Source organism: Clarias gariepinus, chromosome 17 (genome assembly GCF_024256425.1).
Source record: "Clarias gariepinus isolate MV-2021 ecotype Netherlands chromosome 17, CGAR_prim_01v2, whole genome shotgun sequence".
Lineage (NCBI taxonomy): Eukaryota > Metazoa > Chordata > Actinopteri > Siluriformes > Clariidae > Clarias > Clarias gariepinus.
Window position 1 is genome coordinate 18,075,980 of NC_071116.1, and position 144,179 is coordinate 18,220,158.

Here is a 144,179-nt window from a genome sequence, read left to right on the forward strand (position 1 = left end):
TCGAGGAAAAATATTAGATCTAAGAACCACACTGTCGGCCAATGGAGCGCTATCAGTAAGAGGCACAAACCCTGTTGACGACCCTTGCTAAGACTCTCGGGAGCAGAGCTATCATAATGCATAAAGGCGTACGGGCCACTGTGTTCATACCCAGGGGAGCTGGGAGAGTCAAAGTACTCAGAGTACTTAAAGTACTCTGTCCATCTGTACAAACAATGCTATGCAAGAATAAAAACCATAAAAACCATGCCATCAAACCGCTCGGAAAGGAGACACGTACTGTGGTACAAAATGTACAAATCAATACCGTAACAACAGTAAAGAACATTTGTGAACATACTGGAGAAAACAGGTACAAAGGTATTCAAATCCACAATAAAATGAAACTGATATTGAAGTAATCTGAAACGTTATTCTAATTCGCAGTAGGAGGCATGAAGCTTACTCTTTGGAGAAATGTAATAACCATAGTAACCGCAAAACTGGGGGGGGGGGGGGGGGGATACAATAATTTTTCCACAGATAGTTCTTCCAAATGGACAAAGAACTGAAGCATACTTCCAAGGTTTGTGGCAAAAAGGACAATAGAGTCAAGCATGTGAAAGGATATCCAAAACATTTGACCCAAGTAAAAAAAAAATTAAAATGTCTATACTATCAAATACTAACTCTGTGTATGTAAACTTCTATTCAACTGGGGATGTGATGAAAAAAATAAAAGCCGAAATAAAGGTAGTACGAATTTCCACAGATACGAGCACACCTGAGCTCCCACCCTGTTCTCTCCTTCTCATGCACACATCTCCGCAGTGCACACACTGGGGGAGGGGCGGCAACTCTTAAAAGGGCAACATACATACATAATGTGGGATACAAAATAGTAGTGACTGTTACAATGGCCGAGGGATTGCTTTATAAGAATTTGATAGCATTTTGCATTCAGCTGAGTCTGCATCACTGGTATCTGTTTTATCCGTCTCCATTGTTTTGTAAATTTAGCGTGTTTGTTCTCTCCGCCCATCAATCAGCGCAGTTTCCAGGGTCAAATTTTTTTCCTTCCCTGTTGCATTATTTTTCATTATTTTTCATTTTCATTCATTTATTTTTTACTTAGTAGCAAATATGATAAAAAAAAATAGCAAAGTATAATACTTCAAACAAAACGTACTTAAGTAAAAGTAAAACTACAGATTTAAAAAACCACTTTAAAAAGTGGAAGTACACAAAAAAACTAGTAATTACAGTAACATGGGTAAATGTAATTCATTACTTTCCAGCCCCGACTACCTGTATACATTTCTCTCTACTATTCTGTATTCATCATATATATACATATTCTTCATATTTATTTTTTTGTCCACTGTAATAGGATCGACCTTTACAGGCAGCACCATGAAGCACGGACACGAGGTGAAGTCTTACGGGGAAAAGGGTAATTTATTTAAGTAAATGAGGTAGAAAAGGGTTAAAGGAGGGAGAATGGGAAGATAGGGAAAAAAGGTTGTGCACGTGCAGGTCTGTTGGGCAGTGCCCCGCTGGCTGGCCGGTACAAGCTGGTAAACGGTGGACAACTTTCCTTTCCTAAGTAAGACCTCGTTTCGTCGCCATGCTTTACGGTGCTGCCCGTGCAATCATGGGTCGAACCCGTTACACTGGTAAAGAATGCTGGCACGGGGGCACGTGGCACGGATTTTGGGTTGAGTCCCGAACAAGGCCGTGTCTTACTTGGCAGTGCCAGCGGCGACCGTGAGCTCGGAGCTGAGGGAGAGGCAATGTCACGGCATGCACCTGTGATGGGCGTGCGCACAAATTAATATCACTCCTTACTTACTCCAAAGCTCATTTAGCTCTGCAGGTGCGCAATGGAGCGGGGCTAGTGAGCCATCTGTGCTAATGATCCTGGGCTTCTCCCAGTTCTATAAAACACGGCGGGGAGTGTAGCACAGGAAATGGAACAACCCCCTGGGACTTCAAAGAGGCGAATACGCCTTTGAGCTCCGCCCCAAGGACAGCCGCAAGCTTACTGCCGGTGCTCCCGCAGCTCTTCAGCTCTCACAATGGAGCCGGCTTCTTGTGAGCCTGCCACCTAAGAGGAAAAGGCCACAAGGAGGATCATGTCACGGCCCTTGTTCCCAGCCGGGGAAAGCTGCCCAGCTGCCAGATGTCAGAGAGGATCCCGTCTGAGGGCCGGCCCTCCGCCGAGAGCAGAGTCAGCGCGAGTGGACGGAGGCAGGAGTTGCTGTCCATCCGGGCCCATGCTGCCACTCTGCCCGCCAGATCTACACGTGCACATTCATTCCTTCCCTTTCTTTCCGTCCTCCCTCCTTTGACCCTTCTTTCCTTTCCCACTGTCCTAATTAAATTACAATTTTTCCCGTAAAATCTCACCTCATGTCCATGCTTTATGGTGCTGAGTTGAACCCGTTACACCACACTTTGTGTTCTATGTAACAAGGCCATTGAGGACCCCTGTCCTATACATCTTTGTTTTTTTTCTGGTCCCACCACACCTGATTGAAAATATAATTAAGAGCCTTATTAAGAGAAGAGGATGTGGCAGAGCAATTAAAATACAAAAATGAGTACGGCAGGGGCCATTCAGAAACAGGATTGGGAACAACTGCCCTACTGGATTCATACAATTTTACATTTTAACCAACAGAAAAAAATTGTGTTAAACCATTTCACTTTGTTAGTATATTTTCTTTTCCTTTTTTTATCCAGCAAGTTATGTTTTGTGGTTAAATCATGGGATATACAACCTAGCCCAGCAACTTCCAGTGTATTTTCTTTTCATTTTTTACTGCAATTTCAGTCACCATTTTAGAACTAAGTGGCTTTTTGATTGTTGTTTCATGCATTTTCCAAAAAAGCTCCATGTTATGTTTAACCTTTGTCCATAATCGCCTACCCACACCTCCTCCAATCTGCACTGCTCAGTCACTCACAAACGAAAGGATGATTTCAGATACCCATTCACTGTAAAAAAAAAAATATATATCAGCACTGATGATAAACACCATGTGTTTTGGGGAAAATTGTTCCAAACTTATCATGTGATTCATGAAATATCTTCAACAACAACTTTATTTTTAGTTTATCATCTGACATTCCTCATTAACTTTCTTTATAAAAAGGATAATTAAGTTATCCTCTCGTTTTGGCAAAAAAATAAACATTTTGGATTTTATTTTTGTTTAAAATACATAATGTTTGTAAGTAACTCTGTCATATATGTAGATATTCAATAAAACCATTTCTTTGTGAAATACTTGTGAAACCCCCCACCCCCCTCCACTGACGCAAACAAGTTTTGACCAGCTACCAAACATTAGCGCAACTTGTTCGGATCGCCTTGGTTCATCTCTGTTACTGAAAATGCTCTGGCAAATACCGAGGCAAATTTTAGTTCTTAAGGCAAAAATACATTTGCTTTTGTATTTAAAGTACATTTTAGCACCCAAACATAACACTTTTACTTGAGTAAAAAAATGTATAATAAATACTATAGTACTTCTATACGTAGTGGAATAAATTTTTTAAGTACTCGTACTTATATTTAAGCATTGAGTTTGTGTAGGTTGTGCGAGTTAACGCCTAGAGGGCGCCAAAGCTCCCAAAGACTATTTTTGTTTGTATTGCTTTTTTGAGTATGTTTAATTAGGAAGTGCATGTCCCAGACTGCCTTTAAACCTATAAACCAACATCTTGCCTCTGCGACTATGCCTCGTCCACACACGCGGCAACAACGTTACAGAAAGCTAGACTGTATAAGAGGCATAGCGGAGGTCTCTCCCCTAGATGTTTTTTGGGGGGGAGCCATCACCAGCTCGCCCAAGCTGGCGGTAATCCTGAACAAGAGAGAGAGGTGTGGCAGAGCTGGGAGGGCTGCAGGCTCGCCGAGCCAGCTGACTTGCTGGAGGACAGCGAGGAGCAGAGAGAGAGAGAGAGAGGCGCGGCAAAGCTGGGAATGCTGCGGGCTTGCCATCCGGCAGACGGCATTTAAGGAAGATGCAGCTGGGTGTAACGAGTTCCTTTGCACTGCGAAAAAGGTACTGGCCGGGGAGGTCTGGTACATTGGTGGCGAGAGGGAACAAGATCCCCAGGAGGAGCGACACAAGGGAGGAAAGAACCAGGAATCTGTACAGGTTCTGGGCAGAGGTGAATGAGGAGCGCATTGCAAGCCTGCGGGAGCAGGTGGAAAAGCTCCAAGACCTGCTTGGCCAGCTTCACAGAAGCCAAGCAGAAGGCTCTGAGCCTCTTCCTCCACCTCCGCTAAACACGGAGGAACCAGCGCTTCACGCACCTCAGCTGGACAGCGAGGATACAGCGCTTTCTCCTCCTCTGCCTCTCCTAGACAGTGGGAACGTTGTGCTTCCGCTGCCGCCAGGCTTCGAAGACACCGTGCCTCTTTCTCGGCACGACCTCGAGGACGTCGCGCTTCCTCCTCCTCCGTCTCAGCACTGAAGCAAGGACATCGTGCTTTCTCTTCCTCCGCCGCTGCTTGAGAGCGAGGACATCATGCTTCTGCCTCTGCCCGACGTGAAGGACTACGCACCGCCGCTGAACAGCGAGGACAACGCGCTTCTTCTTCCACCGCCTAAAGTCTTTGAGGACACCATGCCAGCTCCTCAGCCCAGCTTCGAAAACATCAAGCTTCTTCCTCTGCCTCCCGGCTTCGAGGACATCGCGCCAACACCACAGCCTCCAAGCGGCACAGAGATGGCTTCAGCTCCGCTGCCGCCAAGATCCGCGGATGTCACTTCAGTTCTGCAGAGGCATAGCAGAGTCCCACGGACATCGCATCAGCTCCTCTGCTGTCAAGCGCTGCGGGTGTCGTGTCTGCTCCTCTGCTACCAAGCTCCAAGACCATCGGGCCCATTGCGCAAACGGATTCGGAGAGCTACGTGCCAGCTGAATGGCCCGGCTCTAAAGCTCCTCGTTAACTCGACAAGTGGGAGCAGATCGACTGCCTCTGGGGTAGGAGGCCAAACTGGAACCATTGGGGGGAAGTCCAGGACCTCCGGCAACGCTCTGGAGGAGCATTTTTAAGGGGGGGTGTACTGTGAGGGTTAACCCCTAGAGACTATTTTTAAAGACTATTTTTGTTTGTAGTGCTTTTTTGGGTATGTTTAATCAGGAACTGCATGTCCCAGACTGCACCTTGGTCAGGTGAGGGAAGCACTCACCTGAGCCGAGGAAAGTGATTATGTTGATTATAAATAGCCTGACTGAAAATCAGTGGGCGTCTAGCTTTTGTTACAACTATTGCTGATGTAGCTTCTGTTGCTATTATTGTCCTTGTAGAACTTTAAATAATTAGTGTTATATGGGTGACATTAAAGGTTACTAGGGCTCTAAGAAAAGAGCTTTTGTTTTTGTTTTACGTTCTATGGTGAATAAAAGAACCCATAAACCAACATCTTGCCTCTGCGACTATGCCTCATCCACACACACGGCGACAACGTGACATAGGTATGCTACCTCCGGTCCTAAGGATGTAAAGGGTCATTGAGGGACTGGAGTTGAACCCAAAGACCAGCTGTTTCTCATTAACCAAATATTTGATTTAACTGAAATTATCATCACAAAAGACAGCCATCTTCAGCCAAGTAGTTTTCATTAGGAATCTCATACAGCTTGCCTTCTTCTATCTTTACACACTTTATAGGTATTTCCTTGTATTATCTCTTTATGTTTCTATATAAACTAGTAAAAACAGGCCAATGGGTAGTTGTATAATGTGCTGCAGCCATGTGTTGAAGTTGTTATTAAACATCTGTATTTTAACTGTACATTTAAATGTACATTTGTCTTTTACCATTAAATATCTCTCTCCCTCTCTCTCTCTCCCTCTCTCTCTCATACACACACACACCACCTCATTTTTACCTCACCGCAATATTCATTAAATATCTGGGGTCCATAAGCTTAATTTAGTCCTGCATTAATAGTTTTTGCAGTATTGCAGTATTCCGTGACCTCATGATGCATTAAGATCTTTTTAGTGCCCTTGGCTTTTGGGTTCTTGTAAAATTGAGTGTGTTCCACTGGATAAGCAAACTCTGCCAAACCGTAATAGTGATGAAGCAGGAGACCAACTCCCACTTAATCATTCTAATGACCAATTACTAATTATTTTTGTCTTTAATTCATTAAGTTGCATCACGGTGGCATTATGGATTGCAATGATTTGATTTTACCCAAGTGGTCCTCTCATTTGAATGCTAATGGGTGTGTTTATCAGTCTGCTGTCAGCTACGTCCTTATATTGTCGCAAAATCTGAAGGTGTATAACTTATCTTCATGAATGACATAAAGACATAAAGTTTATTTATCCCATACAGTATTTGTAAATTTGTGATGCCTGTTAAACATTAATCGGCCTTCCCATACTGAGATGTGAAGTTAATAACACCTTTTAAGAGTTAAAAGCAGCCAAAGCAAAGAGGTCAAAGCAAATCCAAAAAAGCAGGTCTTATACAGTATATCTTCCCGGAAAACAGTGGTTAGTACCTAAGCCTTTTTATTATGATTGGCTAAGGTCTACCAAATAGATTTAGGCTACATATTCCTACAGTTCATTTGGTCCATGTGACCATAGCACACCCCATTTGAAAGCGTCTGTTGTCAGACACCACATGAGTACATCATCCTTAAGTCTGAACATTCAGGGCTTTAGCCTCAAATTTTTTTGCCTTGGGGTGGAGGTGTTAATAGTAAAGCATCAGATGGGGTTAAGGAGCAGAACTGTACTTGCACTTGTCTGAGTGATGGCAGGGCGGAGTTACTTGTTATTTGTATAGCACTTTTAACAACTTTCATTGTAGCAAAGCAGCTTTACACAATTAAAATCAGTACAGTCTCAGGAGAGGCACTCAATGATGGAGACTCGACAAAGAACCTTTCCTTATTTGGGTGATATCCGACCATATGCTCATAAATACATCCCTGGTACTATATATCTGTGAGCTATGAGTCCACTTTAGTTTTTTGAGACTCGGGTGTAAAAAAAAAAACGGTTCATGGGAAATTTAGCCCTAACTAATGATTGACTGCAGACAAAGGGCAGTTAAAAAAAATTGTCTGCATCAGGGCACAGTGGTGTAGTAGTTAGCACTGTCACCTTGGACCTCAAGGGTCTGGGTTCGATTTCTGGCCAGACTCGATTCCTGTCTCTGTGTGCATGGAGTTTGCATGTTCTGTGCTTGGTGGGTTTCCTCCGGGTACTCCGGTTTCCTCCCACAGTCCAAAGACCTGCAAATTAGGCTAATTGGTGTTCCCATATTGCTCATAGTATGTGAATGAGTGTGTGAGTGTGGAGGGATTGGTATCACTGCCAACTCAGGAGTGCCATGGGTAACATGACAGAAGAGGGAGAGAGAGAGAGAGAGAGAGAGAGCAGTTAGGCATGCTAACAATCACACAATGCATAAGGTGGATGTATAATTGGTCCAGAGTGCAAGCAGCTATTTAGGTATTATAAAAACCAATTGAGCTTCCTGGGCTATTTAAAAAAAAAAATTAGGGTAATAGACAGTTTTAACCCAAGAGCCACAAACACAGTTAATCTAACCATTAAGTTCCCACATTAAAAATGTATTATAACTACATTAATGTAAACTAATGCATTAGAACCATAATATTGCAGAACCTGAGTCAGTTGTACTATAAAACATTTTCTATATATGTTAGTGCAGTACTATGACTTCCTTTTGAGCCTAAATGTGCAGACCCCCCCAATCTACTTTAAATACTTGAGGAAATTTGGGTACAGTAAGCGTTGCCTGCACCATCCACTCCAGTACCCTTCCCCCTTCCCCCATCCCTATATCTACTGTATGTAGATCATGACCTTCTCAAGCTCAGATATACAGTAACTATTTCACTGCCCACCATCTGTTAAGTGCCTGACTAACTGTCCTAAACTATAGTATTTGATTTCAATATCTATCAATGTCCCTTTTTACATACAAATGGATCGTAGTCAGGATTTTCTGACATCGCAAACAAACAAGCCAATAAAATAGCTTGTTACAATGAAGACTTTCCCATGAAGGAAAATCTATTGCTATAAACAATGACACGGGAGACTCCTTCCATAAACTTTCAGTACATATTTATGTGCAGAAAGATTCCCAACATCCATGTAGCCTAATGTTTCTTTGTTAAGTTAAGTTGTTTTTTTTAAGTTACTGTAGAAACATTAAAATTACTGTAATATAAATATAAGAACATCTGAGCAATCAGATTTGAGAATGTAACTGTACGTGTGTACTGCTGAAGATGTAACCTCATTTAGAAACTCTACTTTAGTTGATGATTTTACTGTGGTCCTGATATACTAGTAAGTGGTTACCAATTACGTTGCTTAATGAGGTGACAGATGTAGTCATCAACATCTGAACTTCAAACAGTACAAAAGTAGCTGGAATTTTTATGTGCAGCATTTTGTATTTTATTACTATGTCTAATAGTTATAATGTACATACAGAATACAGTATAGGTCCCTTCATCTCTCTGCAAAACTTTAGAGAGGTAAAACAATGGCTAATAATTCATAATGAAGGTCATATTATTTACAGCTACACTGTGTGTGTGTGTGTGTGTGTGTGTGTGTGTGTGTGTGTGTGTGTGTGTGTGTGTGTGTGATAAAGCTCTGATACATCTAACAGCCTCAGTGCCCTAGGGAATAAAGGAATGGAGCATAGCTCAGAGTCTGCTCATGCTGATTTGCTGGTGTTTGGGCAGACACGCAGGCTTGAGTTGAGGTATCTGAGCTTTGCTCTTCTGGCTGCGTGTGTTGAGGAGCGGAGCAGGTGCCTCAGGCTGATTTATGGCTGTAATTATGCATGAAAACACTCCCAGTTGGTGCAACACACCATCTCCATAACCCTCTCTCTCTCTCTCTCTCTTTCTGTGTGTTTGTATGTTGAAATCATGAAGGTTAAATCACACCAGAATTGATCGAGTGCTGGGTTTCTGGAGCACCTTACCCGTCTGGGTGCTGCAGCTGTTTGAGAACATTGATTAAAAGGGCTGTTGTTAGAATATTAGTTATTTCACTAACTACATGGACAGAAATACTGGACAGTGGAATTATCCGTGCTTTAATTATGAACAATGTTCATTCTTTAATGTTGGGCATTAGAAACTTCTCATCCTTCTCACCCCAAAAACTTCAACTCTGTGATCAAGCTATAAGAGGAAAAGTTCACCAGGAGTGCACCCGATTTTTTTTCTGCTGAAAATTTTAAAACCTTTTACCCATTCTCTCTTATGCATCTTAGCACACTTTATCCAACGTGCACACACACACACACACACACACACACACACACTTATTGGTTGTATCTGCCCTTCTCTGTCTCCGACATAATAATTTCTAACTAAACAACAACAATGAAACTAGTATAATTCATTAAAAAAGGGCAAAGATTTTAGTGTCATCGGCTTGGCATAATTTGTACAGTAATAATGTTTGAAAACAGCATTGGGTGATTATTCAAGTAACAACACTGCCATCTGTGGGGAGTAATGGACAAGAACCACTCATACTATTGCTATTTTCAACATTTAAATAAAGCTTAGCCTGTTACATGTATTGCCATGTCTTAATAAATTAGGATGTTTCATAGTAATCGTGGAAAACTACAATAGAATTAATGTATTTAAATTTAAAATCATCAAAAGAGTTTTAAAATGCATTTTAATTTTAATTAAAAACAAAATGGAGTTCACACCAGCTTCTAGTATATGAAAAGATGGAAACAGAAAAAAAAACTCTTGGACAAGAGTATAAAGCTTTTCATATACATTCGAGTGCATACTTTAATATGATCTGTTCAAAAGTTTAAATTAACATTTCTAGATTAACACAAAAATGACATCAGTGCTTATAGCCTATGCAACATATGCCGTTAATGTAGGCCTCACATGTAAAGCGCAAAGTTAAAAAGTGAATTTATTTATCTTATTTATCTTATTTATTTATTTACTTATTTATTTATTTATTTCCCTTTAAAATGTAATAATTAGTAAAGGACCTTTTTTTGGCATTGCACATCTTATGTCATGTATTATTTCACTATTTTGATTGTTTTTGTCAACACCATGCCAGCACTGCAAAGGTTTTCAGGAGGCACTTGTCTTAACACTGTATTTTATATACTATATCTTAATCTAATTAATTAAAATCATCTGAAAAATAAATGAAACTGTTGTGTTATATATGCTGTCTCATACGCTGATAAATGGACAATGCAGTAACCCCTGAGGTGCCTTCCATAACACATTAGTCATAGGTTCTAATAAAAGTTGAAAGACAAAATGCAATAGCCTTGTACTTACTGTATGTAAACTGTACTTTTTTCAAGTACCATTTTGGATTTCCCAATTTCCTCAATTGATGGCCACTGTACATGACAGATTTGCTCAGATTCCCTCTTGCTCTGATTTGTGAGAATTCTGGCCAGAACTACAGTTTGCCAGCAAAACTGAAACTCCTTTAATTAGAACATTGAGTTCAGCTACTGCAGATTACACTCTGTGTAAATATCTACACACTACTCACTAAATTATGTAGCCGGTTAGTAAGCTTCCTCTTTTGGTTATTATTATTATTATTATTATTATTTGCTTTTCGAATTTGGGTCCACTGAATGAGGAAAATTTAATCAAATGTCACTCATTGTCTTATTGACTAATTATTAAACATTGTATTTGTGTAAAGGTCAAAAGGTACAGTATGTGCGTGTGAAAATGGCACCATATGGAAAACGTAGGAGGAGTGATTTGATTAGCTCCTATGCTCAGAGCATTTACAGTAAAATAATGGGAAATAAGATAAAAGTAAAATAAAATCAGTTTAGTATGAGGTTTTGGCATTAAAAAGTCACATCATATCTGTTGATGAAGTTACTTTGGCTGTAGTCTATTGACATTTGCACAGGAGCAAACCTAGACTGCATTATCTGAAACACAGGAAACCAACAAATTACAGTATGAGCTTCATCTCCATAACTGACTTTAAATACTGCATTAAATTTGCCTACGATAAAAAAGAAATTAAAGAGGACGCTTATAATAGTTGTGAAATGTACATATTTATAAATAATACTTAAAACGATCAAAAATTGTCAGTGTTTCTGTATTCTAAATCGTTGTATCCTCTGTGATAGCTGACAGCTTCATAAATTTTATTTCATGTCAGTAGTGCCAGCTGAATGGCAAAGCACAGGTTATTTTATTATATTTTAATGAGCTCATTCTAGTGCATTATCATTTTATAGTAAAGGTTAATGCCCATATATTTTTTCACTTGCTAAATATAATCTAATATAAATACAGCTTAAGTATAACTTAATCACTCAGTAACTCATTATCTTTACTGCTTTATCCTGTATCCAGGGCCATGGGGACCTGGAGCCTATCCCAGGAGGCTTAGGGAACGAGGCAGGGTACACCCTGGACAGGGTGTCAATCCATCGCAGGGCACACACACATACTCACACAGTTATTTACACGTTACGGGCAATTTGGGAACGCCAATTAGCCTAACCTGCATATCTTTGGACTGTGGGAAGAAACCAGAGTAGCCGAAGGAAAACCACCAAGCACTGGGAGGACATGCAAACTCCATGCACACAGAGACGGGAATCGAGCCTGGCTGGAAATCGAACCCGGACCTGACAGTGCTAACTACTACACCTCCGCCTATACGGTATATATATTTTTTTTTAAAAGCATGACATGGTGAAGAAGTCACCAGTGTCATCTATTTGTTTTCACAGCAAAACACTGGATTTACAGCACAGGAACATCCGTAGAATGGGGGACTTACGCAGTATCTTGGTAACATGAAAAGCTGTGATTTGCTAATGGATCAATTATATAAGTCATAACAGGAAAAACATCTTGTCAACATCAACTTGTCAACCTTCTAATTAAATTGTTGTTTTATAGGAAAAACTGTATACGAGAGAACAAGAGAGAGAGAGAGAACATTAAAAAAAAACTCACTAATATTGTGCTGGTTTCCCTTGTGCCACCAAAACCACTCTGGCCTGTGGAGGCATGGACAATTATCTGTGATATCTGCTAACAAGATGTTAGCAGCATACCCTTTAAGTCCTGTAAATTGTAACTTGGGGCCTCTAAAGTTTTAACTTCATTGCCCATCATACCCTAAAGATTGAGATCTGTGGAGATTTGTCAGCACCATGAACTTTTCATCATGTTCCTTAAATCATTCATCCATTAATTTGCAGTATGGCAGGGTGCAGTATCCTGCTAAAAGAGGTTAATGCCATGACCCAATGTTTCCCGGCAGAGCCTTGAGCACCATACTGTCTCTGCTACTGTAGCTTGGCTTCTTCCCATAGTGCATGGGACAGAGCTTTTTTGTATTCGTTTTTGTATAAACATAGCTGTCGTTTGTAATGCTATCTTAAATGCTTCTCATCCAGTTGAATTTGTGGATCAGACATAACTGTTGTATAAACTAAAATTTTTGACCCATTAAAGAAGCTGTTTTATTAGCATAATTAAGGCATGAAAGCAAGCACAATTAAAAAAATATATATTTCCTAGACACAACTTATTAAAAAAATCATAGATGCAAATATGCATTTTAAATAATATTGTAGCGTTTTTACGCCGGGAAGAATGCTGGAGAGACGAGTAAGCTTATTTGCTACCCAATGCAATGGCTGGGAGTACTTTATTAAGCACACAGCATGTAAGGCATGAGCAGCACCTTCACTCAGGAGCCTACATCCAATTCAGCACTAGCTTGAACTGGAGCACATTTCACACGTCACACCCCCCTCACACACAACAGGGCCAAAGCCACTAACCCAAACACCTTTCCCCATCATGGTGAACACACCGACATTCCCGCAAGGCATGCTGGTCGTCAGCCGCCGCCCCGCCCACGCCACACTGCCCCCACCCGAGCTGTGACCGTCCCTGGTCACCATGACGAACTTTGCCTTGGAGGCGTGGAGGCGTGGAGGCGGTCGGCGCTGGCGGTGGGAACGCCGGCGTCCTTTGGCAGATGAGGGATGAACGCGAACGTAGTCCTGAGGCGGTCCGGCCTCCACAGAGTTCGATGCTTCCCCGGCGTGCGGCTGGTGAGGCGCAAGACGGTCCCGGTAGAGCAAAACTCGTGCCCGCCCTGCCAACCGCACCAGGTAGATGACATCGGAAAGCCGAGCTGGCTGTGAGTGTCCACGCCCCTTCACCCCATAGGTGCCCCCACCCAAAAGTCCTGCAGCGGTGCCCGCGAGCGCTGGGTGGGGCCCTTCTGCCTGGCGATGAGCAGTTCACAGTTCCACAACCCGTGGGAAACAGTGGAGCCGGTGTCCACGAGCGCCCGCAGTAAGACGCCGTCCAGCCCACAGTCGATGTAAAGCCCCGCGGGGCTCCCCAATCGTCCACCCGGCGCTAGTTTAGCGGCTGCTGGTGAACGCTGTCCCTCAGGCCTGAGAACATTGCAGCGGTAGTCCGGCGGTCCCTGGCCTCGGCGTCGTCGCGGAATCTCGGAAGCGGTGTCGAGGCCTAGCCGCGACGGGTAGCCCTGTCCCCGGCTAGGTTCACCTACCAAGCGCCACTGAGCTGCGGGCGGTCGCTCGGCTCTTTCGCCGTGATGTGCCGCCATTATGGGCTCAGCGCGCTCAGCCTCGCGCAGCGCCTCCTTACGGTCACCCGCGCCGTCGCCTAGCCGCGAAACGTCAGAGAGCTGCTCGTTGCCTAGCCGCGACGGGTAGCCCTGTCCCCGGCTAGGTTTACGAACCGAGCGCCACTGAGCTGCGGGCGGTCGCTCGGCTCTTCCGCCGCGATGTACCGCCGATATGGGCTCAGCGCGCTCGGCCTTGCGCAGCGGCAGGTCGCTTTGCCAGCTAACGGCGCACGGAGCTGTATCTTGCTCCGGCGCTTGCGCAGCGCCAGCCTCCGCCCCGAGATCCAGCGCCGGGATTTTCTGCTTCCCGCTCCGCGTTGGTTGACATGGTGTGCTCGCGCTAGCTCCGCCAGGAAAGCGCTTCTTCTGCGCGAGTAGTCGCTCCGCTACTCGGGCGGCCCGCTTGAATTTTCAGAAGGTCCTCCGTTGTGCACTCGAACCCGTTATTCTCCATCCCACTTCTGACACCAATGTAGCGTTTTTACGCCGGGAAGAATGCTGGAGAGACGAGTGAGCTTATTTGCTACCCAATGCAATGCCTGGGAGTACTTTATTAAGTGGCCAGAGGCATTTGCTGTGCCTGACCAGAGCGCTTTCACCACCGCCCGAGTGCTGGTGAATGAGGTGTTCAGCCGGTTTGGCGCCCCGGAGCAGTTACACAGCGATCAGGGGCGTAACTTCGAGGCGGAGGTGTTTGCGGCGGTGTGCGAGCGCCTCGGGGTGAAAAAGACCCGCACCACGCCCCTTCATCCACAAAGTGACGGCCTCGTGGAGCGGTTCAATCGGACGCTCACCACCCAACTCGCCGTGCTGACCAGCGACCGGCAGAAGGATTGGGACGAACATTTGCCTCTCGTGCTGTGGGCATATCGCACAGCAGTGCAGGAGTCCTCACAGCTGACGCCAGCTGCGTTAATGTTCGGGCACGAGTTGCGCACGCCTGTGGACCTTGTGTTCGGGCCACCTCCAGTCTGATTTACCCACGAAGCCTGGGTTGGATTATTTTTGTTATTTGAAAGACAAATTGTTCCGTGTTCACGAATTGACGCGCAGACACTTGGCGGACGCCGGTGTTAAACAGCGCCGCGTGTATGACACTCACAGCCGAGGGCGAGACTTTGCTACTGGGGAGCGGGTTTGGGTGTATTCCCCCGGAAGGAAACGGGGGCTCTCGCCTAAGCTCATGTCTCACTGGGTGGGCCCCTGTACGGTAATCGCCCAGCTCTCTGAGGTGGTCTACCGGGTGAGGTTGACGGGGCGGTCGCGAGTGGTCGTGCTCCACCGGGACCGTCTTGCGCCCTACCAGCCCAACGCCAGCGAGACCTCGAACTCTGTGGAGGCCGGTCCGCCTCAGGGAGAGGGTAGCGGGCCTCCTTCCCCCGCAAAAAGACTCAGGCGTTCACAACGCCAGCGCCGACCACCGTCACGCTTCCAGGACTGAGTGCGCCATCGTGACCGGGGACGGTCACAGCTCGGGTGGGGGCAGTGTGGCGTGGGCGGGGTTTGGCACTAGTAACCATCATGCTTTGCGGGAGGGGTTGTTAGGTGTTCACCCTGTCGAGGAAAGGTGTTTGGGTTAGTGGCTTCGGCCAGGGTGTGTGTGTGTGAGTCTGAAGTGTGTCTTTATTAATGTCAATGTGTGGTTTATGTGCTTTTCGTGCTGTGTTAAATAAATTACTCCCAGCCATTTGCATTGGGCAGCAAGGAAGCTCACCCGTCTCTCCAAGTGCCTGCTTAGCGGTGAAAAACGCTACAATATCTTTGAGGTCTGTTCAGAAAAATTAGTACAGACTGTACAGTACAATAATAACTTTCAGTTTGTATCTATTGACTTCTCTTTTAAACTTAAGGGGCCTAGTTAAGCTGTCAACTCTAAATACAGAGTCCCCTTACTTATCATGATTTGTAAGTATGACATTTAATCCTACCTGAAAAGTAGGCCTCAGGCTCACCAGGGACTGCATGTTCCTGCTGTAGTAGCCCTACCAGCAAGGGGGTGTCATTTTTATTCTTTCTCAACTAGGAGAGGTAAAAAAAAAAAAAAAACAGATCATTTAAAAATGCCCATAAAACATTACAACAACTTTCTTTGATTAATTTCCCATTGATACCTGGCATCCCATTGATACAATGCCATCCTCCTTGACCCACACAAAGGTGGTGTAATCAGAAGGATTCTTGAAGTTAGTCTACAGGTGAAGAAATATTCAGCAGGAAACTAATTTATGTCTTTAGCACATACTCCCAATTAAAAGAAATGCAAGCTAGTTCACTTATTCTCCCTTATACTTCATGTGTATCTCAAGCTGTCTCATTCTCTCTGTTTACCTGTTTACAAGACTTTCTCTTTGTAACCTTGTAGAGGCTAGGCCAGTCTGAGATGCAAGCAGCAAAGTTATCCAGGATGGTGTAAGTCAGCACTGCATCCTGGTCAGCACTCCAGGGCCCTCAGTGCTCACACACACACTAAAGGCTTCTCTACCTTTTAGAGAAAGGTACATTTGGACAAAGGCATTAAAACACACAAGTTGAGATGTGTGCAGGAAAATATCAATACATATTCTCCTGAATCTTAATACTACTGTAGACATTTAATTAGCCTTTGCCAGGCCACAGTTGTAAATAAGAAACCTGTTCTTAATCTGTTTTGCCTGGTTAAATAAAGGTAAAAAAATATATAATAATAATAATAATAATAATAATAATAATAAATAAATAAATAAATGTATGTGAATATTAATACAAGAGGGTATCAAAAAGTTTTTAAATTAGCTTTTTTTTTTACCAGCTTTGTTTTTGCGCTGTACATGATCCTTCAGATGCCTTAAAACCTGGCAGTAGAATTCAACAATGACAGTCTAGCCCCAGGGCATGAATTCTTGGCCCACAATGCTGCGAACCTTAAAAAAGACAACAAGCATGCACTTGGTTAGGCTGTGGAACAGCCTCACCTTTCTCTGTTGTTGGGATGATAGGCTCATGTTTCGTCTCAGGGTCATACCCATGCACTCAAGTTTTGTCACTGGTATGGTGATTCTCGACATGAAGAATGGTGCATCCACAACACGCTGGCAGAGTTCTTGGTAGACTTTGATGTTAGGTTCCTTCTGCTCTTAGGTCAGCAGTGTGGGAACAAAATTGGTGGCAACACAGCATATGTTCAAATGGATTGTCAATTATTATGCACAAGTTGCTGAATGGTTCTGGCATTTCAGGGGTTGAGCTTGTTGAAGGTCTTCCTGATCCCTTATCATCTTTTAGTGATGTTCTTCCACTCTTGAAGCACACGTGCCCTTTAAAGCACTTCGAACGACTCATTGCAACATCGCCGAATCATCAAACATCTCTGTGGCATGTGATGTAATAGCAGATGGTCAGAATAGCACCATTTGCACAGCTCCTGATGATGTCTTTTGGCACACTGACTTATTGAGCTCGGTGCTCCCAGTGCGTGCAGCCTTGTGCTGTTATCTGCTGGCATGTTACAAAACTAGTCTCAAAACTTTTCGTCCAAACATTCATTCAGCATTCATGGGGCAAATAAATACAGAACAAATGTTTGGTTGTATGTAAAATATAAATTGTGTAACCAACATTAGATTATAGACCAAGCATTTTTATTTTAGAGGTCAATGTAAATATACTTACCTATAGGGTAATAGAGTCAATGGCCACTAATGGTTATGGTCACTTATGCTATATGATGTGTCACAGGTGTTTTTGTGCTGTGTCACCTTTAAAGAAATGTCTTTTTTGTCATCTGATGATGATGATGATGAGTTACTGTCTTTATCATCTTGTGAGCATTTAGGCTTTATCCTACACAAGATTCGATCGTCCAAGCCGACTTTCGTTTCTTTCCACTGAGCAGTTATGGCACGTAACATTGTTACAGTGTAATAAATAAGGTGTATAGCTCAAAGCTCAGAACAGATTGCTGTGGTCAGTTTGCAGTCAGAGAGGCACATTTGACCTTTTCATACTGGTTCAATTCCAAATCAAACAGATAACTAGATACACTAATTTGATCTAATTTATTACATTGTCGTGTCTAGACACAGCTTTAGATGTGATCAACCTGAGCCACCTTGTCTTTATAGCAGCCTTTGACCTGAGTTTATTCTATTGGACCAAATTTTTCTTTTGTAATAAAACTTGACATTACACTGCCCTCTTGTGGATGTAGGGCATATAGTGGAATGCTAGAAAAGAGCAATTAAACAAAGAATCGAATTTGCAAAATAAATAAATAAATAGAATTTAATTCATGAAGTACAATAAAATAAACAATCAAGTCAAAATTCAAGTGTAAACTATAAAAAGTATGAAGATATAAAAGCATGCACAATTATAAACATTTTGTGGAATTTGACAGCAACAGTACTGGAAAAAATGATTAGCGTCATTATAATTAGTCATATGTGTTTTTATATGTTATTTATATATTTATATGTTTATTTTACCATTTTAATAATTTTCATGTAAATTCTTAGAGCAACAAGGTTAGCTGAAATATGACTTACATCTGTGTTTACAGTATATAGACATTGTAACATTGTAAAAACATACATACCCTAAACGATAATGATATACACTATGAGTCAAAAGTTTGGACAAACTTTCTAATTCCATAGTCTTTCCTGTTTTTTAAAACAATGCTGAAGACGTCCATGTAAATATGCAATAATCTTAGTTATAATAATAATAATAATGGTTTATAATGAGATCTGCTACTCATACTCTGTAAATTATGGTGCTGTAAATTGGTGTTTTCTGATGAACATTAATAAATAAACTTCCTCTCCTCCTTTGAAGTTCTGCCTAATTGGGATGGTCTTCTGAGAGCCAGTTGTTCATGGTTCTTGATGGTTTTGTAAAAGCCTTGACAATAAAGTTTCAGAACTGTCCCAAAACAATTGACCTTTGTGTCTTAATATGACAACTGACTGTAATTTTGTTTGTTATTTAATTAATCAATGCCATATGTGTTATTTAAAAAAAAAAAAGGAATAAAAATCCAAACTTTTGTCCAAACCTTTGACTAGTGCTGCACAAGGTCGTTTCGAGACTAATTTTGTAAGGGATGGCACACACATGGCAAAAGATGGCAGCACATTGCTGCAAGCACATTCATGAGTTAGTGTGCCAAAAGACATCATTCTGGTTACATCGGGAACTGTGCAAATGCTGCTATTCTGACCACATGTGTTACTACGTCTGCGTTTTTATTATGAACAGCAAGTTAGAACAAAGAACAAATGTGAAATTCTTCACGAAACTGGGCAAATATGCCACAGAGACAATTGAGATGATATGGCAAGTTCATGGCGATGCTGCAATGTGCTGTTCGAGGTTTATTAAGTGGCACGCACACTTCAAAGGCAGAAGAACATTACTAAGACCACTGAGAACAACACAAGACCCTCAATGAGCTTGACTCCCAAAAATTAGAACAATTTACAATGTTGCTGCCATTGTTGGTGTGTTATATGGAACAATTCAGGCAATCCTCACATGTGATTTGAACATGTGCCATGTTGCTGCCAAGTTCGTTCCCAGGCTGCTGATCCAGATCGCATTAAAGTCTGCCAAGAAGTCCATCTGTGCTGTGGATGGTGCACACCTACAACATCATGTTGAGGGTCATTACCGGTGCCGAAACCTGGGTGTATGGACACGACCCTAAAAAGAAGCAACACTCTTTACAGTAGAAGAGCTCATCGTCTTCATGACTGAAAAGGCGAGGAATGTCCACAGTGCATGTTCATTGTCTTTTTCGTGGCATTGTGCATCGTGAATTTGACAATAGCAAATTCTACTGGCAGGTTTTGAGACATCTGAGGAAGGATGTACAGTAAAAGTAACCGGATTTGTACTGTGCAAATCTTTAAAAAAATTCTATACCCCCTCATACGAACAGATGGTAGATACACATGACCACACTTTTTAGTATGTTAATTGCCAAAGATTTTTTTTAAAAGACAGACTTTGCCCTCTTTTTAAAATCTATATCACATTAGGACTATCCTTTAAACCATGCACTAGTTCGTAGCTAAGTTCCATTGCTTTGCACACGTAACTGTAGGGATAATAAAGGACATTTTCATGTATCATGCAACATGAAAAAAAACATCTGGGGGGGGAAATGGATCTCCAAAATCTCTAAAAATCAGTGCCATTTTTTGTCAGTTTCTGTCATCACTTATTAATTCATAACACATTCATAAGCATTGTATTAATATTTCATGAAAAAATTATTAAAGTTTTTAGGTCAGAACTCATGAGCTCAATTTATAGGTTTCTCAGAAAGAAAATAGCAAATTTACTGGCAAATTCTCTGTTCTCAATAGGGTCAATTTTTTTTTTCTTTTCTTCGAAACTATTAGTTTGATTTTAATAATAGTACATTCAAAACAGTTAGATTGCAATTAGACTACTACTTTATTTTGAGGGCATTTAAAATATTTTTGCCTGTCATATGGACATCATAGATAAACTAAGGTGTATTTTAATTATGCTTTATAATAGTTGTGCATGCAAATGGGCCAACAGCACTTCAGTCAAAAAGAGCATTAATTTTCATGCTCCTGTTAAAATTAGATACAACAAATACATCTCCAAAAATATAAACTGACAGGAAATTTTCAACATCTCATAAATATGCTTTAATTTTCAAGATAAAAGGAAAAAGATTACACATACAGTCTTAGTCTACCCATACTGTAAGTGAGGGCTTTTAATTTTTCATGTAAAGGCAAAGCAATATGCTTCATAAAAAGCTTTAGGTTTTGACATGAGCCTTACATAAATCCTCCAGTATTGCTTTATAAAATATTTATGCAATCCCTGTAAATTAATTATAAAGGCAGGTAGGCTACTTTTAATAAAGTGTTACCGATGTGATCAGTGGTGATATTGTTGAGTGGTACTGCAAGAATCCTTTTGCATAATGTTAGAAATAATTCTTTTAAATCTCTCTAGTCGATTAAATCATGACTTCCATATTTCCTCTGACAAAGTAATGCTTAGCACGTAATAAGTGGGCAATAAAACATAAAATAGCATGCTGTTACAGGAGGGAAATCACACACAGTGTGGCATGATGTATTATTACATTAAAACAGCACTGTCCATAGTGTTTAATTTCTATTATATCACAATAATTTTGTCAGTGACTAAGAAATTACATCATATTATTTAACCATTTATGTAACATTTCATGTGCAGTCGTTCCCTCACTGACTTCAAAGTCAAATTCAAATTTAAATTTTATTTGTCACATACACAGTCATACACAGTACGATATGCAGTGAAATGCTTAGGCAACTGCTCATGACCTAAAATAGAAGACTAATATGAGAATTAAAATATAGGGTAAATAAAACTAGAAAAGAATAAAATAAAATAAAATATAAAACTAAAGTAAAAAAAAATAAATAAATAACTGTACGACAAAAATACACAACATAGAAAATATTTGAAGAATGTATAACGAAATATAAAACAATAAGAGCAGCTGAACGGGTAGGTATATCTATGTAATTTTTGTATGGAATGGTAGTTGTAATGGTAATGTAATGTCCACTGTTTGTGCAATTCACATATTTAAAGTGTCTAGTGCCGTGCAAAAAATGCTTAAAAAGGGATTTATTTAAAGTGACTTGTGACTTGTGACCACCAGGTGTAGTTGTGCAGTGGCCACTAGTGTAAACGAATGTCCAGAATGTCCAGTATATGTGTGTAAAGACCATATGTGTGTCAGTACTGTGTGGTGGTGTGATTGACCTCTTCTTTCTTTTTCATGTACTGTAAATTCCCATATATGCTACTGTAAATAAATACCAAATACTGCTGATTCACTATTAGTGTTTTTTCTTTTTATGTTAAACTCGAGGCAGCACAGTGGCTTAGTGGTTAGCACAGTTGCCTTGCACCTTCAGGGTCCAGGGTCAATTCCCACCTCAGGTCTGTGTGTATGGAGTTTGCATGTTCTCTCCATGCTCTGGTTTCCTCCCACAGTCCAAAGACATACAGATTAGGTTATTGGTGTTTACGAAAAATTCACGTAGTGTGTGAGAGATGAATTGGCTCTCTGTTCAGGGTGTTCCCCACCTTGTGTCTCATGGGATAGGCTCCAGGCCCCCCACAACCATGTATACAGGATAAAGCAGTAAAGACAAAGAGTGATTAAGTGTTAATTCTACTTTCTTTGTCTCTTCCTCTTTAATCTGATGTTAATGTGCTAACTCTTCCACACTCATTAACACTTCCTATTACATCGCCAGATGGATATCTATACAACTTCAAAGCTTTGCATTACAGGATTTCAACCAGGACATGTTAAAGGTTTTTGTTCCTTGAAGTACAGATGTACTGTACATAATACCAGGCTTTTTGCCAAACATATAAAAACCCTTTTTGGAAATTTCTGGCACACAGGGTTTGCGTGTTTGACTGTAGCTCTCCCGATGTCAGTAAGCTTATCGACGCGCAGTGACCTGTTGAAGACCAGCGACCTGTTTATTTTTTATCTTCAACTTGAAAACTTTACATTCACTGTACCAACTATATGTATTTTTCTTTCTTATGTAACATTTTTAATCTGTTTATTATCAGATTGACTGTGAATTAGCTTTTACTACATAAATTAAAATAACATTTAATGTGATTTCAATTATAGACAGCACTACAGTCAGAATTATTGTTAAAAAAAGACTTATTATTTTCTATTCATATAAAACTGCATGCTGTTAGAATGTTCTGTTACTAAATTTGACAAATGAATTGTGACTTAATTTGGAGAGCAACATAATTCCATATTTTATATTGTCTAATGAACATGGTAAACATTTTCACGCTTCTGCAAATTTTGTCATAAAATTGCTGTTTAAATACAGTACAGTAATACTTTTTTGAATTTATGGATAATCATTCTGCTGGTGGAATTTTGCCAATGATTTTTGGCACATGCTTCTTGACCCCACAAAGACATACAGGGACACTGCACTTACAGCTTAATACCTACTGCAGTGGAACTAATACACACTTTATAGCTCCTAGCACAGAAAGCAGATATAGCGTTCCTAATCCTACTTCAGTAAGCCTCTTACAGCATTGCAATATTATAAAATGTTGAAATAAACTGCAGTTTCTTTTAGGGGTCATACTGTAGGGGCAATAGTCACAATACATACAGTACAATCTAGAATGAATTTGTTGTAGCTTTGGTAGTGGGGGGGGGGAGTGTTTAGTGCTTTTTATAGGATGAGTGAGAATCTAAGTTTGAAAAGTGTCTGTCATCTGTCACCATGTCTTCTCCAGGCTGTGAAAGAAATAAAAGAAGAGTGTTAAAAGGTGTGTGTGTGTGTGTGCATGTGTGCATGCGTGTGTGTGTTTATTTACTGAGTAAAGAGGAGTTTTACCTCATGGCATAGTAATCAGAGGGGCGGCTAAATTTGTATGTCGGTTTGAACTCTAGAGGTCCTTTTTCAGAATCCTGCAATAGTGGCTCTTTCTTTTCCATCATCCTCAGCTAATACACACACATGATCTCACCTGGTCTTTGTCCCACAGCAGCTTAAAGTAACTACTGTTTGAAGTAACTATATATATATATATATATATATATATATATATATATATATATATATATATAGAATTCCCCCTTTTGCAAACCACAGTAACGTGCTGTGTGTTCTGACACCTTTGTATTGGAACCAGTATTCAGCAATTTGGAGTTTTTAGCAATTTAAGCTAGTTAAGTAATTAGACTTTAATTGAACTCTCAGACTTCATTTGTTACTCCATGTGCATCAGTACGTCTTGGCCACCTATCACGCTGTCACAGGTTCGCTTTTATGTCCTAACTACTGCAGACTGGGAATATCTCTTGAGAATTAAAGTTTTGTAGTAGCCATCTCAATTTGGCCCTTGTCACGGTAGCTACAGTTATAATAGCTTGTTACAATGGTACTGTACCTGGGAGCAGCTGGAATATATTGGTTAACAAGTAAACATTTTGTCCGTAAAATGTATGCATTTAAATAAATTTATTTAAAAAAAAGGGCAAGTATAAGGATTTAAAGGGCCAAATTGTGATGGCTAGACAACTAAATCATTGCAATTCTAAAGCTGCAGCACTTGTGGGATGTTTAAGGTCTTCAAACGTCAGGACATACCAAAATAGTCCAAGGAAGGAAAACTGGTGAACTGGTGGCAGGATCATGACATGAGCTCATTAATGCTTATTGAGGGCAAGTCTCATTGATGCACATGGGGAGCGAAGGGTGGCCCATATAGTTTGATCCAATAGAAGAGCCACTGTACTGTAGCTCAAATAAATTAGGTTAATGCTGGTTCTCAAAAAAGTGTCAGAAAACACATATACAAACATACACACACAGACAGAGTGCATCACAGTTTTGGTTGCAGAAGGGAGACCTAATCAAGATTAAAGAATAAGAGAACAAAAGAGAATTTGGTTGAATGTGTAAGTCTGTGTATGATGTGTAGCACTGACTTGTGGTCAAGCACACGCTGTGTATTGTAGAAATCAAAAGCTTAGGATGTACTCAAATTCATGTACACACTGTATAGCATAGTTCATGTGTGCAGCTACTGTAGGTGATAATTTAGGAAGCATGGCATGTGACGGTGGAATGAGAAATGAACAGACACACCACCTTTAATTCCCCTGTGAATAGTAAAAGATGATTTACTGTACATGCATTGTATAGTATATGACCTGTCATAATAATGAATGATTCTAAGCGCTTTAAAACATAAATTTAAGACAAGAGCTTCCAAGACATATGCATGTGTCTATTATAATAATAATAATAATAATACCCAATATCCAAAGAATCCGGATAAGTCACCTTAGGCAATATAAAAAAAACATACAACAAACCTTAATGGTTCTAAATATTTTAATAATATTCGGTTTAAAAATATTTTTAGCTAAATTTTTTACCCCCCAAAAAAACATAATAAAATATTAGTAATAAAAGTTAAATAAAGACTTATCTAACTTCTTTCTGGGGCTGTATTTCAAATGGTTGTCAGGGATTACCCCTAGAAGAGGGATTACCACTGTGACAAGAGCCTTAGATTTGTTTTGGGGCTTCATTTCCCAGAGTTTATTCTACATACGTGACAATGGTATCCTTATAGTACTACTGAATATAAATGGCAAATAGGTGCTCATTTGGGTTACCTGTTATTAATATTAATTATATAAATATATATAGAATATTATGTAATATAATAAAATCGATGATGTATTAGTATGTCTAAATTAAGAGCACTACTGTAGTTCCACTAAAGTAAGTAAAGGAGAAATAATTAGTGGTTAAATCAAATTGTATTTGTTTAGGTTAAACAAATCTATACATATAATAAAACTGTAAAGTTGGCATGTGTGTACATCAAAGATATTTGCAAAAAAAAGCTAATACACACACATGATCTCACCTAGTCTTTTTCCCACAGCAGCTTAAAGTAACTACTTGTTTGAAGTAACTATATATATATATATATATATATATATATATATATATATATATATATATATATATATATATATATATATATATATATATATAATTCCCCCTTTTGCAAACCACAGTAACGTGCTGTGTGTTCTGACACCTTTGTATTGGAACCAGTATTCAGCAATTTGGAGTTTTTAGCAATTTAAACTAGTTAAGTAATTAGACTTTAATTGAACTCTTAGATTGGATCAGACTTCATTTGTTACTCCATGTGCATCAGTACGTCTTGGCCACCTATCACGCTGTCACAGGTTCGCTTTTATGTCCTAACTACTGCAGACTGGGAATATCTCTTGAGAATTAAAGTTTTGTAGTAGCCATCTCAATTTGGCCCTTGTCACGGTAGCTACAGTTATAATAGCTTGTTACAATGGTACCTGGGAGTAGCTGAAATATATTGGTTAACAAGTAAACATTTTGTCCCTAAAATGTATGCATTTAAATAAAATAAAAAAAGAGCAAGTATAAGGATTTAAAGGGCCAAATTGTGATGGCTAGACAACCATATCATTGCAATTCCAAAGCTGCAGCACTTGTGGGATGTTTAAGGTCTTCAGGCGTCAGGACATACCAAAATAGTCCAAGGAAGGAAAACTGGTGAACTGGTGGCAGGGTCATGAGCTCATTAATGCTTATTGAGGGCAAGTCTCATTGATGTAGTTCCACTAAAGTAAGTAAAGGAGAAATAATTAGTGGTTAAATCAAATTGTATTTGTTTAGGTTAAACAAATCTATACATATAATAAAACTGTAAAGTTGGCATGTGTGTACATCAAAGATATTTGCAAAAAAAAGCAGGGGGGGGGCATAAGATGAGTAATAGAACACTTCAAGATGGTTTATGTCCACCTGTCTGTGCAAGCGTCACATAACTAGGTGAATTACTAAACTACTGAACAAATTTTAATGGGGTTTTTTCCCAGGTGTATTTGACCGAGCTCATGGTAACATATTAGCTTTGTTTCATCCAATGGCCCACAGGAGAATAAGATATGCTACTTTAAAATTTTAATGGAAAAAGCTCTTATATCATAAAAAAAACTTGAAAAAATCATCACTAGTACATCTAAAAATTTTAAATGGCACTGTACATTTTTTAATACTCACTTAAGAGCAGTGTTGGGGGACGTTACTTTTTAAAGTAACTAATTACATTGCAAAATTACTGTCTTTAAAAAGTAATCAGTTACATTACACCATTACTTTCTAATAAAAGTAACTAGTTAGAGTAAAGACAGTTCGATAGATCCAAACTGGAACTTCCTACAAGTCTACCTGGGTCTTCAATAACTACCTGGACTCCATATTAACATCAGTAAACATCAGCTATTATAGCTGAACTGCCTGCTACCTAACACACTGTATAAATGCAGATCATTTACTGCTTTCTGTTTCACCCAAATGAGGATGGGTTCCCTGTTGAGTCTGGTTTCTCTCAAGGTTTCTTCCTATTACCATCTCAGGGAGTTTTTCTTTGCCACTGTCACCCTTGGCCTGCTCACCAGGGACAAACTGACCATTTTGACTCATACACATTCGCATTCCATAAAAACTTAAATAATTTTTTTGATTGTGTAAAGCTGCTTTGCGACAATGACAATTGTTAAAATTTATATATATATATATATATATATATATATATATATATATATATATATATATATATAACTCTTTATTTCAGGGTGTCTGACATCATGACGTAATAAAGAATGAACAACAGTTAAAAAAAAGATTCAAGTATTAGCCATTACCCTCTGATACATTGGTTTCCAAATTGGGAAGAAAAGCTTCCAAATTTGTGCAGCAGTGTTCAGTTTGTGTTATGTTAGTGTTACCTTTTCTGAAATAAAAAAAAATAAAAATAAAAAAGATCATATTTTTATCAGACAACTCGTTAAAACTAACGAGTGAATAAACGTTAAGGCAATACCTGGACAGGTATATGAGCAGTCACTTCTGGCAAAAGATTTAAAATACATACGTTGTGTCCATCTTTCTTAGGCTGTAACAATATTAGATAGGTGAAGTTAGCATTGATGACACCCTACTAAACTTTACTGAATTACTTTGAAGTGGAATAAATGTCTTATCTAAACTCATAATATTAATAACTTTGCCCAGACACATCCTCATATTGTCAGGATTGTGCAAAATAAAGCACAAAAAAATTATTCCCATCAGCCACTGATCAACTCCTGCCCGCACCACTCATCACATCATGTGATAGTTGTATAAGGAGAACCAGTATTAACGTATAATAATAATAATAATAATAATTATTATTATTATTATTATTATTATTAGAGGTCTTTAAGATTATGATGTTAACAACTGTGTACAAAATAAAACAACTAGATTTGTGTTGAAATTCACAATCATCAAAATTCAAGGACACTATATATTTTTTATATATATATTTATTTTATTCACGTCTCCAAGAATTTCAGAAGATAAAATGACAAAAGGCACAAATTCACAGTAAAAGAAACTAAAAACAGATGACAAGCAAGGAAGCAACATGAACCAAAAACATTAAAAAATGAATCATTTGTAGTTCTGCAATAACCAATTTGTAAACCTGACAACAAAACGAGGACTTTACTGACAACAGAGCTACATGATCGTCTCTTTGCACAACTGATCCTGTACAGGCGAGGAATTATATCATTGGATATTCTGATTTTAAGCCACCTCTAACTCAGGCTCTCATTTTTATTACAAATGTTCTGAATAAAAGCTGCCCTGTACTGGCCCAAGACCAGTTTCTCTGACTTAAGTCAACTTTTTTTTAATATAATGAAGAAGTGACCAGTGCTCAGAGACCAGTAAAAACTGGTGGTGATATCTTTGAAAGACCTCACCTGATAAAATGGGCACCAATAAAGCTCTGAGACCAATGACATACTGCAGGTAGATGACAACAAGGAACAATTTTTTTAACACTATCCTGCCAAAGAGATGGAGTAAGAGGCCATTATATAAACAATTTTATTCAATTCTACTGTTTCAAGAGCGGAAAGCTCACCAAAGCTCATTTCAGCTCTTCATCCTGACGGAACAGAACCAAACAAAAGAGTAAATCAGTGTGTTTACTGCAATTTAGATTCGCTTAGATGGAGCTACAGCAGCATTAAGGGTTTTTCCTTAAAATACACCATTCTGCAACCACAGCATGGTGTAAGTGTAAGACGACTGCTGATGAATTGGCAGGACAGTCTGACCTATAGGTGTGTATTCATCTACTTATATTTATATACTATGTACAATTCAATACATACATCCAAACAGCTCCATGATAAGATTCTTAGGGCTGATGTAGTGGTAGAATATTGCTATTGGTATTGTACAGTGTTGAATGTGAAACTCAGCTACTTGGACTAGAGTGCAATCCTCAGTCCATCCATATTTTAAACACCCCTCAAACACTGATAACATCACATACCACACACACACACACACACACACACACATATATATATATATATATATATATATATATATATATATATATATATATATATATATATATATATATATATATATATATATTGTACTGTATATATACTGTATATACATAAAGATTGAAAGAGAAAAATCCAATTGAGTGTGGCCACTTAGCAACATTTTGGGAACAGTAGAAATTTACCACTAAAAGACTCAAAGACAAGCTTTAGTATTGAGGAAAACGTGTGAGATGCAATGGAAAATGTGAGGATTATTGCTAAAATCTGGATAAAAGTTTTTTATCGATTAGAAATGTAAAAATGGGCCAACAGCTTTAAATGAGGACAATAAACCTTTGCTATTATTAAAGCAAAATCTACCATCTTCCCAGAGCAACTTATTATGCAGCAATAAAAAGGCATAAATAAAAAAAATATGCAAACATATTTTCCCTGTGCGCTGTTAAAAATCCAGCGTAATTATTATTATTATTATTTTTTTTTTTTTAGATCTGTGTAGCTGTTTCAACAAGAAATGTCTGGAGACTATATGCCTGAGTCATGTACGGTCTAGCATAAATTTGCATCCACACATCAGCATGTACTTTCCTCATTTTCTGTAACTCTCTTCTCTCCTCTTCCACAAACGCACAGGAAGAAAACAAGGAAATGGCGGCCTTGATGATGACAGAAATAGAACGCAAAAGAATGACTAAGCACAAGTTCTGTATAGAGAGGACAAAACAAGGTTGTTGAGCATCCTAAACGATTCACAGAGAAGCACAACGTACTGATCAACATTTTCATTGAGAAAAAGAATGTGCTGGTAAACTTGCATGGACTTCTGAATCTCAAGAGGGAACAGAGCAATCAGTGCAGTGTTTTATTTTACTTCTTCTTTAACTTGTGATACATAATAATATATTTACTGTAGTGTAGTAACCTCTGAATAGGCAAATGAGCACCTGTCATTGTGGAGGCCCACATTTCAATTTAGCTCCTGTTTCAGTGGGGAAGACTAAATGAATATAATAAGATTTTTAACCAACAATAAGGACAATTACAAGAATTTCAAAACAGAACACTGAGCAGAGTCAGCTTGGTCCGCAAAACACATCTAAGGTTAATTACTAAGTGTAATTAATGGGGGGAAAACTGTTTATATAGCTCTGAGAATTTCTTTAACCAAAATCTAATTTTGACATATTAATTATCTAATCATAAGTGTCTCTCTGTTGTATGTCAGCAGTATTGATTATCATGAAAAAGTACATGGGAAACAATTATTTGGTATCTATACGTGCTATTTATCTTTTTATTGTCTTTTTATTTCATTTCTGAAATATCATCCAATTTGTTTAAAAATTGATGCAGCTGATGTCCAATATTACATACGTGAGTGATAGAGAGACAGTGAAAGAAATGTATAGATTACAGTACTTATCAAGATGTATGGGGTGAAAGACAAAAGATGAGGAATTTAAAAACTGAACACTGTGTAACATGAGGCCAATAATTAAATAGAATTAAGTCATTTATAGTGTATATTTCAAGGGAATTTTTACTAAGAATTGATGCCAGGGGAAGCCTATAATTTCACAACACGGCAATGCCGCCGGCACCTCTGTTACACACCAATATAAACAGCAGCACACTCCGTCTATATACAGTACAGGAGATTCAGTCTTCGAGAGCCACCATCCCTTTTACGGGGTCCTTTACTCTCATCTGATAAAGGGACAAACAGAAAACAAAAATGGAACAAATGTCGTTATTCATTTTTTAGTATCAGTAAAGCTTAAGTTAAAGCTAATTGTTTTTATTCTCACACAATTCCCATTCTTTGTTCTTGTAGTAGAACTTTACTGACATTTATGAAGAGACAAAATTCAGAAACAGTAAATTTAAGGAGACAACTTGGACCTTAACCAAACTTACTGCAAAACAAGAAAACTGTTTACGTGCAAAGAAGTACACTTGTTGTAATTTCTACTACCAGGGGTTGCATAGATAAATCAATTAAAAAAAAAAAAATCTATCCACTGAATGAGTCTCCTTCTTTTACCATTAATGGATGATTTTGAACAATTTGACACTTTTCTTGACACTGCAGTCTAGAAATGTGTAAATGTGTAAGATGTGTTTTAAATCTTATTCTTGTCCACCTCTACAGGAATTCCTTCCTTAATTGTGTTTGTTTACCTTTTAAATCTAAATAATATGTAAATAAAATCATTCCACTATAGCAAAGTGATTTTTAATTGTGACGAATGCTGTGTGAAAGAGCACTTCACTATGTAACCCCACTGATCTAGTTTAGAAATGAGAGCAGCAGCTTATTTTCCGTTGTAAATTTGAACATGGTGAAGAATCTCTCAGACACTCCTGGAGACCACATACCCTTCACCCATCACCTACACTGCGGGCTTTTTAGAATTATCAATTTGATCATTTCATCCACATGAAATAGTGTAATATGAGACATGAATATAATGATTTTCATTTTTATTTCAGCAGTTTACAGCAGCAAGCCTGTTCATGGCACTTAAACGCAATGTGGTTTCACAACAGCCTATAAAGAGTTTTTGGTAAAAAATGGGGAAAAAAAGGGAAAAATGTCTATTTTATTGCAAGCAGACAAGTGAAAGTGATAGTCATGAAACCCCTTTTGCAAGCATTTAAAATAGTAGTTGTAGGAAATGCTTTTTTTACTGAAGCCACTTTACTTAAATTAAGGGGACATAAAATAACCAGTAAGCAAATGATGGAATAAAAAACTTGGTATAATTCCAGAAAACAAACTAATGTGCTGGTTGTGAGAAGCTGAAGCCCACTTCACAATTTTACCAGCTCAAATAAATTCCTTATTTTTGTTTTGCATGGCACATATAAATACTGTTATCACATATTTTGTCATGTAGCATTTTCATTTGCATTTCACCCAGCTGCTATGTGCATGACACAATGAGCAATGCTACCACACAATACTCATGCTAAGTTACTAATTAAAACAAGGCTATAAGGCTTCTAATTGGTTGAATGGCAAACGAAAATAATAACCTAGCCTTTTACTTTGTCCATATTCAGGGGTTTCACGACGGTATACCTGCAGGATATAATTTTTTTTTTTTAAATGTGCAGCCGAATTTGGCTGGTTAATTTAATTTAACTAGTTATGCACAGTAATATAGCGACATGCTGATATTAGCCAAGTAAACACTTGATCTGTAAACTTCATGAGAACAACTCTCTCCCACCAGCCTTTACGAAAGACATTTAGCCTCTGTGTCCATGTAAACGATTAAATTGAAATCTCTAATCAGAATGTTTCCATTTGGATTAAATATTAAAAATTATTAAAAACTATTAGAAATTATTACATTTGCCCATATAAATGTATCTAGCATGCAGGCTTGCATGTTCTCCCTGTGCCCGTGTAATTTTGCTCCAGGTTCTCCAGTTCCTTCTCTCTTCTCAAAAAAACATGCAGTTAGGTAAATGGGCTAGCCCAAGTTACCATTACGTGCACATAAATCCGCGAATGTGTGTGCAATCCACCTTGTAATGTTCCTGGGATTTATCCACTATAACTCTGCTGAGGTTAAATTAAGATTTATAGAGCAATAGGTGCAACACTCACTCACTCATCATCCATACCGCTCTATCCTGTACACAGGGTCTGGAGCCTACTGTAGGAGACTTAGGGCATGAGCGGGGTTGACCCTGGACAGGGTGCAAATCCATCACAGGGCACACACTACTAACCCCAACCCATACACACACTTACACTCATTCACACACTTTGGGCAATTTGGGAATGCCAATTAGCCTAATCTGTTGTTTTTGGACTGTGGGACGAAAACCGAAGTACCTGGAGGAAACCCACAAAAGCATGGGGAGAACATGCAAACTCCACACACACAAACTCCCCCGAGGCGGGACTCAAACTCCCTCTCCATTTTTCTCTATTGCTCACCTCATCCAGCTCCTTCCTGGTCTCCTCCTCCATTCTGCGAATGTCATCCATGTTTAGTTCAATCCAGTTATCAATCCAGCAGAAGAGTTGCCGGTGGAAATTAGTGAATAGGCGTTTCTCTTGCTGTTAACAGAGAGAGAAGTAGAACGAGAGTATGAAATAACGATAGTTGATAAGTGTTTTAACTCCTCATTTCATGTTATATGACATGTGCTCAAGACCCACAACAGGAAAACATTAACCATATTGTCTGGAGATCAAAATTATGAAATAGCTTTACATCTGTAGGAGAAAAATATTTGTGGTTATCCAATACTAACTTACTACTGTGTAAGCAAGTATTTTAGGCATACAGTAGTAACAGCAATAAAAAAAAATACTATTTGCTATATTTCATTATTCAGAAAATAGTGTTTTTGTTACATCTGATTCACCCCCAAAACTGTCCCTATAGAAGGAATTCAACAACTATCACTTTGCTTCATGTACAACTGCATTTCAAGTAAACAGGTTTTCCATTCTTTTCTCATGTCTAAGAAATTACCATTCAGGGTATAACTGTTTAGGGTAACTGCAGATTTAAAAAATAGTTTAGTAACAATAGATCAATTGTGTGGGGGGCATAGGAATGTTATTTTTCAATTATATCCTTGATTTAATCTGTTTAATAATTTAATTTTTTTTAAACATAGCTGATATGGAGCGACATCTCTGGTCTGTGCGTTTCTTAAGAGCTTAAGATGGCTTAAAAGCTCTTTGACTCGGAAAATGCATGTACAGTGTGCAAAGGGGCATTCAGGGGCAGTTAATTTTACTGTTAAAGGTCACCTATTATGCAAAATTCTTTTGTATTTGATTACACTTTTCAGATCTTTCTCTCTTTACATCATTCACAGAACAGAAATAAAGAATATAATAAAATACCTTTAACACGTATAAAGTGGTTTATAAAAAGAAAAACTAAATCTCTTTACAGAGGCTTACTTAATAAAAGTACCCACTTTTGGAAAAGTAGTTTTAATTAAGTACTAAAACTAAATAAATAACTACTTTTATTTAGCCTAGCTATTGCTATGTTATCTTAAATCATGCTGCTAGCTCGTAGCTAAAAAGCTTCCCCAAACTGCACACATTAAAGGAGGAAACCTGCAGTCTTACTTACAGTATATTCCTTACGTGTCATCTAAACTTTGTTTTACAATGCTTGCTAGTTTTATTGCACCTTTAGCTGGAATTTCTAGGTTTAAGTCTCAATGTACATCATTGTAGTGTTATTATTCTGCTGAGATTGTGCTTTTTTGAAAGATTGGAGGAATTGCTTTAAATTTTACTAAGAATTTGAGGTGTAAATTCAATTCCACTTGTCTTTAAAAACAATGTAGTTTAAGTACAGATTGATAGCATAAAAGGATTTCGGATTTACCAATGATCACTTGAGGCAGAAGCACACATTGACATACAGTTACCTTTAGAAGAACTTACCTTTTGAATGAAGTTCTCCACTTTGTTTTGCAATCCCCACCACTTAAATTTCACTGTTACCAGTTTATATGCACACATATGTGGACAGTCTGTCTTTTTGGGCAGTTCTTTCTGCAACCACAGACACACATACAATGTATGTTAAAAGAAGGTCGTAATTAAAGAACAGATATCAAAGTGGAATATTGTGCACCTTCCAGTCTGGCCCCAAGGGTCCTCGGCCAGTCTTGGCAGATTTATACTTTGCCGGATCTTCATCTGGTTTGTAGTCCTGCAGAGGGCAGCATTACACCATACACACAAATTATACCTCAAAATCACATGTCCACTTCTCCAGTTTTACTCATTCAGCTGTAAAATGACTGAGTAGGGACAACTAAATGCACTGAACCCTTGAGCCAGGCACTCTATCCCCTGTCTGGTGATTTATTACTGTGGCTTTAAGGTTCTCTGATTTCCTGAAACAACACTTAATTATTTGAAAAGGAAAAGTGTGTGGGGTGACCTTGGCTTAGCCCTAATGCTATTGGAAGAATTTTGTCCATAAATAATTATAGTTGTGTTCAAAAGTTTACATACACTTGTAAAGAACATAATATCATGGCTCTCTTAAGTTCCCCGTTATTTCTACAACTTTGATTTTTCTCTGATAGAGCGATTGGAACAGATACAGTACTTCTTTGTCACAAAAAACATTCATGAACTTTGGTTGTTCTATGACTTTATTATGGGTTACCAGAAAAATGTGATCACATCTGCTGGGTCAAAAATATACAGCAGTGCTAATATTTGGTTACATGTCCCTTAGCCATTTTTACTTCAATTAGGCGCTTTTGGTAGCCATCCACAAGCTTCTGGTTGAATCTTTGACCACTCCTTTTGACAGAATAGGTGCAGTTCAGGTAAATTTGATGGCTTTCTGACATGGACCTATTTCTTCAGCATTGTCCACATGTTCTCGATGGGGTTTAAGTCAGGACTTTGGGAAGGCCATTCTAAAACCCTAATTCTAGTCTGCTTTAGCCATTCCTTTACTATTTTTGATGTGTGTTTGGGGTCATTGTCCTGTTGGAACACCCAATTGCGCCCAAGACCCAACTCCGGGCTGTTGATTTTAGGTTATGTTGATGATTTTGAAGGTAACCCTCCTTCTTCATTATCCCATTTACTCTCTGTAAAGCCCCAGTTCCATTGGCAGCAAAACAGCCCCACAGCATAATACTACCACCACCGTGCTTGGTGGTAGACATTGTGTTCTTGCGGGTTAAAGGCCTCACCTTTTCTCCTCCAAACATATTGCTGGGCATTGTAGCCAAAAAGCTCGATTTTTGGCTACACAGAACTTTCCTCCAGAAGGTCTTATCTTTGTCCATGTGATCAGCAGCAAACTTCAGTCGAGCCTTAAGGTGCCGCTTTTGGAGCAAGGGCTTCCTTCTTGCACGGCAGCCTCTCAGTCCATGGAGATGCAAAACACGCTTGAGTGTAGACAATGACACCTGTGTTTCAGCAGCTTCTAATTCTTGGCAGATATGCTTTTTGGTGGTTCTCAGTTGACTCTTCACCCTCCTGACCAATTTTCTCTCAGCAGCAGGTGATAGCTTGCGTTTTCTTCCTAATCGTGGCAGTGACAAAACAGTGCAATTCACTTTATACTTACAAACAGTTGTTGGCTGCTTTGAAATGGCTCCAAGTAAATTTCCTGACTTGTTTAAGTCAATAATTCGCTTTTTCAGATCCATGCTGAGCTCGTTTGACTTTCCCATTGTAGCATTAGTGGGTGTTTGTATCCAATTTAAATGAGTCCTATTTAAATGGCCTCAGAGAAGTCACCAGCTGAAGTCACTTATAATCACTCACAAGAAGTTAAGAGGCCATGCTATGAAGCTCATTTCACTGGCACAACTTTCTAAGTCACCAGAATTACTAATTCATGTTGCTGTATGTATATTTTTAACCCAGCAGATCACTTTTTTTCTGTTAACCCATAAGAAAGTCATAAAAGAACCAAACTTCATGAATGTTTTTTGTGACAAAGAAGTATCTGTTCCAATCACTCTATCAGAGAAAAATCAGAGTTGTAGAAATAACGGGGAACTCAAGAGAGCCATGATATTATGTTCTTTTCAAGTGTATGTAAACTTTTGACCACAACTGTACATACTTCTGTCAGGACTGTTTACACTATATTCAAGCAGATCATCTCATCAGTTGTTTAGATATGCAAAATACACAGTGCATATGTACTTGGTATGTTATAAGGTTTTGTAGGAAGTCTTGCATTTTTTTAGCTAGAATTAAATCTGTTTAAGCTGCAGCACATTCCCATCCTTGAGATGCTCTGGCTCATACTAAATGTCAAAATTTTCTTTGAATTGAAATTTTCCTATTTTGGTAAAGACAAATAAGGCTTAAGAATATTATGTTTCTCCATTTATTCTCCACAGTGAGTTCCACAGAAAGGCTAGTGAATGCCTAAATAATTAAAATCTTTGGACCATGTGTAAAGGAGTTTAAAAAAAAGATATCAGTGCAAATTATTTAGAGCTGTCAATATTAACATGTTACTATTTTTTTTACGCATATAAATTATATGCCCAAGACCCTAATAGCTTTCCATATTCACAGTGGGGTTACCTGGCTATTTGTTTTGTGTTTTAAATGTGAGACTTTAATAAAGGTCATAAAAGTGGAGCAGTTGGTAGAAGCTACTTTTATTGCACTTACTGGTGACCACTGGACATCAGTAAGTAACCATAACTACCTCTGTGTAACAAGCTAATCAATGATAAATGGCAGAAAATAAAGAAATAAAAAAAGTTAAGGCCAGAAAGGGCTCACAATATGATTGCTTTTGCAAGGAGCCTACCATTTGAGACATTTTAATTTAGCATTTGTTGCATTGGCAGCACTAGAATTTGTCAGCTGTGACAAAAGTATTCTAAAACACCAGCCTGACATACATTGCAATTATCTAAATTTTTGTTTATAAGCTATTAAGTGACAGAGAAGGTGTTATAAAATACTACAAAATAGGAGTCATTAAAGTGTCATTTTGTTATGCAGGGACAACTAATCTGTAGAAATTGGCTGTTTTTGCAGTATTATTGATTACATAATAATAGCTGGTATTGAGCAAGAAAAAAGATTTTATAAGACATGAAATGCATACATAAGTGTAAGAAAGAAAAGCCTGCAAAGAATTGTACAGAGTTAACTGAAATTATGTCTGTGCTTTCTAGTAACTTTTCTCAATCTACAGTGAAATTGTATAATATATTTATAATATAAATTCCCAGAATAAAATTTCAGCTGTGCTGACCCTTCCAGCCCGCATGTGACTTTGTCTGTCTTTAAAACTGTTTAACTATATTCTCTATATTCAAGGGGTTTAAAATGACCCATTCTTACCTTTGGCTCCACCTGACTTCTGTCCCCAATGTCAATATATACCACATCAACCTTCTTCCATGTGTCAGGGTCCAGACCGTGCACCTGCACAAGCGATGTGAAACACACTCAGGGTCACGTTTAGTGGCCCTGAAAAAGGGTAACCCCAGAAGTGACATTTCAAACAAAAAAGGAATACATACATTGTCCTGATGACCCATGTCAGGTTTATGCCATGTTTCTATCTTGATGAGGAAATTGTCTTTCATATACTCATTCTGCAGGATAACAGCATTGTTATTAATAGTATATGACAAATCATATAAAATAATATTTGTAAGTATAGGTGGTCATCTACTCACCGTGATTACTGTAGAAAGAGAAAGCAATGACAAGAAAGAGAAAAGACACATCAATTATAATTTATTTTCTAGTGTCCATAGTACATTTCATATATATATATATATCTTTCATTTTCTAAATAGAATATATATATATATATATATATATATATATATATATATATATATATATATATATATTCTGGGTGTAGCATAGCAGTAATTAGCTGCAATAATTTAATTATGTCAATGAAATTTCCTCATAAGGATAGTAAAACAACGGTGTGTGTGTGTGTGTGTGCGTGTGCGAGTGTGTGCCATCAGGGTAACCTCAGTTCCCTGTGCTGTAACTCCACTCCCATTCTGCTCAATCAATTAATTTTTTAACAGAGAGATAGAAGTGGGTGATTGTGTGTGTGTGTGTGTGTGTGTGTGTGTGTGTGTGTGTGTGTGTGTGTGTGTGTGTGTGTGTGTGTGTGTGTGTTTGTGTGCATGTGTGCTTTACCTGTGCGGCAGTATGGGTAAGCATTCCAGGCTTTCTCATGAATGTTGAGAGCTGATGCTGGTGCCAGCATTCTCACAAAAGATGGAACTTTACTAAAAACAGAAAAATTCTTTGAAAAGAGGCTTGTGTCAAATGGCATATCTCTTACACAGTATATGATTGCTTAACAACGGGTATATATATAGATAGATATATATAGATATATATATATAAATATAGATATATATATATAGATATATAGATATAGATATATGTATAGATATATATATATGGTGTATATACATATATATATGGTAGTGTGCATGTGATAACTCACCTCTGCAGGTGGTAGATTTTGTGTGTGTATTGACCTTTTTCTCCATCTTTCTCATACGGTTCATTCTTCAGGACCTCCACACCCTCTCCTCCCCCAGTCTCATTCTTACTTGCTTCGGCTACTGAGTATAGCTGACCTACCTGGTACTATATACACAAAACACACATAAATAGACACACTCATTATGCAGAAATCTGTTTTGACATTTAAAGTTCATTATTTGTTCAAATACAGTTAACCAAATTAATATTTTTCACATGAGAAGAAGTTTAAATCAACATAAATTCAGCATTGCTATTTAATGCCACGATGTGGCATTAGAGGCTGCTATCTTTCTCAGGCTTTCTCCCCCTTTCTCTCCCTCTGTTTTTTCTTCTTTGTCCATTATTTCATGTAGTGCACATACTTTGCATGTTGTTCAGAGGCCTGAACAAAGGCCTCTTTCACTCCCTAATCACCTCTAACATTGTGAGGAAGAGCCTAAGATCCCATACAGTACACTGACCAAGCAAGATTATTTCAAAACAAATGTAGAAATGAGTGTGGTTGTGAAGAACAGAAATGTAATTGTGTAAATGAGTTTAAACATTTTAGTGAGGGGGATTTAGGGCTTTGTTACAATAAGCTGATTTTACTCTGCTGCAACACTTTTTGCAATTAGTCCTGAAAAAACGCTTTTGGATCTTTTATACCAGAAAAAGATCATATAAGTGATATAAATGTAGATTTTCATGAGTCATTTATGCGTGACTTATGAGTTCATGAATTATGTGATTTCTTCATTTCCCAATTGCTACTAAACTAAAACCACCTAGCACCTAACATTAAATTAAATGAAATTTGTATAGAGCTTTTAACAATTGTTATTGTTGCAAAGAAGCTACACAATCAAAGGAAATTATAAGTGTAAACAGAACGCTGACATAATCCTACCTGCAGGCATACATTTACCAAATGAACAATATACATGATCCAAACATTTTTAGGACAATCAATAAATTTGGTAGCAATAAAATAAATAACAACAAAAGGTAATTGACTTTGATGTTTGACTGACACTGGGATGATAAATACCATACAATGTACATTTAGACATTCTATTCCGAATACAGGATTCAGGATTTGAGGATTTAAATACAGGCAATATTGTTTTTAGAGTGTCTGGCTAAACATTGGCCATCCGTTTATCTGTCCATTATCTATATGCTGCTTATCTTGTATAGGGTCCCAGGAGGTCCTGTGCCTATTTCAGGGAATTTAGGACACAAGGCGAGTCAGAGTCTACAGAAAATTTGGAAACAGTAATCAGGCTACACTGCATGGAGGAAACAGGAGTCCCTGGAGCAAATCCACGATGCATGGAGAACCATTCACACCTCAGATTTGAACCCCCAACTCTGAAGGTGCAAGGTAGCAGAGCTAACCACTAAAATGGTTATAATATGTACAGCAAATAAGAACTATCATAACTATATGGACAAAAACAAGTTTAAGATTCAATCCGTTATAATTGATAAATGATTTCATAAAACATAAAAAAATCCAGAAAATACAATCGACATTTAAAGAAATAAGATTAAAACTGAAAACATACAGTTAGGTCTGTAATTAGTTGGATTTAAATTACAAATAACCTACTTAGGTTTTAATTCACATGTTTTTACTGCTTAATAAAAGAGTATCTTTCCTTATTTGGGGACTATCCTGCTTGTGGTGATTATTTTTTTTTTATTTCTACACTTTGCAATGATAACTTGCAGACTGGATTATGTGCACCTGTTGTTAAGACTGTTACTTTTAGCAAAAGTATAAAAAAGATAGCAAAACATACATGGTGACATATGGTTTTCATATTTCACCATAGTTCTGGGAAGAAGCATTCAAGTGAAGTCAATGAAAATGGCATGGCATTGCACAGCCAGGGTTGAGGGTTCAAGTCCTGCCTTTGGGTTGTCTGTGTGAAGTCTGTATGTTTTACCCCCTGCTTGATGGGTTTTCTCTGACAGTCCAAAGACATGCAGATTAGGCTAACTGGTGTTTTCTACTTGTCCATAGTATGTACAGTATGTGCATGCTAATGCCCTGCAAAGGACTGGCATAATAGCCATTTTCATTGACTTCACTGAATGTTTCTTCCCAAAACTATGGTCAAATATGAAAACCTGAGGACCAAGAAGAAACTTATTTAAAAAAAAATAAATAAATATGTCACTCTATAATGCACAATCCAAAGCCCTAATAATTCCCAATGGCTGTGTAAAAAATTACTCAGTCTTTCCATTAAGTACCTTTGTCATGCACCCATATTTCCCTGGAAATTTCTTGGGCAAGTTATTACCAGTTTTCCCCTGCTGCTTTAAATGACAAAACAACATTCAAACTACTACACCACCATGTATGTACCCAGAGTTCATAAAAACACAATGTAAGTGTAGCTAGAGATCTATTTTATCCTTCTTAACCAACAAACTCCTGACAACCACCTGGATTTCCTGTTCCAACGAGGAAGGTCACAAGGTATAGAACTCATTTTAAAGTATAAATATGTGAAGGCATTAAAATGGAATGTTCCTTAGGTTCACTTTGATAGAACAGTACAAGGACAACTGATTGATTCACAAGACCGGGCTATATGTCCTTGGGCAGGAATCCCAGATTCAACCACAAGGTGAATCTAGAATCATTTGGCTTTTGCCAGAGGGTGCAATTTCCCAACTAGCAAACTGCAATTTCCCATTCCAAAGTCTTTAAACAAACTAAGTTTTAAAAGACTCTAGCACATAATGGAGATCAAACACAAACTATATAAGGGTTTATGGTAGATAAAGGCACCTTGCCCCTTTAGGAAAATGAATTAATTACAACCCAAAGTAGATTTTTTTTTTTCAGGTATTGCATTATGCAACAAATCCAGCCTATGGGGTTTACACCAAAAGCAGAACAGTCTCCACCAAAGGCTATACACGGCATGAAAAAGACAGCAATGTATCGGCAGTGTGTGCTACCCATGCTGTAATATCGAGAAGAAAAAAAAAAAAAGATGTCACCAGAAATCTGCATACAGCAGTGCACAACTACTTGCCGTGACCAAAAGAAAAAAGCAAAAAAAGCAGATACTGTAACAAGGCAAGATTTCTTTTTAACGTGTATTAATTCCAATTCCGTGTTAAAAGATGTGTGAATGCAGGAGCCAGCACGTATTTGCACGAGGCACTATGTGTGAGATTAATAAATCCAAAGTGATCATTCTCAAGTTGATCATTAATGAGAGTAATAACTAAGCTAAAATATGTATGAAAGTGTTATTTTTAGGTAATAGACAAAAAAAAGAGTCTAACATTAAAAGACCTTTTTCACACGTCTGCGCGTGTTTCTTCATATAGTATGTGTGCATCTATAAGATAGAGACAGAGGAAGCCATGCAGACTGGACTATTTTTAGCACAAGTATCCACACTACACTGGCCAAGGAGATGCAAAAAAACAGAAGGGAGTGCAGAAAAGCATTTTCACTTGCCTTTATTTTTAGTGCTGTGTCAAGGATTATATGACTGGAAGCAGGCGAATGAGAGAAGGGGAACGGATAGCTATTAAGAACTTATTAAGATGGATATATGGTCTGAATATGTGAACAAATAAAATTGTGTGTGTGTGTGTGTGTGTGTGTGTGTGACATCACAGAGCCTGTGATATTACACCAACATGTTCTCTGCATCATCCTCTCCCAACCAATCGAAGGCTACATCTTCCAACCAATCCTAGTCCCCTAGCACTGCATGTCACTGTGCAGCACATACACACACCTACACACACCTACACCGCCCCTCACTCACACACACATTTTCTGTGAGCATGTATAATGAAATGCAGAGACGGCAAGAGAAGGATGAAAAATAAACTGAGCACAAAAAAAAATGCATACATACACTGAGAAATTTGGAAACGCCAATCAGACTACAATGCATGTTTTTGGACTGTGAGGAAAACCCGAGTACTAGGTCGTTATCCATCAAGCAGAGGAAGAACATGTAAAATCTACACACTGGAGGGAAGAGTCTAACCGTCAAACTTATAGATATGAGGCGACAGTGCTAACCCCTAAGCTACTGTTTTGCAATTATACTCTGTCTTCTGCCATATATCTCTCATGGAACTGAGTGATTGCTTTAATATGCTCCTTCACTCCCACGAAAAAAGATTATGCTTTTCGTTATGGCTCCATTCCTGTCAGACTTATTCCTCAGATAGAAATAAATAAATAAATCCTGTCACGATCATCTGGGTAAAACATTATGTAACATTGCTTTTTTGCATAGAACATGCATTTCCTATTAAATATGTGTATTATTGCCAATGAGACTAATATAATTTCTTTTTGAGTATATTTTCTCTATGAGGTTTTAGATTCATGCTGTTTGGAAAAGGGCAGGGGTGGTTAAGGTGTTGAACTGCTGACCAGGAGGTCTCTGGTTTGAGCCCCGACATTGCCAGGTTGCTGCTGTTGGACCCTTGAGCAAGGTTCTTTACCCACAAGGGCTCAGATACATTTGAGCGTCGATCTGGCAACCCAACCCTGTAAATATATATACAGTATATCCGTGACCCAATGTGCCAGGTGGCATGTAGACGAAACATGTCATGTCATGTTGTTCGGAAAACGACAACATAATCAAAAGTCTCCCATAGTGCTGTTGCTAGGTTTCAAAGGGAAGCAAAGTGCAGCTACACAAGGAGTCCGTGAAGACAGTATCTTAAATAATGTGCTAAAAAAGATATGACAAGACATGCGTAAAACTGGTCAGGCCCATGTGACGTGTTAGAGCAGCTCAGTTTTTGTTTGTTTGTTTGTTTGTTTTATGTGCATACAAACAGTTAATGAATTAAGGGATTAAACATGATCAACCAGAATAACTTTTCACTCAATACAGTGGTCTGTTCCTCCAACAGATCTAAGTGAAACAAGCCTTGCCAAAAAAAAAATGCCCCACACACCTACTTAATTACACTCCTTTATTACTAAAGTTTCACTGCAGTTACTGAATAATTCACTGTGCCCATGTGTACTATTCACTACATAGTGCATTATTTTGGGGGTCTGCCATTTTTGTAGTGCTTTTGTAGTCCAAAACAGAGTGGAGAATATCCAATACCCCTTTTTAATCTCATAATGCATGATGATATGCAGTGCACAACAATGCACACTAAAAGCAACTAACTAACCAGATTTTATTCTTAGGTTCACTGAAGGTTTATTCACAGACACTTTCAGAGAAGAGTGCAGCAAGCTAGTATCGTAACTGCCCTTTAGACCTTAGACCTTAGACATGGTCATGTAAGCAATGGATTATTTGCCACTTGACATTCACACATTTTTGCTTTTGTTTATTTAGTATTGTCATAAGGTTTGGAACCGGTCAAATAATAGTGTATACAGCTTATGCATCAAAAAAACTGAAATAATGATATATTCTTTTTAATTGCATTACATAAAGTACTCCCAACTCACCAATGAAGCGGACAATAAGAAAATTTTGAACCATAGAAACGGAGCAGTAAGTTTTAAGAGGAAAAAAGAGTTAAAAGCTGAGCAGGCAGGCATGTACAAGCAATATACAGGTCAGTTCAGCACATAGACTGTTGAAACTATATTATAATATCAAAAAGAATTCTTAAACCAATATTTTATACAAAAAGCATCAGATTACTTGTATTTATTACCATCCTATACCTAATACAATAATCTAAATTTACTGTAAACTCCTGAATAGCTAATTTAATACAGTAGCTCTGATTCTAACTACTTGTCTGAAACACTCAGAGACAAATCAGTACACTGAACAACATAGAGACCAAACTGTAAGAAAAGAAATTAAGTGGAGTTGAAGAGAGGAGCAACACAGAATGTAAACCAGTCTTTTATTATCCATGCTTATGCTCTAAATCCATTTTAACATTAATTTAGCTACAGCAACAACAAAAAAACAGGACCACCAGACAAAACTCACTTCTGTGAAGCAAAATAACTAATTAACACCTTTAATTAAACTTCTCTCTAAAGCCCACTATGTTCCAGCTTTTTCCAATCTACACCAAAGGTGTTAATTTAAAGCTGCTGATCTTACTGCGTGAGGTCATTGCACACTGGTAATTTGACCAGCTTTCCAAAATGAAGAAAGGTAATTGGCAGGTAGACAAAAATCAAAATGAATGCATATACTTTGTTAGGTAATGTACAGTATAACACTGGGGCAATTATAGGTGGACCAACACTTGGTTTGCTGATCAAAGGATCAAGGGGTTTCAAGCCTTGGAACCGCTGTGTTGGCATTGTTGGATCCTTGGACAAGGCCCTTCACCCTATGCCCATACAAATCACTCGTCCCAAAGCCCCAATGAGAAAGGAGGAGGTTTGGAAAACTCAAAAAAAGTATGACGCTGCAAGTAGTCTATTAGGACTACAAAGATCGATAGCTGTAGATGTATGGCACAAATTGTACAGCAATATAATAATGTTTTGTTTTGTAGGATTGTACTGTAGCAGTAAAATCCCTCAAAAAAAAATTTGTTTAAGCATACTGTATATACAAATATAAATTTCAGTTTAGATAATAGCTGCAAGTTACTTTAACAGTAAATGTTGGAATCAGCGCAAGCGAGTCAAGGGAAATTTTGGCTTTGTAATGGCTGAAGTAAATGGTGGCTAATTGGGCTACAGATCGAATGGTTGTGAAGTCCAACTCCTAGCACTAACAACTCCAACGCCTTCACCTTCAACTGCCCATTTGTATCTGGCATGTTATTAAAGCCTCAGGCAAATAGGTTATATTTAATGCTCTCCATAATTCAAATCCGCTGCGGGTAAAAAAAATTTAAGGGTAGGAGTGATAGAAATTTAGGATTAACTAGAAAGGGTGATATTTTGTCAATATTGAGAAGTCAATTTTTTTTACTCCGTACTTAGTCATTTAAATTTAATCATATCTCTGTTACATATAGCTGCCTGCACAATGTACATACACAAAAACATCCAAAAGCTAACATCGAAATTCTTGATGCTCATCCTCCAATTATATGGAGACATGAGTAATTGCATCTAAGGATAATTCTAGATGTGTCAGCATGCGTCTTCTCTCTTACACATTTTATGAAATTACAAAGTCAGCAAAAACGAACAAGTAAATAAATAAATAGATACATAAAAATCATGCGTATCCATAAGCTTATGTTATGCAATTATTCCAAATAGGCTCCAACAACACAACAGCCACACACACACACACATACACACAGAGTCATGGAATCCTCTAACAGTAATAATGCTCAAAAGTTTGGGATCACTTGCAAATCTCTTTGTTTTTGTTTAGTAATTTATTTTCTACATTTTACAACAATATTAGCGATTTCAAAACTATGAAATAACACTTTTGGAATTAGGTCATTATGTAATAACACCAACAATCAGTTGTTATTTTAAGACACGGAGGTCAGTCTTTCCAGAATAGTTTTTGCAAAAACAGTATTGTCAAGAGCATTTTCAAAACCCATCAAACACCATGATGAAACTGGCTCTCATGAAAACCTTCCCAGAAATGCAAGACCGAAACTTACCTCTGCGGCAGAGAAGTTTATTTAGAGTTATCAGAATCAAAAACCAACAATTTACAGCATCTCGGATTAGAGCCGTTAAGGCTTTACAGATCATGAGTAGCAGATACATCTCAATATTAACTGTTCAAAAAAGATTATTGCATATTTTCGGTGCCTTCAGTATTGTTTTACAAGGTAGAAAGTAATAAAAATCAGGAAGATAAAAATAAAGGGTAGTGAACATTCGTGTTTTTTTTTATATATTTATAAACTGTTATTTTCATTTGTGGTCTAATGTGTTTGTATAAACCTCAGTGTATAGGACTTAAATGCTCCCAGTGCACATGTTCAGGCATTAGCCCTGGTGTAAGAAGCTTAAAGGGGAAAGCATTCTCTCATAAATATAGCATTTGGTTTATGGTCTTTGTCATGTTACATAGCACAGAATTGAATCTTTCAACCTCAGCATCTCATAATTTTAGCAAAATTCACAGTTTTATAATTATCACATACTGTATGCAAAATACATTTTACATTTATTGGGAATTCCCTCCAAAAAATCACTATCACTATTTATCAGATGTAATGACTGTATACCTATTGTGTAATAGCTGTTATAGATTATGTTAAAATACTCTCCTTAATAAGTCTTGGACAGTGACACAATGTTTATAATTTTGCCTTTCTATAGTCAACAATCGAGAGATCCCTTCATGAATGTAAATACACAGGGTTTATCTCAAAATGTAAACCACTGGTATCACCTAAGAACAGAAAGGCCAGATAAGACTTTGTGGGAAAACATCTACAAAATGCCTGCAAAATTGTGGAACAAGATTCCTTGTACAAATGAAACCAAGTATAGTAAGAATTTGAAACCAAAATAGCTTTTGAAAGAATGATGGAAAGAGAGGAAAATGAACGGGTCATGATCCAGACATACCACATCATCAGCAGTATTATGGCATGAGTGTGTATGGCTGCCAGTGGAACTGGGTCACTGGTGTTTATTTATGATGTGGCTGCTGAGAGAAGCAGCAAGATGAACACTTAAGCGCATAGAGCTATTGCTTATGGCCTGATTCAGTTAAATGCTGCAAAACATTAAGAACAGCATTTCACAGTACATATGGATAATGACATAAAAAATACAGCAAAAGCAGCCCAGGAGCTTCTTTAGGCAAAGAAATTTTATGCTCTTTAAAGCCCAAGATAGTCTCCTGACCACAACTTAACTCTACTGTTTTTTGCTTTTCATTTACTAAAGACAAAATTAAGGTCAGAAACCTACAAACAAGCAGCTAAAGTAAAGACCTGGCAAAGCATCTCAATGGAAAAAAACATTGGTTTTAATCTATAGACAACATCAGTAATAAAGAATTTGCATTTAAGTACTAAATAAGCCTTTTATTTTTAATAATATTAATTTGACCAATTACGAGGGCTATATTAAAGTAATGCAAAAGTGTTATATATGTTTTTATTAAAGACGTTGTCAAATTGCACATGCTGGTAGAGCAGCTTTTCCTCTATACCCTCTATACAAAGTTACTCAACATGCATTTGCACTCATTGATCCTTCCGAATCCTCTTTGAAAGTCCCCTTTTTCACAGTTAATGCTCTCCTACTGCATGGTTTGTCGTCCCCTTTTCTAAACTTCTTTGATAATCGGGTCTTATCAACAGTGTCATCTCCATAAACCATCAACTGTACCAAAGGAGATTTTCAAAGAGAATTAAAGAGTTGGGTTCAACAATCCCAGAAATGTTGTTATGGAGATTATGTTGAGTATTACCTTTGTACAGAGAAAGACTTACTCTAATACCATATGCAATTTGAATGACCAATGTCAGTTAATAAAAATAAAAATGCTAATTTTTGCATTATTAATTATTGGTACATCCCTTATTCTTTTAAGCCTGTAAACATGAAGAAACTATATAAAAAAAAGTCTGTAACCCCTAAGCACTTAATATTACTATTGTTAAATTAAGTGAAATAAAAATGTAATCTACACTCCAATAATATCTTAATAGCTTCGATCAATCCGTTGTGGTGGTCTACAATTGAGTAATTTTTATTATTTTTTTTATTACTGTCCAAATACTTATGGACCCAACTGTATGCCTGTGAATGCAGTACATGCAGGTATGGTAAATACAAAGTGTTTTGTACTATCTCCCAGAATGTTAAATGAGTGGAGAGAACATGAGTACAAATCCCATTGATGCCAAAGCCATGCACCACGTTCTCTGGTTGGAAGAGAAGACATACTCTCTTCCCTGTCAATCACAGTGACACCAGCCAATCATGGTCATCTGTTAGCTCATTTATGCAGAACAGGACAGATTTCCTTTGTGTGGGTTACACCACCCTGGAATGCTGGCGGGTGGGTGGGAAACGGCAGATGACCAAATTATAGAGATAAATAAATTAAAGATAGGTGGATGGATGGATAGATGGATGGATGGATGGATGGATGGATGGATACTGTACATAGATAGATAGAAAGATCTATCTGGCTAGAACCGCCAATATGTTTGTCTACAAACACCAAGAAGACAAGAGAGAGATGATTTGTTTCTGTTGCTCAAGTAAATCATGTACTGTATATGAGCAATTTAAAAGACATGGAGAAATTTGTGTTTAATTTTTTTTAATTTAGCAGTACTTTCCGTTCTTTTAATACTTTTAATATCTGGATTCCCCCAGCATCACTTAGAGAAAAAAAATCCATTAATCCATTTCTCAATTATGCTCATTCAATATAAGGAGAGGATTTCCCAGTTTCAAGTCAGTAACCATTGCTCTGGTGTGCTTGTGTTAGTATTTGTATTTGTATTTGCTGTAGATCGCATGGGATAATTGTATAATTGTAATTATTATATTTATACTATACATACTAACTGAAAGAGAAAGCCAAGAATAAAGTTTAAAGAGAGCCGTGAATGAATGGAAAGTTAGGGAGCATGAGGGAAAGAAGCAGAAAGAGCACTGAGTAATATCAGATATCTCACTGGCTATTCAAACCCAGGGACATGATGGACATGCTAAAGAAACATAGAGGATACTGAGACAGTGACAGAAACAGAGAAGATGAGTAAGGCAGGAATACAATACCTAATGATGGGGAATGGTGTGCAATTTAAAAATGTTGTGACTTGTGTACTACGCGGATTAATTTGGATTATTTAATTATTAAATCACAGCGAGCAAGAGTTGCTAATGAGAATACAACTGCTGACAGAGATTTTAATATTGGCAGGCAGATAGGTAAGCAGTAACTTAGTCATTTTACAATGTGTACAAAGAACACACAGCAACACCAAGTGAAGGAACTCCCTGTAGAGCTGACAAATATGCAGCTTACTGACATGCCCTAACAGCGATCTAATCCAAAATGACAAAGCTAAGCCTTTGCAGACAAGCAAAGAAATCATCTCTAAGGTTTTTTTTGCAGTCCGTATGAATAATTTGCTGTGCAAAATCCTGCTTCACGCCACATACACAGACAAACACACACAAAAAATGAGTGCACACTTAGCACTTACCTCCTCCACAGAAATGGGTAGGATCACTCGACTGAAACGATAAGAGAAAAAAAATACAGATCACAAACCAACCACCATAAAATATCAGATCTGATGATTAGGTTATCCATTGTCAACATTTTTTTTTTACAATTTTCATTGTTCCATTGCCATCATCACAGCCTCATTCTTTTTACTGAGCCTAACTGTTCTCACATCAATAACATTGTGTTTTCAATGCAATTCTACAAAATAATGCACAGAAATATAGCATCCATGATAACCCTGGTATTTCAGGTCTTTCTTACCTGTAGTTAAAGATAGTAAAAGTTTCAGCCACATCAAATGGCAGAAATTAGCTTCATTTAAATCCTGTGACAAAATCTATTTAACAAAAGTTTATTAATCTCTTACACAAAAACGTGTGGACTTTAAAATGCTACTTGTGCTTCTTATTGTCACTGGCAGTGTAGCTCATTCTGTACTACCTGCATTTTTTATCATTACTCCTGAGGAGTAAGACGACACCAGCAGCTCACTCGCTTTAGACTCTTCACATCTACGTTCATATCTATCTCCTGACTTTAGGCATCAAAACATTCTCCCAGCTGCTTTACACTGTCATACAAGGATATACTTTTGACACAGAGTGCTGACTAGTTCAGCTCCAGTGCTCATAATGAGTTGCTTTAAGGCTGTCTAAGGCTTCAGGTGTTGTGATGTAAAATTTACTGTATACCAGCAGGAGTCACCTTTCTGGGCCCCTCTATAGCCTGCACAGACACTAATGTTCACTATGGCAGATTCAGTGTCTCTGTTCTTCTCTTCCTACTTGACACCACAATCTGCTGCAATGTGAACATCTATCTGAGTCACATTGCCCAGCTGCTTTACTTCCTTCCCTTTTGCATCTTACTAATTTGTTAATAACACAGGGAATGAACCAGTCCAGCAAAAGAACACTTCAGGTTTGTGTATATGAAGTGGGTCTAGCACAAGTGGACTAAGCACTAAACAAAAAGCACAAAAATGCTTAATTGCACAAATTCCAAAATTATGAGTGTTTAAACAGCATAATATGACTGTAATATGAATGTGAACTTAAAGTCATGCTTTGAAATCAACACAATTCAGTCAGGAAGGTATGAGTATATGAGGTAATTTTGGCTTCCATGCAAATCAACAGAATTTGTTTTAACCTGCACTATCAATCAAGGAAAATCTTGTACCATGGACAGCGCACACCAAAAGTCCCAAAAGCAGTCCTGCAGTTTATTTATTTATTATTTATATTTTTTATGGTAATAAATGCTAAAATACTTAATTAAATCAAACCAAATATCAGATATAAATTTGGAGGTCATGCTGGTGGCCTTGGGCTTATTACCTGCCAGGGCCTGTGCACGTCGACTCTTCTGGTCCCTTTCTATCGTAGCCAGCATAGACTTTTTTTGGTGAGCTGCACTGTGAAGGCTTTTTTGTGGAATTGGATTGAACAGGCTGGCCTTTGCTCCCCACAGGCATAAATGAGCATTGAGTCCAATTGATCCTGGGACTGGTTTATTGGTATATAATTGATAATCGATGCTAATGTGTTAGTGTTATGTACTGTTAATATTATGGCTGATTGATTACTGAAGATGATTTCATGAGTAATAATAAAACACTTCTGGTAAAGGTCACATTAGATCATAAACCTACCTAGGGAACACTAAGTACAAAGTAGGAATATGCCCTGTACATGGCAGGGGACTATGCACACAATTATTTGCACCTAGAAGGCTGGAGGAGAAAACTCACAGGTACAAAATGACAACACAATCAGAAACTTTACATAGACAGTAAACCAATGTTAAGGAACTAATCCAAGTCCTTAAAATGCATGATTTAAAATGCAAATCTAAACGTTTTCCATTCCTTAATATTAATATTACATGTTTAATGTAGTATCATTAGACATGAGGTACGAAGCAGTAAATATTTAGATTTCTTTCTTCATACTTAATATCTAATATCTATATATCTAATATCTTTAAAGTTATAAAGATTTGTTTGACCAGAGTTCTAAATGCACCATATTTTCATCCTTTTGGTTTTTCATTCAGTTCAGCCTTTTTTCGTCACATACACATTACTGTTAATTTCTTTATTCTTCAGATATCCCAGTACATTATTGTACAATTCTTTATTCTTCGCATATACCAGCTTTTTGTTGAAAGGCAGGGGTCAGAGCACAGAGTCAGCCATTTTTACAGCGGCCATGGAGCAAACAGGGTAAAGGGCCTCGCTCCAGGGCCCATCAGCAGCATCCTTGTGAGCTGGGGCTTGAACCGCTGACCGTCCGATCAGTAACTCAGACCCTTAACACACTGAGCCACCACTGACCCACTGAAACTTTCATTTAAAAAAAAGAAAGGTTGCCTATCCCAGGAAACTTCGGGCAAAAAACAAGGTACACCCTGGACAGTGTGCCAAAACATCACAGGGCATGCACACATGACACACAATTTAGGAACACCAATTAGCCTGATCTGCATGTCTTTGTGGAGGAAATCCACCAAGCACGGGAAGAACATGCAAACTCCATGCACAAAGGGGTATCAAACCTGTATAGCGAACCTAGAATGCGAGACCACAGTGCCAACCACTCGTGCCGTCCATCGTGCCATCAAGCCTGCCTACATCTGCTCCAAATTCTAATTTCTATAGTCCTTGATCTTTATGTGCAAAAGGCCAGAGGAAGGCAAGCGGTAGGAAACTCCTGTCACAAACCATATATTAAGCCTGCAAATACTCCACTGTACGTCGCAGGAGTAGGTTACGACCTCCCGCGCGCGTGGGGTCCTTGAGCGCGTTTCATCGACAGCGCACAAGCCCGAGCCGACCAATCACAGACACGGATTGTGCTCTGTGCTCGAACAGGTCTTCCTTAATCAGCCTTCCTCGCTCTCCAAACAAATAATATACAATACTGACGAGATGGAATGTAACATGTATGCCTCGTCTCCTGCTTTAAGTTGGATATACAGTATTAAAAGATTTATCGTGTATATTTAGGTAACTTCATTTCGGTATAATGACCTTGATAAACCATATGTCCCTGCTGGAGTGAAAACGCGCATTTCTGCACCTCAGGATGCCGGTATGTATGTTTGGTTATGTAGTGCATCACTCGATGCTAAACCAACAAACCCAGCTTCTCAAATTACAATCGTTCAAAAATGGACCGAATCGTTGCCTTAGAATTGTAGGCTAACGTATAGGTATAGGGTACAACAAGATGTAAGGAAATATCAATAATGAGATAAAGTTTCCTAAAATACAGTGAATTTAGGAACACAGTGTGCCATGGTGTACTGTACTCGGTTATATGAGATGGTTTACACTGACTAACGCTATATCAGCACCTGACATGCAATAATAATAATAACAATAACTGAGTTAAAAAAAGAGAATGAATATGGCAAATAATGATAGAAAATACGGGAAAATAATTGTACAAATATCAAAGCACCTACTGTCTCCACGCAATCGACATAAAAATAATCGCAGACTGGATATCGTTACTATTAGGATCAGGTCAATAGTTTATATCTAAATAGTATGTCAGTTAAAAATAGGTATATATTTAACGAGATCTGTCGTCAAAGTCAAGTTTTACAATGTCGCCATGGCCTGGGTCTAAGAAACGCCAGTCCACCTGAGCTCCACAGCCGGAGGATGCTGCCTTTACCTAACGCATCCGTATCAGAAATAATAACAGAGGGCGGTGGAAAACAGCAAATTGCGCTTACTTACAATTCTTTGATAAGCATTTTGTGTCGTCGTTGTTGTGTGTTTTGGTGTGATGGCGCTGTGATGTCGTGCTGGAGCTGTTCCTCGGTCTAGCCGCAGTCTCTCCTACAGCTCAGCGCTGCTTCTGTGTCATTGTAGCCAGCGCTTTCTCTCCGCTCCGCTTCCTGATCGGGGCCGAGGGGGTGCGGCGCACTCGCCCTAATCACACGAGCCTGAGCCGTGGCGTAGGCAGCGTGACGTCACGTTACAGGAGGGGGACTCTAAGTACACAGAAATGTATTTATAATCATCTAAAAGACAAATCCATTTGCATTTGGTTATAATACATTTTCAAGCTTCAGACAGAAATCTTTGAGGATTCTGTCTAATTGTTATAATATAATTATTTGATGTTATATTTCTCAATCTGTTTCAACACCTATGACAGATGTTGTGCTAAACCATTAGGCAGGCTTGGTGTGAGTGGTCAGCGAGGGATGGCATATGGTTGGTGCACTCTCAGTCTTACTGATCTCTACTAAAGAGCTGCTCTCTCTCTCTCTCTCTCTCTCTCTCTCTCTCTTTCTCTCCAATAAGACAAAATGTTGTGAAATAGTTTTTAATAGCCCATTCACAAAATGTTAAAGAGAACCCAGAGGGGGCACGAGAACGGTTACACCCTGGACAGGCTGTTAATCTATCGCATTGTGCACACCCCAGTCAGTTTGAGAACACCCTAGCATTTCAGAAAAGCAAATCTATAGGGTTTTTAAATAGCATACACTTCTATCCTAACCTGCATGTCTTTTAGACTGGACAGATAGAACATGCAAACTCCACGCACACTGACCCGAGGCAGGAATTGACCCCCTGATCCTTAAGGTGCGAGACCACAATGCTAATTACTACATTAATATGCTGCCTAATAGGAAAAAGAAGAGGAAGAAGACAAATAATAATAATAATAATAATAATGATAATAAGTATAGCGCCTTTCAAGTGACTCAAGGCCGCTTTACAACAACAGAAATATTTATACATAAAAAGAGACAACTGAAAAACAACAAAAACAAAATACAGATAAACATGAAACAAATCAAACAACATCTGAACATGGTGCTTGTAGGTAATGATGTGGTCCTATATAGTCCTGGAGCCTATCCCAGGACACTTAGGGCATGAGGCGGTGTATACCCTGGACAGGATGCCAATCTATCATAGGGCATGCACACACTCACACATTCATTCACACACTACAGGCAATTTTGGGAATACCAAATAGCCTAATCTGCATGTCTAGAGTATCTGAACGAAACCTACCAAGCACGGGGAGAACATGCAAACTCCATGAACACAGAGGTGAAATCGCACACCGACCCTTGAGGTGCAAGGCGGCAGTTCTTACACATCAGCAAAAGGAAAAAAGGAAAACACGGCAGCAAATTATACACCTCCGGGTCACTATAGTTTCATTAGCTAAATCATTTGTAGCTATTTTTATTTATTTATATACTTGTACATACAGTGTATATATATATATAAATATAATATATATATATTGTGGCGTGGGCGGGGCGGCGGCTGACGACCAGCATGCCTTGCGGGAATGTCGGTGTGCTCACCATGATGGGGAAGGGTGTTTGGGTGAGTGGCTTCGGCCCTGTTTGTGTGTGTGGGGGTGTGACGTGTGAAATGTGCTCCAGTTCAAGCTAGTGCTGAATTGGATGTAGGCTCCTGAGTGAAGGTGCTGCTCATGCCTTACATGCTGTGTGCTTAATAAAGTACTCCCAGCCATTGCATTGGATAGCAAATAAGCTCACTCGTCTCTCCAGCATTCTTCCCGGCGTAAAAACGCTACAATATATATATTGTAATTACATAAACATTTGAGAAAATTTACATTTCATATATATATACATATATATATATATATATATATATATATATATATATGTATATAATATGAAATGTAAATTTTCTCAAATGTTTATGTAATTAGGTGCTTATATTTTTGTGACATCAATATAAGATGCATTCCTATTTCACAGCAAAACACACAATGAGGAAAATCACATTTATTTGATGTTATTTCTCAGTAACAATCCAGTACAATAAAAAAAAGGAGTTTGCTAGTTTTTGATCAAACTAACAAGAGTGAAGTATTTTACTTCGGTATAATGTTTAAATTTAGGAAAAAAAGTAATACAAATTTTAAGCACTTCAGAATTGCACATTTATCACATTTATAAATACATACACTTCTCCAGAACATTTGTGATTAAATTTTGAGGCATCGCTTTTAAAGATCACATTAATATTTATGATACCTGTCTGAGAAGCCAATAAAATGGTCCATAGGATATCAATAGAATTCTAACAGGTCAGAAGGAACAGATGTAGGGGACTGTGAAAACTCTGTAAAACATAAAAGTACTGTACTGTACTGTTCACAATAAAGGGTTGACCAAAGCAGGAAACATTCACTCCAGTCGCCAACTCTATAAAAAATTAAAGCCACCTTTAAGCAATTACAGTACCTAACGTGTAACTGTTGAGTAACCTACAGTAAACACAGATGCCCTAATGCTATGTAGAGGTCTCTAAAACCAAATAAATATATGAGCATCTATGTGTATGAATAATGCTTTAATGTATTACATACTGTTATATTTTTAAGTAGACAAATCATTATAGTTTTAATGCCATTGAAAATAAATAAAATTCTTCTCAGATAGATCTTCTATAGCACCTCTTATGTTACCTAGTACTATACGGTTGGGTGAAATACTGCCTCCTTGAGGTGCTGTGCATCGGAATACTCCAGCACTGGCCAGGTTTATAGCTTAGCATTTACAACTTTTACCTCTAGGGAGTGACAAAGGCCAGGGTTTCAAGCCCATTCATAGACCGTATATAAAGGCCAATTATTAAATTAAAGAATGCATTAATGTACTTCTTTGTTGTTGTTTTTGTTACTAAATTTCTAAATTATGCTCTTGATGGAACTGCAAAATGTAGGTAATAATATTCACAATTCATTCCACAAACTCAGATGGACCAGCTTGTTTAATGCATCGTTATTATCTCATACAAATATAAAATTCTCATAACCAAAAGTCATTTACAATTTTTAGCATTGCTGTTTTCTTGCACAGCACATTGGTAAGGTACCAAGAGTTAGGCAGCTGAACATTAATGTTCAAATGTTTTTTTTTTCTTTCTTTCCTTTTCTTCACACAGCAGACAATGTAAAATGAGTTGAACAGCTAGTGAAGAAAAAAAAAGTATACATTTGAACACACAGGGTTTGAATTCCATATTGTTTTTTCCATTGATGATATATTAGTTTCCAAAACAGCATAGTTAGTACGCTGAACCTCTAAACAAGAGGTGCGTGCTTAAATGTATGTTAATATATAAGTCATGATAAAAATGACACACATTTCTCTCTTTGTCTCTGTACATCCTTGCTTTAGTCTCTGGGTTTGGCCTGGATCTAGACAAAGGCCTCAGTCTTGTCACTGCCATTGATTCTGATGTAGATCTTGGCATCATTTTCTCTCTCTTTCCTCTTTTGGTGAAGGTTTTTGCGGAAACACAGCAGATAAAGGGGCAACAGGAAACCAAGCATGCTGAGAACAAAAAGACCCACGTCCACCTATAACAGAAAAAGAGACAAAAGAGAGACACAATGTGAAAATGAGCTTTTATAAGTGTGAGCATTTGACAAATTTAAGAGATCTTAAATCTCAACTCTTCACAGCCTGCAGATTCGTACTATTACAGTATTTAATAGAGTCTTTCTGATGGTGTGTATTCATACCCAGAGTGGATTTCCCTCCAGGGGCCCCATCATGGCCATAAAAAGAGGTTGCTGGAGCAGAGCAAAAAGGGCACTAATCAGAGACTGCATCCCAGTCAGGGTCCCGAATTGAGACGATGGGTAACTGTAAAGAAACACAAAAATATACATATCCATAAGGATGGTTAATTTCAACACGATGAGCAAGAGTACTTCTGATGATTGACTTTAAAAAGATTGACTTGAAAGTAGCAAACTTACACAGCAGCATAAAGTCCTCCAATAGCTGAGTGGATAAAACCTCTGACAATTGTATGCAGAACAAAAGAGAGCATCTGGTGGGAGATAATGCTGGTTAAAATCAGAGCTTAAATCATCTAATCTTTCACTGTAGCATTTAGCTGTATGCAAGTGATTTAAGGTGTTAATGAACACATCTTTACAATTTATTGCTTAATCCTATGCAAGGCATGACTTTCTGTCCCCAGTGAAACATTTTACTTTTGCACCCTTGAAGTTTTTTGCATGCCATCTGCTGGTCATTTTCACACCAACTGAAATATCACTGCATATTAAGCTTTAGCAAGTTCAGAACAGATAAACTGGTGAAAGAATGCTAAGTAAGAAAAAAAGACAAGAACATGCAGACAAACAAACCACACCTTAGGGAAGTCCACACACATTATATATATATATATATATATATATATATATATATATATATATATATATATACACAGTGGAACCTCGGATTACGAGTAACGCGGTTTACGAGTGTCTTGCAAGACGAGAAAAGATTTTTAATAAATTTTGACTTGAAAAACAAGCATTGTCTTGGTTTACGAGTACCGAGCATCATGTATGACACATGCGCTTCTTGTTTTAACGCAGAGCGTCACGTGATCACAACTGAGCCAACGTTTTTCTCTTTCTTGCGCTGCGGACTTGTGATTAATCGTCTCCCCTGCTGGGACTTAGTGCTCATCTCTTACTGGTATAATCAACATCCGTGTACCGTGTATAGTTTACTATAACACTGTGACCATGTGTGTGTGTGTAAAACATATTTTATTTTATGTTTGTATGCATGTGTGTACAGGGTGCATGCGCGCGAGTAAGCAAAAGAAAGTCAGAGGTCAATACAGAGTTTAAAAGTCCATTTTCTTCCTCTGCCCATCGCTATGTGTGTGTGTGCACGTAATTTGACACTGTGCTGGTTCACACACTCTCTCTCGTCGTAATGTGTGTGTGTATTTGTGTGTGTGTGTGTGTGTGAAGCACCGCCTCTCCTTTACAAACACAAACACGCACACACATTAAGGCATGGAAGAGTGTGTGAACTGGCAGTGTCAAATTACGCGCGCACACACACTTTGCTCTACACAGAAACTCTGCCCTATTGCGATTATTTTTAAAGGTAAAGTCCAGGTTAATTAGTTTGTTCGTTTTACTTTACAGCAGTGATTTCGTTAGTATGTGCTTACACGAGCGTCATTAGCGATGTTCCTTGCTAAAGTTTCCGACAAAACAGTGTTGCGGAAGAGAGAGGTTGATTTATGACAGCTGTTTACTGAAGTGTAGTCCAGTGCAGGAGATGCATTGTGGGTAATGCAGTCCGGTGAGTGTGAACGCAAATGCGAGATGTAAGCTAGGAAATAGAGCCTGAGTTCTTTAGTAGTTTTTTTTTTGTTGGATTCAGGTACAGGATCCACCCGAAATATAGCCTGACAATGCAGCAAACCAGGACCAGTTTGTCCATCTCATCATTACATGAGCATGAATTAACGGGCCGTTACGCTGTCGCGAGCAACATTTAAAATAAAGCGGAGAAGCTAACAACAGTCTTTCCGTGTGTGTGTGTGTTTAATTCAAAGGAGAGGAGAAAGTTTTACTGTGTAAGATGAGAAGGGGGAGACATGAGGGGCTGAAAGCAAGAGTCCCCACTTACTCTAGCCTCACACACACACACACACACACACACACACAGACGGAAACACTTATCCGTCTGGATTTATTTTTACTTGTTTAAGTTAAAGTGCAGGTTTATTTGTTTTATTTTTTACTTTATATTTTGTATTAATTATTTTTATGTATTTATTTTTTGGGGCTGTGGAACATATAATTTAAGTTTCCATTATTTCTTATGGGAAAATTAAATTTAATTTACGAGTGTTTTGGAATACGAAACGAATTATGCTCGTAATCCAAGGTTCCACTGTATACTGTATTATTTCTAAAGCATTTGAGCATCTTCTCCACTGGAGGGCGACATTGTAAAAAAATAGATATTTGGTTTGTTAAAATGTAGGGATTAAGAGATTTTTTTATTTTTCCAAATTTAAATTTTTGCTAGCAGAAATGTTTGCATTTAAATTACCTGAAGTTGAAGGATTGGGATAAGACAAGTGATGCCAAATCCAACAAGGATGAGATTCGTTAGAGCAAAGGCTCGAATGGCATTGGTTATCTTTTGGATTTTTCTGTCCCTTCGCTTCGGCTGTGGCTCATTTCTAAGAAATAAAGCAAAATTTATTAATAAAATGTATTAATTTATTATAAAGTCATTCATCAAACATTGACAATATTTTCTGTTAGGAGATTACTGCGGGCCCAGGACAGATGGCAGATTTCCCATTAGCACATTATAGTGAAGTTTTACTATGTACTATGTTACATATTAATACTATATAGTAATGTATAGGAAGAGTATTGTAATGTGCGGATAAATGATGCTCACTTGCTGGCATTTTTTATATCAGTCTCGTCATCACAGTCCTTTAGCTTCCAGTCCATGATCTGACCAATGACTGGAGTGGTCAAGAGGCACAACAGTTGCATCACGCCAAAAATAGAGGTATACAGACTCACTATAAAGGATAGACAAAGAGAGAGAAATATGTATTAGTGTATATTATAATGCATATTCATATGTTAGTCAGTAACTATTGAGGTAAATGAGTGAATCAAGGTTAGCGTTAATGAGTTTAGCTTCCAATGTCATAAAAAGCCAGAATGCCATGAATGAGGGAGTATTTTTCCAGTAACACCTTGTATGGGTGAAGGTTAATTGCTTAGACAGCAAAGCAGCTGAAAGCACAATCTTAGTGATTCAGGTGAGCTTATAAAAAAGGGTGGGTGATGTAAAAATATATAATAGGGATATGGTAAAAATATCCTATCACTGTAAAGTTTTATACGTTTTTTGTTGTTGTTGTTTTTTTTGCAAAGAGATAAAAAAACAGACTTTTTGAAAATGAGGGGAAATAAAATGCCAAAAAGAAGCATGTTGTTGCTCTTAAGACCATACCACCCATCCCTATACAACCACCGATTTCCAAAATACCATTTCCAAAATACCATTAATAGCAATATTAATTACCATGAAAACAGTGGAGGATATCCACTCATTGTCACCATGTAAAATAATTCATACACATAAAAAAACCTCTCCAACAATCTCTCTCTCTCTCTTTCTATTTATGCTTTATGCACCTGTATCAAGGTCTCCATCGCTCATGGACTCCAAGATGCTGTTCATGGCTCCCATGTAGAAGATCAGACGCAGCTGAGTGACACACATTGTAACCAGGCTGAGCAAGAAGAGAGGGCTGAGGATACTCTGCATGAAGGACTGAGCTGCAACCAAGACCAACAACACATTTTAATCATTGCAATTACATCCAGCTAGATAAACTGCCTGGCTAAACTTTCATGTTTCATAATGCACAATGTAGCCAATTCATGTTTGAAAATTGATTTTTTTTTATACTATTTTACAATTCTTGGAATATGCCCAGGACATGTGACTAGGAAAGAAAAAAAATTAATTGACAAGATAACCTAGTCATTTAGTACCACTCGTGATTTTTTTTTTCCAAGCACATTTCTTCCAGGAAGTTAACTATCCTTCCAGGTTTTAAGAATGCATTGTATGGTTCTTAGTCGAATTCCAGTAATTCCATGCTTTTCTGTACTTTACTGTGCAATATTGTTGCAATAACTTGACCCTTCTAAAACTACAACCTTTGTTTGGCCAGAAAATGTAGTTACAATTTATTTCTTCTACCTTAATTATACTATGTAACAGATTTTGAAAACCTTTATGAATAATGCATGCATTAAAACTAAATTAACTCTTACATTCTTCTTTGGGCTCACACTGCACCTCCAGGTCCATGGTAGAGAGGCAGAGTTTGTAAGCTTCACTGTCAGACAGCTCCTTCTGTGTTGGAGGGGCACTTGTGCTTAACCGTTTGCCTACTGTGGTCACCTGCTTATAAAATTCCTTTCCGGTAATCTTGTGGTCGAAACCCAACCAGCTAAACTTGATCTTCACACTGAAAAAAAAGGCAGAAAAATGACATGTAAAAATGAATCTGTGCAAAGTGTATATTTTTTTTCCCCTGTTGATTTTTGCAATACTGATAAATAACCAAATAAGAAAATAACCAAATTAACAATCTACTTGGCATTCTCTTAATCCAAAAATTGCATCTGCATTTTACAGTAACAAATTACACACATTTAACTTCATTACCGCAGACTATTCAAAAACATATATAGCCATACTACTGTGCTGCATTATGGTATGTTTATCCACATTATTTTTGTTACCATATTAGGAAACATTGTACTAACATCTTTAGCATATGTGTTCATGCTTATGTGTTCACATGTCCTATTTCTTACGTGTAGTCCATGTCTTCTGGGCCAGGAAAGGCTTCAAGAGGCCAGTTGAGGAAACAGTTGAGGAAGACAAGGCCAGCACACACCGCCCACACTACCAGGATAGTAATGAAGTTCACTCCCAGGTCATAGATCACCTGCATTGAGGCAAATAAAATGCTGAAACTTTGACCTTCAATCTTACTTTTTTTTTTCTTTTTGTCCTTAGGGGTTTCTAGGTTTAATTTATATTTATAACAGGCATGCAATGGATAGAAAAAGTACCCTGTACAGAAATACAAATAGTAGTACTTTGACTGTAATTTATACACACACCTTAACCCCAGGAAATGTGACAGCTGACGATGCATAGGAGCCAATCATGAGAGAAATAAATGTGGAACGCAGGTCTCCAAACATGCTGGGAAGCTGAAAAAACAAACAAAAACACATTAGCTAACTATTTTCATCCCTTAGTTCCTGTTACAACTCTTCCTGCTGTCTATTATCATTTTAACCCTGGGGGTTTATTGATTGAGAGCATGGCAAACTATTCTCAGAACACCTCTGGGTTGCATGAACTGCACAACGGAGAAGAAACATAGGGTAATTAAGAGCTAAGAGCAAAATGGTTTTCCTGTTTTTTTTTTTATTGGGGGCACTGTACTGTCATCACTAATTCCCTGATATAGTTCAGAAACTAGTGTCATTATACTATCTTGATACTGATACAGTACGTACCATAATAGAGAAAATCCTGAAAAAAATGTAATAATGGACATCAATAATGGAAATAGGCTGATTAAAAATACCTACTAACAGAAAATTAGAATTAAATTCCATGATGTCTAAATTGTGCATAATATTTAAAAAAAAAATGCTAGATATCATCTACTTTAATAAGGGTTAGTAAAGTGATCAGCAAAGCTCAAAATTCACTCAATAATAAAGGATTATACAATATATATACAGGTTATACAATGTGTGAGTACATTATCGTTAGGTTATAACCCTTCATTATTGCATTAACCCAGAGGCTATTCTAGAGTCTGTTGGGCCTTAGGCAAACATTTTCAGGGCCCCCCCTGCAATTTATTCATTCATCACCATTATCCTATAAATAATGAATAAGTTTGTCCACCCTCTAGGGGCCCCTAAAGATCTGGGGCCCCAAACAGTTGCCTGCCTTGCCTGTTGACAAGCAGTCCCGCAGCAGTCATTGAACCACAAACACAAAGCTATTTAGGATAGATATTGAACATTTGATATTGGCATTTGATTATTAGAATGAATTGACCCAAAAGTCAGCTCCTTTTTTTTTTTTAGATATTGTACATGAGTGTAGCTGCAGCAAGCAAATAATGACCAGTATATGAAGGTTGTGCAAATTTCAGAGGTTTGGTACTGTACAGTAAGTATTTTTTTTCAGTACAGTTATGTTTTGTGACCATAAAAATGACCCTTCCAAACTATATGCAATCTATTCTGACATGGTTGCTTGGCAATGAAAAAACAATCATAATGTTCAAGATGCCATTAAGGTTGCACAACTTGACAAGCATACCAGGCGCTTGTGAAGACCTTGGGCTTTTGTTGCCAGGTCAGCGCTCTACTGCTCGATAGACGCAAAATAGCTTATGCCTCAGCAAAACCCAGTCATCAGGAACGAGAAAGAGAAGTACGAATGGTAGATGGGCCTAATAATTAACCTAGTGTACACTATTAGAGCAGAAAGAGTGAGAGAAAGAGAGAGAGAGACTGTTGCTAGAAAACTAAATAAAATGTACAGTATTTATCACCCCAGAGCTTCTGGTAACATCATATTTTAAACAAAGTGCTAATAGCTGATGGTCTTCATGAAGCAAAAGCTTGAACAGCCGAGTGGCCAAAGTAGGGAAACAGCGGAAGAAAAAAATTATAAGGAGCTGAAAAGAAGTGCGCAAGAGAAGGAAAATATAATGAAAAAGACTTTAACAAACACCACATGAACAAAGAGACCATAATTGTGAACCACACTTACTGTAAGGGAAGTGAAGGTCATACACATTCCTCCAAAGCCATTAAAAATCAGTGCGATAAAAATAAGTACAGAAAGTTCTGGAACAAAAAAATTAATAAAACACAGCATTTATCAGTTTGATACTCTAATTGATGGTCTGATTATGTGGGACAGATTAGCTATAGCCCTACCACTGGGGTTGCTGGCTCCATAGGCAATAAGCAGGCATGACAAGCCAAAGCAGGCACTGAAATAAAGGAGAATAGCAGTCAGAAAAAAATCTTTTACAAAGTTAAGGTCAAAATCAATGACCATAGGACTAACCTGCCAGTCAGACGGAGTTTGCGGGGTCCATATTTGTCCATGACGATGCCGAGAGGAAGAGCAATGGCACTGAGAAGGAACGAGCCAACAGTGAAGGCAAGGTTTAGCATCTCATCCTGTTCTTTGCAGATCAACCAGCCGTTCAAATGCAGAGGTTGATCCACTGGTTTCAGAGAAACTATTTCTACCCCATTGTCATGTGGAAACTCCTCATATAGGTAGTCTTCCTCTTCCACTGCTGGTGAAGTCACTGGTTTTGTAGAGATGTTTAAAGTGGAACTGTTACCTGGAAAAGAAAACGTAAAACAAAGTTAGCAAATTCATTTAATCACAGAAAAACACCATCAATCAAGACAAACTACTTAGAACACACTAAATTTTTCTTTTCTTTTTTCTCAAAATAAGGACTGTAGCAGAAATGAATTGGGAAAGAGTAACACTGTGATAATAATGTAGCATATAGCGGTCTAATTATTAGCATGAATTATTAGCTAATAACTGTTTAGTGTTTCCTAAATATTCCAGGTGTTTATAATAATATTTTTTCATTAAATGTTGTATTTTATAGCTACAACTGCTAGCATTTTGAAAATACTGCATTTATGATTTTGAAACTAGTCCACATGAAAGCTCTGTTTGACCTTTGAAAATAAGACTTTAAAACCTCACAAACCTGGGTTTTGATCTTTTCTAAAGAGAAGACAGTTGATTATGGATGGATAATTTTCAGACAATTATTGGATTTTGCCTTCAGACTGTAGCAAGACAGCCTGCTCTGTTCAGACTTATAGTTGTTTTTGTCACGTTTAGGAAAAAAGAGAGTTTTAACACTTTTTTCAGCAACTATAATCACAGCATAATCTTCACAATCAGCTGAGAATGAAAGCTAAATAGGGAATTAATGGAGCATGTGTCATATGAGTTAAATGAAATTCTGAGGTAAGATAAGATTTAGTTGTTTATAGCTGGAGGAGCTGTTCTATCACACTGCCTCACATGCTGCTCCAGGAACTGCACAGCTGTTCTTTGAAAAATCTCACTCTCACAGAATAAGTAAGTATATACATATTAACTTAAAAATAAAGAGCATATTAATTCTAAACTTCATAAATAAATAAACTTCATTTAACTTTACAAAGAAAAAAATATATACAATGAAAATTATGCTTATTTTATATTTAATGGTTGTAAATTGTGATTTATTATCTATTAAATCCTATTTGCTATATATTACTATTTATTGCTATCCAAACTTTACACAAAATTACTTTATTGTACCACACAGGCCATCATTATAATGAAAACTAATTAAACCATACTTTGTGAGCAGTACTAAAATGTCCAATAATAGCAAAGCTTTATTCTCTAGCTTTACCAAATGACCTTGTACCAGCAGTAAAGTGCTGATTATCATGAAGTGCTCTGTAAAAGACAGAGATAACTCGCTGATAGGCAGTAAGAAGGCACCAATTTGCTGTACTTTTATTGTACACTGCTGGAAGAGTTTATTGTTGCACTCTGTTACATAATCAAACCGCCTGTAACTGGAACTACCCATATTTACTTCATTCAGCAGAAGGCCTCAGAGTGAGGTGACATGGAAAAAACATGTTAGCTGATAGGACAAGCACTAAAAGCCTACAGAATGCCACTTCACCTAGCTTTCTTCTGACTAGAGAAAACTGCATGCTGCATATTATCCTGCAGGTCTTATTGTAACACACTTGAAGGTAGGATTTGTAAACATGGCATAGAAAAGTGACTATAATAGACATCTGAAAAGATTAGGAAGAGTTTTAAATATAAAAAATGGAATAATGGAGGCGAAGGGCTCTCAAACCATTACAATGGACCTTGTTATTCATAATTTACTGGATTCTGGATACAAATTAATTATTAGTAAATCATTTGGAAAATCATTTATAAACTTTAAATTATATTTAAGTGGTATGAATTACCGTGCTTTTAGAAATGGATTATCCTGTAAAGTTTACATTTAATTTATACATATAAATGTGATGAATGTCATAATACCTAAAAAAAAAAAATCCATAAATTAAACAATTAAATCTTTGAACCCAACTCTCGAATTCTTTATGAAAATCCCCGTTTTTCCAGAGATGACACAATTCACAAGGGATGGATATATAGAGGGGTACATATGGATAAAGAATTTTTTTTTTTATTCAACTGCGACCAAGAGGATTTTGATGGAAAATGAGAGATGGGTTCAACGATTAAAATGTATCACTTGTGATGGAGACTATGCTGACTAGTAGTTTTGTATTTTAAAAAAATTACTCTACCACCATGTACAATTTGAATAACCTATGTCAGTAATGAAAAATAATACTTTTATTACTGCTTAAAACGTATTATCATAAGGTTTATATTAACCTGTTTTTATTTAAGAGAAAACTATTTTAAAGATATAAGCACAGCGAAAACAGCGATCAGTAGTATCACATTTAGTTCCCTTTCCATTTCTTTAATCCGGTCTTTTATTAAGGCTCATTGACCTGCTGATCCTTATTAGTTACAACAAGGTCAGAAATATTCATATCTAATTAAAAATATAGGCTAATGCACAGAATCAAAAGATGTAAGCTAATGTACTTTTATATCTTACATTTTTCTTTTTTCAAATTTAGAATTATAAAAGGGCATATGCAGTTTAATTATTGTAAGTAGCGCAAGTTAGCTGTGACTTTTATTTATAGAAAAAGAAATGGCTTATTAAGTAGTCATCAACATATACAATACAACTGTCTGAATTATTGTGAAGAATTCAATTTGGTACCAGGTAAATTAATTCTCTGAAAGTGCTGAAAGGTAGCAAGCTAAAGAAAAAAAAGTAAAACTTAGGAAAGTGAGAACTGATAGTGTCCTTTCATATTCACTGCCAGAACATTGTGCTGGCCAGATCTGATAAAAATCAGGAACAGATGGTACATGAGGCCACCTTGCACTCAGATCTGCTCAAGACGAGGGCAAAGGCTTGTATCACTCTGATGTTTTTGCAGTACTTATACTTTGCACCATTGGAGACCTTTTATTATATTACAATGCCAAAGAAAATGTTTATTAGAACATCAGACTCCTCCCTGGCTATGTCACAAGCATCATGTTTCATCATGTAAAAAAAGGCAATAGGGCTTTACCTTTGATTGATTTTCAGTTTATATAGGCCTTGTATTTGATTGACACTTGATATTGCAAATATAGACTGATCAAAGCTCTGTCTCTGACATAACAAAAAGGCATTTTGTTTAAATATAGGCTCCTAAATCAGTAGGATCTAGACAGCAAAACATGATTGAAATTTTAGCCTTTATCCACAAGAGATAGGGCAGGTCTCAGTGGCTGTAGCCAGAACACTCATAATTAATGTCTTCAACTGCTTCCATTCACAAGAATGTCCTTTTGTACCTTTTTGTGGCCATTAGCATGACTTTTGTGATTTATCAGGATTGAGTTTCTAATTGATTCAAATTCAGTGGAACAAAGGAATATTCCAGGAACAAGGTGGTTTCAGTCTTTAGACCCTGCTGAGGCGTCTGGTTAATGTTTAGGTCAATAAATCTATTTAGAGAAAATCAATAAGCCTGATACCATGTCACACAAACAGAAAAAAGGAATGTTTCAAAGTTAAAAAACACTACATTAGTATTTAAGGCTGCATACATTTTACAGCCTTAGGCCTCTCAATTTATGGCTGAACTGGTTAGGTCACTGAATCCCAATGGAGTAACTTTTTGTCTCCAAACAACTACATAGCATTCTAAATAAAGAAACCCTGACTAAAAGTCTCCAGATTCATGGATGACCAACCAATTCTTCATCTGTGATGAAAGAAAGCACAAAGGGCTTTTAAAAGTTGTTTACAGCTGATGAGCTGATAAAACAGTTTAGCATTGCTGTGGCACAATGCATTCCATGCTTTTTGAAATGCAAAACAGTAGGTGTTGGTTTGTTAATTTACAATACTACATAAGCCAAGCAAGGTTATCATTAACACATATATAATCAACTCAACCATGGGTTCTTACTATGTTCTGTGCAGAGATAGGAGTAAAAGCCTTCAGATTTGAGCATGATGAGAAGGGAGCCCCAGCCTAGCAGTACAGCAGAAAACAGTAAGTTCTCAATGATGGCTGTAACTGCCATCCACCAGCGACGAGCAAATGCAGTGGAGAGTGTAGGAGCCATAGTGAACAAGGGATGGGACTACAAGAGGACAGATGTACACACACCAGCTCAGATCTGTAAATGAAAAAGAGAAGTGACAGTCATTTATAACAAATGACAGAGAATTAGATACATTTGGGGAAATGTAAACTTAAAAATGTTTAAATTGTTACAACAATAAAAAGGCATCACACCTATTTATATCCCAGCTAAAATAGCCTTAACATTTTTAATATTAACCAATCGAGGCATTAGAATTTTTGTAATTAAACATTGGACTTGTAGTTTCTTATATCTATCATAAAACTTTAAGATTATTTTAAACTACACTTAACAAAATAAATTTTGCCCATTTTGCAAATTGATATGTAAATTTTGCAACAACAAAAAAAGTTTCTAAATGTACTTAATTCTATTTAAAGATTTTTACATAAACATATCAGTTCAGCTCAATTAGTTTTTTTTAAAGTTTTTTTTACATATTTTACTTATTATTTTACTACATATTTTACCACTTAGTGGACATTTTGCTCTTAATTTAAATACAGTATATTCATTCAAGAATTATGAATTTTTATAGGTGTTTTCAAATACAACATTTAAAGCAGAGTTTTAAAAAAGAAAAAAAAGTTTAAAGTCCATGCTTGTAATAATGTAATTTATGGGCTCAAAGCCTACCTGTGGGAAACAGGTCGAAGCTCTCCCTCTCTCTGCTCGCTCGTCCCTCGAGAAATTCCATCTGGGCAATCGCTTTGATTTATAGGAGCACAAGCCTGAAAAACACTGGCAGATTCTGATTGGCTAACTGTGGAGGCTGCCAACCAATCACTGGTGAGTGTGGAAGGACACTCAATAATCGTTTAACAGGTAACGCGCCACACGTTCGTAAAGCCTACAGTAACTTGGTAGAAGAAATGAGGCATTCAAACGTATTATTTATTGATGGACATGGGGGATGTGGATTTAAGATAGATTTTACTTTTACTTATCTGCTTTATTATTATATTATATTATATTATATTATATTATATTATATTATATTATATTATATTATATTATATTATATTATATTATATTAAAGACGAAAACATAACATATTTGCTTGCGAGTGGACACAGATTATATGTAGTTCAATATTTCAACTCAATTGCAGATAAGCAAAAATCCAAACAAGGGAAAAAATAAATTACTGTCAGTGTGAAACAGGAAAAACAACAGCTCTAATACGTAAATGCTGCGTGAGGAAAGAAGCTTTACGCAACAGCTTGTTCAACACACATGGGCTTAGTCAGGGCTTTTCCCCTGGATTTTTTTTCTTTTCTTGTAAGCCTGTGGAAATGTCACTGGGACCAAAGTGTAAGTTCAGTCTCTTATAGTTTTGTCATGTCATCAGTTTTCAGCTTCTGGTGATGATGTCAGTCTCGACTAGTTCTTTACGTGTTGCACAACCCATTTTCTCCTTGAAGACCTGTCGCGCAATCAGCGTTCAACAGAGCAAGATCAGCACAATCACTCATCCTTATCGCACAGTTAACTACAGTCTGCATTCTTTCCGACTTCATTTTACAAGTTAATCATTTCGGAAGTAATTTCTTGGGTCTTTAAGTCTTGACTCTTGATTCAAAAAAATACAAGAGAGCAAGATCACATGGTGGCTGAGGGAACTGGACGCAGGACGAGTTTTGGAATGAGAAAAGCTCCATGTTGTGCAGCTCGTGCGCTCCTGCTGCGGGTTTACCGGCAAAAGTGGGCATTAATGCCTCACTAATCCTTAAAAGAACGGATTATTCTAGAAAGCCTGCATAATTAATTACACACACACACAGATAGATTATTATTTTACGTCTTTAAATCAATCACTTTTTCTAGGCGCTTTTGTAACTACAGCGTATTGTTTACGCACATTCGTGTCTAACGTTAAACATTCTCCTATCTCTGCTATTTGTTTAGGTCTACAGATTTATAAAATGCATTTTTGGTTCTGTGTTTTTAGCAGTAGCATAGGTTTGGGGTCAGCAGTCTGGAGGTCTATGGGAGGGTACTGTGGCTTTGGTATTACCCCCCTGATGTCTCTTTACATGGCCACACCCCTGCATTCCTTTAGTTTAATTCAATTAAAAAGTTTTTTTTAACAATCGTAGTTGTTGCAAAGCAGCTTTATAGAATAAAAAACAATAATGGAAATAAGTATGAAATGTCTGAAAAAAATTGTACAAATCAAACCAATCAGATTGTCCCTGATGAGCAGTGTTGGGGGACGTTACGTTTTAAAGTAACTAATTACATTACAAAATCACTGTCATTAAAAAGTAATCAGTTACATTACAGCATTACGTTCTGATAAAAGTAATTAGTTTTAGTTTTCATGATTCACAGAGAGTTTTGTGATTACAGTACTTTTTTATCTTGCCGTGCGCCAGTCCTCGCAAACCTTGCAGAACTGCGCGAAACATTGGGCAGTCACTCGTGGTGGCTCACAGTGCTAACACTGCATCTCATCACGAGTCAAACTGCATAGGTGAGATAGGGTATAACAGCAAGAATAACAGAGGGAGGGGAGCGGGCTATCGGGGGCAGGGCTTGTAGGACGACTTTCACACACACACAATACCGGAATGACTACTGTCTGGCTCATGAATTACATAAATTGTCTGAATAATGGATTAAAATAAAAAAATAAAAAAATAAATAACTGAGTACATAAATGGCGGACCTAACATGTTATATTACTCGTTACATCAAAAAAGTAATCCAATGCAAAAAAAAAACTCATTTTACAAATGTGGAAATCTGATGCTGTTCCCACCTTTGAAATGTGGGCTAGAGAACTTGGAAACATGTTACACTAAGAAGAATTGAGATTCATACTAATTGATAAACTGCCCATTTTCAAAAAGATTTGGGAACCACTTATATTATTTTTGCAACTTTCACAAGACTGTTATATGTTAATTTATTTATTTCATTACTTATTTTATAATGTCTTTTTTGATTTCATGGTCCATGTACACCTTGCTTCAATTTAAATTTCTGTCCCAGCCAGTTCTATATTATATTATGATTATAAATGTTACTCATGTATAATAAGCCTTTTATTTTATTTTTTATGAACCTTTCACAAACAATTTGATCAATGTTAGAAGGATGGGGGGGGGGGGGTTCGAGTTCCTTTTTGCAATAAACTAAACTTACTGTGTTAGAGTACTTCCAAGAACTTTAATTTACGGTCCATCTCTTTCTTGTAAAGGTGGTACTGTATGTATGTATGTAGGAAAATAAAGAGTTGGAAAAAAAAAAAGTAATCCAAGTACTCTACACCCAACACTCCTGATGAGCAAGCCGAAAGCGACGATAGGACAACAGGAAGAAACCTTGAGAGGAACTCAAGACTCAACAGGGAACCCATCCTCATTTGTGTGATATCAGCTAGAAGGGACTGATCTGCAGTCATAATGATTGTTAGGCAGCTGGAAGTTTAGAATAAAAGGAAAGGTGTTTAAGTTTATATAAGGTCCACTTTCATTGTTGGAGGCCCAGGTACAAACTGTTTCTAATGAATGTCAGTTCTGAAGCGATGCCAATGTTTGTTTGTTTGTTTGTTTGTTTTTTTTATAGATGACACAACTCCTTGATTGTTAGTGTCTGTTGGTTCTTTTAACCTTAGTATTTTATCCTGGTACAGTTTGTGAAATGTAAACATTAGGCTGCACATAATTGTTAAAGTGAACATTTGTCAACATTTGATGATACCACTGACTCTACTATGATAAGACTTGCATCTCTTAACCATGGATTGAATATTTTTTGAATTTAATGTGCTTTGATATTATACAATATAGGTCACTACCACCAAAACTTACCTTGACATTCTTCAAACTGATATGTGACTAACTTGTTCAGAGACTGGGGTATGATATTTGATCATTTCTGAGGATGACAATGATTAATTTAATGATGAACTAATAAAAATATTATTTACCGAGAAATCAGCTTGATGGTCTATGTACACCTTAGTTTAAAAACATGAATGATTTGTTTATCCACTTTGATAATACTGTGATAATTGATTTATAGACTTTTTCAATAGATAATTTTTTTTAGTACTGTAATTGCCTTGCTTCTTTTCAATAGCATTTTAAATCGATGCAATAAATCAAATCATTGGATCCTAATAGCCGTAGTTACTACACCTGAGCCAGGTCATCATTCTTTAAATGAGTTGTATCACTCTTCAGCATCGGGGTCAGGCTAGATTTCTTGCCTTTAGTAAATTATCTGTTGGGAAACAGCATACACATTAATGTTCTATCAAATTATCGATTTCTGAATTCCTGTGTCTCCTAAACAGAAGTTCTTTGCTTACGACAAGGAAGTGAACAGCATGTCTTAAGATGTTCTATATTCACGTTCTTCCCTGTTTTATGACTCAACTAATGCCACTCATACCCACTAGTGCCACTGTGTGGGGAGCTAGCCTTATTGCAAATCTTGTGTTGAAAACAGGAGATACCCAGCATTGCTGGGTCAGGCATGCCTCTTAGATTCATTAGTTGGAATGTCAGAGGTATGGGTAACCCTGTTAAGAAATCTAAGGTTTTCACACACTTGAATTGTCTAAATTCTGATATTGCATTTATACAGGAGACTCATCTTCGCATTAAAGATCATTATAGGTTATATAGCCCTTGGGTAGGTCAGGTCTTTCACTTAAACTTTAATTCGAAAGCTAGAGGAGTTGCCATTCTCATTAATAAGAAAGTTAAATTCTCATCGACCAATGTTATCGCTGATAGGAATGGTAGATATATCATTGTTGCTGGTACCCTAATGCAAAAAAAAGTTTTGTTGGTAAATGTATATGCCCCAAATTTTGATGATGCTGAATTCGCTAATAGATTGCTGAGTAACATCCCCTTCTTGGATACCCATTTGCTGATCCTTGGTGGAGATCTGAATTGTGTTTTTGATCCCATCTTGGATCGATCTAATCCTCGTAATCTGACTTCATCATCTATGTCTAAAATATTTTCAGATTTTATGAAACAGAACGATCTTATTGATCCATGGAGATTTCGCAACCCATCAATAAAATTTTTTTCTTTTTTTCTCACATTCTTATTCCAGGATTGATTACTTTTTTATTGACAGAACTCTTAATTCATGTGTTAATTCTTCTGACTATTCTGGAATTGTAATATCTGATCATTCACCTCTGCCAATGGATATTCAACTTTCTACCTATAAACGTAGCCCACCACTTTGGAGATTTAACTCTCTTCTTCTGGCAGATAAAGAATTTTGTGAATTCATTTTAAGTTCTATTGAGGAGTTCTTGTCCTTCAAACAAAACGATTCAGTCTCATATTCTCTGCTATGGGAGACACTTAAATGCTACCTGAGAGGTCAAATTATTTCTTATTCTGTTCTTGCTAATAAAAAGAATAATGCCAGGCTTAAAGAACTTACATCTGCGATTAGTAACCCTGATCAAAGTTATGCACTCAACCCTTCTCCAGAATTACTGAAGCAGCGTCTTGATTTGCAAGCAGAATTTAATTTAATGTCAACGAAAGAGGCAGAGCGCTTGTTACTACGCAGTCGTGGCTTATATTATGAATATGCGACAAGGCAAGTCGCTTGTTGGCACATCAGCTACGACGATAAGCCACTTTGCGTTTAATACCTAGTATTAAAAACACTTATGACACGATTACCACAGATCCCTTGGAAATTAATTCTATCTTTAAAGCATAGTACGCTTCTTTATATAAGTCAGAATTTCCTACGGACAAAGCTAAAGTGAACGAATTTTTCATAATCTTTCAAACCCTGTTATTGATACTAATATTGCCGGGCAATTGTACTCCCCATTTTCCGTTGAAGAAGTATTAAATGCTGTTACAGCTATGCAGTCTAATAAAGCCCCAGGCCCTAATGGGTTTTCAATTGAATTTTATAAAATATTTATTGGTAAACTGGCACCATTGCTTTTATCTGTGTTTAATGAATCCTTGAAAAGGGGTTCATTACCACCAACTTTCACACAAGCCACTATAGCTTGGCACTATACATTTGTAAGGGCATCTTCCTCGGGTCCTCTAAACGATAACCATTTGTTTCCACCATCACTCTTGGACTCGACATTCTGAGTGTGGAGTGAAAAGGGTATAAAACAACAGTTTCCTGCCACAGTCCAAAGACATGCAGATTAGGGTAAATGATGTCTTAATTCCCAATGGATTGTGTGAGTGTGTGTGCCCTGCAATGGGTTGGCACTCCATCCAGGGTGTACCCCCTCCCCAGTCCCCTAAGATAGGCTCCAGGGTTCCTGCAACCACTGAGATTAAAATATTAGAATATGATGTGTTTAGAAATAGACTAAAAAGCCCTTACTTATGTTTCTCTATATATACAGTAGGAGTCAGGTAAATGCTATAAAGTAAATTTAAATGCCACATGTTTGATTGCTGGGATAGTTGCATAAATGTGCACATGTTCATAATAAAGCAACCATTGAGTGTAACATAGGTATTTATGTTTTTCCATTAAGTTGCTTGCAAATGTATTCAACCCAACTAAAATTGATCAGAATTTTCTAAATAACAAATGAAAAATACACGCAGGTCAGTGTTTTTATTGCAATATGCTCTTTTTTAGAGTATTAAAAAATTCCAAACCTGACATGCTGATTGCTTAATTATTTAACCACCCAGGTCCAAGTAACTCTAAACACCATATTTTGTCTTAATGGGAATATTCATAAATAATAAATGTTTATATAATAAATGCTTCAATATGGTTAAGGAGCATCATACCCAACCAAAAAAACTAAAGTTAAGAGCCTTCCATTGCATAATTACTGCAGTGATTAATATGGGTTAACTGGCAATAGGTTATTCAACTCTAACTGATGCAATGAGTAGCCTTTTATTTCTGAAACAACACCGTACAAGCCTGTTTGGGCATTGTTAGGTCTAGATTCAGGAACATTATGTGTTCAAAAAATGAGGATGTTTGACCACCTGAATATACTGAATGATCAGGATTTTCCATCAGTAGATTTTTTACCCTAATGGCACAGGCCTATTCCAAGATGATAATGCCAGGATTCACCGTACTCAAATTGTAAAAGAATGGCTCATGTAGCATGAGACAACATTTTTCACACATGGATTGGCCACTACATGTCCAGAACCACTATGGACAAGGCACTTTCTCAAACCTCATCCTAAAATCCAGACGAAGACTTTTCATCCACAGAAGCTTATCTTGTTGTCAGACTAAAGGAGAGATGAAACTTTACTTTTCAGCTGGTCAATGGTCCTGGTCAGTTCTAGATCTGAATTACAGTGAAGAAAATATGCCAGGAAGAATGGGTGCTAAATTGCTAATAAATAATCAGTTTAGGTATAATAAATTTTTTTTAATTATAATTATTATTAAAAGCATATTGGTCTGCAATGAAAATTTTGTCATGGTCAATTTGGAGGTAATTTGTAATCTAGTCAAATTTTACAACTTTTTTTTGCAAGAGTATTTGCGAGAGTAAAACATGCAAGCTCAAAGTTAAAACACACCTGCCTATGTAAAAGAAAATATTAATTAACTTACCTCATAACAAATATTTTATCATAGTATTAACATATTTTGCCTAACAGAGCTGAGAATATATGCTAAAAGTAATAATAATAATAATAATAATAATAATAATAATAATAATAATCCAGATCCAGGAATTCAACTGTGCTATGGCATAACTGCTAACAGACACACAAAATAGGTGGAAAGAGGTGGAAAGATAAGGATTAACCTGATTTTTTTATTAATTTAGAATTTATTTCTGAGTCACTATTGGTCTTCAATGACATCTAAATATATACCTTTTTTTTCTTATATACTTGACTTAACAAACCAAAAAAGTCTAAGTAACCTAGTAAACCAATATTAGGATATATGTTTGATTTTGTTTGAGACTTTAGAGCACTTCTATAAGTTTGTTTTGACAAAAAAGTGTTTTATCTATTCAAATATAATAGAAAATACAAGAGATTTAGAAAGAAAGTGAAAGAAAATTATCATCAAAGTTTAATTATTGGTTAATAAATAAATAAATAAATAAATAAATAAAGTAAATTATATTTATAAAAATATATACTGTGTATATATATAGCTTTGGAAAACTAAGAGACCACTGCAGCATAATTAGTTTCTTATGTTTTTTTCTTTCTTTTTTTTTTTTTTTTTACAGATGCATGTATTGGTGGGAAAAACAGTTTTGTAAATTTTTTTGTGAACTGCTAACAATATTTCTCCTAAATTAAAAATATAACTATTGTTATGTAGAGTGTATATTTAAATGACAACACATAAAAATGACCCAAGATTGTGCAGTATCTGCAGAACTTTAATAATTTTTAAACAAATTGTGTAAATGATTTGGCTAAATAACATTAAGAAATCAGTATTTGGTGGAATAACTCAGATTTGTAATTACAGTTTTCATGTGTTTTTGGCATGCTCTACACCAGTTTTTCACATTGCTGTTGGGTAACTTTATACCACTCTTTTTGCAATATATATACAACTTCAGAAATGTATTGTGTGTCAGGATATGTAGTTTTAATAATGGCAGGGAATTGTAAACAATGCCAAGTCTTTGAATTTTCAATATATGATAATTCACCCTACCACAGACCCTGGCTGGTGATATCCTTTGTTGTTGTTGTTGATGATGATGATGATGATGATGATGATGATGATGAAGTTGTTGTTGTTTATGTTTTAAAAATTAATTAATTCTAAAGAATGGAAATCAACTTCATGATCAAATAATTTAAGTCAAAAGTCAATAAGTCAAAATATGATTTTTTTATTTTATTTTACCAGTTATTTTGCCCAGCCAATGCATATCAAGAAGGCACATTCACAAGCCTGTCTGAAGTTTTCCAATGTCCAGAAAAAGATAAAGTAAAGGTAAGTAAAGGTAAAAAATGGTCAGATGAGACCGAAATTGAGCTCTTTTGGTATCAACTTGACTAGCCATTTTTAAAGAAAGAAAAATGCTGATTATGACCCTAGGAACACCGCACAGAGGTGCAAACATCATGCTTTGGGGCACAGGCCAACTTAGCCTCATTGAAGGCCCAATGGATGAGGCTATGCATTGTAAAAGTTTGGATGAGAAACTCCTAAAGATGGGTTGTGGATGGGTCTCTCAGCCTGACAATGACGCAAAACATACCACCAATTCAACAAAGGACTGGCTCGAAAAGAAGCGCATTAAGGTCATGAAGTGTCCTAGCCAGTCTTCAGACCTTAATCCTATAGAAAATTTTATGGAGGGAGCTGAGACTTTGAGTTGCCAAACGACAGGGACTCACTCTCTCACTCACTCATTGACTATACCGCTTTATCCTGTATTTAGGGTCGTGGGGACCTGGAGCCTATCCCAGGAGGCTTAGGGTAAGAGACAGACAGGGTACCAATAAATGACAGGTAAGAAACCTTAAATATTTAGAGAAGATTTGTAAAGGATAGTGGACCAAAATCCTTCCTGAGATGTGTGCAAACCTGGTAACCAACTACAAAAAAACATCTTACCTCTGTGCTTGCCAACAAGGGTTTCTCCCCAGGGAACTTAGGCATGTTTTGCTTGGGGATCGAATACTTATTTTTATTATTAAAATGCAAATCAATTTATAACCTTTGTGTCATGTGCTTCTTCTGCATTTTTGATTGATATTCCGTTTCTATCCTTTACAATAAACCTATAATAAAAAAAAAAATCCTTTATTTCTTTGTAAGTGAGAAAACTTACAAAATCAGCATGGGAACAAATAATGTCCCCATGACATTAATAATAATTTCCCCACTGTGCTAATCAAATTTCTTGGTTGCAACTAACTGTTTTATAATGTACTGTGCCAGAGCCTTAGACACGTGCAAATAAACGCTATAGAGCAAATGCTAATAAATGCTATAGATTATGCTATAGAAATGCTATTAGAAGGTAAAAATACCATAAAGCCCAGAATACAGTAATCAATAAAGTAAAGTCAGTATTTGGAACAACAACGCTTTGAGGATTTTACTCTCATGTACAATTTGTGCAGCTTTATAAGGAAATTATCTAGTAAGTTTAATGAGCATCTTTCACACCCACAGTTCTTCTAAGCACTTTGTTGCACATGCTTCTTTTTTGCATGCACAACTCAGCAGTTTACATTTAGTTCTTTGTCCAAAAAGTGGTTTCTTATATAATATACTGCTTTATTTTCTGGCATCCAAATATTTTTCTGTTACATTTCATTTTGTGTTAAAAAAGGAATGTTTGGAAATCAGATTTTTTTGCACTGATGCAACAATATAGTCTTTAAAAAGTTTTAAAAAGAAAAAAAACTGGATGCCCAAGACTTTTGCACAGTACTGTACATTTTATAATTCATCACAATCACACATCTTGCTTTATGTTTTGTAAGATCTCTATGTCATTTAAAAGTAATGACTAATACTAACTAATACTTACATTAACATTTACATAATACATAATTTAACCTTACTAAGTTCTGCCCATGCATGTTGATTCAGTTCTAATGCAATAATCAGGCAACTCTTTATTTCTTTAAAGGAGAAATGTAATAGCAGGGCTCTGTAGGATACAGAAAAGTCATGTTATAGATTTCAACGGACTGTTGTCATATTTTAGTTAAACAGCTAAAACGATTAAACTCTAAACACAAGCCCAGGCAAGCCACAGATTAGGGAACCATCTTCGTCCATCCTGATTACCAAAGTGAAATTTAGGAGGGAATGAGGTTAATTTGTAAACTTCTTTCTTGTTTCTTGCTCTTTCTTGGCCTCTTATCTGCTGCCTTCTTCCTCTCTCTTTGGCCCCTCTATGTACCAAATTGTCAATTTGAGTACAGTACTTTGTTCTGTTATATTTGTGCAAAACTTTACAAACATGTGTTACCAGTTAAGTTTGCACTTCTGTAAGAATATTTAATTTGGCTTATGTTGTGCTGAGTGGGATGGTGTATATTGAATCATAGTGTTAGGTTAAGTGTGACTTTTAATTAAATGTGCCAACAGTAATGCAACATCTGATCTTTACCAAAAAAAAGTTGGCTGAAGAAAATATGAAGGTTTTTCAAATTTGTAAGTTAATGACTGTAACTAAGATTGTGGTTTATTATAGATGACTAAAACAAAATAGATATATGTATGCTATTTTAGCTAAACCTATAAAATCTACAAAATTGTTGAAGTATACTTAAGCTAATATCACTTTAGTCCAATGCTGGAGAAAAAGGCAGAGATGAAGACAACGCCCAGGTGTTGAGTTAGAGCACTGGCACCTAAAACACATAATCATATAAAGCATAAAACAATTGTGAAATTAAAAAAAAAAAATTTTAAACTGGCCTTCTAGCAGTAATAAATCACAATCTGCCCTCTTTCGTGCTTAAAAAGAGATCTGAGAGAAAAAGAAAAAAAGTGAAACTGGCTGCTTCTATTAAGGAATTGTTACAGCAGACTGTCTGATACGCATGTCTGACTTGGGGCTGGCACTAAGGATGCCCTGCATCCTGACTGGGAATTGAACGCAGGTCATCGACATGGCAGGTGAGAAGACTACCACTGAGCCATAATAAGCAAGAAAGTTTATTTTTTCACCTGATCTCCTGATGGTGTAAGTGGTCTCCATGCCTGCAAGGATGTGATCATCCACATGACAGTGCAGCAGCCACATTCCCTCAGTGTCTGCTATTATCTCCAGTGTCTGAAAAGTTCCTGGAATCAAGTCAAACACATCGGCCCGGTGCGGCAGGTCTGTCTACTCCATGAGAGAAAAATGAAGAAAGACTTACAAGTGCACATTTGGCTAGTTTCTTCGTTTAAAGGTCTGTGGTATTTATTGGCATCTCAATAGCTGTGACAATCATAACCTGTTGTGTTTCATTATCACCTTGTAAATGAAGGTCTGACCATGTAAATGCACTGTGTGTAGATCCACTTCGCTGCCCATTCCAATTAGATACCAGTTGACCCTCTCGCCTTGCCACATTTCCACTCCCTGAAGATTTCCATACATCTTTCCATTAATTGCTGAGAAAGAGGAAAAGCACAATGCTGTCTGGTGACGCACAGTTTTAAGTATTGTGAAATAGTAGTAAAGATTTAAAAGCTATAAAATGGACATCAAGGATTTTGGTCATTTACTAAGTAGTCAAAAATATAAAGATTAAGGGGTTAAATCTTACCATGCATTCTATTACTCTCCACAAAGTCACTATTTTTGATCAGAGGTTGTGAACTGTTGTAGTAGGTTTGAATGTTTTCCTCAAGGTACCATGACATATTCTCATCAAAGATAAAGAAAAGAATTGCAAACTCCCCATCCACATCCAGTCTTTGCCGCGCCTGATTTAGGGTCCCTTTCCTGCAGACCACCAGTGGTCCAATCAGTCCACTGACTGTGTCCTAAAACCAAAAAAACACCATCCAGCAACTAACATTAAAGTTTTCACATCATGATCAGGTCATAATGTGAAATAAAAGTTTATAAGGACTTCAGATAATGTGTATGTAATTCTGTTACATACACTATATTGCCAAATTTCTGTAGAAATCACATCATCACACCCAAAGTTTGAGCCACCCCCCCATCCCCCATGTTTAATTTCTTTACCATATTCATTAATTTAGATGTGAATAACAATTATTTTCCATAATAATGCTAATAATACATATAATATTGACAATTATTACTTAAACATACATTGTGTTTTTCTTAAACCATATGTTATTATTTTGGTTTTAGTCTATAACCACCCGTGTAGACATGTTATGTGACTGATCACTGCTAAACATGATATATAGCGATATGTATTTTTTGTATTTTGTGTATTTTCCATGTTTGTATATTTATGATAAGTATATTTATTCTAAATATGTTCTTAAAAATATATTTTACTAATTAGGAAAAATGATGTCATAATATCTCACAAACAGTATGTGCAACCTTTACTTCATTTCGCTTGAAATTAATCATAATGTTACCAAACTGACCATTTTTGTCTTGTCTGCTTTTGCAGTAGAGTGTTCCAAAATCATGAATCAAAACAATCTGATTTAACAACACCTATTTATTGAAATTTATTTAAAAAGTCTAAAGACTAAAAAATAACTAGTTTTCTCCTTTTAATACTTAAAATATATGAAATTATTTGCCAAATTAAAATCCCAAAGTCAACTTAGTTACTAACAGAACCCTGTCCTGTAACTCAAAATTATTTTTTTAAATTCCAAGTGACCAGCATTAAATTATTTTCTTCTTCTCTGTGGCATTCATTTTAAACACACTGTGGTAAGTCTTGTTTCATTTTTCAATTATGTTCTCTGTAATAGTTCATTGTCACTGAGCATATTAACTGATCAACTATCACATAATGTATACTGTTATGGTTTACAGATTCGTTATGACATTATGGACTAAAAATTTTTTGTTTAAATATTGATGTTAAACTCTTTTTGAAAATAAAAAAGCAGACAGCCAAGCAAGTCCTGACATTCCGGGTCAAAAGTAAAAAAAAAAAAAAATTGTCAGCTATGTTACCTATTAAATATGTAGTAGTGTACATAATCAGTTAGAAAGATTTGCTAATGTTTAAGTTTTTTAAATAGCAAATATGTTTTACTAAAAATATTAACTAACATGAACCACCATTTCTTCTGTTGAGAAAAAAAACATTGTTTTTGTATTTATTTTCATATGTAGAAGTGTAGCCCAAATTATAAAGTAACTCATATATACTGTACTTGTTAATAATCACCTTAATGAAGTCCACAGTAGAGTAGTAGGCAAACGTGGTACAGTTTGGATCGGAGGATCCTGGGCCAGAACTTTCTGGAATAATCCACCGGTACATAGTCATGTTTCCTGCAGTCAATCATTACATCATTATTTAATTGAAAATGTTTTTGTTGTGTCCAAATGTATGTATTTTTCATTACTACCTAGAATTCATAGGATTGTAATTACAACTGTGATAATTTTTATCAGAGAAATCACTAAGTATATATACAGCCTGACCAAATAAAAGTATTTTGACATATCATGTGGTTATGGAGAAGATGTTACAGTGTTTTAGAAGGGTCAAAATACTGGCCTGCATCAAGCAAAAAACAACAATTAAGGAGACAGAAATTACTGGAATTTGGTTAATCATTGTTAAGTATTAAGACAACAAATGCCATGCATTATAGTTCTGTTGTACAGCAAATGTATTTTATACAATTACAAATTGTTCTTATTATGTTGATTGTCATTATTTTTACATTATACAAATGTCATTAAAATAGAAATTTGCTTTTTTCTTAATACTTTTTTGGCCACCATTAGGTAATATTTCTACATAGCATTAAGATTTGGACATGGAAATGGAAAAGGCTCATGTGGTCTGTCATCTAGAGCTATGCTTTTTGATGGATGCATCAGAGTGAGAAGGGAACACCTGAAGTGATGCACCACTCATGCCTACTATACAAGCATCTGGAAGCAGTTCTACTGGTACTGGTAATAAAATGAAGTCAGCTGACTTACTAAATGACCAGTGAAAGCATGGTTCTGAAATTTTAAGGAATCATTTTAAAGCATGAATTGAGCACCACAAAGTTGTGACCTTAACCCCATTAAAAGTTTTTGGAGAAGACCATATGGAGTAGTTATTCTGTCATAAATACAAGATCTCAGTTGCCAAAACATTGTCCTGGTGAATGGATGCCATAATCAAAGCTAAAAGTGATCCAAAAAAAGTAAGCAACTTTTATTTTGGCAAGGCAGTACTGTATACAAAAGTGTATTTACTAAATACCACAATGCTGTAAGTTGAAAGCACTCATTATAAAGATGTGGATTCCTCACCAGGCAAAACAGGCGTTGACTTTTGAGGTGAAGTCTTCACCCCATGAGGCTGGATAGAGTATGGACGACTAGCCTTATTAAGAAATGTAATCTGAAGAACTTCACCGACCTCTCCCCTAATAAGTGGACCTAACAAAATACCCCAACACACACAGAGTGTGTAGACAGAGTGATTGGTTCACAGATGACAGTCATACAAAGTGACAATTAATTAAGAGCAACATAAGCTGTTAGAACAGTGAGAGAATTATATCTTTGTACCCAGTATTTCCAAATGTTTCTCTGAAGACTTCCGCTGCTTTTTGGTGATGAAGGTGGCATTAGTGTACTCTCTATAAACCACTTTTTTATATTTGGAGCCGAGTCTGTTTTCACCAGTCCCTACAAAAACACTGCCTGGACTAAGAAGCAGAATATACATAACAAGTGAGATAAAGACTGCCACAATAATAAGACAAAGCTTACGATTTTTGTAAACATTTCAGTTAAGTGCATCTTGACATGTCTAGACATGTCTGTACATGTGTCAGATAAACGTTTTGTGTTACATCCATGTAGCTTCTATATTAGAAAAAGTAGACTTTACAGGGTGATTCCAATTTACAAGGATTTCCTGATCACATAAAAAAAAAACTAAATCAATGTTAACAATGTTGGTCTTCAAGCCATTTCTGTTGGCTTGCATAATTGATTTTTCTGTATGTGTGTTTGTATATACCTATTCTCCTCTGTGGTGTTGAAGAGCTGGAGCTCCCAGTCGCGATTTGGTGAGTAGTCCCACTCTACTTCTTCTGCAGCAATGTAGTAATGTGCTGTGGGAGCAGAGGGTGGAGCAGACAAGCTCTGGCCACAGTTCTTTACTCTGTACTGTTGCTTCATGCCTCCCATGTAATGGTTACTAACTTTGCAGCTCACTTCAAAAAGTCCTGTATTCATACACAATCAGGCACACATGCACATACAATCTATGAACCACCAAAGCCAGTAGGTTTAACTAATGCTCTTATACACATTAGAGACATTACAGTCCCCAAAGAGCTTATTAATTTCTCTGACTTGGCCTTAAAATGACGTTTTCTCTATCTCCACAGACTTCGGGTCTATCATGCACTTGATCCTCTGCAGTTTACCTACTAGGAGAAAGTCGGTGTAAACCTCTGGTACATCTAGGCTACTTCCACCGCAACTTGCTGCTACTGTTAGCATATAAGGTAGCCTTATAAATCAGTGATGCCACATTCTTGGACAAAGTTGTCTGCAGAGCTGGTTCAGTGCTTGGATTTGAGCTGGACTCTATGGGGTCTATGAACAAACTGCTGTCCATCATGCCCAACACCCCCCATCCCCTGCACAGAGTTTTTTCCCAATTACAAACAGCAGACCTGTTCAGAAGCAGACCTCTGGCATAGAGCTGCCCAGCTGACAGACTCAGCAAATCCTATATCCGCAGGGCCCCTCGACTGATGAAGCACCATGTGGGGACTTAAACATTTACATTTTTAACCTCTTATCAAAAAGCCCAATCCGGACTAGACCACTTAATAATAATAATTACAACCCAATATCAAAATTACCATTTCTGGTAAAGGTTTATAGAAAATAATGGGGTTCGCAATTTATGTGCAGATGGTAACATTGTAGTTAACAACATAAAACAGAAACATGAACAGAACAATATTTTAGCCAGCAATAAATCAAACAGCTACTTAAACAGGATTAATCCAAACAGTGCTAAACTAAACAAAACAAAACATATTTATGACTAATTAAACATGGGACCTTAAGTAATAAAACTAATCATAGACACTAAACCAGGGCTTCCTATCTCTTTTCACAGGTGTCTTAGTTTAGTGTCTCAAATTAGTTTTATTATTTACTATTATTTACTAAAAACTGTTAGACATAGTCAAAATAAAATCCCAAGCAGACCATGTATTATCCCCGTCTTTTCCCAGCTGTCTTTAAACTTACATGAAAATGTGATTCCAAACAGGTTTCATTCAGGTTTTATGTTGTCATTTGACAGAGTGTGATATTTTAAAATTGACTAATTTCTTATGGCTTTCAATTGCAGTTGTCATTTATTCATTCTTGACCTCACCACTGTGTTTTAATATAGTTGATTACAGCGTTCTTTTAATTTGTTTTAATCTTTCTGTGGAAATCTATTGTGAAGCATTAGGGTGGGTTTCATCAAACATAGATTTGCCATTCAGATTAATAAGCGTACATCATCTTCAGTTTATGTTGTCTATCGTTTAACACGTATACACACTAACACACTTGTGCACACAATGTGGGGAATTAGGAAATGGCAAGTCTTTGGACTGTGGGAGGAAACAGTAGTACCCAAAGGAAACCTACCAAGCATATGGACAACATGCAAACTCCCGCACACAGACCTGAAGAAGGCTTTCTATCCCTTGGCCCTTGAGGTGTGAAACCACAAGTACTATGCCACTATGCCACCATGCCACCTCTACCTATTTACACTTATGGGCATTCCAGCTATCAGCTTCAATGAACAATAGAAAGAAACTGAAAAACCCAGACAAATTATGTATACAGTGTACTATACAGTATATAGTGTCAGTTGTTAATCGATTGAATCCACTGGCAATAAAACCTGTGTCAAAATAAAAATTTGCCATTATATCTCCCTAATGGGAGAAGATGAAAAAACAACAAAGTAAAACTATAGTATAAGCAAATGTACCAAAGACATGACTGACCAGTTGTATCTGGCTGCATGGAAATCCGGACAGTAGTGTGTGGGAACACAGAGAGGGTGTCACGAGTGGTACTGTCTTTGCGGAAAGAGTTTGCCTGGAAGTAAACCCCATGTATATCCATATTTGTGCCAAGTCCTAGGATGTACCATCTGACCTGGTCACCCTTACACATTTCCAGTCCTGGTAGATTGCCATACATGTAGCCATTTACCACTGCATTACACACATAAATAAAATTAGCTAGGATGAAATGTTATATATTTTTATACTGTAATTACTAAAAACAATTTAAAATCATAAAAAAAAAAAACAGATTTTTGCAATGAAAATTAAAATTAGTTGTTTGGGTTGTGTAATGCTTATGTGTAGACTACCATGCATCATGTTGCTGTCCTGAAATTCCTGATTCTCTGGATCTGATTCATTTGTCCCATATGTCTGAATATTCTCGCTCAGATACCAGCTCAGGTTTTCATCCATCATAGTGAAAAGCAGGAAAAATTCTTTGTCCACATTTTTCTATAATTATAATTTAATAATTGACAAACTGTTGAAATACAGTATACATTGAAAATGTTTTCCTTCTTAAAGGCATATCATTTACTTACCATGGTACTGTATATACAGGAAACTGTAAAAAAAAAAAAAAAATATATATATATATATATATATATATATACCTGGGTATTATTGGAGCTCAGTGCACCTTTCCTACACACAAGCAGAGGTCCAAATAAGCCAGAGTTGGTGTCTCTGATGGGGTCACTGGAGGAAAAATACAAATAAGAAATGCAGGCCTGGTCACTGTCAGATGGACCCTCTAGCACATGCCAAGTGTAGTTGAAGGATTCTCCTGGCTGCACATGAGATCCATTTTTCTCTGTGCCTGAGGGTCAAGTAAAAATGCTTTAAAAAAAAAATTATATATATATAAATATATACCATTTTATATACTATATATATATATATATATATATATATATATATATATATATATATATATATATATATTATTTTATATACTATATATATATATATATATATATATATATATATATATATATATATATATACCATTTTATATACTATATATATAGTCTAGGTAAATATATATATAGTCTCAGCAAAAAAAGAAACGTCCTAGATCTTCATTTTAAAGGGTTTAAACAATGTTTTCCATGCATGTTCAATTGACCATAATCAATTAATTAACATGCACCTGTAGAAAGGTCATTAAGACCTTAACAGCTTACAGAAAGTAGGCATTTAAGGTCACAGTTCTAAAAACGCAAGACACTAAAGAGACTTGTCTACCGACTGTAATAATTGGACTGTATATATATATATAATCATAATAAAATATGATTCCATAAAATAAATACTTAAATGTAATTTTTTAAATTAGATTGACACTCGATCTCCGAATCATATATTTATTTTTTTAAAGTCACTTGTTATATCACAATTTCTATTTTACTTATTAACTACAAAATATATAAAATTACTGCCTAGTGGACAGATTCCCACAATTCACATCAGTCATTTAAATTTCAGGACAGGGGTAGCTCAGTGGTTAAGGCATTGGATTATGGTTTAGAAAATCCCAGGTTCAAACCCCACAACAACCAAGTTGCCACTGTTGGGCCCTTGAGCAAGGCCCTCAACTGCTCAGATGTGTAATGAGATTTAACAAAATTATAATAATAAAAAATTGTAAGTTGCTCTGGCTAAAAGCGTCTGCCAAATGCATAAATGTAGTTACAGTCTGACTCTTCTCATACATATTTGTGGGTTGTTGTTTTTTTCCATTATTTCATTAAACTCTACCCTCACTTGCATCTCCAGGTGTGTACCTGACAACCATTTGGAATTACTTAGCAAAATGTAACTGCGCAGTGAAAGTAGAAGATTATTGGTTGTGGTTCCGAATCATTGCCTTCTCACCATCTTCATATCGAGCTCCCTCTGATGACTTTGTGTATTGAAGGCCATGGGGTTGGATGCTGTAATTTCTATCAGCCTTGTTCATAAATGTGATCTCTATAGTATCCCCAACTTCAGCTCTTAGTACCGGACCTGAAGAGAATTTTTATTCACCTCATGCATTATACATATAATTGGCTAACATTTATGTAAAAAATGCATAATCAGTGGAAATTTTTTGGAGGATTGTCTGTCTACCTAGTATTCCCAAGTGTGCATCATTGACGATATTTTCTGTAAATGTTCCATCAGTGTAAGCTTTATATACCACCTTTGTATATTGACCACCAAGATGTCCGCTATTCTTCCTGAAATACAGTTCTGATTGGCTAAGAAAAAGAAAAAATAGAGAGGATGTTGATAGTGTATAGCATGTATCTTTGAATGATGCAGAAGGAAATTCTACACAAAAACTGTACAGGCAGTCATCAAAGTTTAGCACTATGATGATATAATGTCATTATACATAGAAACAAAAACTGAAAAGAAACTAGTTAAGCTCCATACCTCTCAGGATCAGTCAATGACATATTAGTCAAGCTGTCTACTCCTGATGGAGCGTAGTTCCACTGAATGAGTTCAGCAGCAATGAAGTACTTCCTTAATGTCCCATTTAGAGACGTGACAGAATCTGTCTTGCCAGCACACAGTGAAACATTGAACATCGCCTGCATACCATCTGCACACAAACAACATTAATCTATCCAGCATGACATCATAGCAGACCTCCAACATCTCCCGGAGGTTCTGAGATTGTCCTTTATATTAATAGCAGCTCCATGTACATATAAAAGTACAGGACATTAAACTGGACTAATGAAGAGATATCTAACATTATTAAGATTAACTGTCTAGCTGCTATATGAGGCCCTACGTGATGAGGTCAAACTCCATGTATACTTGGGTAAAGTTTTGAAATAATACAAAAATGTAATGCTAATAAAAGCCTGCTGACTTGACAGTTTTCCAGAAGATGATCATCAACACCCTTCACAGCCACAAAAGGCGATATGTTCATGAATATTCATGAAATATTTAATATTCAGTATCATAAGTTTAATTAAAGGGGAAAATGTGGTATGAAAAGGTGCACAAGCAACAGGGGTGATCTAGGGAGAATTTCACATATAGGTAGGTAGTCCCTCACTTACAAACAAGTTCCGTTCCGGGAGCATGTTCGTAATTCGGATTAGTTCTTAAGTCTGGCAAAGTGAGTCCTATATTCCTTTGACACAAACATGCAATGTACACCAATCCACTTGACTAAATCTCTGTCCCCTTTCCTCAAACTGCCATAATGTGGCCAAAAACTGTAACTTTGCCTCAGGAAATGAATCTCACAGTGAAATTTTAAATGTACGGTAACAATGTTTTCTCTGCGCCTTTAAATCACGAGGGGAACCCCAGATGCCATTTTGTGTTCCACGGTATTGGACTGTGAACTCTGTTTTGTTGAGGATTTTCCAAAATTAGGATTATCAGGACAGCTTTACAGGACACCCATTTGCTATCATTGTGCTTCTGGACTGACTCATTGAAAACAGTGGGGCTGACTCATTTCTCCTGTAACCCCACGTGCACACACATACAATGTACCGGGGTTTAGACATTTTATGCATTCACTTACACACTGAGAATATTGTATATAATTGGTATCTGGTGCACTGCAATGTCTATTTTTTTGTATAATACATGTGAGCTCCTATTGTGATTTATTTGCATTCATAAATGTTAATAGAAACAAGGTGTGTTCGTATCAGCAGAAATCCATAACTCAATGTCCTATGCATACATGAAGAGCCACACCGCACAGTCGTCTTCAGAAAAATGGGCTTTAACTGCTGCATTCCTAAAATCAGACCACTCCTGAACCAGAGACAACATCAGAAGCATGTTACCTGAGCTAATGAGAAAAATAATTGGACTGTAGCTCAGTGTTTTAAAGTCTTCTTTTTATATGGAAGTAAGTTGTAATTGGAAAATTAAAGTCTCAAAGTCTACAGTATATAAAAAGTGGAAAGACAAAATCCAAGTTGCTTGAAGTCCAGTTTGAAGTTTCCACAGTCTATAAAGATTTGGGGTGCCATGTCATTTGCTGGTGTTAATCCACTGTGTTTTATCAGGCCAAAGTCACCACAGCCGTCTAGGAGGAGATTTTAGAGCACTCCCTGCTTCCAGTTGCCGACAATCTTCATGAAGTCTCTGATTTTCTTTTCCAGTAGGACTTAGTACCTGCCAACAGTGCCAAAACCACCACTGATGCAGTAATTTGTTCTAAGGAAGCCCCAAATTCCTGTATTATAAATTCATACAAATGGGAATAAATACAATGGTCACCACTGGCCTGCATGGTCCCTAGTTGGACTACAGAGGTTCCTAGATGGTTCCTAGAGGTTCCTAGATGGACGGACCGTTTACTGTATTCATCATATAGGAGAAATAATCATCCAAAATATGAAGCTGTTTTCAGAATAATAGTATTTGTTGGGTAAATATAGTATTTGTTTATTTGCTTCAAACACCTATTTTTTTAACCATATATCTTATTTGATTTATAATATACTTACTGTCCCAATATAAATATTTATTTTGATATACTGATGTAAGTTAATCGTCTAATCTTCTGATAACTAATCTGATCTAACTAATCTATTAATCTGATAGATTAACATTTTACGTTGTTCTTCCAAAATGTATAGGGGTTGAAGTTAATGTAAGTTAATCGTCTAATCTTGAAGTTAATGTAAGTTAATCGTCTAATCTTCTGATAACTAATCTGATCTAACTAATCTATTAATCTGATAGATTAACATTTTACGTTGTTCTTCCAAAATGTATAGGGGTTGAACAGAATCTGTATCTTTGCTGTGCATAGTATTATCCAGTAGAAACACTTCCTCAAAGCTGAACATGTACCTTGCATATGGCTGTTAACTTGACAGTTCAGCAGCCATCTTCCAATTGTTAAGGGCTTCATCTCTGCAGTCATAAAGGTGGCAGGCATCAGGCTAACAGCATCAACACGATGTCCTTGTACAAGCAATGTCTGTCCATGAAAATATACTGAATGGATGTCCACCTCATTTCCCATGGCAATAAAATGCCATGAAACTTTTTTGTTCTGGCACAAGTCAATTCCAGGAAGGTTTCCATACATATATCCATTAATAGCTGAAAAATAGGATGAAGAAAGATGCCCTGAAGATATTATAAATTTTCTAAATTTTACCTCTGTTTATGGCATTCAGAAAAACTCCTCCAAACAAAGTTACAAAAAGAAACACTTACCATTCATCTGATTAGAGAGTTTGAAATCTGGATCAGAGGAGCTGACATTAGCTGGATCCAAACAGAAAGTTTGAATATTTTCTTCTAGATACCAGCTCAGGTTTTCATTCACCACACTAAACAAAAGAAGGAAGTCCTGTTCCACATCTGTTCTTTGCACCTGGAAGTGGGTAACCCCTGCTGATACCTGAGAATTGTTCACTTTGAAAACAGGCTCCAGGATTCCTGATAAAAACAGACCATGGATATTAGAGACATAACTAAATTGAAATCTATTATTTGGATTGAACAGAAAATGCATCCTAAATGAATATGAACATGGATATGAAGAATAGTTAAGTATAGGTATGAATCCCACTGGGCAAAACCAAGTTGTGATGCTCCAGGTTTCAGCAAAATTTCTGTCTCCAAATCCATACAAAAAGATTTGGGTACAGGAAATTGTAAACATTTTGTTTCTTGATTAATAGTCTTTTTGTGTTTCGGATGTTAGAATTGTCTAATGTGTTTAATTATTTTACCAAAATTATGTAATAATTATATTTGAACACTTTATTAGCAAAATAAAAAAGTATTTCCCAACACATGCTGGTACATCCTCCAGTTACTGGGATAGGCACATGCTGTAAGTGAATGGAAAGCATGAATGAGTGTAATGTGCAATAACTCCACTGTTTGGTGGAGGAGAGTTGTGTACCTTTCTTACAAGTCAGCAGGGCCCCTATGAGTCCAGAGGAGATGTCTTTGTAGGCAATCACATGTGAATGGTAAGCCCAAGTCAGACAGTTTGAATCTCCCTGAGCTGGGGCAAACTCTGGCTTTACTGTCCATGTATAAGTATAATTTCCACCAGGAGGTACACTGTCATCCTGTTTCTTTGCTCCTGACATTTTATCTGGATATAGGGCTCCTAACACATAACATGCAATTAGTCCTAGCATTGCATATTTCGCTAAAATGGCATAAAACTGGTAACAAAAAACACTGATGTGGATTGAATGTGGACAATTCACTTCACAATACTGAAACTGAGGATTATATCATACTTTAACCAAAAAAGATTTGTTCTTTTATTATATAAAATATGTTTTAAGAACAAAAGATCTATCTAGGCTATGTATGATCTGCCTTTTTTATCTTTGTATCTAACCTAATATGGTCAATCAATCAGGACTACAGTAAGTACTTAGTAAATACTTATGTAAATCGGATAGTTAAATCTTTTTTTTTCTTTTTCTTTTTAGAAATTAACAAAACACACTCCAAAAACCTGTTTTTTCTTTGTCATTGTGAAGTATTGTGTGTGGAATAATGACAGGAATTTTTTTATTCGTGTGTGTGTGTGTGTGTGTGTGTGTGTGTGTGTGTGTGTGTGACTATTGTATGTGCATGCTAGAAAGCAAAAACTGTAATAGAAAAAATAAATGATTGACTCACATCTACCATCTGTCCTCATCAATCCCAACGAGTTAACCTGTTATAATGACATTAACTTTTCTATCAATTTACTCGACAGTAGCTCTACTATGGGATTAGACTAGATTTGCTAGCCTTGCCTCTCCAGACACATCAATAAGCCTTGGGTGCCCATGACCCTGTTGCCAGTTAATTGGTTGCTCTTCCTTGGTCTACTTTTGCTAGGTACTATCCACTGCATACCGGGAATACCCCAACAGACCCTATTATTTATCCATCAAAATTTGGTGCTTTTCAGAGTCACTTCTGTTCATCCCATTTTTCAGCAAATTAACTTCAAGAATTTACTTCTCTTGCTTGCTTGACAGGCGACCCTGCAATTATATATATATTTCTTTCTTTTAGAAAATTATTTACAACTACGCCTTTGGAAACATAATTATTTTACCTTTAGCTAAAATCTAGGTTTTCATACTTTTGACTGAAGGTAAAAAAAAACTAGCTATACATGTACTTCATGTCTTTGTCTGTACAATAGTAACTTTTTCTGTGGTCATTCTTGGCACAGATTTCACTGGCTCCATGTCTTGCTGCCAGGCGCAGTGTCTACATTGTAAGAGAAAGAGGATTCCTCCAGATTAGGTGTCAGTGCAGAACTAAAAAAAAACCCCAAAAAACTATTGAATAAGAGACAACATAAAGAAACAAGCCTAGTCATTTTCACGACCTTATCTTGTGTAGTCTAGATCATTTGATTAAACAGGATATCTTACATAGAAAATAATGGCTGCATTATGAGGCAAAGCGTCTTTCATGGTTTTTTTACATTACCGTTCCCCTGTTTCCTTCAAGAGGAAGATGTTTTTTTTGTTCCAAGTAACAAAAGCAAACTCACAGTTGTCCCTGGTCATTATGTGAGAGATAAAGCTGATCTACTGAATACATATTTTAGTGCAATGATGAAGCCTTTAATCTGTTTTATTGCAGTTTAGATTTAAAACCAAATATTTTAATGTATATTGAATGTGTTTTAAAGGAATAATGCAGACATATTTTACCCTCTGAGTCTTTCTCATAGAAGACTCCATGTGTGTGCATTGAATATGGTCTGGAGGCAAAGTTCTTTAGGTGGACCAATATAACATCTTCAACCTCAGCCCGAATCACAGGACCCAGGTAACCCAGCCAAGCAGGTTTGGGGATCTCCTGTGTGTATGTCTCATCAGTGTACTGCCTGTATATTGCTTTCTTATACACAGATCCAATCCGATCAGGACCTTGAAGCAAAAAAAGTGATGCATGTCTAGAAAACAAAACACACACACACACACACACACACACACACACACACACACAATGGGTTCTTCTATTGATATGTTGTGTTATTTTTTAAGCATATAATAAATATAAACGTGAGATACTGCAGTACTTAATTTTTTTCTAATGTAAAACTAAATTTGACTTATATAATGCTCTTAAATACATTAATAAGTAACATAAATATTTTATATAGTTATTAATATTATTAATATAGTGTATTAATAGCATTAAACTAACTGCATTTAAGTTAATTCATTCAAAAGAGGACAATGACAGACAGGTTATTGGGGGAGCCCTGTTTTCTGGTGTGCACCATGACTTCCCAAGAAACATGCATGCACATACAGTACGTGTAATGGCAGAGGAATTGATAGCAGTGTTACTGTGAAAAAAACATTTTACCCTCACTACAGAATTACATTAATTAGTGGAGACAGATGTTCAAAAAAAGAATAAATTGAACAAATAAAAACTTATAACCCAAAACTGGACATTTTTTAGAGCTCCTCCTAAAGGGCTCAGGGTTTTCAAGGGATGCTTTCAAGTCGAGCTCCCTTTGGCTTACATCTTTTCTAAAACGGATTACAAACTGATTATAGGAACAGAATTTATAGATGGAAAAGACATGTAAAATAATATTTTAAAATAAGGTACAATATTTAGCTATCTAATTATTTCCACCATATGGGGATAAACTTTCTTAAAATTCTATACATCCTTTTAGCTTTTAAGAGTATTAAGTGCTAATTTATTTGTATGAAAAATACAAATAAGTATGATGTTATTCAAAAACATGAGAGTCATAACGCATACGATTGTGTGCTGTACCAATAATATATATTGATATACAGTATTGAGCCAAGCATGACAAAATAAAATATTACAAATAAATGACAAAACATTAATACTCACTCATCCTGAATAACTGGTTTCCTGGTGATGCGGTTATAACCACCTGGTGCATAATTCCAGTTCTCTTCTCTTATACCAATAAAATAAGTTCGTGTGATGCCTTCATTTTTTCCGATGAGAGTGCAAAAACTGATTAGACTAAATAAGCAACATTGATTTATATGAAAGCCCATTTGTGCACTGCGGGGTGTCAGCTGTGAGGTGCACTGAAATGTAAGAATACTGACTGAGGAGACAGATGACAGCAGATTTCAGTCTGTGTGTAACATGAAACATCACATAAGCATGAAGAAACTGAACTCCCCAGAACGGCAAGAGTGGAACAATAAGAAAAAGCCAGCATAATAGTTTTAGCAGTTGTTTAAATAGGCTTACAGACTACATATTTTGCAAATACCAACAGGATCATGTTTCACTAATTACATGAAATGTTATATTATCATTTTTAGTATCTGTTTTTATTTTATTAGTTCTTTTTAAATATTAATTATATATTTTTGTAATTCTTCCCAGTTTTCAAGGTTCACAACATCACATTTTTAAAACCTTATTTATTTCCTATAAGCCAAAAAACAACTGTCTGCTGTCAGCAATATATTGTGTTCAGATACTTTTAGATTTTCCTATATGTGTGAAGGTGTGTAGGCTGTCACCCAGTGTGAATTCTTTCTTCTTGCACCCATTGTTATCAGGAGATGCTGTAGTAGTTGCTGAAGATTGATGAAATAAATAATGATGTAATCTTCAATAAAAGTTTAGCAAATGTCCAAATACATATACAGTAAAATGTATAAATACATAAGAAAAGAAACAAACAATACAGTACTTACACTGTCAAAAAACAAATTTCACCAAGTAGTTGCTATTGCACAAAAAATGAAGTTATTGTTATAGCACAGTTTAAAACAGTGTTTTACAGTGGGTATTATGGTGACTGGTTCATGGGAGCAGCTCTGATTGTACAGTCCAATAGCAACAGAGAGAAAAGACCTTCGGGATTGCTCCTTTAGACACTTACAGCACTGTTACAGGATGTAACAGCCTGAAGGAGCTCCTCAGAGATGAAACTGTTTCATAAAGAGGATGAGTTTCATTCTTCAGTAATGATGATAGCTTAGCTAACATTTTTCTTTCCCCCACCTCCTGTCCAGTGTCCAGGGGAATCCATAGGACTGAACTGGCCTTTCTTGTAAGCTTATATAGTATCTTCCTGTCTGCAGTAGAGATGCTGCTGCACCAGCCAACCACTCCATAGAAGGTGGCTGAGGTCACCACAGAGTCAAAAAAAGGTTTTTAGTAGTGCTCTATGCACTCCAAAATACCTTAGTCTCCTCAGCAGAAAAAGTCTGTTCTGTCTTTTCTTATAAATTGCATCTGTGTTGTCTGTCCAGTCCACTTTCTCAATGTCCTCTCCCTGAATGTTCACTGAAAATAGCAAAGTGTGTTTGTGCCTGTGGAAATCCACCACCAGTTCTTTGGTCTGTCCCGCATTTATCTAAAGGCTATTAAAAAAGCAAATAGTAATTGTATTTGTAACATACACATCTATGACCTCAATACAGTGGCTTCTAAATGTATTCAACCCCTTGAAAAAAAAATTTTTCTGAATAACAAATAATGAAAGTGTCACTACAAATCCATCAGTTTAAAGACAAATACACATTTCATAATTGAAACTTGAAACTTTTAAAGATGAAAAACTATATATAGGAGGTTGGACATCCTATTATACAGCATTGGATCAATACTCATCAATTAATCATTCCTGCATCATACAATCACTACCTAGACAAAGCCATCACCTCTCCACAAACTCACGAGAAAAAAACAAGACAGATACTGGTAAGAAAAGGTTCTTGGGACACTTTTTAATCCTCAGAACCTAGGCTTCCAGAGAAAAAGCAATGAAGCAAAATGCAAAAAAAAAATAATAATAAATACAGCCTTTTTTTTTTTTTTTTTTTTAGGATCAAGTTGTCATTTAAATGTTTTAAATGGACCGCTTAAACATAAGGGCACAATTTAGATTTTTTTTTGTAGACTTTGGACTACAAGTAGTTTGAACATTTTTGCCATTTTGCCACTCAAGTTTCCTACAGTTAATAGCTTTTACAAAATGTTCTTTATGTTAAATTATAATAAATTTTCTTGGTTAAACAGTTGGACTTTTTGACTACTAAAGGGAATTATTTAGAAACAGTAAAGTTAGTGTCATTAAAATGAGGATGGGTTCACTTTTGAGTTTTTGCTTTTAGGTTTTCTTTTTCATGGGGTTAACAAGCTTTGCCTCCAGCTGAATTAACTCATAAATTTGGCAGTCATATCTGGAATGTGACAATGCCTATAGAGATCTGATTTAAGAGATCAAAAATAGGTGACGTGACCAACACAGTAATATACAATAATATCTTTTTTTTCTGGGGCTGTTTTTTTCTGAGTTATGCAGTTTCATGGCCTCTTGTTAAGAATGACAAATTATACTTTTTTCATATAAACATGATACTTTAAGCCCTCATTAGTTTTAAGGACGTCTTAGTTTTAAGATGTTGGATCATCATTACTGGAAGATTTGTAACAATAAAACATCTGAGGTCTGACTTTATTCTAAGAATACTTCCTCAGTATTAGGTGTCAGTGCAGTACTAAGAAAAACTTGATTATACTATAGATCATTTTAAAAACCGAAGATGCAGGATGCCCTACATTGAACATAATGACTGTATTATAATGTAAAATGTCATTCATGTAATCATGTTTCCTTTAAGGAGAAGGGGTTTTGTTTCCAAACAACAAAACCAAACCATATACCCTGGGCATTTTATAAGAGTTAAAGCCAGGCTACTAAATTCATGTTCATGTATTATAAAGCACATATTATAATTATTTAGTGTTTGGTGTTTTAGAAGGATTACCCAGATAAAACACATAGAGACTACAACAGTTTGAATGTTATTTGTAATCCAAACAAGTCTTTGTACTCTGACAAATCTGTTTTAAGGGGGTTGAACACTTTGGCAAGGTGTGGCATTTCTCAAGAATAATTTAAAAATGTTATTTTAAAACATGAAAGCTAAGAGTTTGGCTGTCAGACTGGTATTAAGCATTTAGCCATTTTATCCAATAAATAGTATATTGTATGAATGGAGACAAAGAAAACCTGGCCACAGGGAGTGTGCTGGGTCAAATGTATGAATTACATTACATAAACAAGAACATCATTTAATAGTTTGTAATACCACTATTCCCAAACCGGCCCATACAAGACATGGTATTAAATTTACTTTTTTTGTTAGGATTTTATAAAAGTAACCAGATAAGAATGTAGATTATTTTCTTTGGACAAGTAGGCATTTTATGCAAATATCATAAACATAATCATAAAAAACATAATTTTCACTATATTCACAATGGAGTGACTTTTCCTTCTACGTGTCACAAAGAACACATAATAGACTGCTCTCTCTCTCTCTCATACAATTGTTTGCTTACAAAAATGCTTTTAACATATACTGTAGTATTGATTGCTATCATTTCTTATCAGTGCAAGAAAGTCAGTTAGGGTCAGTATGCGCTTGTGTCTTTAAAGCCCCACTCCACTATCACGTTCAGAGAATTTAGAAAAAATACTGGATCCAATGTCTCACTTCATGATGAAAAGCACTGCATGTGTCAGGGTATTTATACCAACCAGCTGGACGCAATTACAACATAGTAAGCACATTAAGTGCCTGGTAAGAGCATGATGCGTTCTGATGTTATTGGACAGGAACGTGATCATGTGCATGATAGGAAATTAGTGACAACATAATAAATGCATTGAGAACCTGAAAGGGATGTGGCTAGGAAGTAGTATGAACTTAATGAAGTCACATTTTTACATATTGACCCCAAACCCATGGTGTTCTTTGATTTTTTTTAGGACACAGTGAGAACTTCATGGTCTCTGCCGCAGTGTGTCGGGGGCCAAAGAGAAACAACAAGCGTGTACAGTTAGGAGTGAGGGATATGAACCTCAGAGAAAATACTGAAAGGAGAACACCATGGCAGATATGGAAAATTTTGTCAAACTAGCTGGATCAAACGATCACAGGATTGCGGTGAGAAAGCACAATGGGAGCAGTGGAGGCCTTAATAATGTAAGATGTTACATGTGAAGATGTTTATTACGATACTGATAATGCTCCAGTGAAAAATTATGACTTGAATGCACCAGCTTATGTAGCATTGTGCGAAACAAAAGAGAGGGTTAACTACATTTGTTGTTCCTGTTGGTTTCGTTACAATCTGCCTACTTGTTTTGCCTACTTGTCTGCCTACTATAGCGCCTAGATAGTGTGCAGCATCCTCGCCGCCATTTTGGACGTGTTCTAAATCGTTTTGGAAAGCTTGAACAAAATAAGTGATTGAACACTCTGCTGCCCTCCTCTGGTTAGTGCGTGTGACTGCGTGAATAAAAATTGGTACGTCTTATATTTATACGGAATTTATACGGTGTGTTAAAGGGGAGGCTTCAGCCATCACACTGTGCATTTTGGTTTTCTTATGTCATATAGAACCAGTTATATTTACTTTTAAAAAGTGTTCTTTCTACTAATCCCAGAATATAGAAATTACGTCGCAAAAATTCAGAACTAAAAATGTCGCGTATTATTATTATTATTATGAAACAGCATGATAAATAACAAACGACCAAAAAACAACAGTAAAAACACGTGAATCTGTTTTTCAGCTATTTCTTTACAAATGCGACAATTTTTTTATTTTATTTATTTATTTTAATATTTTTTTTACATTTTTTAACTGTCATGTTTGTATAGTTGTTTAAAATTAATTAAAATCCAGTTCATCATATTCTCTAAGTTGTGCTAAAAAAACATGACATTACTATCTTACTATATATAATAGCCCTTATCACTACCACTGCAAGTATAGACCTGTGGGAACCCATGCTGCCATGCTATATAGAATATGGATGAGTGTATTATTGCGAGTTCTTCGCTATGTGGCAGCACTGAGTCCGCCGTGTAAAATCGGATCTCAAATAGTCACTGAAGAAGTCATTTAACGAACAGGGAAGATGGTGGACTTTAGCGAACCGTTTCGGCTTGTTTTTGGCGCCTTGCAGAAATAATTCGTAGTAACTTTCACGCAGGTGTATTTTTTTCTGCGTCGCAATGTTTAAGAAAGCGAAACGGTGCAATTTCAGGCGCCGGAACGATTCCGACGACGAGGAGAAAGAGTTGGGTCAGGACGAGCCGAGCGAGGAGGCGCAGCAGCCATGCGGGCCCGGCGGGGACAGCTCACATACACCCGCCGCCGAAACCCTCTCAACCGCACCGCATACTCTCAACAGCCATGGAAATGGAGTACAGGCGGGAGCCGTGAAGCTTCTCAAAGACAAGAAAAAGAAGAAGGAAGCCCGAGATGAACCGAAAGCCAGTTTACTCAGCTTCAACGATGAAGAAGGTAAAACATTAACAAATAAACATAGCAGGATCGAATCCTAAACCGCTGCATACATGTCCGCTAAGTGCACCAGATAGGTTACACACAGCAGTACTGCAGGTTCAGGTAAGTGCATTTCTACAGGGAGTCTGCTGTTTGGGACGTGCATTACAATGCTAAGGAGCTAACTAACGTTAGCCTCTACGTTATGCAACTACAGAATAATTAGCATCCATCGTGAATAAACATAACACACAAAGTAAAGGGTTAAATTGAGTTTTTAAAAATAATATAGCTTTTTTTTTACTGGTTTTTAAAATGTATCAGGTTCAAATCTTCTGTTTAAGGCTAACCTGGAGAGAATAATAGCAAAGACATTATAATGTCTAAGAAGATTAAAGACTGTTGTAGATCCTGAACTGATTATCTATGGACAACAAAACATTGTCCATAAATAACATTTAAGGAAATTATTTTAATATGTGTGAAGAAATATTTGTAAATTATGAGATTGTCCCAGATGGCAGCAAGGAAAAAACTTCCTGAGAGGGCAAGTTTGAGAAGACCCTGACTCAACAGGGAATGCTGTTCCTCATTTGGATGATATCAGATGGGAGGGATTGATCAGATGTCATACTGTGTGCTAGGAGACGTTTGGTATAACAGGAGAGGTGTTGATATGAAGTCCGCTTTTGTTGTTGGAAGCTCGAGTACAAAACTGTTAGTGGGAATTTTAGTCCCGAACTGTTGAGTGACTGCAGTCACAAGTCATCAGAGAACAACTGTCTGCATCAGCCTAGTCCATGACCGTTTTCATGGTCAGGTGGAACTGTCTCCAGTTCACACATGCAGCCCAAGCAGACCACAATTGGGCCTCCATGCGACAAAAAAATCCAACCAAAAGCAGGGCACCAAGATAAGTCAAATTATTTGACCTTCCACTCTTCATTAAATTCCCTGCTGCACCACCTACAAAACGTTTCCAAAAGATTTTAGACATTGGAAAAATGCCTGACATGAACGTGAGTTCACTGTACTTAACTGGCCTCCACAGTCATCAAATCTCAATCCAATATAGCACCTTTGTCATGTGGAAGGCAAGATTCGATGTGCAGTTGACAAATCTGCAGCAATTGTGTGAAGCCATCACGTCAGTGTGGACTAAAAACTTTAATGAATGTTTTCAGTACATTGTTGAATCTATGCTATGAAGAATTAAGGTGGTTCTGAACCCTGCACTACCAAGGTGAACCTAATAAAGTGGCAGGTGATTGTAGTCAATTAGCTAGTGTATAAATGCATTCATTTACACCAAGAGTAACAATTGTTTGATTATAATCTTGTTCTAATACACCAGCAAGTGATTTGTGATACGCTCACAAGCTATAAGCTGTGGTGTTCTGGCCTCATATTGCATGTAAAAAAAATTTTTTTTTAGCTTAAAACTTATGAGCTGGGTTTTTCTCAAGATTTTTTTAGTGACTTGCAGTTTGTAACCTAGAGCCTCTCCTGCAGCATAGCTGTAATTTAGGCAAGGCTGAGTCTAACCAAATTGGAAGAGAAAAGAAAAAAGTAACTTCAATTCTTAGTATTGGCTGTATCTCTTTCTTATATCTGATGAATGATTCTCTTTGGAAAAAGTCAGCAAATTTAGTCCTGAATCATTTGTCACACAATAGTAGAACTAGCAGTCCTATGATGCTGTAATGGACATTTCACACACTCCATAGTCTTTGAAAGGGTCCATTTACACTAACACCTCTACTCTTTACACTTTATCATTATGGAAATGCGGTGAACCAATTTAAAAATTAACTGTAGTAGGGAGGCTTTACAGAGTAGGTCACAATTAGGCTTGTATGTAATTGATGTTAACCTCTTGAGATACGCATGTGCTAATATGAGGACATCATGCTTTTTCCCAACTACATTGTCTATATATCATCATACGAACTTCAAATATGGGCAGCTGGGTATAATTCTTATATCAAAGTCATTCCTATTTGAAAACATTGACTAACCGAGTTCATACTTGTCAGGGAAAATTAAATTTAGCTTCTGGGTCTCAGGAGGTTAAGTATGTCCAGGAAATACTACTATTTTATACGTTTAAACTTTAGTGGTTGTAGCTGTAAATGGTGTTTCTAGGGTTTGCGCTTTATTACATTATTTGAACAGCGTAGGTATACAAGAGCATTGTTAATTGTGTAATATGTAGTTACATTTGTTTTTTTCTATTTTAGTGAAAACCTTTTAGCATAATTGTTCCTTATTTTTATTCAGTCTTGGTCTGTTGTATATTTATTACTTATTTGGTTGTAGAAAGTTTAAAGCATTTGAAGATTTTGGCCATTTTGTATTGCTGTTTCACCTGCCTTTAAGTAAGTGAAGCTGGTAATACACTTGCTGAATTATTCAGTTGTTGTTAATTAGCTAAAGCTGTTGACCATCAACGATACATTAACAAAACGTTTCGTTCATCAAAAATCAAACTTTTTCCTATTTATTTATTTATTTATTTATTTTTATGCTCTTATTCTTAGTTTATTTTACTAGTTCAATTTATTTTCTTTAGTATTTCTTTTTATCCATATTTATTTCTTACGTATAAGTTTTTATTTTTTTAAAGTCACTGGCGGTCGTATAAGCATTTTACTGCATATCGTACTGTGTATGTGACATATAAAATTTGAATTTAAATAGTAACATGTTTATTATTCTAGTAGCTTGATTTTAATTTATTTATATATTTTTTATTTGTTTTTTGCTTGTTTTTTAATTATTGGAGTGTTTTGTGGTTCCAGAGGACACTGAAGTGTTCAGAGTGAAGAAATCCAATCACAGTAAGAAGATCGTCAAACAACTCAAGAAGGAATACAGAGAGGAAAAGATCCATGTTGTGCAAGAACACCCACGCCACGATGGTACATAACCTAAGTTACAACCTCAAATTAGTATTCTGTTCATCTGGCTGTCTAACAATCTCTCTGTTTCTATAAATAGATATACTGTATGTTTATTGATTGCCTTTGAATTCCTCATGATCTCCAAACCACTTTTTCACCTAGCAGGTGCCTGACCCATCAGGAAAGAAAAAAAAGTCAATTGATGGGTTAACCTGGTAGTTCTAATCTTAAGTGGGGAAAAGTTAAGGTATTAATTAGACGATGGACGGTAATGCAGCCGCACTGTGTATTAAAGTAGGTTGATCAAGTTAGCACATAGTCAGTATCTGGTGAGAGAACTCCTTGCTTGAAAGTACGTACTGTGTTTATTACTCCTTAGTGCTGTTTACAGAAGTTTTTTCTTCTTTTTGTAGAAATGTTTTTAAAAGCATATTTTCTTATTTGCCCTTTTTATGTTTTTATGGCGTTTGCACAGGACTAAGTAAAACTGTTTTTAATTTTACTGAGCGTGATGGAGAATGAGTTGTTCTGGCAACTTTCACACTTGCTCCTTTAATACAATTTCAAAGCTTTACAAACATTTTGACTCTTCAAATCTTGTGCACACACTTGCGGACACTCAACAAACATGGGTTCCTTTAAGCAGCTGTGTAAGACTCTAAAAATGAAAGTTATTGATGTCCACAATGAGAAATGTAATTAAAAGACAGCACTTCAGGGGAACTGTGGAGGTTAAGATGAGATCTGGAAGACCAAGAAAACTCATGGAGAAAACTGCTCGTATGCAGGTCAGAAAGACGAATGAAAAACTCCCATTTGACTGCAAAAAACCTACAGGAAGATTTATTAGACTCAGGAGTGGTGGTGCACCGTTCCACAGGACCTTCATAGAACAGGCAGCAGAAGAAAACCTTACCTACATCCCCATCATAAAATCCAACGTCAGAGGTATGCAACAGAACATCTACAGAAGCCTGATGCGTTTTGGAAACCAGTGCTATGGACTGATGAAGTTAAAATAGAACTCTTTGGCCTCCATCAGCAAAGGCATGTTTGGAGGAAAAAAAGAACACATTGCCAACTATTAAGCATGGGGGTGAATATATCATGCTTTGGGGTCGTGTTGCAGCCAGTGGCACAGGAAACATTGCACGGGGGGAGGGAAGAATGGATTCCACTAAATATCAGCAAATTCTGGAAGCAAACATCATACAATCTGTAAAAAAAAAGCTGAAGCTGATAAGAGGATGGCTTCTACAACAGGACAATGATCCTAAACATACCTCTAAATTCACTATGGAATAAAACGAACAAAAGCAGGCTTCGTCCGCTCTCCACATTAACGGACTTTGGGTCTCCGCCATTTTTTTTTTAACGCTCCCTATAACTCCGCCCACCGCTCGTTACGCCACTGGTTTTCGCAACTAGACCAGCAGAGTTTAGGGGCTGGTTCGGTGCTTATTTTAGGGCACCGGCACCAATTTTTTTCTGTGGAAAAGCGCAGCATTGTTTTCAAAATTGGGAACCGGCACGGGAACCAGAGCTCCTCCCGTGTAGTTCTGGGCTGATTCTTCACCATTCTTAGCATCCTTGATACCCCACGAGGAGAGATCTTTCGTAGGGCCTCAGTCTGAGGGACATTAACAGTCATTATTAGCCTCTTCCATTTTCTGACAGTTGCTCTTTTTTTACCAAGCTGCTTAGCAATTACCTAATTCAGCTTTGTGGAAAAGGTCTACAATGAGGGTCTACAATTTTGTCTCTTGTGTCTTTTGACAGCTCTTTGGTTTTGCCCATGTTGCTACTTAGACTTTGGCTGATTGTGGGGTGCACAGGTGTCTATGACAGCTAACAACCTCAAACAGGTGCTACTAATTTAGAATCATGAGCAGAGTGTAGCTGGACTATTTAAAAGCAGAATAACAGGTCTTTGAGGGTCAAAAATCTGGCTGATAAGCAAGTGATCAAATACTTATTTGACACAGTAATTCACAAATAAATTGTAAAAAAAAAATCATACAATGTGATTTCCGGATTTTTCTTTTTAGATTCTGTCTCACAGTATATATACTCATATATATGCTTTATTAAGACTATATGCAAATACTGGGAAGGTATTTATAAAGAGGTAAATCTCCTGTTTTACCACTTAAATTGTATTAAATTACAAAAGAATGTGCAATAGAAGAATTCCGAATACAAAGACTTTGCTGAGTGAGTGAGTGAAATTGTGTTAACAGCTGTATGATATTGTGCACTATGACACATCTGGCCTTTTTTATTTATTAGGTGTTCAGTGTCTGTCTGGAGTGAGTGTTAAGGAGGAGGCAGTGGATAGCAGAGGCAGCAGTGAACAAGGTGAAGGTGAGATGGAGGTGGACAGTAATGATGAACAGGATGAAGAAACTGAAAACCGGCAGGGAGGAAACTTCTCTCAGGCCCTGTCTGCTCTCAGCTCCCTCAGACCAGGTCTGTCTATGAATATTTTTTATCAGTAGTAGTTATTTTGTTTAATTTTTTATAAAATAATAAGCCCCATGCTGATTTCACGAAGTGGGTGTATAAGCATTTGGAAATTTTCTGCCAGGTGAGATCCCAGACGCAGCCTTCATTCACGCAGCCCGTAAGCGCAGGCAGATGGCACGAGAACTTGGAGGCGAGCCTCCGCTTGTGGAGGCCGAGGCGTCAAATAAGCGGCTGGTCCATGAAGACGAACAAGGTGGAAGTGACGATGAAGATGAGAAGAGGATTGTGTTCAGCGGCGTCAAGCAGAAGACTCAGCGTCAGAAAATAGCTGAAGAAATTGGTAAGTGCACAGTAAGTCTTTAGATCTAATGCGTCTGTGTGCGTGCGTAGAATTAAACTTTAAATATTCAATCTGGTCCGATTTAGATTTTTAGTAGAGATAGGGAAAATCGATTTCCTTATGAATTGCAATTCTTCTATGTGGCAGTTCACGTATCGCCACACTGACTTAGAAAAAAAAAATTTTTAAACTCATTTCATGTCTACAATCGAGATTAACCAGTTGATTGGCCAGTGACCAGAATTGGTTGGTTTTCAGTGTAATCGGCCATGACTGGTAATCGGCTGCCTAAGATATAAACGATGCTATAGCAAGCGCAGAAGCTTCCAAGTGGCGCAGCAGAAACACATTTTTATAAGTGTTACATTATCAAAAATTGCGCACATTAAGCCTTCAATTTGCCTTTTTCTCCAAACTATGAATGAATTTGTCTGACATTTGGTGGTGTGCTTTAGAAGCTGCATGTGTTTGCATCCACTCAACTTGTGTGCTCACTGTCAAGTTGAGTATTGGCACTTTGGAGGCATTTGAGTAGGTAAAACGTTGCCGTTTCTTTAATCCTACAGAGAGTGCTTTCTGAACTATTTACACGTTGTCTTTCTGTTTGGTAGGAGTAAATTATTTGCTAAGTTTGGTTAGAAAGAATAACTATGGTGGAGGCAAGGGCCTCCGAGTGGCGCCGTGGTAAAGTGCTTGCCCTATCATCTGGAGATCGCTGGTTCGAACCCCGGATGATGCTGTTTTCCTTTCACAGCTGGAGGTCTAGAGGAGCTGATTGGCTCTCTTAGGGGGGAGGGATAAGAGGTACTCGCTCTCCCACATTAATTACGGCTTTACAGCCAATCAGGGGCATCTGTGAGCTAGCGGAACTTAACAGTGTGCACACAAGTTGAGCACGCGGAAGGAGCGGCTAGCGCTTTCCTCCGAGTGTGTTACTCCACCCCTAATGGTGCGTGAGCAAGCAGTTCGAAAAGATGAGTGTTAGTAGTAGCCTTAATGTGGGAGCCCCCTAGTGATGGGGAGGAATTGGCTACGACTAAATTAGGGGAGAAAATTGAAAAAATCCCAAAAAAAAAAAAATCTATGGTGGAGGCAGTGGCTTAGTGGTTAGCATTTTTGTCTTGGACCTTCAGGGTTCAGGTCTGAGTGTATGGTGTTTGCATGTTCTCCCCGTGCTTGGTAGGTACCGTCCAGGGCATACCCCTCCTTGTGCCCTCGTTTCTTCTGTAACAAGCTTCAGATTATGGTGGAGTACAGAGATGTGCTGCTCAGTAAACATGTTGCTTTTTTTTGTTTAAGTTAAATGTTAAACTCTTGTATTTAAAGTTAGTTGGTATTGTTTAAATGTTGTACTTGTTTTTTTAGTGAGGAAAAATAATGTTCTACTGTATGTATATGTATCGATCATTACAATTTTTTTTAAAGGTTTAAAATAACAATCAGGGAAAGTGTAACATTGATTCGGGATATTTATAGAAGAGTGATGCATGTAGAATCGCAAATTTAATTAAATTGGCACAGAGGTATTGTGATAATATTGTATCGAGAGGTGACTGGTGATTTCCATTCCTAATTTTTAGAGTTGACGATTTTAGTTAAATTCATGATTAGTCAGTTGTAAATGGGAAATATTTAAGATAATGTTTGTTGATGCAGGTATTGAGTGCAGCGATGATGAGGCCTTAAATACTGAAGGTAATGATGAGGAAGTCAGTCGCTGGGAGCAGGAGCAGATCCGGAAAGGCATTAGCATTCCTCAGGTAAGTCCCCCCCCCCCCCCCCTTTCTTAATACTTTCTCCTTTTTTTAGATGTAATCAATCAGACAATCATTAAAAGGTTTTTCAGTTGGAAGGACAATTGCTTGAATCTTTTAATTGAACATATTTAATGATAATTCAAGCTATACAATACAAGATTAATAAATATATAATACTATATAATAATAATGATAATTTAAATTCATCATGAGATATGATATATGTATTTGTAGTCTATATAACACCTTTGAAAACAGTGGATTAGTGGGACTACTAAAAAAAAAAGTTGAAAAAATAATCTACTTACTAGTTCTCTGTATTAGGCTTCATGTTAGAACCAAAAAGCCCAAGGGGTAGAACTGGCCCTGATCTAGATTTATGTAGAACCCACAATCGAGAAAGATTAGAGTTATACCAGAAAGACTCCATAACACAGAACTATACATTTTATAGACCACGTATCCAGTGAGAAACACATTGCAGTATACCTCCCCCCTTGTTTTTTTTTTTTTTTTTTACTTTTGGTGGTGTGGGAGGATTGGATTCACTGGACCACTTCGAGCTTCACCCTGTGGATGTTTGTTTCTGCCAGGGTTTGAGTTTTTTTTTGTTTTTTTTTGTTTTTTTGCTTTGATACATTGTAACTGTTTATACACCCAATACAGCAGCTTTTTGCCACGTTTATATACCTTATTCCTAGAAGCCTGTTTGTAGACTTTAATTGGTATAATTAGATGCTTGTAAATAAAATGACTAAATGTTACTGTTAACTCCTACTTGCTGTTTGTTAGGTCCAAACCAGTCAGCCAGAGGATGCGAGCATGTATTACCAAACTGGCTATGAGAACCACCAGTATGCTGCATCATATAGCATGCCATACGGATACGCAGCACTCGGCCCAGAAAGTGTAAAGCCTGTGAAAGCGGAGAACACTGTGCCCTACCCAATTCCCAGCAGCAGCCTTAATCCCATCACTACTGCTCTGGTAAAGAAACGGCTCATGGACAGGTAGGCTCAGAGAGACTTGCTCTTTCCCACATAAGCCACATTGATCTTCAGTACATGCAAGTGCTCTGTATATAAATGCAATATCTATATATTTGTATATTGTACATATAATAAAACTATAAAGTTGGCGTGTCTGTACAAAATAATTTGTGGGGACATAAGATGAGTAATAGATCGAGGTAACATATAGACTTAGTTTGATGGATAGCTGAATATCAGAGTCTGGCATTTTGGGTTAGGACAGGGGTCGGCAACGCGCAGCTCCGGTGTCCCATGTGGCTCTTTCATCCCCCTAGTGCGGCTCCCTGTCGCTTTGGAAAATAAATAATGAGTATTTTATTAAATTTTATTTTAGGTCATTAGTTTTTATTTCCAGCCCCGAACTGCGTTCCATTCCTTAATGTACTTCTCAGGGTGCAGTTTGCACGTTTGCAGTGAATGTTGATGAAGGGAACTTCCTTTCACAAAACTCCACCATTCGGAACACTGCGAAGTCACCAGCGCTCACATCACTTTCTCTGTATTATTGATAATAATAATAATAATAACTGATGTACCAAGATAATTTTTTTACAGATTACTAGCCTATTATAACATTAAAGATTTCTTGATTTAATTAAAGTTTAGTTTTTTTTTTTTTTTTTGGACCTCTGACTGCACACTCCAGTACACACGATAAAAGGATTAAAGAAGACAGCATTTTTGGTTTGCTGCAGGTGGATAATTAAAGTTTGGCTTTTTTTATCCAATATGAGGAGGATAAAATAGACATTGAGTATATTATTTGAAAGTAACCTTCAACCCAGCATCTTTTTCTTGAGGTTCAGAAATGTTTTTTGATTTCATAAATGCAATATACTTAGTTTTTTTATACATAGCATAAAAATAAAAAACGATATATGCCGTGGTATCTTCATTTTAGATGTCAAAATGGTTTTGTGGCTCCCTATGTTTTTTTTTTCTGTGGGAAACGGGTCCAAATGGCGTGTTTAAGAGTGTTTAAGGTTGCCGACCCCTGCGTGAGGAGAAAAGGTAATGTTGCATGGTGTCAAAAAAAGAGCTGTCAGAACAGGGTAGGACAAACCTGATGTAAACTTGTGCATGTGAGTAAGAGTTGCAGACAGGGGTGTGGGCTCTAACACTTGTCTTCCGTATGCCAGGCTGAGCTCGATGCGTCAGGGTCGCGATGCCAGCGCCCGGCGCTACGAGCAGATCCAAGAAGAGCTGCAGGCTTCGGATAATAGCATCCTGCAGCTGGAGGATTCCTCACAGCATGCCGCTGAGCAGTATAAATTCTTGCAAGAAATGCGAGGGTATGTCCGAGACTTGCTTGAGTGTTTCAGCGAAAAGGTAAGAAAAACCTCAGAGACTGTTTTTCCACTCCCCCTCCCCCACCATGTAAGCTTGATTGCTGATTTTATGATTTATTTTTTTCCAATGACCTTAATTCTTTATGCGGTAGTGTTGTTGGCTAACCATAAATATCACAGTTTGATTAACTGCATGGAGTAGAATTGTACTAGCATTACAGTTGTCTCATGATGATTTTTTTATTTATTTTTTTTGCTCATCTTTCTACAAGCAAATCTCTATGTGAACGTTTTTACAAGTTGTATTGCTTAGCAGTTCTGCTTCCATGTGTTGTCATGTGATATTAAATGGGGAAAACAAGTCCTTTTTATTTGTATAATAAATCAGTAATATTCATGCTAGGAATTTGTTTTTGTTTCACACAATTAATGCATTCATTGAATGTCATTGTTCAGTGCTTTTTCCGTACGGTTTAATGGAATGTTTTGGAGGGTTTTTTTTTTTCTCTTCTGGATTGAGTTTAACTTGTAAACATCTAAGCACAAGCAAACAAGCCATAATACCCTAAACAAATAAGGAAATCTCTAATGTACTGATAAGTATTAGCTTTAATCAACATACTGATGTATTTTTTTGGTAAATCTAAAACGCTGACTGTACAGTTCATTGTTTTTAGAAAGAAAATGTACTTGCTGACAAAACATAACTTTCCAAACCGGAACAAGTTCCGTTTTCGAAGTGATATTTGAATATGAAGTCTATTGTTCCATTCATATAAATTAAGCTACCTAATGGAGTAAGTTAATGCTGGACTGTATTCAGTCAGGTCATAACATGCACCAGCCGCAGTTATAAATAGACTTGACTTTTTTTTTTTTTTTTACTTATTTTTAATGCGACCATGCATTTTGTATACAATGAAAGTAAATCATATCTCATAATAAATATTGTAATTATTACGTACCGTGACTATTTCGTTGTTTAAATGCGAAAAGTTCATTTTTCCACAGGACATCAGACAGAGAGTGGGGCAGGAAATAATGCGCTTCCTTCAGTTGTGCCTCTCGTAGCACCTTGTTAATACTATGAGGGTTCGCTATGTTGCCTCAGTGCTTTTGCTTCAACAAATCGCTAGCTATAAATGTTGAAGTAAAAGCAACTGTGTTTCTTACCAAATATAATATGGACCGGCAAATATACAGCAGACATAAAGTTCAGATGATGACAGGAGTGTGTTATAGCATGGTGTTAAAATGTCTGTATTTGCTATCGAATTGTGCAATAAACATTCAGTTTTGGCTGGGCTGTGCCCCAGAAGAATACACCAAGCCCCCAAGCCACTCATTCTTCCCCTGTTTTTTTTTTTTTTTTTTTTTGCCCTTTCTCTCTCTCTCACACACTTTCCAACTCCTCACTGAGGAGCAGCCGTCACATAATCTATCATATGTTTCAGGTGCCTGCTGTTCTGGAGCTAGAGGCTGCAATGCACCAGTTACTAAGGCAACGGGCGGTGCGGCGAGTCCAGAGAAGACAGGATGATATTAAAGATGAATCAGCGGAGTTTTCGAGCCTTTCAAGTCAGTCCATCTTGAAGGTTTTTATTTTTTATTTGAATGGCCTCATTATTTTCCTTTTCCTTCTGCAGCCACATTTAGCCAGACCGCTAGCCCCTGTCCTGTTTATTGGGGCTCATTGTGCTGCTGATGTCAGAATCATAACACAGCTAAACTCACAGCTTATTTAGTGGACTGATTTTTGCAATGACCATTTCCTGCTCAGTAGCAGGTGCACTGTGTGCCCCTTACCTTTGTGTGGGTTTGAGTGTGTATGAAAAAGCTTATGACATCTTGGTTCAGAAAATCCTGAGCGAAACTGTCGCATCAGAATCATTGCTTAAGGTGCAGCGTAAGTACGAAAGTTCAGTCAGCTAGGTGAACATTTGTAATAATAAGGATTGCATTAGAACCTGAACATGAACTTTTTTTGAGTTAATTAAGTAATATTCTTATACACACAATCCTATTTTCCCTGTAACTTTAATGATCAGTGTAACAGTTCATGAAATTTTATAATATGTTCATATAGGTAGAAAATGTAAAATGGAAGACCATATCTGGGCCGCAAGATTAATATATCCCTTTTCAATTGTAGGTAAAGCCGTTATGGCCCCAAATATGGACCCCTTTGGCCGAGATCGTGCAGCCTATCAGGAGCTTAGCAGACAGAGGAGGGTAGCAGAGCGTGAGGCCAGGAGGTATGTTTTAAACTTTGTGTGTATTTTTATGGATTATTAATATATTTGTAGGGGCTACCCTATTTGAAAAATAATGTTGTAGATCATATCTTATCTACGAATATAAGTAATATCACTATGTTGTGTTGTTTTATCAGAGCTCGGCGCAGACAGGCTCGAGAACAGAGTGGGGCAAGAGCTGAGCACAAGGAGGGACTGTCAAGTGATGATGAAGAGACATCGACTGATATAACAAGCTTTAACCTAGAGAAAGGTAAGCAACTTAAAATGTTCTAAATACTAGTTTTGTTTTATTTCTTGGTGTTTTGAACATTGTCAGTACATAATGTTTGTATATATAGAAATAAATTCATGTCTGTAAATAGACATTTGGATTGCTTTTGTAATCCCATTAAACAAGTGGCATTCAAGTCAAACAGAGATTTTTGATTGTGTAGAATAACAGAACACAAATATGCGAGTAAAAACTACTCGGGCTGAAACAATTCCTCGAGGAACTCGAGTAATTCGATTGCAAAAAATAATCAAGGCAAAATCTTCTGCCTGGAAGCTTCTTTTAATTAAGTTTAAAAGCTTGCGTTATGTTTTTGCGCAATTATTTGTTTGGCGTGACACCGTGCGCTTCCGGGTGCAAGCCTTCACTAAACACAGACAAGGGAGGAGCGCTTACCTCACCCACAAAGCGGAAGGAGACGCAAATATTTAGCTGTGTAGTGATTTGATAGAGCGTTCTGTTGCGAGCTGCAAAATAGAAAGGAGCGATAAAAATATCACCGAGTCAAAGAGAAGAAGAAAGCAGCAGGAGAAAACAACAGAAATTGTCAGAAAAGGCTTATGTTATGCCTGAGCTGTAAATCTTAAGCCTTTTAGTTCTGTTAAGAGGCACAACTTGGTGTTTTTGTATAACTATTTATTTTAATGTGTGTTTTTATGCGCTTAAAAACCCTCTGCCATGGATTGCCCCCCCATGGACTGGGGGGGCAATCCATGGCAGGGAGGCATTTAAATAAATAATTATACAAAAACACCAAAATGTGCAACTTAACAGAACTAAAAGGTTTAAAATTTACAGATCAGGCATAACAGAAGCCTTTACTGACAATTTCTGTCGTTTTCTCTTGCTGCTTTCTTCTCTTTGGCTCTGTGATATTTTTATTGCTCCTTTTATTTTTTTGCATCTGAGAAAAGGCTTTAAAATGAGAATGTATGGCACTGTAATGCACTTAATTAATCTCAGTCAACTTTAAGCTATTCCCTGTATTGTGAGTAATGACTGTTTATTTTTGATGAAATGATGTATGCACTTAAAAAATAAAAGTAGATTTTTCTTAAAAAGAAAACCAATTAATCTTTGTTTCTCTTATATATTTTACATTGCTGTTTAATTAAGCAAAATTACATTTTATCTGATTGTCCGATTAATTGATTACATTTTTGGTAGAATACTCGATTACTAAAATATTCGATAGCTATAAAACTACCTTCATTTCTCTTTATCATTCCCTGCAATACTAATATACTTATTTAATCATTTTTCTCATGCAATAGTATCATGGCAGAGCTGTGATTGGCTTCACATCTGAAATGCTGGCCCCCCAGGAACTCCTTTAATGGCCCAAACATGTGTAAATGGCTTGAAGTAAGGTCAGGACTGTACAGGGAATGTGACAAAAACTCCAAATTGAGTTCCTGTGATGTGCAAGTGGTTTTCATGAGTGAATGTCTGGACAGTTCTCATAGACTCACATGTCTGTTCTACAAGTTGGCAACAGGTTAACCATAGATTTTTAAGGATAAGGCGATCATTGATTGACATGCTACATTCTTTAAAACATGTGCACCGTTTAAAAGTTTTACTGCGGCTAAGTTTATTAACATTCTGTGCTTGAAGCTGTTGGAAAATGTTAGTTGGCTTTACGCTTTCATCCACAAGAAATTTCATCACAAGGCCCAGTTCGACTTAAATGCCCTTTGTTTATCTCATGATAATTATATTTTGGTAAATGTTGATGTCTAAAGAGCCTTTCGTTTTGTGTTTTGTATCGTTTCACTCCTTATCTCTTCCTCACTAGATCGTATACTAAGAGAATCGAAAAAAGTGTTTGAGGATGTCGTAGACGATTTCCATTCCTTAAACTGCATCAAAACACGGTTTGAAGTGTGGAAAAAACTTTACTTCACGTGCTACAGAGACGCTTACATCGGCCTATGCCTCCCAAGACTTTTCAACCCCCTGATCAGACTGCAGCTAATCCCATGGTCGCCTTTGGAGGTACATATCTTGCCTTCCTTCCTCAACGTTATGTTTATGCTAGTTACTGATCTTCCATGTTTCTCATTTTAAAATGACATGACTGCTAGTAATGGTGATGTAATACAACAAAAGGTTTAGATAATGGTGGCGCTTAAAAAGTGTAAATTGATTGTTTTGCTAGATTTAAAACATTTATAGGAATAATTGTAATGAAAGCATCAGGCAGAGGGAGAACCTCAGTTTTCTTTTTATTTCATCTTTTGTGTGCCTAACACTGACAGGATAGTGAATGTGTAAGTTTTTGATGACGTTATGCCTTCTCCCTGTAGGAGGACTGCCCGAACTTTGAGTACATGCTATGGTTTGAGACACTGCTGTTCTATGGCTATGAGGAGCAGAGCACTGAGCACCAGGAGGACATTGACAGTAGTCTCTTACCTGCTATCGTTGAAAGGGTGGTACTCCCCAAACTTGCAGGTCAGCCCAGTTCCCTTCATCTACATCTTTAGTTGCTCCTTAATCTACTCCTTAAACTACATCTGTTTGTGTAATCCAGTTGTTTTTGTTCTTTTTGTCATTGTAGTTGTTATTTAACTATATTAATTTTATAAATTGAATTATATTATTTAACTTAGGATCATTGTTATAATGAGCTAATTTTATTCATATTAAAGTAGTAAGCATCAAGAAGTGAGGGAGATCTTGGCTTGATGTAGTTTTCCCTTGTGTCTCCTATACTGGATTGTGTTCTCAGTGCTAGCAGAGCAGGTGTGGGATCCCTTGTCCCACAGTGAGACATACAGGCTGGTGGCCTTCATGCGGCGACTAATAAAGGGTTACCCTACCATTTTACACGGAGACAACCGCAACACACAGGTTTGAAGACAAAGTATTGCTATTTTTGGGATTAATAGAGCAATTCATGTTAATGAAGTTTGCCATTCCTATTTTTTTTACGCTGAATTTTGTTTGTAGGAGCTGCTGAGGACAATTGTTCTACGCACAAGACGGACATTGGACGAGGACATTTTCATGCCACTGTTTCCTAAAAAGTATATTATGCACAATGATTGTTAGATTTATAGAGATCTGCTATTTTAAATTCCCTGATTAACCTGTTTATATTTGCCCCTTTAGTGTCATGGAAAACAAGAACTCCAGTCCTTATCTGTTTTTCCAACGGCAGTTCTGGTCCTGTGTAAAGGTATTGTAATAATAATCATAATTGATAATTTAAATAATAAATTATGTTGTTAATACTGTGATTTTGAGAACACATATAAACACTGCTGAGCCCCCCAAAAATACATTGCACTCCAATATCTTATTGATCACTATTGCTTTGATTATGATTATATAATCTATTAATTTAGACAGCTAACTTCAGTTATTGCCATATAATGTTGCTGAGCCTAGATATGACCAACTGAATAAACACCAGATTATAATACTGCCTCCAGAGGCTTGTACAGTGGGCACTATGCATAATGAATACATAGCTTTGTGCGCTTCATACACACACCCCCATCGCTTTGTAATGGGATCAGTCTAGACTCATTAGACCACATGACCTTTTTCCATTGCTCTAAAGCAAATCTTTGAGCAAATCTTAGTTTTTTCTTACTAACAGGTGGTAATGCCCACACAGCTGTTTAGTCCCAACCTTATGAGTATTTGTCACACTGTGTGTATAAATAAATAAATGTGCTTTTTAAAATTTAACACAGGTGTGATTCCTACTGTGGATTCCTATTTATTTTTTATTTTATTTTTTATTATGAAAATTCTGTCCGAAATGTATTTTTTATTAAATTGACCTCCAGGTTTTACTAATCCTTTGGACAGTTCTTAACACATTTCCTGTGTTTTCTACATAGTTGTTTTCTTTTCTTAATGCTGGCCAATAATCTTTCTAAAAAAAAGTAACATCTTTTTCAGGACCATGGTTGATTAAGAAATGTAAAGCTACCCATCGCATCATTTCCAGCCAAACCTTAATTTAATCTTAATCATTGCAGTGATTATCCAATCAAACCCTCTATAGCTTATTACATTTTCAGCGGGTATTTTTGTGCGGTCAGTGTATGCGGTATTGTAGTAGCCCTTGTCAGTAAATGAGTTGATTGCCCTATTTTGGCCCCTAGTGGAATAATTGATTAGCTTTTCTCTTTTAAATCTTTAATTCAATTGCAGGTAAAAGGAAATTTAAATTTTCAAAACTTAATTTTTTTTAATTATGTTAGTGGGTGGGTTTTAGCCCATACGCTACATGCTAATTTCTGCAATAAATGACTTAAAGGTCAGTGTATGAGAACTCACCTGTAGTCAAAGTATTTTAGCAGTTATTTGGCAGTAAGTTACAAGTGGTTTTAAACACTGTTTTTAAATTTACAAAAGTTTTCTCTCGTTTTAATTATGGGTTACTTTCTTTCTACCTCTGCAGCTTCTGAGAAACATTCTGCAGTGGGATGGCATCTTATCTCTGAACAGTTTAAAGGAGCTTGCTATTGACAGCACACTGAACCGCTATATTCTCTCAGCCTTGCAGTCCACAGATGTTGGAGAGGACAGTGTGGAGAAATGCAGGAAGGTATGAAATCCATAAAAACCTATAATCAAATAACTGCAGGTTACTTTGTTGAAGATTATTAGTGTTCAGAAGTTCAGATTGTAAAATTTACCCTTCTCACTGCTACCTCAAGGTGTTGGAGTGTTTTCCTGTGCAGTGGTTCAGCAGTTTAAAAGGCCAACAGACTCTGCCACAGTTGGAGAATTTATGCCGCTACATGAAGCACATGGCCAGTTCACTGTATCGTAGCAGCCTGACAGCTACTGATCTGGACAAAAGGATAGCAAGGTGATGTTTTTGTCAGAACTTTAATTTGTATAGAAACTAGGTTCTCTGAGCAAAGAAAATAAACATTAGCAGAAGTGATTAAGTGCCATGTTTAAATGGGCATGCAACACATTAATAGGAATCCATTAGGGATGTTTACAGTAGGATTTTTCCTAGGAAAAACTCCCACATGGAAAGTTTTTTGTGGTGATATGGGGAAATGTCCTGATCACACAACGTACACATCGTAACCACCCCACCACTTAACTTATTTTGCTAACATTGTGCAGCATAGAAGCTGCATGTGTTAGCATTACGCACTAAACCCTGTAGTAGTCTCTAAAAGCCTCGGCCCTTTCCTTCAATCTCATATTAGTTTTTTTTTTTTTTTTCTGGTGGTATTACTGTATGTCCCACTTGAAAAATGATTAATATTTGTTTTCTGTCAGAATAACACAAATGGATGGTCATTAATATGAAATAACTGTTATCCATTCATGTTTCACTCATAGGCCAAGTTTAAGTTATAATGTAATGGTACTAATACGTAAGCGAGTATAATTTACAATTTCTACAAATGACATATACTAAATATACTGTTTTGTTTCTTTTTAAACACTGTTTTAACTGTTTACTGTGTTTTTGTTTTTCCAGGGAGCACATTAAGGAGGTGGTGAAGCTTCTAGGTCGACTTAATGCTTTGGATCATGTAATTGCTGTCGCCTCTGAGCATGGAATTAAAGACATTAAGACTTTGCTGGAGAATAAATGAAAGAACTTGACCATCCCTGATTGAAGATGTCTCAGGATTGGTTCTCAGGGTGCACTGTGTATAAATTGTACATACTGTACATATCTGTGCTTCAGAAAATAGTTTTTTGATGTGTTTTCAACTTTCCAAGGTGGAATCTGCTCCGGTGTTCAGGTGGACATACATAAGAATGAATAACTTCACAAAGTTTGGAGGTTGACTTTAATCTGCCGTGTACTCTAAGTTCATAACTTGGCTTTTTTATCCATTTCAGTGGCAGAGACCCAGATTTTATTTTGTTTCAGTGACTCACCAACTTTTTAATCATGTCAGTAAATTATATTTACCTGCTACGGTTTGATTGGATGCAGTTTGGCTGTAATAATAGTACTTAATTCTTTTGACTGCATGACAAACATAAATCTTAGTTCACCTCGGTTTAAAATTTCTAATATTTTGTGCATTTTTCCCCCCAGTGTTTTATTAACCTGAATAAAAAAATTCTGTTGAAAGCAATGGAATATGAAATTCATTTTAATGTGTTCTTTTATTTTTTGAATGTGTACACAGCAAGTCTAAAGTTTGTCAGCACTCTATCAAGGGAAAGGATCAACCATACTCCTGCTACCATTCTTAGTAATGCTCACACTTCTTCCACAAATATAACAGTATAAAAAGTTGTTTTTCTCCAAGTTTTAGGTTAGGATTTCTATTTTTTTCTGATAAATCCCACCTTTTGCGTTTATTGTTGGCTGCAAGAATTTAGTCTCCCCTATGATTTTACCATGCTTCCTAACTACATGAAATGTAATTCAGTCAGTGTACAGTATGTTGATGTTTTGAAGCTGATACAGTGTATTTTGAGGAGACTGACTACATATGCATTTTTTTTTTTTCTTATATAAAATTTTATATTTTTAACTTGTAACATTTTGGACCCAAGTGGCTTTAAAATTAACATTAAAAGAATCGAATAGAGCTCAGCCTCATGTATGCAGGAGACAAGTATGCAGATAAAGAAGCTGCTGCTGAATTTTTTTTTTTTTTCCAGTTTGCACCAGATTGTGGCCCACCCTGTATGAAAACTCATAAATACAGATCAGCCATAATATTAAACTACTGACAAGTAAAGTAAATAACAGTGGCACACCTGTCAGTGAGTAGGCTATAATAAGCAGTAAGTGAAGAGGCTGTTCTCGAAGTTGATTGTTGGAAGCAAGAAAAATGGGAAAAATTAAGGGATTTGACAAGTGTCAAATTGTATTGGCTAGGGGACTCAATTGGTGTATGTGGAAAATGGAAGCTTTCCTGTCTGGTCTGATTCAACAGAAGAGCTATTGTACCACAGATTGCTGAAAAAGTTAATACTGGTGTTGCTTACCAAGGGGGACCCACACAATATTAGTCAGGTAATTTTAATGTTATGACTAGTGTAAATCTGTCTCTTAGCTGCTGTTTTGAAATGATTTTGGATACACTAACAATCTTATTATTAGGTAACTGATTTGATACAGGCAATGTAAGGCACCATGATACTGTAGGTGTAAAGTATCAAAAGCTTAAATGTCTTTAGAATCTGATGAATACTCACAATAGTCCCTGCACATCCCTTTCCTTGTTATCATACCACTACCATATATTTCCATGTGTCTACTGTGGTGAGAATGAACCACCAAAACATATCTGGTTAGAGGTGGTTCTACAATGGTTTTCTGCAATAATGTATGGAATTGAGACAGTGGATGTCAGGCTGTCTAAGGGGTGCAAAAAAAGAAATATATATTTGCGTGTGTAATCAATCCATACAAGGTATATTAATTTGTAATATTGCAATAAAACAGTCTAAAGCGTGTGGCTGACCCACAGCACACACTAGTGAGTAGTGCTTTGCTAAATATAGCTACCAAAATAAGAGACAGAATATTTGAATAGTGCAGTATTTTTCTGCTGGCCAGTTTACATAAGAAATGCATTCATTTTTATCATAATGGCCAGTTTATCCCAATGTAAGGATACAGTATGTTCATTGAAAGGGTATGTCACAAATGTTTTCACCCAAACTATGAACCCTTGTACCCTCCTTCATGATTTTGATTTATTAAAAGAGCATTAATGACAACATGTTTTTTGGTTTGTGTGTGTGGTAGCCTCGAAGGACAATTATTAACATTTTTTTTTCCTTCAACAGGCGGCAATGTCGTGTAGTGATTAGCACCTCACACCACCAGGGTCTGGGTTCATTCCCCATCTCTGTGTGCATGATAATGGCACGTTCTCCCCGCGCTTGGTGGGTTTCCTCCCATCCTCCAAAGACGGATTAGGCTAATTGGCATTCCAAAATTTCCCAGTGTGTGTGAATGTGTGTATGTGCATGGATTGTGAGGGATTAGCACCCTGTTCATGGTGTACCCCGCCTCATGCCCCAAGTCTTCTGGGATGGGCTCCAGGACCCCACACAATCTGTTTACAGGATAAATCAGTACAGGTCCTTCTCAAAAAAATTGCATATTGTGATAAAGTTCATTATTTTCTGTAATGTACTGATAAACATTAGACTTTCATATATTTTAGATTCATTACACACAACTGAAGTAGTTCAAGCCTTTGAATTATTTTAATATTGATGATTTTGGCATACAGCTCATGAAAACCCAAAATTCCTATCTCAAAAAATTAGCATATCATGAAAAGGTTCTCTAAACGAGCTATTAACCTAATTATCTGAATCAACTAATTAACTCTAAACACCTGCAAAAGATTCCTGAGGCTTTTAAAAACTTCCAGCCTGGTTCATTACTCAAAACCGCAATCATGGGTAAGACTGCCGACCTGACTGCTGTCCAGAAGGCCATCATTGACACCCTCAGGCAAGAGGGTAAGACACAGAAAGAAATTTCTGAACGAATAGGCTGTTCCCAGAGTGCTGTATCAAGGCACCTCAGTGGGAAGTCTGTGGGAAGGAAAAAGTGCAGCAGAAAACGCTGCACTGCACAACGAGAAGAGGTGACCAGACCCTGAGGAAGATTGTGGAGAAGGACCGATTCCAGACCTTGGGGGACCTGCGGAAACAGTGGACTAAGAGAGGAGTAGAAACATCCAGAGCCACCGTGTACAGGCCTGTGCAGGAAATGGGCTACAGGTGCCGCATTCCCTAGGTCAAGCCACTTGGGCTACAGAGAAGCAGCACTGGACTGTTGCTCAGTGGTCCAAAGTACTTTTTTCAGATGAAAGCAAATTTTGCATGTCATTTGGAAATCAAGGAGTCTGGAGGAAGACTGGGGAGGGGGAAATGCCAAAATGCCTGAAGTCCAGTGTCAAGTACCCACAGTCAGTGATGGTCTGGGGTGCCATGTCAGCTGCTGGTGTTGGTCCACTGTGTTTTATCAAGGGCAGGGTCAATGCAGCTAGCTATCAGGAGATTTTGGAGCACTTCATGCTTCCATCTGCTGAAAAGCTTTATGGAGATGTAGATTTCATTTTTCAGCACAACCTGGCACCTGCTCACAGTGCCAAAACCACTGGTAAATGGTTTACTGACCATGGTATTACTGAGCTCAATTGGCCTGCCAACTGTGGCCAACTGCCACTATTGTGAAGAGAAAGTTGAGAGACGCAAGACCCAACACTCTGGATGAGCTTAAGGCCGCTATCGAAGCATCCTGGGCCTCCATAACATCTCAGCAGTGCCACAGGCTGATTGCCTCCATGCCACGCCGCATTGAAGCAGTCATTTCTGAGTATTGAGTGCATAACTGAACATAATTATTTGAAGGTTGACTTTTTTTTGTATTAAAAACACTTTTCTTTTTTTGGTCGAATTAAATATGCTAATTTTTTTTGAGATAGGAATTTTGGGTTTTCATGAGCTGTATGCCAAAATCATCAATATTAAAACAATTCAAAGGCTTGAACTACTTCAGTTGTGTGTAATGAATTTAAAATATATGAAAGTCTAAAGTTTATCAGTACATTACAGAAAATAATGAACTTTATCACAATATGCTAAGTTTTTGAGAAGGACCTGTATATACAATATATATTTTGGAAACTCATAAGGCACTACATAGCATCCTTTTCACTCCTCAAGGCATGTTATCTCTCTTGCTTCTTGTTTTACAGTGTGTGATAATATTTTCTATTGGTCAGATATTTACATAAATATATAATTATAGATATAATTTTTCAGTTTTCTGAAATTAGCACACAAATATACCTTAAAAAACATAGTACACTTAATATGTGGTTACATATCTCATAAAGTGTTAACTTTTAGCAGATGCTTTCGATAACCATTAACATATTGCATAATTTTGGTTGACCCTTTGTCTTGGCAGATTTGGTACTGTTTAGTTAAATTTGTTGGTATAAGTTTAAAGTTTTATCCATTCCACATTCCAGGGTAATTGTCCTGTTGGACCAGTCAGCTTTGTCCAAGCTAATGACTTCAACCACCTAGCTGAAGATTTGAGGTCCTTCTTTTTCATTATTTTACATTTCTACATTGTGCAAAGCATATCTTCCACTTCTAAAACAGCCCATATTCATAATGATACCACCATCAAGCTTTTATTTATGCATTTATTTCATTTTATTTATGGGGTGCTTTACTCTTCCAAACATACATATGATTGAAGCTTTTCACAAGAAGCCTTTTTTTGGTTCATGTGCTTAGCTAAAACCTGTAGTCAAGCTTGAAAATAGTGATTTTAGAGTACGGGCATCTTTCTTGGGTGGTAGCCTTCTGAAACCAGTGTTCCAGCAACTTACTCTTCATGGCAGGTCTGTGGTGGTGGTTCAGGTTTGTTCCTTACCATCGAAAGCCAATTTCCTTTCAGAAGAAGGTCAATTTACATTAATTTCAGAAACCCAAAATAAATTGAACGTTGTGCTCCCAATTCCTCGCAGTTTTCAAATTTGTGTTACACAATTGTTCTTCCCCAGGAAAACAACCAGTTCAAGGAAAAACAACCAATTCTAGGAAATTACTTAAAGCCCAATATTGCCATGTTCATGAGAACTGTATTTAAACATCTAAATACAATTGTATACAGACAGTCTGGGACACTTCCTCATTTGCTGACAGTAAGACAGTCATTATACTGTAGAACTGTAATATAATTTCTTCTTTGTTCTGACACCTTAGAAGGGAAATTATTGTGTTTGCTTCACGGTGGGGGCACCTTAGATGGCATTTATTATATGTTAGCTGTACAATGGGAAAATACTTAGAGAACACTATATTATAAGTTCCTTATTGTGGGGGCACCTTAGGGGAATTTTTACTGTGTTTGCTCTAGTAAAGCACCTTAGAGGTCACATTCTTTTACCTGCTTTACTGTAAGCCACCTTACAAGGCACTTTAACATATTACTGTACAGTTGGAGCTGCTTTCATGGCAATTTTTATTATGTTTTCTACACTATAGGGGCACTTTGGTGTATCATACAGTATCATACTTGCTCACCCGTGGAGACATCTTAAAAATCACGAGAATACAATCAAACTATAAATTCATAGCAATTTATATTGAACTAACAGTCAATGAATAACTAAAATATATATATTTGTCATAGATATCAAATAGAAACGATACATAATAATGTGGTTAGTGGGTGCATTTGCAGTGCATTTGAAGTTTCATGCAAGTAATAAAGCTTGGGTGCAGTAAGTGTGCACTTCCATAAAGATAGTGAAAGAGGCAAAAGTTGACACCTCCTTTTAATTCACACACTATGCAAAAAAAGAGAGGATATTTTTGTGCAAATTGTCTTCAAGGTAAGACTTGTTTCTATCAAAATGAAGAGTACTGTATCCTCAACTTACCTAATTCTACATTTCTTTTTGTCTTTATGTATTTATTTATATGTCTTTCAAGTGACCCTTTATTATGGTATGTCTGTTCTACTTTGAGGGCACATTCGAGGGCATATTATGAACTTTTCTCTGAGGTGCTTCTAATGTGCTCCCACAGGGCGTTATAGTAAGGTATGCATTATACTATAGATCCACCTTAGAGGGAAATTTATCATTATGTCTATATTTGTTTATATGTCAACTATAGAGGCATCTTAGTGGGCACTTTATCATGTTTGCTTTACTATAGAGGCATCTCAGTGAGCACTTTATCATGTTTGCGTTACTATATGGGGAATCTTAGTGGGCACTTTATCATGTTTGTGTTACTGGAGTGCAGCATAGATTGTACTTTTTCTTTGCTGCTTTTTTGGGGAGGGTGGGGCACTTTATAGGGCATATAATTGTGTTTGCCCTACTGGGCATCACCTTAGAGGGCACTTTAATGTGGGAGCACCTAAGTGGGCCTAAGTGGGCACTTTATCATGTTTTTTCTACTATGGGGGGCTGGGGCACCTTAGAGGGAATGTTATCATATTTGCTATACTATAAACACACTTTCAAGAGCATTTTCTCACGTTTGCTTTATTATGGGGGGCTGAGGGCGCCTAAAAGGGCGCTTTGTCGTGTTTGCTTTACTGTGGTGGCAACTTAGAGGGCACTTAATCATGTTTGCTCCACTGTAGGGGCATCTTAGTGTGAATTTTATCGTGTTTGCTTTACTTTGGAAGCAGCTTAGATTTCATCATATTTGCTTTTTTTTGTGAGGGCACTTTACAGGGCATATAATTGTGTTTGCGCTACTGGGCATCACATTAGAGGGCACTTTTAATGATATTTTATGATGTTGGCTCCACTGTAGGGATATATTGGAGATGATTTTTTATTACTTTTTCTGTAACACATTTTCTCTGCTGTAAAGGCACCATTGATGACATTTTAGTCGTACCCTGAGAGTGAAGATGTATAATAACGTCACTATTATGTGTACAGTATGTACAGTAATAACATCTGCAGCTTGTCAAGTAAAAAAAAAAAAAAAAAAAGCTCGGGAGGAGTGTACACTTCTATAAAGATGGTGAAGGAGGCGAAAGTCGACGCCTCCTTTTAAATCACACATTTACACCAGGACACACACTGTATTGCTTTCTTGACGAAAGGAGGTTGTTGTGAGCGTGTCGGCTTCCAGGTAAGACTCGTTTCTGTCAGAACAAACAGTACTGTATCTTTAACCTGCTTTAACTTGAAGACAGCAGGGGTACGTTTTTTCCAGATGGAAATGGAAGCGTGTTAACTTTGTGTGTTGAAATGTAGATGACGTAATACAAATGTAACGAAATGTTTAAATGGAAGAGATCCTACACTGAGTCAGCGTTTCTGGTATAAAACTATGGATTTACACCTCAACATGACGGTTACAAAAGATATGAACTACCTTTTCCTTCCAGACAACAATGGACAGACACTCTTAGTTATCATCAGTTATTTCTGTAAAAATGTATTTTATCGACAAAACTTTTTCAAATTTTTGTCGATAAAATGCTCACGCGCCATACATCTAATTTTTCACGCTTTTATATTCAAAATAATTGTCGGTGGTGTAGAACACTCGAGCAAAATCACCGAGTTCCAGTCGGAACGAGGCTCCGCCCCTTTTTTTCCTCTGCAAGTGAAGAGAAATAAAAGTATTCACGTAATACGGTTAATACTTTCATTTTAAATAAATTGACTTTCAAGTGCATTTACAAACTACAACAAGTTCAAGAGGGAACCACATGTGGATACTTACAGTGACATTAAAACATTCGTATTGAGTTTAATCCTGTAGCACTTTTTTTTTATTCATAATAACATTCAAAGGCGAAACACGTGCGTTTCACAATTACACATGGAGTACCATCCCACTTTGTGTTTTATACCTTTTTCTTTTATTATTATTATTATTATTATTATTATTATTTTTGCTTTCTGTCTTTTTTTTTAGTAGAGTAGTTTTCATCACTTATGTCACATTTCTTTTGACTGCACAGTTAAATGCATGATCTATATTTTTCATGCCAAAAAAAATCAAAATCTTTGAATCTTTTGACTCTCTCTCTCTTGCACACATGATCCAAGGGAATTCATTTATTTTTCACCTGTTCTTACTGTCCTTGGACATTCTCTTTGTTCCTTTGTTCTCTTTTTTTTTTTTTGGGGGGGGGGGGGGGGGGTGAAAAGTGAGAGAAATGGATCAAGAAATAAAGTGGATCCCAAAAAGTCTGCTGATGTATTGAGTTGAGGCTATATGTATAGTTCTCTGCAACACCCCTGCTGCCCTACATGGAGCTGCTAGAGAGTATGTAGGTGGTGGGTAAGGTAGGCCCTATTTCATTTTTTTGTTTGGATAAATATTTTAAATGTCAGGTGTACCAGCTGAAATAAATACAGTCACATACATCTGTTTCAATTTAACATTGCAACGCTAAAATATACAGAACCTTAGGCATGCAGGGTAAGGTGTATGGTTATTGTTAAGACAAAATGCCTTGGCACGCGCAACAGGGGCATCGTGTGCATGTACTGTACTCACAGAACCAGTGCTCTTATTAAGAAAATCTCACTCCCAAGCTTTTTTAAAAAGTTGTTAGTCCTGCTTAAAAGTTAAAAAAGACTTAATTCCACAACCGAATAATGTGCAGGTCTAAATACACAATAAAACAACTGAGCCAACTTGTTTATCCAGGCACATTGTCATGTTCAGGATTTACAGTACAAACTGTTGGTTGAGAAAATGGAGCTGGTTACTGTGAAATCCGGATGTATGCTTACAGTATTCATGGGGTTAGTCTGCGTGCCCGGGGCCGTTGCTCTTTAACAGTGTTCTGTGTAAATATCATTTTAAAAATATACAATTTTATTGACCTTCCCAGATTTCGCTTTATGCATGCTTCCCATTCAGGAACACAAAAAGGAACGTTTGTGTCTTTGTGTCCACAACAACATAGGTTATGCTGTAAATAAGCTGTCATGGTCGGAATATGGCAGGCCTGATGCCTGTGTTTATATGACTTACTGTATATATAATGCATTTTTACATATTACATTTACATTAGGTTATCTTATTATTATTTAGCTTGACCCAAATTATTTATAATAAGATTTAGATCTTTGCATAAAAAATTACAGTGGTGTCTCAATGGATCAGGTTCTGGGTTACTGATGCAAGCAACTGTCCAAGCTGTCACTGTTGGGCCACTGGCCAAGGCCCTTAACTCTCTCCTCTCCAGGACGCTGTGTCATGGTTGACCCTGTGCTCTTACCTAAGTTTTTTAACAAGCATGGAAATAAATTTGCCTCTTAGCAGGTGTAATGTAATGTAATGTAATGTATATGTGACAAATAAAGGCACCTTTTAGAGAGCCATGACCAGCCATTTGTATTTATGTTTTATATATTTTTTATTAATGTCTGCTTGTCCAGACATATTTTTAAAGATGAGATTATATATCTTTGTACAGTATGCAGTAGCAGTAACGAGCTGTTATCTGTTTTTTAAATAAATAAGTTTTGTAGAAATGTCCGAAAAGAAATCTTCATATGCACGCACAATCTAAATCTAAAATTATCTAATTAATTATACTCTAAATAATAATGCAAAAGCAGTACATCTGCAAAATAAGAATAAGAATAAGAACTTCTAGATAAATACTTATAATCACAAAAGATTAGATAATAATTGAATTAAACACATTGAATTTGATTTTAATTGAATTTAGGTGCTAAATGGATTTTCCATGGCTAAACATATAAACCATAGTCATTCTCAAAGATATTTCTTCAATATTTCTTTTAGGATAGTCACACTTTCTACTATTTGATTAGATTAATTAGGTGGGAAATCTTGGCTATAGACCTTTTGGTTATGCTGTGCCTTCCATAATTGTTTCTTGATGAGATTCCAGGTTAAATATACTTAATCAATTCCTTCTTCATTCCATCTTCAGTTATCACTTTATACTGCTTAGGGTTTTCAGGAAGGAAGGATGTTCCATTTCAGCTGAATCCTTACCAAATACACACTGTTCCTTGAGGTTGAGATAGTCATTTATTTTCTGCTTCTTTAATTGGGATGTTTAGGCATGATCTTTAGCATAATTCATGATGCTGTCAATCTTCAAAAGAGTTTCTAACCACAGATGATCCACTACCCAATCTAAAGCTGGTATCACTTAACCATCAACACACTCCCATTTCAGCACCAAACAGTTGGTATTGCATATGACCAAAAATGGTTGACTTTGGTATCAATCATTTTGACAGATATTTCTTGGGGAGCATACACTTTGACAAATAAAGTATTCCTAATTACAAGGATTACAACAAAAGTACCTCTCTATTCTTTGAGATGGAATTATTGTTATTGTGATTTAAATCAAGCATTCTGCTTATTTTATCTGTGTAAGTAATACTAGAAAGCACTGAATGTTTTAATGTCACTCTGAAAGTCAGACAGCTTATATATCTTTCTGTATGTGTGAACTTGACCTCAAGCCTAAAATGGATGACCATTCTGGCTGTGATCCCTGTATGAGCTGGAAATTGAGCTTCTGTTTAATTCACTGTGACCTTCCAAGATATGTAACTGTCCATACCTGTAATTTGACTAAAGCATTTAAGACTGCCTTAGAGACAGCCTATCTAGTATCTATTTGCATACTATTTGTGTAATTTTATTGGTATATCACATAACATAGGCTTGATATTTAATTGCATATGCACACAGTTTAGATATTTGGTATTAAAAATTCGGTCATGGATGATAGTAAAGTATTAAGGTCACTGTTATTGGCACCGGTATAATACTTGTATAACATGTGACTAAATAATTCTTTATGATCTTTTTAAATCTTAATGACTCATCTATAAACATGAATTGTAATGTTGTAATGACACTGTTCTGTAGAAGATCTAAAAGATGCAGATCAACACATTTGACCAAAACGACCTTTTGACAGCATGACTGTTTCTGTCCCACACATAATAGTCTAAATTGCTTTAGTGAAGATCGAGATTACTTTTATACATCTTTTCTGGTGTATAAAAGTCTTGTCCGGTTAAAGTGATTCACTTAAAAAATGGCGAAATGTAATAGTTTCTGGATTAGTTCCTGAATATATTTTACAATATTTTATTTTCCCTTTATTTACAAGAACACCACAACAAACCTGTGGTGCTATTTTTCTATGTTTAGTATTCTCAAAAGTGACCTAACTAGAATCTTTATATCATGTGCTACATGCTACACACAATAACAAAGCCCTGCAAAATGATTGGAGAGTGGCACAACACACCCCTGCTCTTTCCACCAACTTAAATTATCCTGTGTGTGGGTGTGTGTGGGGATGGTCAGGGACAGAGAGTGAGGGAGAGGAAGAGAATGTGTGTGAAGAAAGAGAGAGAGAGAGAGAGAGAGAGAGAGCGAGTGTATAGTCTTCTTGTCCAGTAACGCAAGCAATGCGAGTTGCTATTAGTTCCAGCTGGAAGTGTCTAAATTGATTTAGAGCCTACAGCTCTTTCCATGCTCACCAGAACACCGCACATTGCCTCATATCCCATGTGCTCAATGTCCTGCCATGCTGAATTGTTCTCTGGAGATCTAGACTGTGATCTGACTGAAAACAGGTCATCTTTGAACAGGTCTCAAACCTCAAGTGACGTGTTGTCAGTGACAGTACTTTATAAGAGGAGTCATTAAATACAGCCAAGAAAGTATTTTTATAGCAACTTCAGATGCGTAGTGGCCTAAGACAGCTAGTTAAAAGGCTTTCATTTTGATTTAATTATAAATACTTTTATTTATTTTATTATAAATTCTATACTATTAGTAGGGCTTCATGATATTAAAACAACACTTATTGCAGTTGAGATTTAAACTGTGATATGTAACTATTAAATGTGGCACTTTTCTTCAAACAGTACAACTGCTCTCACTAACAGGATGTTGGGCAATATTTATTTATCACCTCAAAAGTACTAAAAAAAATGACAAACTATAAATAAATTCCAGATTCTACAATAAGTACATTTATTCCATTGCAGAATTCTACGATTAAATCATTGCTCAGATCGGATCTAGATTTGTATGCAATTAATTGTGCAGCTTAAGTTATTAATTATAACCTAATAATAAGACTCCTCAGATTTAAAATCAAAGTCTTAAAGATTCTTACAAAAAACATATTTTTTTAGCAAGTCTAATAACACGAATTTGGTAGCATTTAAATTGTAAGAAATAGAAATTATGTGCAGAATATTTCATATTTAATATATTGTGCATTTCCTTACTATGTTTAAAAATCCTAAATGTTTGTTCATTTTCATTTTTTTATGTGGTCTTTGACATCATGTAATGAGGTCACTTCAGTCCAATAGTATAATTTTCTATCTACTCTTTATGTCCAACAAACATTTTAATTTGTTCTATTGTGCTGTCTAGTTAAACAGGACCTCAGTGACTTCTGTGATCTTGTTTCTTAGAATACTTTTGGAAGTTGAAGGCTTGAATGTGGCTCACTGAACTCACAGATACATATACAGTCTGCCTGGAATAACTTGAACATGTGATTTGTCAATGTGCTATTTGTAGGACAGCAGTGAGTGAGATCGAGGTGGTCAGTAGACAGGAGTTCATACATACATATCGTACTCGCTAATAGTAGGTAAAGCTCTTCTACCTATCACTTTCTTGCTGTGGTATAGAGGTTATTGAGTCTGCTTGGCTTCCCACAAATGTGCATGAAGTTGATTTGCTTCAGTGATTTCTTTTCTGTCAGCAAACTATGAAGTTGGCAGTTATCTGTGTTATCGTTGTTGTTGTTTTTTTTTTTTTTTCCCCTGTTGTTCTCAACAGCTGTTCATCCTTTGCTTGGGAATTACATTTTGCTGCAGACATATCTTATTTAATATCTTATTTAAGAGAAAATATCTTTGATTTAAATTTTTAAAAAATGCATATCTGATTAACTCTTTTGCAATGAGTGTGTAGTCTAACTCTTTAACCACAAATCTTATTTTGATAAAGAATGTTCAGAATTCATTCACTATTTTAAATGTATGGGGGGGTGGGGGGGATGTAAGCACGTGTAATTCTGACAGGTTTGTCCAGACCAAAGGGTGTTTAAAATGGCAGATCTTAAAGGGGCAGACAGGTTTGACGTGGCTTTTAGATACTCTCTAACAGATTTTATAGCATGTATTTCTCATCTAAAAACAAATGTTTGGAAATGTTTTTATGCTGATATATTTGATGATGTCACATTATCATTTTTAACACTTAATTATATACTTAACAAGGTTGAGGACAAAATTTACATGCTTTAATTTCGCTGTATTATTGTGCCCTTTTTATTTAGTTAATAATTTTTTTTTTAAGCTTATAAAGTGAAAATACTTTAGATTCTATACTAGTTAACACATGTATTGGATTTTTCTTTACTTCACTAAAAACTTACAGCTATAAGCATACAGACACTCTGATCGTCTCTTTTCTGAAGCCCATTACTTAAGCAGTTTGGTGTTGCGTCATTTGGCTTTATCGTGTCATCATAGACTCTGTGCTTTTCTAGAATCACTTTTAAGGTGACCTCTACTTTATTGTTTTGGGTTGAGTTCATTTATCTGGCGCCTTATGTAAGTGAACATGAATTACATTTTTTTCTGAGTGGAGAGTTTTCAATCCATAAATCATTGTGCAGTCGCCTCCTGTAGCCAGGTCATACTCTAGAGCGGACAAGGACAAAATGTTCCCTTTTCAATGCTGGCCTATAATAAGTAGTAAATAATGATTTAACATGTGGCGAGGACCTAATTCAATCAAACAAAACTCAACATGAAAATTTAAACTGTTTAATCATTGTTTAATTAAAATTACACATCTCACACAATTACACAGCTCACTTCTGTTACTCATTTCCTGTCATCCATGTAGGCTGTGTGGGGAAACAGATCAAATCAGGCCAGTACAAACTGGATCAGATGAACCATGGCTTTGCAGAGGCTTCTGAGTTTTGGCAAGCAGCTGTTGCGCGTGAAAGTGGTGAATTGCAGCTTGGAAGACTCTCGTCTCTCTCGATGTCTGAACACGTTTGACCTAGTGGCTCTGGGAGTGGGCAGCACTCTGGGAGCTGGGGTGTACGTCCTGGCTGGCGCAGTGGCACGCGAGAATGCGGGGCCTGCCATAGTGCTGTCTTTCCTTATTGCTGCTATGGCATCGGTGCTGGCTGGCCTTTGCTATGCTGAGTTCGGGGCACGAGTACCCAAGACAGGCTCAGCGTATCTGTACAGCTATGTGACAGTGGGGGAGCTCTGGGCCTTCATCACTGGCTGGAACCTGATCCTTTCTTATATCATAGGTAGGACCATGCATACTAATTTTTTATTTACTTTTGTATTAAATGCATTTAAAACAAATAAAGTGGACATTGTATATAAAAATAACATTGCTCTGTACATTAAAAAAAAAATTTCATTGATGTGCATATATACTCAGTAGCTACTTTAATACGAATGCCTGTACACTTGCCAGTGTTGTTGCTACCAGACTAGCTGGTCTAAATATTTATGAACCTCTCTGATCTCCTGGGTTTTTAAGATGCAGCAAACTCCCGAGCTTATAGAGAATGCTTCCAAAAAGCCAAAAACATTTAGCGAAAAGCAGTTCTAAAAAGCAGAACTAAAAAAAAAAAAAAAGCATCTCAGAATGCACAACACATGGAACATTAAGGAAGATGGGATAAAACAGTAGAATGTAAGGTTTCACTCTTGTCAGCAAAGAACAGAAATCTTAGACTACACTGGGCACACAAGCTTGACAGTTGATGATTGGAGATTTTTTTCTTCCAATTTTTAACTGACCAGTTAAGCTGGCCTTGACCTTGAATCTCTTGAACATGCACTGCATGCATAGAAGTTGCCTATGAGTGTATAAAACAATTAATAATGTGATTTTAGGCCAATTACTCTTTTAAATAAATGAACATTTTCCATGCAGTATAATTTTGTTGCATCTTCTCTCATTCTTTGTTAATCGGAAAAGGCACCGCCAGCGTAGCTCGTGCATGGAGCTCTACGTTCGATGAGCTGATCGGCAAACATATTGAGATGTTTTGTCGACAGTACATGAGCATGAAGTTGCCAGGTGTGTTGGCTGATTATCCGGATATGTTTGCGGTGGCCATTATTCTGTGTCTTTCAGGTACTTTATTAAATAATCAACCTGTAATATAAACACAATTTACACCAATGCATACTGTGCAAGTTTATGTTAAAAGTAATTTATGGATTCTCCACATTTTTTTATGATGATGGTAATGTCAACATGAGGAATTTGGTTATATTCTAATATGATTTTTATGACTATTAATCTTTTTCTTATGCAGGCTTGTTGGCCTTTGGAGTGAAAGAGTCAGCCATGGTTAATAAGGTTTTCACCTGCATCAATATTCTGGTGCTGTTGTTCATGGTGGTATCAGGTCTGGTCAAAGGCACGATGAAGAACTGGCAGCTGAATCCTGATGAGATTCTTGATGCCACCAATTCCTCAGGACTCAAGTGAGCAGCATGCAGAAGCTGAAATCCTTTCTGTTGTGCTTCCCAGTACAGCAGGTTCATCATCAACTCTAAGGCTATTTCCTTGCAGATAGTTGGGTATTAGTGCTGGGGTTTGGGGACACTGCAAATTTAGAAGGATGTTGTACCATTTTCTTTGCCAAAACTTTTTAAAATTTTAACTCTTGCCTCATATAGCCATTTTGATGGTTGTATGGGGAAATAAAACATAATGTGTTCTGCTATATGAAAAAAATAAATGGGGTGGTGCCATGACCATGACGATCAGTGTGAAGCAGAGGGCCATTATCCCAAAATTATTATTATTTTTAATTAAAGAATGTCATCCTGACAGTGTATGTAGTGGTAGCTTAGTGGTTAGCATTGTCGCCTTGCACCTTCAGGGTCCAGGTTTGATTTCCACCCAAGGTCTGTGTGCATGGAGTTGGCATGTTCTCATCATGCTTGATAGGTTTCCACCGGGTGCTCCAGTTTCCTCCCACAGTCCAAAAACATGCAGATTAGGCTAATTGGCGTCCTCAAATTGTGTGTGTGTGTGCCCTGAGATGGAATGGCACGCAACCTTGTGCTCCAAGTCTTCTGGGATAGGCTTCAGGAGACAATGAGTGAGTGAGTGAGAATGACATCAAATGTTGTCATCAATCATATTAGAATAGGTATAAGAATTTTTTTTAACAGGTTCTCTTTTCCCCCTATTATATATAAAAAAAAATAATAATAATAATTTGTCTTGCATTATTGTAATAGATGCTGTATAGAAAGTGACTTAACCTTCTGAGTAAATGGTGCTGGAGTAAATACTTATATGAAATAATGTTCTCTTTGTTCTCTGTTTCCCCTCTCTGAAAAGTACAACAGAGGAGAAGGAATTTGCCAAGAGCTTGGGAATGGGTGGATTTATGCCATTTGGCTTCACTGGAGTTCTCTCTGGAGCTGCAACTTGCTTCTATGCATTCGTTGGGTTCGACTGCATTGCCACAACAGGTGAGTAAGTGTATAAGAGACAGGGGGTGAAGTGGAAACTCCTACTCACATAATATTTTTTCAAAACCAGGCTTAGTAAAATTTAGCTAAGTTCAAATGTTTTAAACAATAGCATGTTGTTCAGTTGCTTTGGATTTATGGTTGGTTATCTCCACACTAAATGTTTATATTGTTTTGCACCAGTTCCCTTTCTCTTAACACTTATTCAAGGATTTAGCTAACATCATTTTCTCCAGCATTTACTGCCCCCTTAACTCCCCCTGCTCCTCCTCTATATTTTACATTGAGCTATGTTCACGCCCCTGTTTTTTGAACTCTGATTGGTGGAATTTTGGTTTATGTCTGCCTGGGCATGTCTTTCTCCCCAGAGCACATTGCTGAATTTGGATCTGTTTCATAACCTAGTCCCCCAACCCCCTTCCATAAAGGCATTTGGCCTTTCCTATGTTCTTTTGCTTTTGGCAGCAACAGTCATTTCTCATATCTTATCCTAAGTACAGTGAACATAGTCAGAGTCCACTTGCACCAGAAACTACACAGAGCTCACTGTCAAATCTGGCTCAATCTTGTTCAGTCTGTAAGATGCCAGATGCCACTACTGATAATGCTTCAATTGTGGGGGAAAAAAGAATTCCAAGAATATAAACAGAAATATGATAAGTTAATTACTAACATATTAATTAATTATGATACATAATACATTATTAATTATGCTTTGATATATTAATTACACTGTGAAATTGATCAATGGGTACCTTAACATTTTTATAAATCTGGACTGGTTGCCATTATATAAAGCATAAAACATGTTTCAAAGTACTAAAAGTTTAAATTAATAAAAATGTATCATTTGAATTGATGGATTGATGAATGAAACCATCATAGAATAGCTCCTCAGTATGCATACTCTTTCTCAGACTTTTTACAAGGATAGGGTTCAAATGCTTCAACTCTAATTGGTTTGGAAAAACAGAATGTTATTTCATGCCAGAAGAGTGTGTGCCAATTTTTCTCTGAAGTAGAGCTAGGAACATTTCTGTCTGGATTTGCATTGCGTATGTTTTTTGTAGTTAAAATTTGCATTACGTTTTTTCAGGCCTGCCATTTCTCAGTGAGTCATTAATTAAAATTTGTTCTAAACTCATTGCACTGTTCCATGCAATATGATGTAGGGAGGACATTGCAGTTTTTGCACATAGGTCACTTAAATATCTTCTAGGTGAGGAGGTGAAGAATCCTCAGAGGGCCATCCCCATCGGCATCGTCTCCTCTCTGCTCATCTGTTTTGTTGCCTACTTTGGTGTGTCAGCTGCTCTTACTATGATGATGCCATACTACCTGCTGGATAGGAAAAGCCCAATTCCTGTGGCCTTTAAATATGTAGGCTGGGAGGGAGCCACCTACGCAGTGGCTGTAGGCTCTCTGTGTGCCCTCTCTACCAGGTAAGCACAAAACTAACAGTCAAAACATGGTCTTGATGCTAAAAATTGTCTCATCTGGGTGAAAATGAATTTTTAGATAAGATCATATAACACCATGTTTTATAATATTTAATTCATGCTTAATTTTATTTGTAAATATGCATACTTTTATATTTTTATCAGCTAAACAACAGATTTACTAAACACTATTTTATGCCGTTTTATGTAGCGTCTGTAACTTTTTTGAATTTGAATCTTTCAATGATCTTAATGGTCATTCAGATTAAACTTGTCCAATTTAGATTTTATATGAAATTTACATAAACCTGAAAAAGTGCATTATTCTAAAATGCTAAAATGTTAAGATATTGCAACATTAATTTCACATGGCTACAGACACCACAGATTTTTTGCTTCTTTTAAAAAAAAAAATCCCTTTACCAAAAACTAGAATGATTTAATTTAAGAATTTAATTTAATAATTAAATGTAAATATTTTCATTTAACAATTTTACAGGTTATATAATTCTAGACCTTACACCAATTTCAGTATCAATACTCAAAAAGAAATATGAATAATTTACATTTTAAATTATTATTGTTTAAAGCAAGTCAATATAACACTAAAAATGGCCATTTTGGGGGAACATATAAAATTATCTCTCTAAAAATGCTGAAGTTAGCAACTTGAAATTTTTACAGAAGTAAGAATACATCCATATTGAATTAACTTTAGAAGTAGCTACTTTGGCACACACATTTTCTGTATTATACAGAATGTATAACATTAAAAATAAAATCAGCACCAATACTGTGTTTTGGCCATGAGCTTATACACATGGAAACAGATGTTGTATAAACAATCGAGGTCAGCTGAGTACTAAAAGATTCCATGTCCAGTTTGTCAAATATAAAAATTAGAAACTAAAATATAATATGACGGGCGTCCAAGAAAAAAACAGAATTTGTAATGTAATTTCTCTAGAAGGAAGGCATGAAAACCAGTTTACATTTCTAGAAGACTTCAAGTACAGTATGGTACAGAGACTGTTAGCTGCAATAAAATATGCAAATGTTTTAAAGAAGACCATACCTCCATGAATGAAATTTATGGCCAAGGTGGATATACCCAATCTTTTTACATCAATGGATAACTTTTTTGTTTTTGCAGGACAGTGCATGACATCATACTGTCCACCACCTTAATTGCATGTTATAGGAGTTTAGCTAAGTTATTGCCACATCCCCAATACAGTCCTGACCTCACTCCAAGCAATTTCCCCCTTTTTGGGACAATAAAGGGCTTCCTGGGAGGCCAGCATGGGATTTTCCAAAATAAGTGCATTAGTGTAGCAGGTGATTATATAGAAAAATAAAAACAGTTTTAACTCTCATAACTGTGTTCTTTTATTCTGCTCAATTAAAAGTCCTTGTTTGACATGAACGCCCTCATACATAAGACATGCAATTAATATGGCAAAATTAATTTTAATTAAAATTGATTTGGATTAATCCTATAGCATAAAGATTTCTAAAATCTCAGGACATATGAATGCACTTGTACCAGGAAGTGGAAAGAGGTGATAAGCAATGTGTCCTGTGCTTGCATACATGGCATTGCATGTGTATATTTGTCTGAGGGTGTACATATGACCCCTTTGCTAAAAATATGCATCATAGTGCCTAACTATGTGTTCTTTCGTTAAGCTAAGTTGATTGATTTATTACTTTTTTGTCCTTTTTTTTAGGAAAGTCTATTATACTTGTAAAACGTTATTCTTATATAAAATGTTCATAATACAAAAAAGTATTTTCTTGCATTTATAACAATTATAAAGATTTTTTGCATGATCGTATAAAATTTCTTCAACAGAGCTGAACTGATTAAATAATGTAATGTGTTTGTTTCATAGATGATGATGATAATAATAATAATAATAATAATAATAGTAATAATAATCATAATAATAATCATAATTTAAAACAGGTTTGTGCTTCAGTGCATCGTTTTTTCTTCTGTGCAATCTAATCTGTTTAGTTGCCATGAAGAGAAAAAGTTGTACTGTTTTAAATGCATTGATCTGTGTGTCTTTTTCTCACTGCTTATTCTGATGGAACCACGGTGACATGGTTTCATCACTGACTGTGAATGCACTTTGCCATAGGACAGTGAATGCAATTTATCACTTCTTAACATGCATGGCATGGCCTCTCCAATCTCTAATGCTAGCCTCATCGGTACCATGTTCCCAATGCCACGGGTTTTGTGGACGATGGCAGGTGATGGGCTGATCTTCAAATACATGGCAGAAATCAACCCGAAAACAAAAACCCCCTTGCCTGCTACTCTAACATCTGGCTTTGTGGCAGGTGAGAAAGACTCTTAATACTACTAACATTTCACTGGCCCTGGAATTGATATTCAGCTGTCCTTTTGAACTCTGACTGTCTTAGTGCATGCAGTATCTCACCACGTGTAGTTGGTGTTGGGAGTCTGATGGGTTTATCTGTTGGAGTTAGCAACCTCGATTCTATATTAACACATTTTAATCGATAGACGCTATACTGTATGTCCCACAAATTCTGCAAAGACTTTCTTCTTTTTTTTTTTACTCATTTTTGTTTTTGTCTATGATGATGTACACCTTAAATCATCTTCCTTCAACCATTTTCCCATACCTAGTCTCCTGGGTTCTATGTTTCCTCTACCTCGTATTATCTATGCCATGTCCCGAGATGGTCTCCTCTTCTCTTTTCTGGCACATGTGAGCAAGAGGAAGACACCCATCATTGCCACGATGGCTGCCGGGGTATTGTCCGGTAAGAGCGGCACCCTCGTGGAAAAGTCGGAAACTTCCGCTGATGTAGTCATAGATACTATTTTATTGTTTACGCTACAAACAGACCTTTCTAGGTCAGGAGCTTGCTATGAGTTGTTAATGTTTGTTGTAGTTTTGCTTCCATGGTAAAACCTGGACATGGTTATGAGAAATCACAATCAACAAGGTTGCACTTGCGGGTATAATTTGACATCACATGGGTCACATGGATAAACTAGTTTGTTTTGGTAGCCATCTTGTTTTACCTTGTTTTTCTTTTTCAAAATCAAACCTTTTTTAAAGATAATATCTTTACAATATGTGACTGATATTTGAATCTTCACTAGGGGTCAAGAGACACTTTTCCTTAGTTTTCCCTGCACAAACACTAACATTTACACTTAACAGATTTTCTTTTAAATCCTGTAAGCGAATATGGAAGCTTTGGCAAAATGAAAGTTGTCCCAGATCAAGGTCAAATATTCATGTACTATGTCCTTTCCTGTGCCCTATAGTCTTCTATTGGCTTTGCTTGTGTTGTTAAACATTGGGACTTTTATATGGGCAGATGACATGATTGACTTACTACATAAAAAAAAATTTTTATAGAATGTTCCTGGTTTTTACCATGTTTACTATAAACTATGAGATTTTTATTTTTTCTTAATTTTTTTTAATGTATACATTTTTTAGGCCCCAATCCTGAATAATGTTAATATGTGCGTGTCTTTGTGGCTGTTCTTTCTCCTCCTGCACAGCTGTCATGGCATTTTTGTTTGATCTCAAGGATCTGGTTGATCTTATGTCTATCGGCACACTCCTGGCTTACACTTTGGTTGCTGCATGTGTGCTAGTGCTCAGGTGAGTTGTGTCATCCTTTCTGCGTTTTGAATTATCAGTAAATATATAACGCTTAATAATAGTACACATTTTACACAAAATCTTTATATTTACTGCTACTAAAAATAGAACATGTTTAAAGTAAACATTTGGTGTCTAATATCAATAATATACTATAATAAGTACTTATATTTTGGAAACTGTCATTTAATTTAACTACCATGTTTAACCCTAAATACTAGCCCCAATATTGATGAGAAATGGAGATACTTAGAATCACAAAGAGATTACTGTGGAAAAAGACCTTAAGTGTAAAAGTCTTGTTGTTTCAGGTATCAACCAGATCACCATACTCAGGGCTACCAGATGGCAAGCTCACACGAGGAGCTGGAGATGAGAGAATCCTTTAGTACTACGAGTATGGGCATTTTGCCTGGCATAGAGGAGCGCTTCAGTTTCAAAACAATGCTTTTCCCTGACAACACAGAGCCGTCTGGTCTTTCTGGTTCTGCCGTCAATGTCTGTGCAAGCTTGCTTGGTAAGATTTGAATAATGGGTGATATAATCACATTCTATCATTTTTTGCTGGTTATGTTTTCAGTACCATGACATACTTATGTTAGGGCTTATTCCAGCCAAGAATGGTCTGCTTATACTGTAGCTTCACAATTCACTGATGTTTCAAAGATTTTTTTTTGTATTATATATACAGTTGTGGTTAGAAATGTACACAAATATACACTTACCATAAACATGATTAACAGGGCTTTTTAGGGGAAAATAAGGTATATACAACATACCTGTTTAATAGAACACTAAAAAATATTCTTATATGAATATATTTAAATTCAAGTCAGAATTTAGTTTAAAAAACTTGAACTTAGAATAAACTATTTAAATACAATTAAGAACATTATAATTTTATTAAGGTTAGGACAATAGATATAATATCAGTATGTTACAGCTACATGCGGCCAGAACTATTTTGAGTAAAAAAAAAAAAAAAAAATTTGGACGTGAAATGGAAAAAACAACTACCTTTTTTTCTTTGTATATTCCAAAGCTACACTTACGCACTTACATATAGGTGCTTGGATAGAAAGGTTTCTCAGTATGCCAAAGTCATGACCGGACTGCCTGCTTTACAACTGAAACTCTGGCCTTCCAGGAACTCCTTTAATGACACAAACAAGTGGAAATAGCTTGACGCGAGGTCAGGACAGTATCAGTAACTCCCAGCTCAGTTCCTATAATGTGCAAGTGGTGTTTATGAAAGATTGTGTGTACAGTTACCACATTGAGATGCGTCTCTTCTTCAAGATGCCCATAAGTTATCCATCTGTTGTAAAAATGTGTCCCACTTGCTAATGTTCATGGAAAAGGCTGCAGTGGGCCCTGAACCACCTTGTCCGAGATCGTCATTCCTGGATGTGCAGCCTTCTGTTAAATATTTGCCCCATTCAAATGTTTAACTGCAACTAAGCAGTAAATTTTGTCATAAGTTCCAGTTTATTTACCTTGAATGTTCATCTTGTCTATATACTGTGTGTATATACCGCGTGTATATACCGTGTTTGTAATGACCAGAAAGCCCAATATTGCCATGACCTTCATCTTTGAGGATATATCAACGTCAGTTTTATGTGGGCTGCAGGTTTCCTGATCCTGGTTTTTTCAGTCGTGGCTGTGCAGGGTGGTGCTACCAGCTGGAGCATAGCAACCCTCTGTGTGATTGCCTTGGTATGTCTTCTTCTCACACTTATCATCTGGAGGCAGCCAGAGAGCAAAAGCAAGCTCTCATTTAAGGTTAGTAAGACTGTGCAGCCTACAGTTATCCATCAAAGAATTATGCAAACAAGGTAAATGTGAACCCTGCAGCAATCCATTTGCAGTCACATCCTTAATTTTTTTTCACTTTTGGTTTGCACCATTTTTTTTCCTTAAGTGCCATGACATCATACCGTAGCCATACATAAGGCAAGGCACTGAAGTAATAATGATAATAATAAATATTGCATTAGTTGAACGATTTGACTTTATTTCTTGCAGGTCCCTCTGTTGCCCTTCCTCCCTGTGGTAAGCATGTTTGTTAATGTGTATCTGATGATGCAGCTGGACAGAGGGACCTGGATACGATTTGCCATATGGATGTTTATCGGTATGTGTGATTATTATACATAAAGAGAAACATATTCTTCTCAAGAGCCCTATAAAATATGTTCTTTGCCTTTTATTGTGAAACTGTGTAGTATTTTAATTCAATTATATGTAATTTTAAAAAAACTATGAAAAGGGTTTAAAAAGAGTACCTATAATAGCTTTAATGTGTTGATTAATAGACCTTTCATACTTTATCACTTATTTCATCCCAGGCCTTATTATATACTTTGGCTATGGAATATGGCACAGCTCAGAAGGTGCCCTGACTCATTCCAGTCCAGATGAAGTGTCTGATGAGTGTAAATCCACCGGTACTCACGAGGATGTCATGTCCCCTGAGAAAGAGGCCTTCCTCAACAACAGACAAGAGGATGGGGATGAAGAAAATGGTGAGCTCTGATGTTGAGGATCAAATGAGCTTCAGCTTCTGCCTGCTAGACCTTCTCTCTGAACCGCAACACTCAGGACCGCTGAGGAGCACAAACTGTTAACAGACTGAGCATGGAGAGATGCATCATGGTGGTTGATTAGTTCCTTATAAGAGACTGAGAGGCCTGTTGTTGGATAGTGCTTTTTGGTGTTCTAATTTGCACCCAAAATGAAACAAGAACAGTTGGATATTTGATCTAAAGCAACATGATCTTGCTCGATTCTGTTAGATTAGGTTGCTAAGCTACCCTTTGGGGCAGGGGTAGCTCAGTGGTTAAGGCCTTGGACGACAGTATGGTCCGAATCACCAAGTTACCCCTGTTACCCTTAAGCTTCAACTGCTCAGATTTATGATAAGATAAAAAAAAAAAAGTCGCTCTGGATAAGCATTTCTGCCAAATGCTGAAATGTAAATGAAAAGTAGTTAAGTACCGAGTGTCCAGTTTTACAATTCATTTTTACAATATTCCACATGTTAGAACTCCATTAGAATACATTCACACCAAGCTGAAGTACGATCATGGACACGTTGCCTTCCCTAGGCTTCTTTTAACAGTTTAGTTTGTTTAATAAGTAAATCAACTCCACACATGGCTTAGGGCTTTTTATAAATTCATATTTAGTTTAAGCCCACCGTCCCTACTAGTCTGAACTGGAGCTGAACTGGTCTGATCGAAATTTAATACATCTGGTATTTATAGAAAGCTATCGCTACCTATTACAGCCACTGCCACCTGGTGGAGTGCTAGCGAACACAGACAGAAAACTAAAGCTCTTTCCTGCGTACTGAGAGGGGTATATTACCAGTACTGGGTGATTTTTCTCATATAGTGTTTTTCAGCTGCTAATTTAAATCTTCATCTCAAGAATATTTAAAAAGAGTTTGTAGGACTAAAACCTTTTAGCCTGGTTTGGGTAATAGAAACTTGTCATAAGTGGTTGCTTCTTGTGAAGATATGAAGTTTAATATCTAAGTTTAATAGTAATAAATGCAGATATATTAGACGTTGGCATAATGTTTTCCCTTATGGTAAATTCCTTTCCTGACAAAGATTAATTAAGTGCTTTACATAGTTGCAACAGGTAAAGTATGATAAGGTGCATTATTGAATCTCACTCACTCACTCACTCACTCATCTTCTATACCGCTTTATCCTATATTCAGGATCGCAGGGCCCTGAAACCTATGCCAGGAGACTTAAGGCACAAGGCGGGTTACACCCTGGACACGGTGCCAATTAATCGCTGGGCACACATATGTACACACACTCACACACTTATTCACACACTATGGGTAATTTGGGAATATCAATTAACCTTACCTACATGTCCTTGGGATATAATGGAGGAAACCGGAGTACCCGGGGGAAACCCACCAAGCACGGGAAGAACATGCAAACTCCATGCACACAGAGACCACAGCCTGGCCTGGAATTGAACCCGTACCCTGGAGGTGCATTAATGAATCTATGATCTATAATTACAGTTAATGTAAAATCTATGAAATTACATTTGTGTAATAACCAGATCACCTGTGTTTATTATATAGCCTCATTCGCCTGTCATTTCCCCACATTGAAAAGGTTATCTATTCCATTCGTCCAG

The 144,179-nt window shown here is 36.9% G+C and overlaps 5 protein-coding genes across 8 annotated transcripts in view; 2 read left to right on the forward strand and 3 right to left on the reverse strand.

The window, feature by feature from the left end:
- Positions 1–28,793: 28,793 nt before the first annotated feature.
- On the reverse strand, positions 28,794–53,753 carry pitpnab (phosphatidylinositol transfer protein, alpha b). Its single transcript, XM_053516498.1, has 11 exons — positions 53,599–53,753; positions 49,822–49,852; positions 38,684–38,829; positions 38,368–38,459; positions 37,884–37,891; positions 37,725–37,799; positions 37,543–37,626; positions 34,328–34,405; positions 34,135–34,245; positions 32,653–32,775; positions 28,794–30,404 (listed from the first exon to the last, which is right to left on the reverse strand). Exons 1-11 carry the CDS (start codon positions 53,613–53,615, stop codon positions 30,357–30,359), a joined length of 813 nt encoding a protein of 270 aa, XP_053372473.1. The 5' UTR covers positions 53,616–53,753; the 3' UTR covers positions 28,794–30,356.
- Positions 53,754–56,622: 2,869 nt separating this feature from the next.
- Positions 56,623–69,289, reverse strand: slc43a2b (solute carrier family 43 member 2b). The gene is made up of 14 exons (XM_053516497.1): positions 69,231–69,289; positions 68,414–68,627; positions 64,365–64,650; positions 64,232–64,287; positions 64,062–64,138; positions 62,378–62,470; positions 62,066–62,199; positions 61,517–61,713; positions 60,869–61,012; positions 60,114–60,243; positions 59,754–59,886; positions 57,638–57,711; positions 57,398–57,521; positions 56,623–57,232 (listed from the first exon to the last, which is right to left on the reverse strand). Exons 2-14 carry the CDS (start codon positions 68,571–68,573, stop codon positions 57,071–57,073), a joined length of 1,770 nt encoding a protein of 589 aa, XP_053372472.1. The 5' UTR covers positions 68,574–68,627; positions 69,231–69,289; the 3' UTR covers positions 56,623–57,070.
- Positions 69,290–79,835: 10,546 nt separating this feature from the next.
- On the reverse strand, positions 79,836–95,302 carry hephl1b (hephaestin-like 1b). The gene is made up of 19 exons (XM_053516456.1): positions 95,130–95,302; positions 93,956–94,200; positions 92,179–92,391; positions 91,482–91,706; positions 91,110–91,364; positions 88,701–88,872; positions 88,392–88,522; positions 88,155–88,286; positions 86,891–87,096; positions 86,585–86,729; positions 86,211–86,423; positions 84,197–84,404; positions 83,740–83,879; positions 83,479–83,607; positions 82,388–82,494; positions 80,816–81,035; positions 80,521–80,660; positions 80,229–80,388; positions 79,836–79,909 (listed from the first exon to the last, which is right to left on the reverse strand). Exons 1-19 carry the CDS (start codon positions 95,300–95,302, stop codon positions 79,836–79,838), a joined length of 3,288 nt encoding a protein of 1,095 aa, XP_053372431.1.
- Positions 95,303–100,197: 4,895 nt separating this feature from the next.
- Positions 100,198–118,971, forward strand: paxbp1 (PAX3 and PAX7 binding protein 1). The gene is made up of 18 exons (XM_053475915.1): positions 100,198–100,595; positions 103,379–103,498; positions 105,770–105,949; positions 106,068–106,286; positions 107,943–108,046; positions 108,836–109,053; positions 110,214–110,403; positions 111,818–111,941; positions 112,516–112,618; positions 112,756–112,871; positions 114,691–114,890; positions 115,202–115,349; positions 115,627–115,748; positions 115,848–115,924; positions 116,010–116,076; positions 117,316–117,462; positions 117,575–117,729; positions 118,363–118,971. The coding sequence occupies exons 1-18, from the start codon at positions 100,304–100,306 to the stop codon at positions 118,478–118,480; spliced, it is 2,700 nt and encodes an 899-aa protein (XP_053331890.1). The 5' UTR covers positions 100,198–100,303; the 3' UTR covers positions 118,481–118,971.
- A 6,421-nt stretch (positions 118,972–125,392) lies between these two features.
- slc7a1a (solute carrier family 7 member 1a) overlaps positions 125,393–144,179 on the forward strand; it is a 19,275-nt gene continuing 488 nt past the window's right edge. The window contains exons 1-13 of one of the 4 annotated variants that reach the window (XM_053516354.1): positions 125,460–125,501; positions 130,941–131,013; positions 132,282–132,705; positions 133,389–133,547; positions 133,732–133,903; positions 134,772–134,905; positions 136,125–136,347; positions 138,557–138,696; positions 139,904–140,006; positions 140,318–140,523; positions 141,640–141,791; positions 142,035–142,143; positions 142,358–144,179. The exon at positions 142,358–144,179 is cut by the window's right edge and continues 488 nt beyond it. In XM_053516354.1, coding sequence (XP_053372329.1) covers positions 132,336–132,705; positions 133,389–133,547; positions 133,732–133,903; positions 134,772–134,905; positions 136,125–136,347; positions 138,557–138,696; positions 139,904–140,006; positions 140,318–140,523; positions 141,640–141,791; positions 142,035–142,143; positions 142,358–142,545 — 1,956 coding nt within the window. In that variant the 5' untranslated portion in view covers positions 125,460–125,501; positions 130,941–131,013; positions 132,282–132,335 and the 3' untranslated portion in view covers positions 142,546–144,179. Of the gene's footprint in view, positions 125,502–130,940; positions 131,014–132,281; positions 132,706–133,388; positions 133,548–133,731; positions 133,904–134,771; positions 134,906–136,124; positions 136,348–138,556; positions 138,697–139,009; positions 139,147–139,903; positions 140,007–140,317; positions 140,524–141,639; positions 141,792–142,034; positions 142,144–142,357 lie in introns of all 4 variants that reach the window. The other 3 variants (XM_053516356.1, XM_053516358.1, XM_053516355.1) reach the window with 3 other exon arrangements.

Excerpts from the sequence above, each read along its gene's own strand:
- pitpnab (XM_053516498.1), bottom strand. Across the intron at positions 32,776-34,134 it reads TGGAGAACTTCATTCAAAAG|CAAGAGAAACGCCTATTCAC; the intron begins GTAAGTTCTTCT and ends CTCTGTTAACAG. Across the intron at positions 30,405-32,652 it reads CCAGGAAGGAGCTGGATGAG|ATGAGAGTAAAGGACCCCGT; the intron begins GTGAGCAATAGA and ends TCCCTTTATCAG.
- slc43a2b (XM_053516497.1), bottom strand. The coding sequence starts at position 68,573 with ATGGCTCCTACACTCTCCACTGCATTTGCTCGTCGCTGGTGGATGGCA. Across the intron at positions 62,471-64,061 it reads TGACCTTCACTTCCCTTACA|CTTCCCAGCATGTTTGGAGA; the intron begins GTAAGTGTGGTT and ends TTGTTTTTTCAG. Across the intron at positions 62,200-62,377 it reads TCACATTTCCTGGGGTTAAG|GTGATCTATGACCTGGGAGT; the intron begins GTGTGTGTATAA and ends GCCTCAATGCAG.
- hephl1b (XM_053516456.1), bottom strand. The coding sequence starts at position 95,302 with ATGGGCTTTCATATAAATCAATGTTGCTTATTTAGTCTAATCAGTTTT. Across the intron at positions 88,287-88,391 it reads TGCACACTTGGGAATACTAG|GTCCGGTACTAAGAGCTGAA; the intron begins GTAGACAGACAA and ends AATTCTCTTCAG. Across the intron at positions 86,730-86,890 it reads TGAGCTCCAATAATACCCAG|AAAAATGTGGACAAAGAATT; the intron begins GTATATATATAT and ends TTATAATTATAG.
- paxbp1 (XM_053475915.1), top strand. The coding sequence starts at position 100,304 with ATGTTTAAGAAAGCGAAACGGTGCAATTTCAGGCGCCGGAACGATTCC. Across the intron at positions 103,499-105,769 it reads AGAACACCCACGCCACGATG|GTGTTCAGTGTCTGTCTGGA; the intron begins GTACATAACCTA and ends TTTATTTATTAG. Across the intron at positions 111,942-112,515 it reads GGAGTTTTCGAGCCTTTCAA|GTAAAGCCGTTATGGCCCCA; the intron begins GTCAGTCCATCT and ends TTTCAATTGTAG.